Source organism: Perca fluviatilis, chromosome 21, assembly GCF_010015445.1.
Source record: "Perca fluviatilis chromosome 21, GENO_Pfluv_1.0, whole genome shotgun sequence".
Lineage (NCBI taxonomy): Eukaryota > Metazoa > Chordata > Actinopteri > Perciformes > Percidae > Perca > Perca fluviatilis.
The window spans coordinates 28301695-28423590 of NC_053132.1; the positions used below are offsets into that span (position 1 = coordinate 28301695).

At 41.0% G+C, this 121896-nt stretch overlaps 8 protein-coding genes, 1 long non-coding RNA gene and 1 other non-coding gene across 13 annotated transcripts; 3 read left to right on the forward strand and 7 right to left on the reverse strand.

Moving 5' to 3' along the window:
- Positions 1 to 4659: 4659 nt before the first annotated feature.
- foxk2a (forkhead box K2a) lies at positions 4660 to 13740 on the forward strand. Its single transcript, XM_039788653.1, has 9 exons — positions 4660 to 5169; positions 6886 to 7080; positions 7248 to 7389; positions 7644 to 7790; positions 8908 to 9101; positions 9197 to 9399; positions 9646 to 9903; positions 10002 to 10184; positions 13451 to 13740. The coding sequence occupies exons 1-9, from the start codon at positions 4874 to 4876 to the stop codon at positions 13669 to 13671; spliced, it is 1839 nt and encodes a 612-aa protein (XP_039644587.1). The 5' UTR covers positions 4660 to 4873; the 3' UTR covers positions 13672 to 13740.
- Positions 13741 to 17082: 3342 nt separating this feature from the next.
- On the reverse strand, positions 17083 to 37402 carry wdr45b (WD repeat domain 45B). The gene is made up of 11 exons (XM_039788636.1): positions 37008 to 37402; positions 36834 to 36916; positions 35453 to 35527; positions 32729 to 32830; positions 32003 to 32090; positions 28097 to 28191; positions 27152 to 27342; positions 26102 to 26187; positions 24393 to 24494; positions 24148 to 24269; positions 17083 to 19590 (listed from the first exon to the last, which is right to left on the reverse strand). Exons 2-11 carry the CDS (start codon positions 36898 to 36900, stop codon positions 19484 to 19486), a joined length of 1035 nt encoding a protein of 344 aa, XP_039644570.1. The 5' UTR covers positions 36901 to 36916; positions 37008 to 37402; the 3' UTR covers positions 17083 to 19483.
- Positions 37004 to 40907, reverse strand: LOC120550782 (gastrula zinc finger protein XlCGF52.1-like). Its single transcript, XM_039787622.1, has 2 exons — positions 39657 to 40907; positions 37004 to 37027 (listed from the first exon to the last, which is right to left on the reverse strand). Exons 1-2 carry the CDS (start codon positions 40905 to 40907, stop codon positions 37004 to 37006), a joined length of 1275 nt encoding a protein of 424 aa, XP_039643556.1.
- trnar-ccu lies at positions 37500 to 37572 on the forward strand. Its single transcript has one exon. It is a non-coding gene; the product is annotated as a tRNA-Arg (tRNA).
- Positions 38991 to 49333, reverse strand: LOC120551326. Of its 2 annotated transcripts, none has more exons than XM_039788650.1 (7): positions 49137 to 49333; positions 47765 to 47967; positions 42610 to 42711; positions 42347 to 42457; positions 42085 to 42195; positions 41673 to 41796; positions 38991 to 41414 (listed from the first exon to the last, which is right to left on the reverse strand). In XM_039788650.1, exons 1-7 carry the CDS (start codon positions 49162 to 49164, stop codon positions 41011 to 41013), a joined length of 1083 nt encoding a protein of 360 aa, XP_039644584.1. In that variant the 5' UTR covers positions 49165 to 49333; the 3' UTR covers positions 38991 to 41010. The 2 variants fall into 2 exon arrangements, with proteins under 2 accessions (XP_039644584.1, XP_039644585.1); XM_039788651.1 differs by having other exon boundaries at positions 42347 to 42442; positions 49137 to 49332.
- Positions 49334 to 55623: 6290 nt separating this feature from the next.
- LOC120550783 lies at positions 55624 to 71462 on the forward strand. The gene is made up of 5 exons (XM_039787624.1): positions 55624 to 55655; positions 60353 to 60607; positions 61707 to 62173; positions 63448 to 63506; positions 70901 to 71462. The coding sequence occupies exons 1-5, from the start codon at positions 55624 to 55626 to the stop codon at positions 70916 to 70918; spliced, it is 831 nt and encodes a 276-aa protein (XP_039643558.1). The 3' UTR covers positions 70919 to 71462.
- Positions 71463 to 80089: 8627 nt separating this feature from the next.
- LOC120551327 lies at positions 80090 to 81835 on the reverse strand. Its single transcript, XR_005637864.1, has 4 exons — positions 81699 to 81835; positions 80742 to 80867; positions 80501 to 80648; positions 80090 to 80202 (listed from the first exon to the last, which is right to left on the reverse strand). It is a non-coding gene; the product is annotated as an uncharacterized LOC120551327 (long non-coding RNA).
- Positions 81836 to 85136: 3301 nt separating this feature from the next.
- Positions 85137 to 94422, reverse strand: LOC120550971 (zinc finger protein 2 homolog). 2 transcript variants are annotated; one of them, XM_039788016.1, is made up of 7 exons: positions 94236 to 94420; positions 92587 to 92789; positions 91826 to 91927; positions 90615 to 90710; positions 90169 to 90279; positions 88430 to 88553; positions 85137 to 87294 (listed from the first exon to the last, which is right to left on the reverse strand). In XM_039788016.1, the coding sequence occupies exons 1-7, from the start codon at positions 94255 to 94257 to the stop codon at positions 85325 to 85327; spliced, it is 2628 nt and encodes an 875-aa protein (XP_039643950.1). In that variant the 5' UTR covers positions 94258 to 94420; the 3' UTR covers positions 85137 to 85324. The 2 variants fall into 2 exon arrangements, with proteins under 2 accessions (XP_039643950.1, XP_039643951.1); XM_039788017.1 differs by lacking the exon at positions 90615 to 90710 and having other exon boundaries at positions 94236 to 94422.
- Positions 94423 to 95753: 1331 nt separating this feature from the next.
- On the reverse strand, positions 95754 to 103239 carry LOC120550973 (ER lumen protein-retaining receptor 2). The gene is made up of 5 exons (XM_039788020.1): positions 102999 to 103239; positions 101262 to 101362; positions 100914 to 101072; positions 99718 to 99970; positions 95754 to 97005 (listed from the first exon to the last, which is right to left on the reverse strand). The coding sequence occupies exons 1-5, from the start codon at positions 103087 to 103089 to the stop codon at positions 96971 to 96973; spliced, it is 639 nt and encodes a 212-aa protein (XP_039643954.1). The 5' UTR covers positions 103090 to 103239; the 3' UTR covers positions 95754 to 96970.
- A 567-nt stretch (positions 103240 to 103806) lies between these two features.
- mettl9 (methyltransferase like 9) lies at positions 103807 to 115672 on the reverse strand. Of its 2 annotated transcripts, XM_039788019.1 has the most exons (6): positions 115490 to 115672; positions 115160 to 115315; positions 112814 to 113004; positions 111023 to 111232; positions 105130 to 105314; positions 103807 to 105029 (listed from the first exon to the last, which is right to left on the reverse strand). In XM_039788019.1, exons 2-6 carry the CDS (start codon positions 115247 to 115249, stop codon positions 104809 to 104811), a joined length of 897 nt encoding a protein of 298 aa, XP_039643953.1. In that variant the 5' UTR covers positions 115250 to 115315; positions 115490 to 115672; the 3' UTR covers positions 103807 to 104808. The 2 variants fall into 2 exon arrangements, with proteins under 2 accessions (XP_039643953.1, XP_039643952.1); XM_039788018.1 differs by lacking the exon at positions 115490 to 115672 and having other exon boundaries at positions 115160 to 115483.
- Positions 115673 to 121896: the final 6224 nt, after the last annotated feature.

Genomic DNA, 121896 nt, shown 5'->3' on the forward strand with positions numbered 1-121896 from the left:
ATATATATATCTCATTATGCATATATATGCATTACTAACTACAGTTTGGGGCTGGATTATTAACAATATAATCCTAAATACCTCTACACATTAGACTACTGGTAACAGTACACCAGTAGCGATCCTAGCTGAATAAAAGCAGAGAGATGTCTCTGCATGAGAATAAAACAGCAGCAGGTGGCAGCACTGGACTGATGTTTCACTGCAGCTCAGCTCAACTCATCTAGTCCTACTACTGCTGTTATTACTACTGCTGTTACTACTACTACTACTACTACTACCACTACTAAAAATAATAATAATAATAATAATAATAATAATAATAATAATAGTTCAGAGAGAACTAGTGTCCCAGTATGGAGACATTATAACATGTGTAAAAGCTCACAGCATCACACAGGTGAGATGAACGACAGCTGCAGACACACTTACAGTCACATTTTGTTAAAGTTGGATATCATTGAGGCAAAGGTAATATATGAAGATCAAACTGAAGGTCCATATGATTAAATGATATGTGCTTTAATGTTCACAATGAACAATGTTTACCCTTATAATTTACCATACCTTGGTATGAAGAAATTGTAAAATAAATTATGATTCTGCAAATGCCTACATACATATGGTAAGGCAAAATATTACATTTCTCAGCATTACAGCACTTACAAATTATAAATTAAAAGTAACAATTTAATAGGTGAAGTAAAATATTTGAAAAATGTTTATTGATGTGACATTTATAACTTGTAAATTTTTTGTAATGTGATTTATCCTGTTTTGTTTTAGACTGAAAGTAATGAGAATAACATTTTTGTGAGAATATTTTTGTTTTCTATACTAAGACCTTTCTTGAACAGTAGCATGGCATGGCCTTAGAGAATTTATTCAATAATGTATTATGTTAGATAAATTATTATAGATAATACAATATTATATATGGACTGTATAATTACATGTTGCATGTTATTATCTTAGAATATATATTTTATCTATAAACTGGAAAAACAAAAAATAGGGTTGAAAAGTCTGAAAAAAGCTAATAAGGACCCTAAAGTTGAGATTACTTTAAACATAGCTGAGTTCTAACTGAGCTACGTTCAGGACCAATACAGTGTGCATAAATGACATAATCATATCTATATGATTACGTCATTGTCAGAGAACACGTGCGAAATGGCGCGTGGGGTTTCTCAGTGCAGCTGCAGCACATCCACCCACTGGCATCAGAACGAACACCAACCGAACCACAGTCTGCTCTGTGGCCATGTCAACACACACACACACACACACACACACACACACACACACACACACACACACACACACACTGCTGGCAGCATGGCTGCTGCTGTACTACAGCTAGTACACTAACTGCTGCAGGAAAGCCCTGGCTGCATGGAGCTCTGCATGGAACCGGATTCATGCAGTGGTAAATATTACAACAGGGTCATGACTGGTGCATTTAAAGAATGTTTATATGAATTCATAAAGTAAGCTACATGTCAAACTATTTATTATGAGATGACATATTTTGATCAAAGTAAATCCTGTAGGTGTAGTATGTGTGTATACAGTTTCTGGATGCCATCTAGAGGACAGGATTAACTACTCAGAAATAATATGACATAATGTCTTTAACCAAGGTTCACTTACTAGCTTTCTTCAACCACATGTCGTAGGCTGAATCTCACTTCCCTTATTTGATGTCTCCTCACTCCTCGGTTGAACTGGAAGTTGTTCAGTCCATCCTTCGTGAAGGCCGTCTCAAAGCCCATATTCCTGCCCCGAGGAGCAAGGAGCGAGATGGGGATCTCCGAGGAGCTATAAGCGAGTAGTCTATATCAGTGATGTTTCACTTCCGGGATTATTCAGGTGATTCCACCGGATGTCCCTCATTTCGGCCAGATGTCCATCCCCTTCCTCTTTCTTTGTGTTGGCGTTCTAAACTCCGGTGGATTTATGAGGACTATGGTTAACTAGGCCTGGCAAACTCGATTCCTTTTAAGGATTCGGGTTATTCTGAGTCACTCACTAAACTGATCCGGGTTGTGCGAGTCACTTGAGTCAGTATTGATCTATAGGCGACCTAATTGCATTTTAACATACTACATTTATACACCAAAACCTACAGTAGGTCTAGCTAGGCTACGTGCAGAACATGTATGTTATTTCAGAAGTGAAAGAATGGCTTTTGTTGTTGATTTGCTTTACCCTGAGCTCGATGAGAGGCTTCACTTGCTGGTTTGCTACAGATCCACTCATAGCCGGCTGTTTCGCGCAATTCACTGACTCGCGCGAGTCATTGAGGACTCGTGAGTTGTCTGCGAGGCGAGCCGAGGCGAGCTTGCAATGTTTTGGACTGTCTGCTCGACCTAATTGCATTTTAACATACTACATTTTACACCAAAACCTACAGTAAGCCTAGCTAGGCCACATGCAGAACATTGTATGTTATTTCAGAAGTGAAAGAATGGCTTTTGTTGTTGATTTGACAACGTAGCTGGCTGATTCGCGCGACTGACTGACTCGTGCAGGAGCTCGCAGGTCGTCGTCATCTTCTACACTGCTGCCATTGAATCCATCCTCTGCACATCCATCACCGTTTGGTTTGGGGCAGCCACAAAACACAGATTACAACACTGAATTTGGACAGCTGAAAGAATCATTGGTGCCCCCCTGCCCTCCCTCCAGGACTTGTACACTGGTAGGACCAGGAAGTGGGCAGAGAACATCACCAAAGACCCCACACATCCTGGACACACTCTCTTTAACCTCCTCCCCTCTGGCAGGCACTACAGATCCCTGTGCACAAAAACAACCAGACACAAGAACAGCTTCTTTGCCACTGCCATCACTCTACTGAACTGTGGATAGGTGGGGTCATCCCCACTTTGGCCACTCACCCACTTCTCTACACATTACATACTTATCATTCCAATATGCATCTTGCACAATACTTTGCACTATTACTTTTTTGAAACTTACATCCCACTCCATGTGTACTTGTCTTGATATTATGTTTTATTTGTATATTTGTATTTTTACTACTGTTTACTACTACATGTCTATTTGTTGAATGTATAGAGGGTTAACACCTACCAAAGTCAAATTCCTTGTGTATGTAAGTATACTTGGCTAATAAAACTAATTCTGAATTCATGTGACATCTCATCCCTCTAAAACAAATTTTCTCCCTCCTTCTCTCCTCGCATGATTTCCTTCATCTCCCGCATGCTTCCTCGGTGGGAGGGACTAAGATGCGAGGAAGAAAAGCAAGTGGAGGAAACGTGGATGCAATTTAAGGAAAGTTAGATTCAGCCATGGTCTTCATCACGTCACCCATGGAACTTTTGTCAGGGGACTCCATGATAACTTAAACGTATAATATGTAATTTTCTGCCGCTAGGTGTCTCTTAATCGAAACAATAAATGTAAACACGGATTTTTGATTACATTGTGAAGTTGCGCGGGATCATGGGAGTTGTTGTCTTCATTGTTAACCACCATTGCCGATTAAAATGTATGTGTTCACGGACGAGTTCATACATTAAAGTTTTTTCACGTTAGGTTTATTAACGTTTAGTAATAGTAAGTTCATTCATGTCATGTCATTCTAATGAAAAACTTGCAGTTTTCCCTATGTATGGGAACTGCAAAAACTCAGACCGCAAGTCCCTGTAGTGGATAGTCAAGTCAGCAAAGTCAATCAACATGGTCATTGTGTACGGTTCAATGTGTATAATCAATAAATATAATCTGACAGTATGTTTAACAACAAGAAAATCTAGCTATCAGCCATGTCATTGTCCACAAATTAATATCAAGACTTTCAGGAACAAATGATCCGCCATGTACTGTTGGCCACAGTCTGGAGCAGCGAGCTGAACAGCTGACGGGATGAGAGATGATCGCTGTGAAACAAAGTCAGTCCAGATAGTGTAAGTTACTTCCTGCAGCTTGTGTGTTAGCGCCACCCTGTGGTGTTCAGAGGACAAGGCACTGTAGCACGACACACTGTTGGAAATAACAGATTCACATTTTATTTTAATTTAATGTAGCTCATTCACAGTCAGTTCCAGTCAGTTTTTAATGGACACCCTGCAGCCAATCAGAATTGAGTATTCACCCAGACCATGGTATACCTTTTTTTAATTGCACTATATGTTTGTACCTTGTCTTGTATCTTGTTCTGTACCTGTTATTGTATTTTGTTGTTTGCACCTATGTTCATTCGTTTATTCTTTATTTTCACACCAGGACCAGGAACTCTATAGACAATAGGCTCTCATATCTCTTCTCTTATTATATCAGTTTTGTGTTTAGAGATGGTTTCTGTTGCCCCCAAGTGGCCAGAAAAATCTGTGATTGTGGGTTTAAGGATTGCAAAACACAACATTCTGGGCACTGTAGAAAGACATTGTCTATGGGCCCCTCCCCACATCCACAACTATTCCAGCCTCCTTGAAATCACTGCGCCGGTTTTTCCATCTCTCCATCCATCTGCGTGTCAGCCTGCAGTGCAACCGAGCTCGTTTCTACGAATATTTTTATTATTGTTGTCATTGGTAAACACCACACATCTGCATACCCAGATCGGCTTCCCATTGGTTCAACGGATTGTCTGTCACAGTACTTCCGTCCGTTTGGCCGGTTTTGATTGGCCGACGCTCCTCTCTTTTTCCTCTTCTTCGCGGCGGTGGGTCGGAGCCGCTGTGTACCCGGTCTGGCACGTTCCTAGCCAAATTCTCCACGGTGTAAAATTGGATCCCCCCTTTTTCACGAAACCAAAAATATCCCCCCTTCAATTCCCTGCAACCGCTTATACGTTTCCGCGCAAAACACACCTCCAAATCTCCAGCAGATACTTCTGAAGATGGCGGTGGTAAGCGGGATGTCGGGGTCGGCTGTAGCCCGGCTGGAGGGCCGAGAATTCGAGTATCTGATGAAGAAAAGGTCGGTGACCATCGGCCGGAACTCCTCGCAGGGTTCAGTGGACGTCAGCATGGGCCACTCCAGCTTCATCTCCCGGCGGCACCTCGAGATATTCACTGCGGGGGAAGATGGCCCCGGCACGGGGGAATTCTATCTCCGATGCCTCGGCAAAAACGGGGTGTTTGTCGATGGGGTGTTCCAGAGAAGAGGGGCGCCCCCCCTCCAGCTTCCACGAATGTAAGATTGATGTGGCCAGTTTGTTTGCTCTGGTGGAATGTGCTGATTTGTGGGTTCATGTGTTGTTGTTGTGTTGTCCCGCAGTGATGTTGCACGTGTTGTGTCAAGTAACACCGGTCAGATGCGTGCTGCGCGTTTGGATGGCGATAACGTCACGAAATGTCCATGCCAAATGTGTCGGTTTACCGTTGACCATTGCCAAACACAACACACCCTTTTTTTTTTTTACTTGATCCACGACCTTGTGCCAATCGTTTGGGGATCTGGTTAATTCGGCATACATATAGTCCACTAATTCTATTTAATTCAAGTTTTATTTATAGTGTCAAATCCTAACAGGAATTATCTCAGTGTACTTTAGAGATAGAGTAGGTGTAGAACACACTATGATTTACAGACACACAATTCCTCCAAGAGCAAGCATCAGTACACAGTTGTCTAGAAGTCGTATTTGTTTTTTATCTCCCTGGTGTTCCATGCATGCCGAATTGCAGAGTGGCCCCTAACTATTCAAAACTGTCTGTAATACATGTTCCCCCAATGTCTGTGTTTACTCCTAGCAAAATAAGAAACATTAAAATGGCCGAATGTAACCGAGTTTGGTTTGAGTTGCTCTCAAACCCAGAGAGCTACTGCTGCTGTCCCACATAGCATGCTAGCAACACATGCTAATTTGTAAAACTTGTACAGGTAATGTTTCTGACCTGCTGCAGCACATGTTACTTACCATAAGAGAGAGGTTATGAATAAATGTTACGTACACAATGTTTACGTGTGATGCTGAGGTTAGTGCTGTAGTTATTTGGATCAGGCTCAATGTCAACTTGGCCTCGTACCCTGTCGGTGTGTTTACACTGCTCAGCTTGTTCTCTTCTTCCAGTTGTAAAACCCCCAAACTCATGTCAAATAGTTGTTGTTGTGGTAACTCACATTTGGCATTTAATCGTCATAAATATTTAGGTAGGATATGCTGAATGTTGTCACCACGCCAAAGTAGTAATTCATTGGAAGGTGTCAGCAACTGGTCCAAATATACCCTATTAAAAATAAATGAGACATGTTAGACATGATCTGTTACATAATGGTCCATATGGACGTCCATATTTAAACTGTGGGGCTGAATCTCAGTGCTCCTGTCTCGGCCTCAGTTAGACCTCCTTGTTGCCAGGCAGGAGGCTTGTTTGTCCATCTGTACAATGGCATTGTAATAAGCATTATGTTTCCCACTTATTTAATCGGTATTAAAATGTTGACAAATATAATCATAGCAGTGTTTCCCCCAGTGTTTAGCAAGCCTGGTGGGAGTTGTCCCCCATCTGGCCTAAGCCACTGGGAATTATTTTTTAATATATTTTAACAATTTTTTTAAACTACAGTTACAGTGGGGCAGCTTGGTTGGAAAGTTGGACGTAGTTATACTGTATTTTCAAATCTCCAGTTAGCTTTTAATTAATGTGTAGGGTCCTGTGAAATCTGTGTTATAGCTTTTTTTTTTTTATTCTCAATTTCGTGATTCTGTTATCACAGAAACTATTGGGCTCTACATTAATGCTGCCATCAGTCTGTGTCTGGCCCCAGCCGGGCCCTCATAAAAAACAAAAAAAGACGCTTGCCACCTGGCTAAACAACTTTTCTGGGGGAGGAACCCTGCATAGTCATTTAAATGCAAATTTGTTGACATTAAACGCACACTTTTTGTTTGTCTTTGGTTCTCAGGTGTTGTTTGCGGTTCCCCAGCACAAGTATAAAGATCACGTTCACAGCCCTGTCCAGTGACAAGAAGGAGCCAAGGAACGTGCCGGAATCACCGGTTAAGCCCGTCCAACCCCAAATTTCCCCACTGACCATAAACATTCCTGACAACATTGCCCACCTCATGAGCCCACTGCCTTCACCTACCGGCACCATAAGGTGAGAGTGGCTTCATTTGAGCTGTGTGCAATGTTCAAAACACTTTATTTAAGGGTACTATAATAACACTGTCCAAAGTTTGTCATTTAAGTGGTTGTCTGGTCATTGTTCCAGACATGTATGCAGAATTACAGATGTGTTTTTTTTTTTTTAAATCAATTTCTCAGTGCGGCAAACTCCTGTCCGTCAAGTCCGCGGGGGGCGGGGCTCTCCAGCTATAGGACAGGCCGTGTTCTGGCCTCTGACCTCATAGGAGACAACTCCCAATCAGAAAACGACAAAGAGGCCTCAGGTGAAGACAGCCCAAAGGTGAGCGTGGGGCAGTCTAAAGCATAGAACTGGGCAATGAAAAGGTGACATCCCTGCTTACTCATTGAAGTCTAAAAAATTGCCCAATGCTCACAACAACATAGACTTTGGAGTACAGAACCTGGTTGAACTTTGCCAAGTCTGAGTTTGTGTGAGAAAACATGACCTGGGCTTACCTTGTATTTCATTAACGAAACACATTTTAATCCCAATAGCTCATCCATTAAACCTTTTTCTCTTCTTCTTTTCCACAGGATGACTCCAAACCTCCATATTCATATGCACAATTAATAGTCCAAGCTATCACCATGGCCCTGGATAAACAGCTAACGCTGAATGGAATATACACCCACATCACCAAGAACTACCCCTACTACAGAACAGCCGACAAAGGCTGGCAGGTCAGAGTCTTCGCTACGTGCTACCATTGCTTACACTTGCAGTAGTTGTATAGTAATGCATGAATCAGGGCTGCATGATCAGTTGTCATGTGTCATTGTAAATTAAAAAAAGCTGAGGCACTTTTCAAACATGGGGATTTGCTGCTTTGCTCAGTTTTTTTTATATAGAACTGTAAATTGAATACCTGGTGGGTGAATCTGAAGATGTCCCCCCCCCGCTTCAGGAAATGAGACCATCATTTTCTTCATTTATCTTTTGATAATCAATAAGGTTCAGGAGTGAAATGCATTGAACTGCAATGCAGACTAGAGTCTCTGCCTACAGGGACACCAGTGGGACAGCTGTCTCCTGAATGGGTCCAACATAACCTGCGTCACGAAACTTACCGTCTTATGTCCAGTCCAGAGTTCAACAAACAAACATTGTGGGGATTCATCAGTGAACAACAAAATATAGAAATTCAGTTCAGTTTTTTTCCCCCACAAGTAAACCCTCTTCCCAAACAAATCAATAAAGGGTCCAAAATTCTCTGTTTTCTACAGAAAGCATTAATGCCTGTCCCCCCGATAGAAACTTTTTACTGAATATCGCACAATAACAATCAGCGGCCGACCAGTCGGGGCATCCCAATTGAATGTTTTAAAATTAAAGCACTCAGTTACTTGGCTACTTCACATTTCCAACAATGTCAACAAAAAGGGACCATTACAAAGCTGGTAAAGGTACCGTTGAATTTTTCTTCTCTCACGGGTGGAGCACACGAAGCACTGAACACATTGTGCTAGCGTCTCTGCAAAACCTGTTTATCTAACCATACTTTCTTTAAATAATGAGACCATAAGACCTGCGCAGTCCTGCTGCTCCTTCCACCAAACCACAAAGCCATGGGAATATTCGAAGACTGTATGAGACAATTGTATGTTTATTTAGCGTTTCTATGCAACGTGGCGCTATTTTTGTTCTCTTGACTGCCCAAGACAAATTTCTCCTGAAGGAGACAATAAAGGTTATCTTATCACTATATAACACAAATGATGTAACACTCCCATCATTTCAAAGAATTGTACAGCTTTAGTAACGCTCTGTGTGTGTCTTGTGTATGTATTGGCGTTTTAGAACTCGATCCGCCACAACCTGTCCCTGAACCGCTACTTTATCAAAGTGGCCCGCTCTCAGGAGGAGCCGGGCAAAGGATCCTTCTGGAGGATCGACCCCGCCTCGGAGGGGAAGTTGGTAGAACAAGCGTTCAGGAAGCGGCGGCCGCGGGGAGTGCCCTGCTTCAGGACCCCTGTGGGGCCGCTCTCCTCCAGGTAGAGAACACTGTCATCCAGACACGAGGTGTGTTACTTCAGTTTGTGGGGGAACAACGTGTCAATAATCAACCTTCTTTCTTCTCCTGTCCCAGGAGCGCTCCGGCGTCTCCCAGCCACACAGGGGCGCTGTCTGCCCACTCCAGTGGGGTCCAGACCCCAGACAGCCTGTCCAGAGAGGGCTCCCCGGTCCCCATAGAGCCAGAGCCAACCCCACCGCCAGCCCCCGCCCAAACCACTACAGCCCAGCCCAAACTCGCTGTCATCCAAGAGGCCCGCTTTGCACAGAACTCCCCTGGTAAAGCACACCCTTCCCCAAGATTCTTTCCTCAGGACAAAAAGGACATTTTTGTAGTTTCTTTGTGTTTAACTCTGAGGTAAAAATGGAGAAAAAAAATTGCCAACGCTGCTCACTTTGTCCCCTCGTGTTTTGTGATGGCGTGCAGTATTTGTGTGCCTCTGTCTATTGTGACGATGGTGAATGGCAGTAGAGTAAGGAGTTTGTCAGTAACCTGTACCCCCCCCCCAACTCCCCTTCTGATAGGCTCCCCTCTCAACAACCAGCCGGTATTGATCGCCGTGCAGCGCCAGATGCCTCAAACGACCATGAAGCCTGTGACTTACGCCATGGCGTCACCCGCCATTGTAACAACCTCCGTTAGCTCCGCCCCCGTCATGCAGACGGTGCACGTCGTCCACCAGATCCCAACTGTCACCATGGCAACTGTTGGCGGCCAGCCCGCTGTGACAGTGGGCCCGGAACCTCAGGAGAATGGAAGTGGCGAGCACCAAGAGATCAAGCGTGAGACGTGTTGTTATTTCTAGCAGTCGTGCCCCCCCCCCCTGTAGTCAGGAAGCATTGTGTTGAGACTGTCTGTGTGTGTTTCTCCCCGTGTGCAGTCCCATCCATCACGGCCTCGTCGCTAGGCGGAGTCAGCCGCATCATCCAGAGCTCTGCGGCCACCCCACTGACCACGGTAACCATCGTACAACAAGCCCCGCTCGGCCAGCACCAGCTCCCCATAAAGGCCATCACACAGAACGGGACCCACCTCGTTCCCATCAGTACTGCTGCTAGCACAGGTGACACGCACGCACGCACACACACACACACACACACACACACTCTGACACACTAGACACTAGGGGTGCACGATATATCGACTCAGTATCATTTTTGCAATATCAAAAATGTCCCAAAAAATTTGCAATATTCCGTTTATTCTGTGGCGAGATGTGCCGGTGGCTGTGTGTTGTGATCAATTTAGAGCCAGCATATTTCATTGCCCTGTCACATGGCACACTTCGACAGCGTGAGTGAAGAGGGAGATGGAGACAGCGACAGAAGCGAGAACCGAGAAGCTAAAGGACAGAAAGATAGTGTGAACTGCAAAAGCGAGTGTGTGGAGCGAAAGGAAAGAAGAGCCAGACTAGAACATGAGTGTGGCTCAGGGAGACTACATAACTTTGGTGTTTTTATATATGTTTAAGACTATCGAAATGAATATCGATATCGCAATATTCATGCTCAATATCGCAATATCACATTTTGTCAATGTCATGCAACCCTAACCGTATTTTCTTCTTTACTGTTCCTCACAGACAATATGAAACACCATGTTTTCATAGCGTAGCTCCTCCGTCACTGGACTGCAGCTCACGGCCATGCACGTACACCTCCAGCCTGTTGGTCGCTATCCTGCACTCGCACTGAATGTACATGTAGCAGCAACTGGCCCTTGCACTGCTTTAGGGTCCTTTTTGTAATGTGTGTATTTGCTGAAGGATGTTTTGGCATTGACCCATGTGAGGGGTTAAGTCTTTGAAGGATCGTGTTCTTACAGTACATACTGTAGCACACAGCACAGAAAAGGCAAAGTGGGAAAACAAGCACGGTCAGTAAAGTGAGAGCAATATAATGTCCTAAAAGCACAAGACAGAGGTCCAAGATCATTCCATAATCCTAGATATAAGCTGTAAGAAGGGACTTACTACTTGTCTCTGCCACTGTTGTTGTCACTCATTGTATTTTTTTGTGATTAACAATTTTTTTTATCTGCTTTTGTGTTATTGGCGCGAGTCTCTTTCCGATTGTACCACAAGACATAAAACTGATTTTATTTTAGTTTAGCGATATCGGCTTGAAAGTTTTCTATGTTTTAGTTGATGTTGTGATAAAGGTCTTAAACTACTTTCACAATGGTCTTATAAAAGGTCTTAAAAGTCTTAAATTTGACTTAGTGAAACCTGCAGAATCTCTGTCACCACCCACCCAGACAAAAACCAAGAAAAGATGACCGTAACTACAATATTCCAGACCATTCAACAGAATAGTAACCAAACAGACAATAAACTATAAACCTACACTCACCTAAAGGATTATTAGTAACACCCTAGTAATACCGTATTTGACCCTTTCGCCTTCAGAACTACCTTAATTCTTCGTGGCATTGATTCAACAAGGTGCTGGAAGCATTCTTTAGAAATGTTGGCCCATATTGATAGGATAGCATCTTGCAGTTGATGGAGATTTGTGGGATGCACATCCAGGGCACAAAGCTCCCGTTCCACCACATCCCAAAGATGTTCTATTGGGTTGAGATCTGGTGACTGTGGGGGCCATTTTAGTACAGTGAACTCATTGTCCTGTTCAAGAAACCAATTTGAAATGATTCAAGCTTTGTGACATGGTGCATTATCCTGCTGGAAGTAGCCATCAGAGGATGGGTCCATGGTGGTCATAAAAGGATGGACATGGTCAGAAACAATGCTCAAGTAGGCTGTGGCATTTAAAAGATGCCCAATTGGTGCTAAGGGGCCTAAAGTGTGCCAAGAAAACATCCCCCACACCATTACACCACCACCACCAGCCTGCCCAGTGGTAACAAGGCATCCATGTTCCCATTCTGTTTACGCCAAATTCTGACTCTACCATCTGAATGTCTCAACAGAAATTGAGACTCATCAGACCAGGCAACATTTTTACAGTCTTCAACTGTCCAAATTTGGTGAGCTTGTGCAAATTTTCCTATTTTTAGTGGAGATGAGTGGTACCCGGTGGGATCTTCTGCTGGTGTAGCCCATCCGCCTCAAGGTTGTGCGTGTTGTGGCTTCACAAAAGCTTAGCTGCATACCTCGGTTGTAACGAGTGGTTATTTGAGTCAAAGTTGATCTTCTATCAGCTTGAATCACTCGGCCCATTCTCCTCTGACCTCTATCATCATCAAGGCATTTTCGCCCCCAGGACTGCAGCATACTCAATGTTTTTCCTTTTTCAGACTATTCTTTGTAATCCCTAGAAATGGTTGCGGGTGAAAATCCCAGTAACTGAGCAGATTGTGAAATACTCAGACCAGCCCGTCTGGCACCAACAACCATGCCACGCTCAAAGTTGCTTAGATCACCTTTCTTTCCCATTCTGACATTCAGTTTGGAGTTCAGGAGATTGTCTAGACCTGGATCGCACCCTCAAAATGCATTGAAGCAGCTGCCATGTGATTGCTTGATTAGATAATTGCATTAACGAGAAATCTTATAGGTGTTCCTAATTTCCACCTTTAGGTGAGTGTATGTATAAATGACAACACCATAAGCCTATCATACAGTCTCTCCCCAGCACAAAGCTTCTTAGGAGCCCTCCAGCCAAGCCATCTCACAAGACCACTCCTGGATTGATGGCACCCCTTCATTCTTCCATCCTCTTAAAATAATCTGTCTGTCTATCATTAAACTAGTCTGGACCCAGCTGTTTATGTGCTGATCCATCCTGCTTAAAATGTACCCATCTCCCAGAACAAATCATCTAGGGCTGAATGGAACTTGGGTCCCTGCAATCCAACATAGGTTATCATGTAACCTGGACCTTATCACAGGACCATATGACATGAAGTCATTGGCTGTCCTCTGTCTTACATTTCCAACAATTTGGTGTGTCTTTCAGACCAATTCTAAACAATCTGGAGGGAGTCCGATGCATCATCCTGAACTGGATGAGGCGCACCCTCACAGTGCGTGACCGTTTTAATAATCCTACAGATTCGGTCCCACTTCTCATCCATTGTAATGCTCAGATCCATAGGTGTAATTTACAGGGGGGATGTGGGGGTTATAACCCCCAATAAGCAAAACTGGCCAAGGCAACCCACCCCATGAATCTATTATAATTTCCTTTTCATAAATAAAGACATTTGCACCATAAATGGATGCAGAAAAGGGACAAATTGTTGCAGAAAAATTCACCAGAATGCAGAAAATGAAGTGTATGATGAACCCAAAGTTCCGCCCTAGCTCAGATCCCTTTCCCTTGTGTCGCTCCACATTGTTAACAACTCCTGTCTTCTTTCTACCAGCTGTTGCGAACCCTCTGCACCTCCTGGCGGCCCACGCCTCCGCCTCAGCCTCGCTCCCCACCAAGAGGCAGAACGGAGCGCTGCAGGAGCAACCCCAGTCAAAGAGGGTGAAGACGGAGGGGGGGGAGGGGAAAGCTGCTGCAGCCACCACCAACAATAACAACGGCACCACGGACAGAGCCGGAGAAGCAGGGGTCAGTGAACACATCGGTGACAAGTAGGTCTGCCTCCGGACCCCTGCTCTCCTGTACGCATTGAGCCTCACACGTCCCACACTGCCCCCCCCCCCCCCTCCCATCATCTACTCCAAGGTGCCAAAAACAGAAGAGCGACTGGGAAACACCTGCAGGGCTTACAGAATGTTCAAAAAAAAAACTCGTCCTCACCCCCCCCCCCCCCATCTTCTATATATTTAAGACCACCAAACGCGATGCAAAAACTAAAGACCAAATAAAAAAAAATGGAATCAAGAGTTGATGATGACTGTGAATCCCCGAAGCTTGAGACCCAGACGCCACAGAAGGAGAAGCACAGGAAGAAAGACAAAAAAAAAATCCCGATTGCAAGAAAATCCAAAATGACTTTTTGGATTGGTCCTGAAACTCCCCTAAAGATGGAACGGAGCCTCATCCTGGTAGCATTACAGACGAGCGCTTTTACTGTGTGTCGATAGACAAAGCAACCAAGTGAAATCACCAGTAGTGTATTCCGCTAAAGGGAAATGTGTGTACGTACGTGTGGACATTCCCATCTTCGGCAGCTAGCCTCCATGTCGACCTACCTAACCCAGTCGTGAGTAGATATGCAGTATTCCGTTGTACAAGTGTATCTTTGGATCTCTTTTTGAGTGTTTCTCCGTTTCCCAAGGCACAGATACTATCTAGTAATAATTAAGATAACTAAAAGCTATAAGTGGGGTCCTTAAGAACATTGAAACATCCCGACATGATATTTTGGGAGCCCTCTTTCTGTTGTTTTTGTATGTGGACTCTTTGTTCAGTGAAATGAATGTAGTCTCCTTTTTCCTTTTTAAAGAAAACACTATCTATGGAGTGGATGCTCTTTTTCTGCTCATTCATGCAAATGGAATTTCGTTATCACTGTTCATCTACAGATTAGTTTTTTTCATATTTTACAAATATCCTATGAGATAAAATATATTCCCATGCGTATTTGACCATATACTTCATCGAGCTTGCATGTTACGGATCTAGAGACAATGTACTTGAGCAGATTATCTGAATATGGAACTGAAGAAAATTTCGACTGAATCTACGCTGTATGATTCTGACCAGTGCTGCACTTAACCCTCTTAGTTGTTTTATTTTTTTCTTCCCTTTTTTATGTAATTTTATTTGCTGTTTTTTTCCCGTCACCATGGGCTGTGTTTGTTACCTTTTTTGTGTTGAAGTTGGCAACTCTTGGCTTAATTATTTGATTCTGTTGAGGCTACTAACCAGTCTATTCAGATTGTATTCTATGTTACATGAGGAAAAACAAGTGATCGTTCTGCTTCAGTGGGTAAATGCTTATTTTTTTTTTTTTTTTTTTTATTTTATAAATTTATTTAAAACACATAACCTCTTAGTTTGTATTTCTTTGAGTAAAAGCCTTCTCTGCAGGGCAAATGCAAACTCACAATCTGTCTTTGTGAACGATTATTTTGTTCTTTTTGTTTGAATGAGGAAAGAAGACAAAGACGACATATCTAGGGCTGGCTACTGAATTCAACACGTTTTAGGCACCGACCATAGACAGTATATAAGAATGGACCAGCAGACCCCGTGTCTCTGGACGGAGACCAGTGAAGGCTATTAGAAGCACTTTTCCGGTGATGGCCAGCTTTATTGTGCAGCCTCCAACTGAGAGAGACAACGTAAATGTGACGTGAGCAACGTGTCTGAAAGTTGTAAGTCTTGTGGTAGCTGTGCCAAGAGAAATCTCAATCATTCCCAAGGAGATAACATGGGCACAGGTTAATTATTGCTAACTAAAATGCTAGTTAACATTAGTAATTAAACATAAACAGCTAATGTAAGTCGAAACTGCCTGCAAGCTTATTCTGTACTATACGGTAATTCCTCTACTATGTAACACAAGTGTTAGCCTATTTTTACAAAAGCGTCTGCTACAGAGCCATAACGTGAGATACAAGGTAATGGAGCCTTTTATACGTTGTCGTGTTTCTAATAAGTGACAATAATGACAACATTTTCCTATTTACATGTTGTGATTTGTATAGTCAGTGTGTACGACTAATATTCCATGTTAACACAGCATTACTTCTATATTCTAAAAACGGACATACATTCTGCAACAAATATTTTTTAAGCGGAGGATTAGCGCAACACCTGAAAAGCACCGTTGTTACACTCTGCTCCTCACCACGGGGCTTCTCAGGTGCTGCGAGCAAATCACTCCGCAGAAGTAGCAGTGCTTCGCCTTCTGAGAATATAGTTCCCAGTTTGTATACAGTTAGAAGTTGCTATGTCTCATGTGACCTTGTTTATACACACTGTGACAATACAAATCACAACAAGTAAATGGGAACATGTTGGCATTATTTTGTCACTTATTGGGAGCAGTAGGCTAGATGGAGCCGGTTAACTCCAGGATCTGGGCTAAACTAGGCTAGCAGTGGGGGAAAAACCCTCTAAAATATTTATGAGGCACTAAAAGGGTAACTTAGTTTTGTTTTTCTCAACCCCAGACCCTATTTTCCTATGTTTTTGTGTAAGTGACGGAATGGAACAACAATCTTTGACACTGGTCCGCCATTAAGAAAGACCGCTGCTGTCAGAGAAACGAGCAACAATAGATAATTAATAGGGCAATTGTGCAGCTTGTATTTGTTAAAGTGCTTGTTTTGCCACTGACAGGCTCAGATAATATTAAGTGTCTGACAACATTATGGAAAGGATTTCTAAGGGAGGTCAACCTCTGTTAAACAGTAAGATTTTTTTACAAATTACATCAGTTTCATTGCGTTTGCTAAAGCCATCATGCTCTATGTAAATACACTTTAAACTAATTTTAGCATCGTAAAATACACTTCATTCAAAGTAAACTGAAACAAAAATCTATGAAAAGCTGTTTTGGGTCATCTTTCCACTTCCAACCATCACAACTCTCGTTTTGGTTGAAATAAACAGTTTACCGATTTACATGTGAAAATATGTTTGCTCTATACACAAAGTATAGTTTTTTTTTTTTTTTTTAAATGGAGTCTGGTGGGTTTAACGCTAGTGACCAAACCGCTGTTTCTGGTTAAACAAAGGTCTCAAAGAGGTTTTAAAAAGGTCCATCCCTGTAGGGATCCTTTCCATAATATTGTTAGAATAATAATCTGAGCCTGTCAGCGGCAAAAACATAACTTTTAGTGTACCAAGGTGACAATGCGCATTTTTCCCATAGGGTTACATTACAGCCCGGTCTGTGGCTGCCAGTTACAGCGTTCACGCATAATACTGGACCAATTTCAAAGATTGTTCACAGATCAGTCACTTACACACAAAAACATGAAAATAGGGTCCAGGTTGAAAAAAAAAATTAAATTACTCTTTAAAAACATGGAATAACCAATCCACTTATTCATTTTTGGTACAAAGGAGAGGCACTTGTTTTCCACAATATAATAGGCATGTTAACAGCCCATACAGTTTAACTGTAAAAGCAGATGTTACATTTTATTCACAAATTTAAATGCAGGTTTTACAATCATTCCAAGTGCGTCAAACACAAGTTGGCGTTTCAGTTTGTGCAGCGTCCCCACGGGTCAGTGACCGCCAAGTGCTGTGCATGTTCAACAGAGTGACACCTGCCGTTGTACAATCTGATGCAGAAAGCCACACAGATTAAAATGTGTTTTTGAAATGAAAGACAAATGCTGTCAATCAACAGGACAAATTAAAAGAGAAATATTCCATTAAACATTAACACAGTTCCACTTTATCATTTTCCGCTGTGGTGGATCCACACTGAACACATCTCCTGGTTATGGCCACGGGGTTTGACAAAGCACTTCAGAGTCCCTGATTAGCATTAGCAGAATCCAGGGTTTCCCCCAGTGTATTGCAAGCCTGGTGGCCCACCGGGCCTAAGTTGCCCCAACTGGGAATTTTTTTAATGTATTCTAAGATGTTTATTAAACTACAGTTACAGTGGGGCGGCTCGTTTGGAAACTTAACACAGTCATATTTTTTAAATCTCCAGTCAGCTTTTAGAACTGACTTAATGCGTAGGGCCCTGTGGAATCGTGTCTTATAGCTTTTTTTTTAATTCTCAATTTTGCAATTATTTGTTATCACTGAAACTAATGGGCTCTACATTAATGCTTAAATCAGTCTGGGACTGGCCCCAGCCGGGCCCTCGTCGAAAATAAAGACACTTGGCACCGGACTCAACAACTTTTCTGGAGGAAACCCTGGAATGGATGGATGCCCCGAGGGGCATGGTGAAGCAGTTCACGGAGATACACTGACAAGGCAGACACGTGTTGTCAGGATAAGAAGGGGAGCATACAGCTGGGACAGGAGAGCCACACTGGCCAACCAAAACCAATCATCCTTCAGGAGACTTTGGATTTAATAATGGGTTAACATTAAAAACATGAAGTGCAGTTTGGAACCAGGTTCTAAATATTCACATTTTTACAGTTGATCTAGGCTGCTGAATCTCATCCAATCCATTAGCTTTTTGTGATTTAAGGTGGAAACCGTGCGTGTGTTTAGCTCTCAAGCAGAAACAAACTCTCAAAGACATAGTTCAACATTGCGGAAAATACAGAAGTTAGATGAGAAGATCGATACCACTTTATTTTAAATATGAAGCTAAAGCCAGCAGCAGCTTAGCTTAGCATGAAGATTGGAAACCTGGGGAAAGAGTTGGCCTGGCTCTGTCCAATTAACACGGATCTCTTTCGTTTAATCTGAACAAAAAAAAAAGTGTAAAAACGACAACTTTGAGAAGTCACTGCTCCCTACTAAAAAACATATAGTCGGGCACATAACCCCTGTAGAAGCACAGCTTTACGTTTCAGTTTTTGTAAGGATTAAAGAAGATAGGTTTTAATTAGTAATCTTTAGAGGAGTTACCTTCGGGCAGAGCCAGACTAGCTGCTTCCAGGCTTTATGCTAAGCTAAGATAACCGGCTTTATATCTTCTCGCAACTCTCGGCAAGAAAGCTAATGCGTAACTATTTCCCAATACATGTTAAGTATTTTTTTAAGCTTTCGTGGTCAGGTAGAGACAAACACTCAACTTCGCAAGCTCTTAACAAAAAACATATTGCACAATGTATGGAAAAAAAAGTAACGAGGGAAACAAAAATAAATGTGACATTTTTTCTGCTACTATTCTGTACAGCTGTACGTAGTTAGAAGTTAGGTCTGGCGTGGTGCGTTTATACAGTGAATATAAGAAAGTTTCCTGTCACCTCGTTCGGATTCTGCTCTGCGGACGCCTAATATGGTACATTGGTATATACACAACACACATGTATATATGACAACAATATGTGCACACATACAGATTCTCTCCAGTCTCGAGGCACTCCCTATAGTTAGGTAAGGTGGTGTTAGTTGACAAAAATCTCAATAGTTTTCAATCCGTCTAACTATCACAATCATCTGTGATTAAAAATAACCGTCCTTTTGTAAATTCCTCAGAAGACGTCTTAAAAAGCGGCATGTTGTCCATTCAGAAAAATAACTTCCTCTCTTTTCGCTAGTGTTTGGTTTGGGAGTCCCTCTGTCCAGAGACAGTCCTAAGGAGTCTGTGACACACAAACGTCTGCGTCCCTGTTGGTGCTTCCATCCGTTCCTCTTGGCTGTAAGGGGTTCCCCCCCCCGCCCAGTCTGTGCTTCTTTCTTTGTCCTCCCTTCTTCTGATGCTCTCTTACAAGAGTCTGTCAAGATAAGGAGAAGTGCAGCCTGGGAGATCTCCTCCAAAAGAAAAAAAGTAAAGAAACAACAAACCAGGCTGTGTCATAGCAAGTTTCCAGAGAGGAGGGGGAGGGGGGTGTGTGGTCAAAGGTCATATTTTCTCGTCGGTCATCTCCAGGAACTGGGCGTACACATCTCTGGCACACTCCCCTTTCTGGTTGAACAGGAACTTGTAGTAGCTGCCGTCAGCACAAATGGCTGCAAAGAAACCAGAGTGGGAACTCAGAAAACCCTGACAGTTTAGTTTAGTGGTATTAGAATGCAGTCGAGCGTGCTGCAGAGATCAGGAACAGTCAAATAAGTTAAAGGGTAACTACCATTATTTTCAACTTTGACCCTATTTTCATAGGTTTTTGTGTGTAAGTGACTGATCTGAACAATCTTTGAAATTGGTCCAGGATTAAGCGTGGACGCTGTAATCGGCTTCCACAGACCGGGCTGCAATGTAACCCTATAAAGCCAAATGTGCATTGTCAATTTGATTTTTTTTTTTTTTTTTTTAACGCTGACAGACTCAGATTATTATTCCAAGTGTCTGACAACATTATGGAAAGGATCCCTACAGAGATCGACCTTTTTTTAAACCTCTTTAAGACCTTTCTGTTTAACCAGAAACAGCTCTAAGGTTGCTAGCGCTAAACCCACCAGACTTTTAAAAAAGCACTTTTAGCGTGTGTAGAGCCAACATATTTTCACATGTAAAAATCGGTAAACTATGTGTTTATTTCAACCAAAACTAGAGTTGTGATGGTTGGAAAAGTGGATGGCTTTATTTTGTTTGTCGACTTTGAATGAAGTGTATTTTACGATGCTAAAATCACTGGTTATTTACATGGAGTCTGGTGGGTTTAGCGAATGCAATTTTGCGGATGTTTTTATGTTTAAAAAAAAAAAGGATCTTACTCTTTAACAGAAAGGTCGACCTCCTTAAAAAATCCTTTCCATAATGTTGTCAGACACTTAATATATTAATCTGAGCCTGTCAGTGGCAAAACAAGCACTTTTGTGAAGGTAAATACAAGCTGGACGATTGTCCTATTAACTTACATTGTAGCTTGTTTCACTGCTGCTGACTGCAACGTTCTTGCTTAATACTGGACCAATGTCAAAGATTGTTGTTCCCATCAGTCACTTGGACACAAAAACATAGGAAAATAGGGTCCAGGTTGAAAAAACGGTAGTTACCCTTTAAGACATGACATTGAGTGTAACTATCACTGTCAGAATCCACATCTCTTCTCTTTGCCCCCACCGTATCAAAAACACCGTTAGACCATCAGCAGTCAGACTACAGGTTTGGATGGGATCGAGTACATACATACAGCTTCACTTTGCCAAAAACAAAACAAAATCTCTTCAGTTTTCCCTCACCAAAATTCAGTTCAGTCAGGTACCTCGCGTGAAATGGGTTATAGAAAATGAACAGTATGGATGGCTCTGTCTGCAGGGTTAAGAATGGGGTTGTCATCTTCCTACACAGCTAGGAAGCTACCGGTCTTGATTTTGATGCATAATGGCACGAAGCATGAATGAGATCGACACAGCTGTACAGGTTTGTTTAAAGTCGACTTACAGAACATATTTCGACATATTTCTTTATCAGTGCCATACACTGACACAAACAAAAAAGGGAAAACAATTACAAAATCCATATATCAATTTGACCTTTTCTTAGTTTTCTAATCTGATAAATTTAACTCACTAGAGCACGGATCTTCAACAGGGGGTCCGGGAACCCTAGAGGGTCCTCAGAGTCAATGCATGGAGGCCTCCAAATTATTGTTAACTTTTGAAAGTTATTTCAAAAGTCTTAACATGAATCCAACATAGTATTAGCAAATATAAATCCCCACTGCTAACTGGGCCTATAGGTAAGGTAGTCACTAAGGCCGTCCACAGATACAGTTCATCCTGAGGATTCACTGTGCTACATGTATGTTCACTATTAAAACAGGATTTATAAAATCATGCCAACAATTATTAAGCTATTTTTATAGCTTAGTATTCAGTGCAAAAAAATAAATAAAAAAAAGGTATGCATAAAGGCTTTAGGCTGCCCTACACCTTACTGTAGGCCCAGTTTAATATGCAACCTAGTTTTATACAATATATGTAGTAGGGGGTCCCTTCTCTTTCAGTTCTGGGGTCCTTGGCTTAAAAAACGTTGAAGACCCCTGCACTAGAGGGTTTGTTTACCAGTATGATTGTATTTCTTTCCCCATCTTCTCTTTCACCATGATCTCACTTATCAGCATTTAAACTGATGAGTACAATATTATTATTACTGATAAAACTGATGGCCCAAACTTACAAAAGAAGATTCAGGATGACCAAATATTTCAGAGCCTAACACCCAAAATATTCTCCTCCTCATCCGCTCTTCTTTTCCTAATAGTTCCTGTTTGGAGCAACGATTGCAGTGTTTTTGAACCATTCATTTTACCTCTGCTTACTATCTTGCCACCACATCTAATTATGGATGTATGTGAACTCCGTTCATGAACGTAACTATATAGCGGATATCGAAAGAAAAATACACAAACACTTATTTTAAATTGCTTTTAACTGACCATATTTGAAGTATTATTATTGGAAATGTTGTAGTGTTTCTATAGTACGGTGGCCAAGATGGTTCAACACAAAACACAAAAGCTACAATACAAAACACAAAAGGTACAACACTAATGCAAAAGCCTGGTTCCTGGCCAATTCTGATTACTTTTTTTTATTTTCATATGTATGTACTCTGCCATTTAGGCTACGAAGCTACAGCTATAACGTTAACCTTAAATGGTGCCCAGCGTCTTTTAACGCGCGAGTGCTACATTTAAAGTCTATAGTTTGTCACGTTTAGCGAAGCTGTTTAAAATCACACAAATATAATAGCCCACTGTTACGTGCTTCTAACTTGTTAACCGTATATATCTGGTTATAGATCAGCTCCTGGCTGCAAATTCCCCCCGTACGATTGGTTTGGAAAGTGTGTGTGTGTGTGTGTGTGTGTGTGTGTGTGTGTGTGTGTGTGTGTGTGTGTGTGTGTGTGTGTGTGTGTGTGTGTGTGTGTGTGTGTGTGTGTGTGTGTGAGAGTTGTGTGTGTGTGTGTGTCAAAAACCGGGAGTCCAGTATCCTTGTGGGGTCCCAACAGCTTTGTGGGGCCAAAATGCTGGACCCCACAACTTTAAAGGGCTGTTTGAGGGTTAAGACTTGGTTTTAGGATTAGGGATAGAATTAGGTTAGGGTTAGGGTTAAGGTTAGGCATTTAGTTGTGATGGTTAAGGTTAGGGTAAGGGGCTAGGGAATGCATTATGTCAATGATGGGTCCCCACAAAGATAGTGCCACAAACCTGTGTGTGTGTGTGTGTGTGTGTGTGTGTGTGTGTGTGTGTGTGTGTGTGTGTGTGTGTGTGTTTATGGTTACGGTATACGGATGTTTAAAGTGAATGCTAATTGCGTAACCTTCAATATGCTGCCTATTACAGCGTAATATGTCATACATACACAGATACACGGTCTATGTTCACAGTCATACACGGTTGGTCTGAATGAAATAAACCCAGAATTTGAACCATGACCTTGCTTCGTGCTACTACTGGAAAATAAAATAAGTCAATAAATAGAATTCAGACTGTGGACTCTTGTGTTTACACTGTATTTAAAGCCATGTAAAAGGATTTGTTCATAGACTGTATATTACCATTTGTACAGTCATATGGTATTGTTGCAAGTCCTCAGGCTTACCCTAAAACAACATTGCTTATTTGTGACAATCATGTAGCGACAGTAATCAGAATTAGGAAGGAACCAGGTTTCACTTACTTCTCAAACACACAAGAACTTTCCTCCTGCTCATCCGCCGGCTCTGTTTGTCAACAACACGCTCACTTTTGTTGTCACTCACTTCCGTTGTCACTTATGCATTTGTGTTGTAACTTTTGTATTTGTGTTGTAGCTTTTGTATTTGTGTTGTAGCTTTTGCGTTTGTGTTGACCCGTCTCGGCCACCGTACTATATTATTGTTTTAAAATTAATTACTTTCATTTTTTTTTTTTATATATCAGAGATTCCATCTCCGTACCACTAGAGGCAGCTCGCGTACCACCAGTGGTACTCAACCAGTACTCTACTGCTACCAAGAGTCATTGTTTGAATTATTTAGACAAAGAAAAGTGTAAAAATATTGACATTGTTGTAGATGTACCCTGATGACAGAGAAGAGTGCAGGCCTACGGCCCATTTTAAGCCCTGAGGTTTCCTGCCACACAGAGTGGCTGTGGTCAGTAAAGCGTGATTTATGCTCCTGCGTTAAATCTACGCCGTAGGTACGTGGAGATACCGACCCTACGCCGTAGCCTGACTTCACCTCTCAAAAATGTAACTACACGTTGCTGCAACGCACTTCGCTCAGCTGTGGCTTGGTAGCGACTCATTTCCTGGTTCTCCTTCTCCATAAACAACATGAAATCGAGGAGAGGGTTAACTTCTCCTGCTCCAGATTTCCCACCATGGTCAGAAAGAACAGGGGAGACACTTTGTTTCTCTCACTATAACTCTAGAGTCGCTACTCGCTCTGAAGATAATCACGTCACACGCGAACACACACGCGCACACACACACACACACAAACTTCAGTCCACTTACGTAGGCTATGGCGAAAGATCTGCGTGGAGCCTCCGCAGAAGCATAAATCACGCTTTAGAGTGATGAGATGAGACGGTTTTGTATCCTGAAAAGCTACACAGTCCAAAGTGAACTCACCTATGACAGCGTTAGGCTCTGTTCCAAAGGCACACACACAGGGAGAGCCTGAGGGGACCTGGAACTTGGAGAAGCTCCACTTGGAGCTGAAGTATTTGGGAAGAAAGCTGGCTGATGCCAAGCTGCAGAGAGAAGGACACAATCAATCAGAACATGGTTGGAAGGCAAAGTCAGTTTCACTTTTTAACATCAACATTTAGTTTTTGGTATTTATCCTAATCCAGCTAACGCGCCAGTAGACTAACCTTGACTGTTTGTTCCTTTTGGGGTCCTCTGCAGCAAAGATGTGCACTGTGCCATGGTCGCTGGACACGCAGATGAGGGACGCATCCTGGTTGAAATTAATGCTGAAAAAGACAGAGCAGATGGAAATGATGACAATTGGGATCCATTCAGATCAACACAGAGACACAAGATAGAACAGCGGTGACACTGCTCACCGCTATTATAAAGGCCTGAACACACTTCCTATACAAACTACAGGGTTACTATTATTACAGGATTATCATTAATGTCCATTCTCAGAGTGGGTCCAATTGGTAAAAAACAAAAAAAACCAAGACCTAAGTGTAGCAAAAACCTGGCTGCAGAGGGAGTAGCAGTACTACAGTGTGCAACTTTGCAATAAAAGCAGTGTGTGACCTTGCCGCCAACAGCCAATCACAAATATTACTTATTGCTACATTGAGTAGAAAATCTTTATCATCAGCAAAGCAGCTTTTGTATTGTCCTCTTCAGTTTAGTTTTTTAAAATCAGGACCATTTACATGTTATGCTGTAAAACCTGAAGAAGTTGTAACTGCTGTGGTCGTGGTTTCAATGTAGGGGGTGGGGGGGATGTTTTTTGATCATGCAACAACAAAACATGCAAGAATTAAATCCCCCTTCCAATACCACCATGGATATACTCGGCCAGCCATGCCAAAACACTTATTTATGAACTTCAGTATTCAATGGAAAATAATCTCAAAATGACATAGCACAACGTGGTGTCAACATAAAACACAGCGCTTTCAAGCCGGAGAGCGGAGTTCACTTTGCGGCGAAAACAAAATACTTTCACCCAGGAAACGTTCATTCGTTCCTCGGGAGTGTTTTAATCCAAACCACCATCTTTTTCCTAAACTTAATGCGTCGTTTTTGTGCCTAAACTTAACCGTCAGCGCGGCATGACGCTCACTGTTTCTGGTTAAACTCCACTACCACGGCCCCTGAAAGGACCGTCATCTGACGGTGCCTGTAGCCGGCTCACAGTCACCTATTGGCGGCTAAACAACTGCTGCTGGTAGCCGGCGTCCCGGAGCTCTGGACGCTAAATACAACCAGCAACTGCTGCTCTGATTTTCTCTTCTATCGCACTATAGACTGTTCACGTTACAGTCAACTTTACTTAGTTTAAAATACTGTTATTTTAGGTATATAATATATAGTCTACTGGTAAAGTAGCATTGATCACTTGAGGAGGGGATACATTTTGTCCCCACTGGGGATAAAAATAATTCAGCAGAGGCAGGGCTATGTAGACCAGAAAGGGGGAAATCCCACGCATCCCCCCCAGCAAGTCGCACCCCGCAAATAATGTTCACCAACACTCTTATAGTAACTGAATGAAAGCGGTGTAACATACACCTTCCACAGTACTGGAGTGGAGCCTGTGGTGATGGTCCATGTCTGACGTAGCAACTCGCACTGCAGCTACAACTTGTCAACATACAGTATGTGCTTGTGGGAAGAGCAGTACTCTGTCAAATACTGCAGAGAGGCTTTATAGAGCATGTTAACCAGTACTGTCTGGAAGAACTGTCAGCACCCAGCCTGCTTTGGGATTTTGTTGTCAAGTAGAAGAGGCAGATTGTTTTTTTGTTTTGTCATCAGCAGCTTTTAAATCAGGTGTTTTCATCTGATGACATGGACAAAAGGACAGAAGTGAACAGTGTTATTGCTCAATGCTCACCAATAAATGTTGGCAGTCTGAGAGCCTCGTCTCAGCTCCTGTATGAGCTGACCCGCAGATGTGTCGAAAATTCTAATTAGAGTCCCCTGTGGAAACACAGCATGGGATTAGTATTAAGTCAGCATCAATAGAAACTCAAAAAAAATATTCAATTCACTTCAGCATAGGGCTGGGCAATATGGAGAAAATCAAATATGATATTTTTGACCAAATATCTCGATAACGATATTGCGGCGATATTGTAGGGTTGATATTGTAATTGTTGCTTTCACAAAATAGTTACACAATGAGATTTGTGATAAATAATCATCAGAAATGTGGATACAATTGGCAAGTTGGCTATAGCCAGAACAGTCTAGAAAGTTCAGAAAATGACATCACTTTAATGTAATTGTAAGCGACTTTGAGTTCATGAAAAGCGCTATATAAAATGTATTATTATTATTATTATTAATGTAGCCTTTAAAGGGGTGATAGAATGCAAAACCGATTTACCTTGTCATAGTTGAATAATGACAGTTTAGTGGGTAACTAGGACATACATAGAACCTCAAAATCTCATTGACACCTCTTTCCTCTGCAAATCTCACAATTTTGAAACTGCCTCTGAAAACGGGCAAATCTCAACGAGCCACCTAGTTGACGTCAACTCGGCGGCTCCTCCTCATTTGGCTCTCGTCTCTCTCTTTGTCATGCCCCCAACATTTACATAGGCTACACAACTGACCTGAGATCAGGTAGTCTTGGTGTGTATGGGGATTCACTAAACCAATCAGCGCGGAGCTCATCTAAATATTCATGAGCATACCATATTTGGAAAAAAAGCTCTTGTTACAAATAGGGCCAAAACACAGGGATGCATAAGGGCCAATAAAATATCAACCAGGCCATTTATAGGCCATCCAATGTTACATACCCCATGAAATGCCCTATATAATCATTATATCACCCCTTTAAACCAGGAAAAGACAACACAAGACCGTTTCATATCACCATATCGATTTATATTGATATATTGCCAAGCCCCTACTTCAGCATGGCTTAGCCTACCTTCTCTGACGCAGTAGCTATTCTGGTGCCCTGCAGATTCAGAGCGATGCAGCACAGCGCCCCCTCGTGGGCGGGGATATCCACTGGGGGCTTCTCCGTGTTGGCCAGGTCCACTATCTGCACGTGGCCTGAATGAGTGCCAGGGAACGCCAAGAGGGAGTTGTTGCTGTTGGGACACAGCACACACAGACCTGAGGAAAACAAGGGGAGACAGGGAAAAGGTTGGTTATAATGTGCACATGAACAATTTGTATTTCATCGTGCATCGTGTGTTTCAGTGCTTTGCTAAAAGATGCGGCACATTTATACCGACTCATTAAATGGAAAGCTTTGGGACTAGACTTGACTACAACTTAAAATAATGTTCCGTGGGTTTAAAAGATGCTACACCACGAGGTACACGTTTGCTAAAGAGTCTGTGTGTTTCCAGAGGTGAAGTATGTGCACAGAGCAGAACAAGCTCATTAAAAGTAGAGATGTTCTGATACCAATACCAGTATCCGAAAAGCCTCCGATACTGCCTAAAATGCTGGTATATGTATCAGCAGGTACTGGCGTTTATGCACCGATCTGATGCCACCTAATGTAGCAGAAGAAAATCTACTTTAAAAAGTAGTTTATTTACTGTATGTCCTTCATCCGTTATGACTGACTGTCAAACTGGATAATAAAAGAAAGTTCTATGGCGTTCATTGTTTGTGTTTCTTCATGTTTCACAAAAAGTTTAACCTGAGTCAGGCTGAACAGCAATCCTATCACATCCATACAGGGAGAGTAGTACACAGCTGTTAAAATATAATAAAATATACATAACACACTGGTATCAGATCAGTATTCAGTATCGGCCGATACGCAAGTTCAGGTATTGGAATCGGTATCGGGAAGGAAGAAATGGTATCAGAACATCTGTAATTAAAAGTCTTGGAGTTTAAACGGTGGACTGACCTTTGGGGTTATAGCAGGTCTCAAACACATGCAGCTGATGGGGATTGTGGGTAAAGGTGAAGACTTTGATCATTGAGTCCAGGACCACCACAATCCTGAGAACAAAGGAGAACCAACACACAGGCTAACATTTTAACTACACGTCAGAGACTCCGCTCACACAAGCCGATACTAATCGGACACTTCCATTGATAAAACCAGAGACCGCTCCACTGACGATCAATGGGAGAATCAACTCAAGAGATCTTAGATACCAAGCAAAATGCTAGAACGGTTGCGTTGTCACTAGGGCTGCACAATATATTGTTTTTTTTAATCATCGCGATATCAACTCGAGCTATTTACGCCAAAGGCTGCGACACATCGAGAAAGACAATAAAGAGATTCTTTGTGTTGGTTGAAAGAAAATATCAGTAGAAAACTGCACTTAAAAATTTAACTATCGTTCTTTTTTTAGTGCTGCCTTTTATATTCAATTCAATGTTTAATTTGTTAAATAAAAGAATGCTGGAAATGATTTCCTTTCATTTTTTTAATTCAACAAGCAATCTGTTGTATTTTAGCAGAATACTGAAAGCAGAAGAAAGGCAGAACTAGGTACACTATTATCTGTTAAAGGGTAACTGCCGTAGTTTTCAACCTGGACCCTATTTCCCTACGTTTTTGTGTCTAAGTGACTGATGGGAACAACAATCTTTGACAGTGGTCCAGTATAAAGCAATATCGCTGCAGTCAGCAGCTACAATGTTAAGTTAATAGGGCAATTGTAAAGCTTGTATTTACCTTCACAAATGTGCTTGTTTTGCCACTGACAGACTCTGGTTATTATTCTAAATGACAACAATATGGAAAGGATTTCTAAGGAGGTCGACCTTTCTGTTAAAGAGTAAGCTCCTTTCTTTAAACATAACATCTGCGAAATTGCATTCGCTAAACCCACCAGACTCCATGTAAAAAAAAGAATTCAAAAATAGTAATTTTAGCGTCGTAAAATACACTTCATTCAAAGTCGACAGAAACAAAAAAACTATGAAAAGCCGTTTTAGGTTGTCTATACACTTTTCCAACCATCACAACTCTAGTTTTGGTTGAAATAAACACATAGTTTACTGATTTACATGTGAAAATATGTTGGCTCTATACACGCTAAAAGTGCTTTTTTAAATGGAGTCTGGTGGGTTTGGCGCTAGCGACTTCAGAGCTGTTTCTGGTTAAACAGAAAGGTCTCAAATAGGTTTTAAATGTCTATCTCTGTAGGCATCCTTTTCCATAATGTTGTCAGAATAATAATCTGATCCTATCAGTGGCAAAACGAGCACAATTGCCCTATTAACTTACATTGTAGCTTGTTTCACTGCTGCCGACTGCAGCGATCTCGCTTAATACTGGACCAATGTCAAAGATTGTTGTTCCCATCAGTCACTTATCATCAGCTCTATCATTCTCTGACTGTAATGTTGTGCGAAATCTGGGTGTCATTTTTGATAAATCTATGTGTTTTAACCATCATGTGAAATCTGTGGTTCATTCCTGTTTTTTCCATCTCAGGAACATTGCTAAGATTAGATCTGTGGTCTCAAAAAAAAAAAAAAAGAGATGGAGATGCTTGTTCATGCTTTTATTTCTTTACGTTTGGATTATTGCAATGTACTGTACTCTTGTTTAAACAAATCATCCATGGACAAATTGCAAGTTGTACAGCATGCAGCAGCGAGACTTTTGTCTAAGACCAGCAGGAGATTGCACATTACTCCTGTGCTTAAGGCTCTTCATTGGCTACCGATTGGTTTTAGAGTGCGTTTTAAAATTTTAATCATTACTTATAGAGCCTTGCATGGCCAAGCTCCCTCTTACATCCAGGATCTATTTCACGCACACACTTCTGGTCGCTCTCTGAGGTCTTCAAGCCAAGACCTTTTAACTGTTCCCAGAAAACGTTTTAAAACAAGAGATGATCGTGCCTTTTCTGTAGTGTCTCCATGCTCTAAAACTCTCTCTAGCCTTGAGAGCCTTGGATTCTGTGGAAACACCTTTTTAGACAAGCATTTAATTAGCCATATGGTTTTGTATTTTATGTGTTATTTGTTTTACTGTAAAGCACTTTGTGACCCCTCGTCTGTGAAAGGTTTTATATAAATAAAGTTTACTTACTTAGAGATTGAAAAAAAAACGGTAGTTATCTCATCACACTTAATATTGTTATAGCGATATTCAGCGTTATTGCATATTTTCCTGATATCGTACAGCCCTAATTGTCCCTGCATCATAGCGTGCCCCTGTCTCTTTACCACAGTACTGCTGTGTGATTAAGCTTGAGAAACATGTTAGAAAGAGTGATGTATGCCCAACACAAAAAGATATCTAAACAGTATTTTGAAACTGTCACGACAAAATACATTTCACCAACTCAATGCCAGAAGACAGTCCCTGAACCAGGGTTTCTGCAGGTTTCACCAAGTCAAATTTAAGACTTTTTAAGACCCTTATGAATGAAATTTAAGACCTAATATATATCACGACATAAAGGTACAACGAAATGCAGAGTCACAAAAGCGCTTGCAAAGTTAATAAACATTAAAATTGAATAAAAGCGACAGAGAAATAACCTGTAAATATACAGGAAATTATATCTGGACAAGCGACAGAAGAACTACAAAATTACACAAGAAATTTTGACAGTGTACCTACTACTTGGTGCACATCCACATAACACTGGCTATCATTAAATCTGCTGTTTGACATGTCCTGAAAAGAGAGGACAACACGGCCTACAGTAAAGAGTCTCTATGATAGGAGGTGTGTGTGTCAGAACTTGTTGCTATGGTGATTTCCGCAGTGAGGGAGTAGAGGAGGGAGGGGGAGACAGTATCTTTAATGGGTCAAACATGTCCATTTTATGATAATTATACCTCTCAAGTTTGTTCTGTAATTCAAAAACCGTGGGTCCAAACGGCAAAAATATTATCATCACAAGAGAGATAAAAGTCTGGCTAACGCATTATGTGGTTTTTCTGTTTGTGGTGTCAAATATATGCGACACAGAGCAGGTAACAAACTGGGAACCGTCTGCGTACTTCCAGATATTTTCTAGATCTAGATCTAGATTTTTTCTATCGGCAGTTGGTATGAACAGAGCCAAAAGTTTAAGTCCAGTGGATTCCATAGTTACATGTCTGCGACCGGCACAAAATTTCCTACATTTTGACCAACCATGATGTATGAAGAGTGAAAACTGTAGGGGAGAGAGCAATTAGTTAGGAAATATTTTAGAGAATCATACTGCAGCTCCCCCCTTCTGCCCTCCCCTCTTGCTATATTGGAAAATCCGAAACTGTCTGAAAACTGGACGATACATAAACTGCGATTTGGTAGAAACCGTGCTTGATATCAGAATGCCCATTCAGCCCAATAAAGGCCAAAGTCTTGTCTTTGGTTTAAACTTTAATTATTTTTTTAATTTATTTTTACAGTATGGCCCCAAAGAGGGGTTGTTTTGAGCTATGTTAAGCAATTTCCCGAAGATTTCCCATTAAAGTCTATGGGAAATTTCGCAGTGTTTTTTGGCCGATTATGTGAAAACCACGCGGCAAATCTCTTATTCACCTGATAGCACACCATTCCCGGCCATTACACACGTTTTGATGCATTTTATGTGTTGGCAACGCCCTAATTCAGGCACACTGAACTATAACACCCTGGAATTAAGAAAAAAAAATTCAGTGAGCATTAGATGTAGCGTTACATGGAGGTATGGAAATTAAGACCCGTTTAAAATGATTTAATACCTAGAACACAACACTTTTTATTTAAGACTTTTTAAAGGCTTAACATTTTGATTTAGAAATTTTAGACTTTTTAAGACCCCTTGGAAAACACTGCCCTGGACACATAAACCAGCCGTTTTACCTGTCACGTCGAAGTTTCACTGCTTTGACTTCTGTTGAGAACTCAATCTCAATAACAGTCTTCTTCTTCAGGTCATCCCATATCATCACTAGAGTACCAACAAAACAAAAACAAGGGAATACTCAACACAGCTGCATGAACAAAATATGCCAAGTGTCATACTCATATCAGTATCACGCAGTATGATGGAAAACCAGTTGGGATGATATGACCTTCATTCATTATATCACATTTTTTTCAGTACTTGCTGGCAGTGTATAAAAGACATGGGCCGGTTCCCGGTTTCAAGGTATACCGCGGTTTGAAAAAGTCACGGTTTCAAAACCACTAAAATGTTCCATCATACCGTTCCATACCGGTATGAGCTGTTTTTTTATGAGCCATCAAGGACAGGAAGTGCAGTTTAGACATCCCTCTCCCTGCCAGTGTGCAGTATGTTTAAAAATAAAATACAATGTGTTCAATGGGAAAAAAAAGTTTTTTTTCCCCCCAGACATATCAAAATAATACATTTTAAAGCTGTAATTGCAATACTGCAATACCGTGATATTTTTCGTAATGATATAATTCATGAAATAAAACGACCTGGATAAGCAGCAGAAATTAGAACTGCAAGCCATCATTTATCAGAACCAAAGCTTGGCATAAGTCCAGTATAAAGAAATACTGCGGATGTTGGGAAGAGAACAGCAATCCGCATTGCTAACTTCAGTGGAGAAAACATACCTTTGTTGGTCGGGTACTTTGGCTTCTTTCCTCCTCCCACTAGCGCTAAATAGTTGCACCTGAACAGCATCTCCACATGGCCGACCCCGCCCTCCAGGAACTCTGAAAGTCAACGTCATTGGTAGTGAACAGCGATAATAACAAGTATAGGGGTTACATTGAGATAAGAAATGCAGCCCTTTTCATCACCACTAAGTGTAAACCGTGCTTCAAGTAACATTATGTACACTGCTTCTAACCACTGCTACATGGAGAAGCAGCGTTCACTTTCACAGCGTTAACTCCCAGATAACTGCAGTTCTGCTGCAGCTCTCACTTTGTTTAAATCAAGGCTGAAGACTGTTCTTTTTTATGCTGCCGTTCTTTAAATAATTATTAATTTCTTACACTGCAACTTTTATTCTTATATGTCATACCGGTCTTATTCTGTTTTAGCTGTTTTTCCATTTTAACTGTACCTTAAAGTTTTATGTCTTTATGTTTCATGTAAAGCACTGAGTTGCCTTGCTGCTCAAATGTGCTGTACAAATAACACTGCCTTGCTAATTCATCCCTAACGGCTCAGGCCTCTACAACAAAACAACAATGACAAGAAATTCTCTGCCACCCTCCCTCCATGTACAGGAAAGAGAACTGCTACGGGGCTTTAAAGACTGCTGTCAAAGAACTGCACATGGATTAGCACAGGAGAAAAAAAAAGACAAAAGACCACACTTGGTCCTGCGAACGATTCCTTGATCAACTCAATCCGAGGAGTTAGAAAAGTCACTCCGGTCATGTGCTGAGTCACATTTCCAGCGCTTTTTGGGGAAGACTTCCTCTTATATCGCTCAGAAGTTTCAATTCTGTCGCAATACTTTGTTCCTGTGTGCAGCAGAGTTGCTTGGTTTGAATTATATTTCTGCAGTCACAAGCCAAAAAGCATGTTTTTTTTTTCCTACAGGATATTTATTATTACAGGGTATTCAAACAACAAACTGCATTTTTTGCACTACCACCGTAAATGTAGTATGGAAATTATGTGAATCATCAAAACAAATGTATGCCAACATTTAAAATTCCAGCTCCTGTCCTCTTGTCATTATTCATCAATTGGCCAAATCAAATTCAAAAGATGAAACAATAATGCTGCATAATAAAGGCTTATAGAGGAAATAAATGAGATCAGAGTAAATATCCAGGAGACCAAAGAACAGCCCAAACCATTCTTGATGACATCAGATAGAAAAATGAAGTTGACCGCCCTGATCTCTGAACAACAAGACCTTACTCATACTGTAACTGTAACTACTTCATGAAAATGTGGCAGATTGTTTTTTGCAAGCAAAAGTGCTGCAAAATGAAGGGTTGGAAAAAGGAGCAGAATCCACAGTGAACTGGCATGCTTTACTACATTACGACATTTCATAGAGCAAACTCAGTCAATTAATTGAGAAAATAATGGGCAGAATCTTTGATAAAAAAAAAAAAAAAGTAATCGTTGGATGCAGGTTGTCCATATCATGTGCTCTGAACACTCAAGTTCAATAAATTACACCAGTTCATACAGGAATGAGGTGTATCAATGACACGTTATTATGGAACCCACGCAACCTTGAGGCAAGACCCGCCCTTCAATAGCATTCACACGCTACGATTGGGCAGGTGTCCATGCTTACACTAGGTAACGTAACCCCATTTATTCAGGTCCTATCCCCTGACCAATCGGCTATCCTAACCTTAACCACTTGAGGTCAATGCCTAACCCCAACCAATTGGGCTGCTACGTAGGGCGGGACTTGCCTAGAAGTTACGTGGGATCCATAATAACGCATCAATGACACCATAATAATGAATCCTGTGATTAGTTTGAAAATTGTTGTTCTATTTTTGACCAACAGCCAAGCCTGATAGAGGGCTTACAGAAACCAGGTAACAGCCAGGTAACATGGATTTCTATTCTGAGTGTGCTCTGCCTTCTAACAGGCTTGGCTATTGGTAAAAACTGGTCGTTAGAGGGCCAGCTATGGAAGTGGAGTTATATCCAGGTTACTTCTATTGATTTACCTAATTCATTGTCGGTTAACGATTAAGTGATGCAACATCTTAAATGACTTACATGTGCAATGTAATTACAAAAACGTGTTCACAGTTCAATACTGTTGCTTGCCCCTGGTAGGGAAATCATCTCTTAATTGTTTTCCTACTGTATAGATGCCAGGGTTTCCCACAGAAAAGTTGTTTAGCCCGGTGGCAAGTGTCTTTTTTCAATGAGGGCCCGGCTGGGGCCCGTCACAGACTGATAACAGCTTAATGTAGAGCCTAAGAGTGATACCCAAATAATGGATGGAATCCCGAAATTAATAACTTAAAAAGCTATAAGACAGACACCATGGGGCTCTACATTAAGTCAGTGATAAAAGCTAACTGGAGATTTGAAAATATGACTGCGCCTACGTTTCCAACCGAGCCACCCCACTGTAACTGTAGTTTAAAAAATTTCTTAAAAAGTACATTAAATCCCCCCCCCCCCAGTGGCTTAGGCCTAGTGGAGGGCAACTTAGGCCCGGTGGGCCACCAGGCTTGCATTATACTGGGGGAAAATGCCTTAAGTATCAAACTGTTGAGACTTGGCAGACTGCTCAGTGAACTTGCATGTAGGTATACACCCTAATAAAACATGTGATCAATGTGAAAAAGTATTTTCTAGCAACTATAAACGTTGATATCTACGGAGCATGTTACCTTGTTTCTCCTTCTCCTTAAGAGGATCGGTGTTGTACACACGGAATCCGTTCTCCATTCCACAGGCAAAGCATCCTGGAGAGACACACAGCGAGGAAACATCAATATCCATCCCCAATTAAAGAGAACTTTAACAGTTGTTGTCATAGGAGGCGCTTTTCACAAATATCTTTCAAATGAAAGAGTATGGGACAAATGATTAACCTCCGCTGGAACTCATGTGTTGCACTGACCGCTACAAGATATCATTCCTACCACAGGCTATACAACTTTTTTAACAGGTCATCACTGAGTGTTAGATAAGACTCATATACATCACAATACTGCACTAAGTGCAAATTGCACAAACATAGATTTTATTTACATCTTTATAAATACTATTTAGGTAGTTGTACATTTTTATTTGCCACTTGTATATACAAGTGCACACTCTCATTTGTATCTTCTTTTTTTTTTAAATAGTTGTTCTTGTATTCTATCCTATTTATTATGTCTTTCTGTATGTGTGCTGTGTGTCTTATATTTTGCTGAAATATCCCAATTTGGGATCAATAAAGTCTATCAAATCAAATGTAAAACTTACACACAACGTATGTAAACATGATGACGATGATGAGATAGATAGATAGATCGATAGATAGATAGATAGATAGATAGATAGATAGATAGATAGATAGATAGAGTAGTTCAAGTGCTCATGAGGCCTTTGGTCAGTTTACCTTAATAACGTCACACCGCCCTCAGTTCTGGCATAGCTAGCTAGTTGGCACCAGTCGTTTCATGTTTAGTTAACTAGACCGACCAATTAAGAAGATACTTTAACTTTCCTGCATGTGTAAATGTGTGTAAACATTTTAACAGTGCTGAGTTTTATTATGCAACGTTACAGATTAACAGAAACAGATCAGCCTAATAAAAGCCTGGGCAGCAGCAGCAAAACATAAGCCCAATAACGCGATAATAACGGTAGCTGTTACCTAGCCAGCTAGCGGTAGCGGTCACCAATGGTCGGCTAATATCGTTAGCTTGGAAATTAAGATGACCTACACGAATAATTGCATACACACTGTTCTTATCTCAGTATTTGACCACATTTGTATGTCCCCTAAGATTATCTAGTCAGGTTAGCTGACATAACAGTATTGGCTGAAAACAAGGAGCTAACGTTACGTTAGCTGGCTAACTGAGCGAACGAAGCTATTTGGCCAGCTAAAGCTAACATTAAGTTACCGTTTCTGGTGTGACTACTACCACACAGCATCAGCAGTATCGACATAGACTATTACAAGCATAAACAATGAAAAGCTGTTGTAAAATAACGCTACGCTTAATGTATGATCTGGTTTAGCAACGTTAGCTTAGCGTCCGCGACGCTTCTTACCATGATCCTGGTTAAATCCAGCATAAATCAGCCCGTTCCCGTGAGGATTGGACGGTAGTAGATTCATTCTTTTAACAGGACAACTGTAAAACAAATAATCACGTTAACAAGTGAATAATCCTTCAGCTGGTGCCTGAAGAGCTACTGAAGAGCTAGCTAACTGTTAACTGCTACCATTCCTCCGGACTCAGCTTCTGGCAGAGAGAAAACAACAGAAGAGGAGGAGGCTGGTTCCTGTCTGGAGAGAGAGCGCGCGGTCAGCTGGATACATTTGTATAATGTATTATATATATGGTATCAAACGTATCGCAATGCATTTGAGATTGAGGAAGGTTTCAGGAAGGAGCTACGACTTCACCGTTTTCGATGAGTAGCTAAGCTAAATCACCTGTGAACCATAGTTTGTCATCAGCAGGTTAATATACTGTAGATATGATCTTGTAACGTAGCTAAGTGTAACGTTAACGTTAGCGCCAGTGTTGACAGAGAAAGTAGAATTGCCAGCGATTTAAAAAGATTCAAGTGAAAAATACTGATAGTTTAGAGCCTTTGTTGTTAGTGACGTGGCATATCACCATGTAGCTATTTTAGTAGCCTACCTGTAATATGCGTATCCGTTGAAAAGCAATCTTTTTAACGAGACAACCCACAACACCTTGATATGTAGCCCCAGTGGCCTAATGGATAAGGCACTGGCCTCCTAAGCCAGGGATTGTGGGTTCGAGTCCCATCTGGGGTGATCATCTTTTTCGGTTTCAGTTATTCTGATATATTTATGAGTATATTCAAAGCTGCTGAATGTTTACATAATCGTTATAACGGCAGAAAGAAAGTAATTACTGCTTACTAGTAATAAAACTTACTAGTACTAGTATCATTCATACAAGGAATTGGAAAACGGTCAACTAGGCTATTGATTTAATACTTATTTAGTCATTTATGCATTCATTTAGTTCTGCAATATCACTTTACAGAACCATTAATGTGCCTTGATTATAAAGGTATTGGCATTACATAAATTGAATACAAATCAATTGGATGTTTGAACTGATATAGTTTAAGGTGCTACACTGCGGTTTGTTTTTTTAATATACCGTTTATTAACAAATCTGCAAAACTGTTGGATGAAATTAATTCGAAAATTATGCCGTTACATGTTTTTTTTTGGGGCGGTGTACAATTGTACTTAAGTTTGCTCCATTATATTTAAGTGTCCTACAAAGCAACGCCTGTGAGGCAGCATACAGAACACTGAAATGGCAATAACGCAGGGGATTAATTACACCTGTGCTTTTCCTATGTCTGACATTATACGGGGGATCTCTTCCTCCTGAGTAAATCTTTGCACCTGAAAATGTTCTGGTTTTAATATTTATAGGTTCTTTTAATTATAAATATTTATTTATAATTCCAGTTATTTTTATGTACCATAAGCACTGTTTATGCCATCTAGCTGGCTATTGCAAGAGGATAGTGATGGCCACAGCAGTGGTTTTTCCGTGTTGTATAAGATTTGGTTCAGCTGATCCTCTAATCGGTAGAATGAGGTGAGGTGTGCATGTGTTGAAATTGCAGCCAAACATGTAAAGATGCTGATTTAAGAATAATTTGGAGTGGTCTCTTAATCATTTTCAGAGCTGTATGGTTTTATACGGAGCATTTTGACTTACGGTATACTAGGAAAAGCAAAGATGTTACTAATAACAAACTAATAACATAAACAACAGACCCATTCTATTCAAGTGTTAGTACCCTGGAACTGGAGGAGCTAATTGGAATTTAGCAATCATTAATTTAGTTATTTACACCTGCGCTTTCACTACTGTGACATGTCAAAATGTCTGTAGGCTGTAAAAACAGACATTAACCAGGCAGGTACTTTTTCCCCTGTTCCAGATAATAGCCCAAACCAATTAAGAGCTTTCCTTTCACATGGTTGAGCATTGCAGAAATGTAATTTAATAACCAGAATTTTAAGCAACATTCATATACACTGGTTCAATACTAAATGGCATAATGTACAATAGTACCTATTTAGTAGTTACCATATTTGTTTCCTTCCTGCAGCCCAAATTTCTGTTGACAAGAAACAATGAGCAAGCAACTGAAATGCTCAAAATCATATGAATGAGTGGACTCCTGAGTAAGACACTTGGATTTGAATGTTCAATTTATTCAAGAAAATTAAATCAATTCCCAAAGGAATCAAGGATTATATCATTTATACATACAAATCTTATGTAACTACAGCAAACATTTCTGTAAAAAATACAAAGTTACATTTTTTATAAACACACTATACATATACACAGCTCCCAACCATCCAAGCTGTGACAGCCACAGATACAGCAATGTGGCTAACGTTTTAGGGAAAATGTCCTTCAACTGGAAAACCTGGTTTTAACGCCCCATCTCTGTCAACATCCACACTGCTGAAGTGAAATCCCCAAGGTCTGGTGTGCATCTAACGCTGACCTCTGACCTCCTTCAGTAAAGGAACGTTTGCCAGAAAATCCCTATGTGAATTAGTAGGTTAACTAACTATGCATGAACAAGTCTCCTGTGTCGTTTTAAGCCATGCAAGCTTGAAAAGCCCTTGCTACACACCGTACAAACATATGGTCTCTCCCCTGTATGGGTCCGCATGTGTAAGGTAAGGAAGCACGACTGGACAAACCCCTTTTCACAGATGTTGCACTTAAATGGCCGTTCACCAGTATGGTATCTCCGGTGTATCTTCAGTTCTGCAGCGGATCGGAAAGACTTATCGCAGTCGTCACACTTGAAAGGCCTTTCGCCCGTGTGAATCAAAGTATGTCTCACCAAAGCATCCTTGCCAAAGAAGCCCTTCCCACAGTGCTCGCATGGGAAACGCAGCCCTTTGTGGTGGAAATTATCATGTTTCAGAAGGCATCGTCTGGAAGTGAAGGTCTTGCCGCACTGAGCGCAGGTGAAAGTCGGCGTGGGCTTCTCGATTACAGGTTCGCCAGAGTGGTGCACCCGCTCCACGTGCCTCGTCAACGTGACGCCGTGCCGGAACTTCTTGCCACATTCCCAGCAGAGGAAGGGATACGCTTTGGTGTGTTTCTTCTGGTGCTCCACGAGGTCAGAGTACGATCGAAATCTTTTGCTGCAATGAGCGCACTGGAACGGCTGGTAACCGGTGTGTTTCCACTCGTGTCGGATGAATCGCTTCAAACTGCCAAAGGTCGTCTCGCAGTGGGTGCAGGTAAAGGGCTCCGTTGGATTGTGGACGTCAATGTAGTGCTTATGAAGGGACTTGAACACCGGGAAATTCTCCTCGCACTGGTTACACTGAAACGGAGTGTGGGATTCTTTGTGCATTGCCAAAGCCTCCGAGTCACGTACCAGTTTCATGCACACCTCGCAGTAGAGTGGGTTGTGGGTTTGTTTGTGGGAATCCAATGTTGATTTGTACTTGAATGCTTTGTCACATTCATTACACCTGAAACAATGCTTAACATCCTCAGGCTTCTCGGGATCCACCTGTTGCTCATTATAGCAAATGTTTCTTAAATGGAACCTAAAAGTTTGTTTGCACTTAAACTCGACGCTGCAGTGAGGACAGTAGAACGGACCTTCGAGCATACCTTTGTTGCCTTCCGGGCTTTTCTGTCCCGATTCTTTGGAAGGTCTCCCTTCTGCAGGGGGTGAGTAATCGGGGTCCTGGGCTGTGTTGTCGGACGGCTGCTCTTCATTGGTCGCCTGACACGGAACCCCACTGGACGATTGTTCACCCTCATCGGCTGCAGTCTCTTGTACCTTTGCTTTCCTGCCCGGCTTTGCCTTTGTCTGATTTGGACATCTGTGTTGCTGCAAGTAACGCAAGCTCTTATAAAACCTTTTACACGCAGGACAAGAAAAGGGCAGCTCCTCTGAGTGTCGGTTCATGTGACGCTCTAAGAACTTGGCACGAGTCACCACCTTGCCGCACACTTTGCACGTTCTATCGTCCAAGTCGTTGCTCTTGGTTGCACCTTGGGATGTACTGTTGGCAGTCTCGCTGCCCTGTGTCTTTCCCGATTTCCTCCACTGCGACAGGTACCGTTTCATCTTGAGGCCGCGGTTCTTTCGCACGGGTCTATCCCACAAGACGTCATAGTCTGGATCTTCTTCTTTGCGTCTCGTTTTGCTTTGCACTTCATAGTCCTCGTCTTCAGGACGTTTCTTTTTCCTCCCGCGTCTGTTTGGCTTTTTCCACGCCTTCAAGCACCGACACCTGACCGTCCTCCCCGATGATCAGGGTTCCCGATTGGTCGTCTGCCATTTCAGTCTCACTGGCCACGGTGCCTTCGACAGGATCTGTTACCACCACGGTGTCCATTTCGGCTTTCACCTCGCTGCCGACACTAAACCACTCGGTCTGCACACACTCTTCAGAGTTCCCAGTTCCCTCCACGTACACCTCTTTGTTCTCAGACTCCACCTCCATCTCCGTGCAGACTGTATACATGAGTCCGTTATCTGCATCCGTTTCTGTTTGTTCATTGACGATCACAACTCTTTCCACAGGAGGGAGACACAGGGCTGACAGGATGCCACTGTCAACAATGTAAGATTCTGTGAAGAGGAGATTACAGTAAGTGTTAAAATGACAAAATAAAAGACTCCGATTAAAAAGGCACTATGACATCTTCAGACCTATTCCAGTCGATAATGTTGTATGCAAATTTTGCTATTGAAACACCTTCGCCTGATGAAAAAGAGTTGGTTCAAAGAATTTTACTGTGCAATAGTGTTTTGTTTCTGGACCAAACATAAAGCACTGAGTATCTACAATATTCTGTGAATAGTTTAGCTAAATCCTGATAAGCTCACCAATGTCCTGTAATTGGCCAAGGTCTTTCTGAGTGTCCAGCAACGTTTTGAGCTCTTCAGTTTGAGCAAAAGTCTCCATGCACTCGTTCAGGACTGAGGAGGCATCGCCGAGCAGAGATGCAATCTGACAAAAACAAAACGAAAACTAATGTGAGGCAACAGCACTGCACTTTCCAAATGTTAGGTCAAAATACATTCAAACATCTGACATTTTCAAGAGCTTTACCACACTGCAATGAAAGCCTGTGTTTTAAGTTAAATAAAAGCAGAATTTCCCCTTCAGTGCTTGTGACAATCTGATGCACAAAAAAAAAGCACCAAACCTAATTGTCAGTCTTTAGTGTAGAAATATAAAGCACAGAAGTAGAAATATGCTGTGATAACCTATTTTTGAATTGACATTGGGGTCTACCTGTTGGAGAGTTTGGGTGGGAAGAAGCTTTTCAAGTCTGGACAGAAACAGCCACATCAGTGTCTGGATTGCTTTGTCATATGTGGGGCCAAAGTCTCCAGGGAAAACATCCTGGGGCACAAAGAAATTCATACATGTCAAATATCTAGCGGTCCATACAAACTATGACTTTGGGGTAAACAAAGCAAAATAAGACAAAGAGTTCCCTGTAAAATATAAACTCCATCAATCACCTTAACAAAAGTATACAACCAAAACTTACCTGGAAGAAGTTTCTTCTCTCTTCAGGATCTCTCAGTAGATTTTGGACAAGGCCCATGAAATGCGAGTCAGATGCTTCTTGCTCTGGATGATTAGTCTGCAATAAAAGATTCTTTAAAGTGGCAGAACACCACACTAAAATCAAAACACTTCAGTACTACAGATCACTACTGCCATAACAACAGTGATGTGAATAAATGCAAAACCCCAACCACCAAAAAAAGCGACTCAGATAGTTCATGTTGACTACAGGTTTAGACTCACCTCCACATTCCACAGAGATCTGAGGTTCTGCATTCGGTCCAGATGTGGCTGAATAATATGGAGGTCAGCGGTCTCCTCAGAGCGACACAGCTCCAGGATCAGCTGCAAACAGAGGAGAATAGCAACAATTAACAAGTGATTCTGAAGGAAAAAAACAGTCCAGAGCTGCACATCTGCCTGGTGTTCCGTTTCCATTCACATTAGGGCTGCAGTCGAATATTATTACGCCCTATGTCTTTTCCTAAACCGCGATGGAATATGTCATTAGGTCAAGGAAAGATGTGAAGGAGAATTCACAATTTACAATAACTGAAAGCTGCTCTACACAATATTCATATTTTCATATCAATAATCATATGTAGTAACATAAAAAACAACAACCAATATATCTAAATAAGCAACTGAGGGGTGAATGGGTGAACTTCTGTAAAAGGAGTGGCGCTAGATACCTTAGTCCCAACAGGGTAATTGCAAAACAAGGACAACAAAAAAGCACCTACTGAGAATTTTGGAGCACCACTTAAATCTACATGCAACACTACACATTTATTTTTTACCATCTTAACTTATTACTGATAAATGCTTTGGTAACAAATAGACAACACACAGTGACACCCTCCTGGTGTTTTCACATGATGTATGAGGATTCGAAAAATAAACAAAAACGAGGACCATATTTGCAAGTCGCATTGGTGCTCCTAGTCATAAAATGTAGTAGCACCGTTTCCATAAATGGTCACAAAATGCAACTAGATTGTTGCAGTGTGGAGCCCTGGGAGCTAATAAAATCTTGGTCACAATCAGTGTCAAACTGTAGGATGTATGAGGCCAATTTCTGCATCGTTGAGATAATGTGTGGTGAATGACAGCACTACGATGTAAACAAAGAAAGCATTTCACTCAGGAGTCGCAGCACCATTTTACAAAAAATGCCTTATCACGCTGATGTGACCGAGCCCGACCCCGACCATAATTTCTAAATATCTGTCCGAACCCATCGGGACCCGTCGGCCTCGGGTCGGGTATCCATGCCTTAGTACCACTAATACCGAAACAATAAACAAGTTTTGGCCATAGTTCCAACACTTGTGCCCCCCCCCCAAACTTGATACAAAAATGCAGACTGGTGTATTGGGTGTCATTTAATGGTGTATTCTGATCGTTTGGTTTGTGAATAAGACGTAGCTGATTTTCTTGCATATTAAAAATGCTCACTAGTCTAAAATTGTGTATAAATATAAGTATGTCTATACTAGGGGTGCACCGATCCGACTTTTTCAGTCCCGATACCTAGTGGTGCACGATATATCGGCCACTGATATAATATCGGCCGATATGGTCATTTTTTTACACATCGGTATCGTTCCGATGTCAAAATAGGGCCGATGAATAGGGCCGATGTGAATCATGCCTGTGTATTTGACGTGTGTGTGAGAATTTAGATCTAAATCTGACCTGTGGACGAACATGCTACGCTACTACGCGTCTATACTGCGAAATCAGAAAAAGAAAAAACAGCAGCGAAGTCTGGGGAGGGGATGTTTGTTTTGCCGGGACGGAATCTGCCGCGGAAGTAGCACAGGAAATTTAGTAAGACCACCGCCCCTCGGTGGGCGGGGAGAGATGAATGTTCCGGAAATAAGAGGTTGTTGCGGCCTGCCGTACAGGTTAGTTTGACCAGCCGGGCAGCAACGGCGCGGAGTGGGCGAGTGGCCGGGCGGGCCGCCCGCGGCGGGCGAGCAGCGCCGGATCGGAAGCGATCATGGGGGACATTCTTCTCGGTGAAACGCAACGCAAACGGGGCTGGAGTTTAGCTAACCTAGCTAGGTGGAAAGCTAACGCTAGCCAGCCACCTGTTCCATCAGTGCTGCTTGCAAGTGTCTGCTCATTAGACAACAAACTGGACTACATCCAACTTCAGCGAAACTCCCGTCGCGAGCTCTGAGACTTCTGTTTTTCTTGTTGTGGAAACATGTGCCCGGGTAAGAGTGGAGATGGGTTGTGTCAACCGCGGGCTTTAATTAGCTGCTCGTATCCAACGAAATGCTAACTGCTGGGGAGTTTGTGACTAGTAAATGCCGACCATTATACATTTCACGCAAATTTACAACTGTGTTTATAATCGGCTACATTTAGCTATTGCACACACGTAAAGTTCAGAACGCATCCTAGCATTGGCGCTTGGTGGACTGTAAACACCTGTTTTAGGTATGTCGTTTTTATATATTTTAAATGTGTAACCATTAGAGCCACGTTGAAATGTTGTTTCCGTGTATATGGTTGAAATGAGAATAAAACACATTTGGGTTGAGTTGAATGCTGCCTCACTGTCGGTCTGTAAACGGTAGGCATGGCTTGGGAATGGAGTCTAAGCAGCGAAGCAAGTGCATTCTGGGATTTGGTGTTTTTCATCCATATGAGCCAAAAACACATTTTCTGGCTTATCTCGGCCTAGAAGGCACCAATTTCTATAATTTTGAGGGTTAGGCCTAACCCTAAAGTACTTGGCAGTTGCTGTACTTACAGTTCAGAAGACTAAAAGCCAGTGTCTGTTCAGTCCAGTTTGTTCTGGCTCCATTTTCACATTTTACCTCTTTCAATACTTTTGGCTTTGGCCATTTAAGGCCTACTACTGTACTTTAAAGTTGTACAATGTTCACAGAATACAGTGACTCAAGTGAGTTAGATGTTTATTGTGAATACTCTTGGCTGGTTGGCTTATTCATAGTGTGATTTCAGGACACACTTGTATCCTCTTAAAAAAATATTTTTATATAAATATTTATTTTTTCTTCTGAAAATCTGATGACAGTCATATTTTGCACACAGGTAAAGGTGCCCAATATCAGTGATTTCTTAAAATAAATCACAAAAGTAAAAACAATGCGTTTTGGTAAATAGTTCCTTATTTGATTATCATAAAAATTTGTTTTCTGTACAGAGATATCGACATCGGTAAATATCGGTATCGGCCATAACAGCAATATTAATATCGGTTATCGGTATTGGCCACAATTTTCACATCGGTGCATCACTACCGATACCGATGCCAGGGCTTTGTGTATCTGTCGATACCCGATACCGATTCCGTTAATGAATTAATAATAAACTGTATACCTTCCACATCATACCTTCCTTCCACCATGTGGAAGAGACTAAAGGCACCAGACCTTCCTAACTAAACATTACTTTCCTAACTAAGACAAAATAACATAGATGTAATGTATTGAATTCTTATTTATTTGTTATTTAAAAAGCAATTGTGCATTCAAATCGAAAATATAATGTAATCAAGCTTCTTAAAATAAATTTAAATACATAATAATGGGCCACCTTTATATAGGTTTATAATGGCTTATTCTACTGTCAGGAGTACATAGAATATCACAAAAACATGTTAATGTCATGTTTACTAAAAGCTTTGATTAAGGGTTTGCTTGGCTCCACAGTTACAGAAGCTAAACTATTTGTATTGTGCAAACTGCAAAGTAGTAAAATAAACTCAAATCGAATGAATAGCCTACACATACAAACAACTTTAACACCGTTTCCCTTTCAAAACTAAATAGTTGTAAGCTAGTACTGTATAACCACTACCTTGGCCACAGGTAAGTTAGGTTGTAGTGTGGTTGTAGTCGGGGACTGAACGGATCTCCGCTGTCAGCCTCCTTCGCTGTTTGAATAACGTTAGTAGTTTGGCGGACGTATTTCAGCGAGGCAAGACATCTTAAATCCAGAGTTTTAATCATTGCTCCGAACCCGTCTTTCTCAACGATCTGTAGCGGGACCGGAGGTGGATTGCGGTCATAACGTTGCACCGCTTCATGCTTGAAGTGACAGGTCTTTAACATTAGCGCACTAACGTTAGCACGGCCGAGTAACGTTAGAGAGACGGGCAACAACCGTGGCTAAATTATGTCCGATTTGTTAGAAAGAAAACAAACTTGGGAACAACAGACGGCTCCTCTCTTGAGCACATGTTGTTCTGGTGTATCTCCGGTCTTTCTTCATCCTCTAGCTAACTTTCTTCTAGGTTCTTGTGCAGTACCGACCGTAGCCTCTCCCAGCTTAACAGACTGTTATGCTACCTGGCTAGCTAGGCTAGCAGATGTAATATTACCCAGCATGCCATTCGGTGGTGTAGCTACATTTGTAAATGTAAAATTATTAGTGTTAGAAACTGTTTAAGTCTCAAATTGTTATATGCTTTGGTGTTTTATCCTTTTAAAGTGCCCATATTATGAAAAAATCACTTTTTCTGGGATTTGGGGTGTTCTTTTGTGTCTCTGGTGCTTCCACACACATACAAACTTTGAAAAAAAATCCATCCATGCTGTTTTGAGTGAGATGCGGTTTCTGAATGTGTCCTGCCTTCAGTCTCCTGGTGAGCTGTTCAAAAATCGGCCCGGACTGTGACGTCACAGTCCGAAATGAGCTGGCTAACCACAACCGTTAGCTCGTTAGCATGCTAACGCTAATGCTAACGCTAGCATGCTACGTCGTTCTCAATAGCAAAGCACTGCTACAACACACACAAGTTCACCATAATCTACAAAAGAACTACTTACATGTGCGCCCTCATTTAGAAGTCTCCCAGCTAATCCTGCCTTGTAACTGACCAAAGTTGGAGAAACAGGCTTTCTTTTACTGTCTCTAGAGTTAGCTAGCTGACATGCTCTACATCTGAACTACTGAGCATGTGCGAGTGCAATCAAAGATAGTACAGAAGAAGAAGAAGAAAAGAGGTCTCACTCTGTAGCTAAAACAGAAACCAGGTGAAAAGAGGATCTGCAGCAGTGAGAGAGAGCTGTGCAGTACAACAAAAATATGGTGTTTTTTGAAAACCTATTTAGGTACAACCTTAAAATACAGTTATGAACCTGAAAATGAGCATAATATGGGCGCTTTAAGATAGTTGTGGATTATTAATTGTTGTGTTTTTAGGCTTTGGTATGTTTTGTCATTTTTAAAATTGTATTTAACTTTATAGTTTCAATAGAGCTGAATAGATTCCAGTCTGTTTCTGTTGATTTCATCATGTTATCATACTGCCTTACCTGCCAATTGCTGCAGCCATGCCCTATCATCCCCAGAAAAATTCTAATTAATCTTATTTGGTTCATTTTTCAAAACAATAACTTCAATTCTTCCTCACCCGTGCTCTGAGGCCCAAAATGAGTTCGGCCCGCTGCCTCGTGGACAGAAGTTGAGGAACCATCTCCGTCACCATGAATACAAACTCCTCAAGCAGCCCATAATCCGTCACAAATTTCTGCTCCACCGTCTGCCAGATGGCTGCAGAGACCAGCCGAATGGGGGGGATTAGGAGGCGTAGGGTGGAGAGGGGAATAGAGGGACCTGCACACAGGGAAATACAGTTTAAAAAAAGGTGACATAGCACCACTTTCACATTAGATCAAAGACTCATTTCGCAGAGTGACACCCTTTTTTATACAAGATACCATGGGTTCTCCAACAGAAATGTTGCCAGAGATTACATTTTCAAATTTCAATGCTGAGAGCACTGTAAACACAATTCTTCATTTTTATTGGGGTAACAAAACCAGTTTGAGGGAATATCACAAATCCTATGTAAATAAACCACAACTATCTGCATGGAAAAAAAACATTTTTAGATATTTAGGTGAAGCGGCCCATTAAACGGCTTTCTGGGTTTTCTAAAAATGGCCAGGGCTTTACCTTTTCAAAGAACCTGATGGTTAATGTTAGTTCAGTGACAGAATAACACCAGAAGTACAAACAAATCCACAGCTCACATCGTAACTGTATTTGCAAAAGGGTTATTATTTTTATGTTCAAAAGTAACGTTACAGCAATCAGTTTACCCAGACTGTATACCAGTAAGAGACAATGCAACAAATAAACCCATTAGCGCACACATCTGTGAAGCAAGCGTCTAACGTTAGCACCTTGATCATCATCCCTTTGCACCAATCACAAATCAATAAACTGATTCCAAAACTGTGGTCTAAGGTGACGGTAACTTAAAACACTGATGCCAAGCTCTTGAAGCGGATGTGTCTCCTTTTATTTCCGTGATCTAACGTAAGACTGACCTCATGTTAACGTAAACGACGATAACCAGTGGCACACATATACGTTGTAAATATAGTTACAAACACCATTCAAACGTATAGGGGTTGTCGCAGTTCACTGGAAGTCAGTAGATACACATATAACACTCAGCTAGCGTTCGTTTAGCTAGCTAGCGTTAGCTGACATGGCTAGCATTAGCATGTATCCCAAACTGCCTCTTCATGTAGCTAGTGACGCCAGCGTTAACCTAGCTACCGGTTTCCACGGTAGAGTTAACAAATGTATACCCGTGGCTTCCTACATTCCAATTTAATGCGTTATGTAGTGAGCTACCTCAACTATACTTAACGTTATTTCCTGACTAACTTATCAGTGCTATTCCCGCGCGCGGGCTGCGTTGCGGCCTAGCCATATAGCTACATCTGCCTGTGACCGTTTATATACATATTATATTTAAGTAATATACTCACCAGGTACATCGGGAATACCTCCGTCCATCCTATGTACTCACTGCAGTGACATTACAGTAAGAGAAATACTATCGGTAGATTGACCGGAGCCAAATTGAATATTTTCTAGGTGGTTGTGTTCAAGAGACCGAAGATCTTTGTGCGTCAACGGTTGTCTTGCGTTCCGTCCGTAAAAACAATCCGACGAGAGACAGCAGCGGGGTTTGATGAGTTCCGCATCTTCCTTTTTAGTGTGTGTCTCTCTCTTTCTCTTTCTCTCTCTCTCTTTCTTTAATGTATATCTGCTATTTTTAAATAAAAAGCTTTGTTTGGTTTTACTCCCACACTTGCTATGATTTAATTAACGTACATAATTATTTATTTACAATAAAAACATATTATCATATTCTTTTTCATATCCTTTGTGTATTTGTTTTTAAATCAAGAGACATACAAGTGTAGCTTTAGTCTGGTGGCAGAGTTTCCCCTGATGTAAGCATTAATGTAGAGCCGAATATTTTCTGTGATAACAGAATCATGGACAGAATTGCGAAATTGAGAATTTAAAAAAGCTAAAAGACAGATTCCATAGGGCCCTACATTGTTTGTTTTTGGAGGGGGGGGGGGCATTTTTAGGTCAGTGCTAAAAACTGACTGGAGAGATTTGAAAATAAGTTTCCAACCGAGCCGTCCCACTGTAACTGTAGTTTGAAAAGTCTTAAAAACACATTACAAAATAATCCCCAGAAACTTCGGCCTGGTGGGGGGCAATTTAGGCCCAGTGGTATAATTTTCCAAAACTTGATTACCCAACGCTCTGCTCAACTTTATAAAAAAAAAACATGCACGGTGTTATGGTGTTTTTTTTACAAAGAGCATAACAAACATCAAATGAAAACATTATACATACATGTTTGATGTAGCCTACAGGCTCAATTACACATACATAAATGGACTGCGCTTTTCTAGTCTTAAATAATGACAACTCAAATTGCTTTACACACACACACACACACACGGTCGAGGCTGCCGTACAAGGACACACCGACCTTCCGATGGGTAGGTGATGCTCTACCATCTGAGCCACAGCCGCGCGCCCTATACACTGCGATATATATATATAATTTATATTAAGGCCTTTATAACTTCATGAGACTTATGAAATTTGGCAATATTTTTGAGCAGAGAAAATCAACGCATACAGTGTAATTTTTCATATTTTATTTACTTTTACAACATTGGATTAATTTATGATGGTCTTTAACACAGTTTCACCAGATAAAAATGATTGTATGACTAGTGAAAGCAAATCAATCTGTTAGAAATTAACTACAATTACAAAGTACAAACACTTTTGAAGACAGCTTGCTGTAGGCAGATTTGGAGGCAAGCCATTATCTTAAAAATAAAATTGTCATTTTGATATTGAAGTATATTTCTCTGTCAAATATAGTAATCCCAATCCTCAGGGGGTTGGGATGGCTGACCATCTGGTAATAGGTCTGCAGGGTGTAGGTAGGGAACCCACACCAGATCACCAAACGGCAACATGAAGCCAAAGCTATGGTGCATGAGGTCATGGTGGTCAGGATCATAGACTGTTAATATACAGTCTATGGTCAGGATGGCCTCCTGAGGACACAGAGATACTCAGAACAATGCATTCCTTTAATCAAAGTAAGGTGGCTTCACCTGATTATAGCCTATCTCTAACTATTTATGGACCAATGCAGGGATGTGCACACCTATGGGCTATTGTTCCCTGACTGGCTCAGCTGCCCTCTGGAGGAAGAGCTAAAATAAACTTTTCTTTCTTTCTTTTAGTTTTTTCCTGTTGTAGCTGAATCAATATAAGGCCATCATAAGTAAAGTTAAATCAAATTAAATCGCCATATCATTCAATCTTATGTTGATTTATGTCGCCCTCAGCGATGCCCTCTGCCCCCAGTCACGTGACTTTGTTTCTATTCTCACACATGGAGGAATGCATGTGAAAGAGAGGGACAGGCCTTCTGCCTTCACTCGAGTTATGATGACAGATGCCCTGTGGATAGTTACAATAATAATGTGCAGCTTCAGCTTGTAACATGTGCATCATGTAGCGCAGCATTGCCTTATATTAACGTATAATGCTATGTTAAGAGCCAAAGCTAACAGCAGCCCATGTAGCCATGTAGCAGCAGCAGGCTAACCATAGACTGTTGCTAACGCAGCTACGTCACGTCCGGTCCCAATAAATAAACGATTCCGATGGAATCGTAATTTTTGAAACGATTCCAAGTAGGAATCGGTTCTCGATGCCCAACCCTACACAGCACGGCACCTCAGACCCATAAAAATGTGCAAAGTAGCACTACTTTGGACTGTCTTTGACTTTGAATAAACAAACAACAATTCCTGAATTTAAGGACGTTTCAGAATCCCACACATGAAAAGCACAATCAGCTAGACAGAGCGTGATGCCACTTATAGGCAGGCTACTAGACACTGTTTTTGAGTCACATTGTTGTCTGTGTTTGGGGCCGTTTGATGGGAAGGTAACCTGCACGCCACAGTTTTTCTGACATTCATCTTTGCTGCAGCCGGGGATCAAACCGTGGACCTTCTGCTGCTGTAACTAAGCTAACTCCAGCTCCGTATATTAGAGAGAGTTTGGCCAACTAGGGAATCGAATGTTCTGAGCTATCCCGTTATGCGATTGGTTCCGAGGTGATCACGTGTTTCGTGGACTCCATGTTGGATACCAACATTCATCTGATTCCCATAGTGCAGGGAATAGTGGAAAAATGTAATAAGCTATTTAAAAAATGACATAAATCACTGAAAAAATGCCCAACTGTTGCACGTTTGGCTGCAATGAAAGACAGGGAAGTGGCAGAAGATTTCACAAGTCCCCCCATGAACCAAAAAGGAAAAAAGTATGGGAGCTGAAGGTGAAAAGAGCAAACTGGAGGCTAAGTGACTACTCATTATTGTGTGAGGTAAATGTCTAATTTTCTCTTCGACTTATAACAAATTACATAGGACAAATATAGTAATACCATCGTTAATGTGTACCATGCTGTCAAAAAAGTTTGAACACTGCTTTAGAAATGAAAGAAGTTTGAAGTTAGCCTTATGCTAGCGTTAGCTTTTTCACTAGCACTCCATGTACCTAAATGCTTGTGATCTTGCCATAGTCATATGGCTTTTGGTCTCGACCGAGTCCAGGTGTCTTTATTATGTTTATAATAATATTGGAGGGAAAGTGAAACACTGCTTGGACGGGGATATTGTTCAGCTTTTCACAAGTTTAGACAGCTAACTAACACTACGCCGACGTTTGCGCAACATTAGCCTAGCCTGCTAGGTAAATATTATGACTGCCTTTGGAGTTTCCTATATCTGCGTCCACGTTGTCAACATAAGACCTGTGGAGTTAGTGCTCCTTTTGTACCATAATTTTATTGAATGAAATATTAAGCTTCGCTCCTGCGAGATGGGTGGGTTTTTGTTACGTTACACACAAAGCTAACTGGCTATATTTAGCCTGTACGTATGCTAGCGGACATTAGAAAGGTAAACACTTCTCAGTGACTTATTAGGCGACGTCGTCACTCACTACAATGGGCTTTTTTTTTTTTTTATAGGCCCATTTACGATATAGAAGATAACTATACACTGGAATATTTCCGTAAGGGCCTTTTACATATTGACAAAACATTGATAACATGTATATGCCTGTTTATGGTGAAAATAAGCGATTTATTTCAAGATAACATATTCGTCCCATAGGGTTACACTGTAGTCATCTGACAATGGTATCCAATATGGCGCCCATGATTTGAGTGGGCCAAACTCTCTCTAATATACAGCGCTGGCTAACTCTGGACAACAGCGTCCTCATGTGGCCAAATGACGCAGCTGTATTATTAACCAGAGCACATGGAGAAGTGCACCAGTTCAGTGACAACATCAGGGGTTTCTACTTCAGAAAGAAAGCTGCAAACATTCAACTCTTAGATTCATCTCAACTGTTTGAAAATCCATTAATCCGTTTGAATCAAAAACAGTGAAACTTGTATGATGTCAGCTTGTTAAATGTGAATATTTTCTAGTTTCATGGGACAGTAAACTGAATATCTTTGAGTTAGGGACAAAACAAGACATCTGAGGAGTCATCTTGGGCTTTGGGAAACTCTGATCCATTTTAAAATAATGGTTAGTTGCAGCCCGAGTGACTTTCAGGAGTAAATGACAACAGTTTAAAGTAGCCAACAGATGAAGAGCTCTGTCCCAAATAATAGCCACACAAGCTGCCAGAAGTTCTTGATGTTATTGGATCAGTAAAACTCAAGGACTCGCTCGTAAAAAAGAAAAGGAAAAACCAGTGCAGGGTTTCCTCCACCTCCAGCTCTTTTCACTCCCCTTCAGTTAACTACAAACAACACAAGTCCAGAAATATGTTGGCATTAAGTAATTACATATTTACTTTAGGTATTCATTCATATTACAGTGTCAACCTCCAATACTGTTTGGAGCAGACAAACTGCAGTATATACATTTGATCTGTATGTTTAGGAGGAAGAGGAAGATACAGCTCAACAGTTTCAAGCTAAACCAAATTTATTTATTTTACAAAAAACTAAAATCCTCCGCCGCCGCCCAGCACCAGGATATTCTGATACACAGAGAGAGAAAAGATGGGTTAAACATGTGGTTCATATAAATATACTCAAAGACAGTTTAGAAGTGTGTCCCGTGGGTTTAACCCTAACTAGCTGCAGGTCCTGAGTGTATTAATTCCAACGGTGAAACAGCTTATAGCCATTATGTTGCCCAGTGCTGGAATCAGCTTCTAAGACATGCGCCAACTGTAACTATTTTAAAACTAACATAAGGCTGTTCTCTTTTCCAGAGTTTTTAATTAGTCTTTTTTACAGTCATTTTAATTATTTTAGGTTTCACACTTTGTTATAAGTAACTTTTATGAAATGTGTCTGTCCTTGCATTGTATTTTTTTGCCTGTAAAGCACATTGAATAACCCCTGTGTATGAGAAGGTGCTCTATAAATAAACTTATCAACAGGAGAAGTGAATGAGAACACAGCTTATGAGAGATTCTTTCACTCCATATTCACCAAAATAAATATTGGAGCCATTCTTTACAAGCCACATATCTCCAGAACATTTTGACACTAAAATGGCATTTTCAGACGGACACATCAGGAGAAAATATACTTTTTTCCAGACCTGTTTCTGTCTCAGGAACAAACTCTCTCCAGATCTGGCAACACAGTGAAGCTAACGTTCACAACGCCCTGACAAAATTAATGTTCCTGATAAATATGACTTTTAGCTGAGTAAGTATATAATATTAGACATTACATTAAATTACATGTCATTTAGCGGACGCTTTTTTTATCCAAGGAGACTTACAGTTGCTACATTGGTCAGACGCCACACAGGCAGTGAGGAGTGTTTCATACTGTTGGTGCAGCATGTGATGTGCTAACTCTAGCTCACAGAAAATCATTGATAGAGCTACAGTTGTTGTACGAACGTGTGAACATGATCACTGACCAGCTGAGTTGTCCTCCAGCATCTCCTTCATCCTGAAATAGAAAATTCAAACATTTACAGCCCAAACTGTTTGGAGCTCCAGCTGTGGAGCCTGTCTGGGTCTGACCCAGGATCAGGTCAGATAAAGTGGTATCAGTGGTATCTATCCATGGATAGTGCTGTTGGAGTCACAAATCCTGCTAAACGAGCAAATCATATTTAATTTCAACATTTTACTGCATTATTAACACCGTTTTGAGATCAGAAATAGACGTCTGTATCTACTGATATTCTTTTTAATATTTTAACGTGGCATTACCTGTGCAGGTGATCTAGTAGTCTGGCAGCTGGAGGGGTTCTGGGTCATGACGCAGATGCCGTCCGGTTGCTGGGTGGCCCTGATGTCACGGGTGGTGACGCGGTTTGTGCCAAATCCACCGCTGTCGTAGGAGCTGCATAAACAAAATATAGACTTGGAAGAAAAGGTTACAGAGGAGTGGTCAGAGGCTTGCTCACTGGTTAAAATCCAATCTATTAACACACATTCCAAACTCTTACAATATAAATGGCTGACTAGACAGTACATCACTCCAGCCAAGCTGCACCACTTTAACCCCAATATTCTTGATACATGCATCAAATGTAACCACCAGAAGGGGTCACTGCTTCATTGCATGTGGGGCTGTCTACAGGTTGCCCACTTCTGGAGAGAGGTACTAAACCTTGTTGGTCGTATCATTGGCAAAGTAGTGCCTCTTGATCCTAAGTTATGTATTTATGTGCTGTGCTGCGTTTGCACTTTGTAGTAGGGCTGAAACGATTACTCAAATAATTTGATTACAAAAAAGCTTTGAGGCAAATTCTAGGCCTCGAAGCTTCATTTAATTCCAATCAGTCACGGCCTGCTCAGCTCAGGGTCATTGTTTCACACGGACTATTAACGACGCACGTAACATTCATTGCCGCGATGGCGGAGAGCCAAGATACCGCCAGGAAAAAGCAAAAAAAAGTCAAAAGTTACTGCAAAGCAGAACTTGCATACCACAACAGAACATCAACGATGATCTAACCCCTGAGCCGAAAACATCCTGTTGTTAATGTCAGCTCACCAAGCCCATCCGACACAAGGTAACGTATTGATGTTAGCTTAACATACTAGCGCTAGTTAGAACGTGCAGTATTTTTAGTGGTTGTAGCCTAATGTCGTGAGTTGATATGACTAGATATGATGTTAAGTTGTGGAAACGTTAAAGTGATGGTTCAGAGTAATTTCACCCTAGGGTCCTTTGCACCATGACCTCGAGCCAAACAACCCCCCAGAAGCTTTTTTCACCTGGGTCGAACATTGGGAGAGTTAGCGTTATCAGCTGAATAGCTTAGCGCAGGGGCTAACGGATCCAGGTTTGTATCTCGTAAGTTACCCCACTAATAATGCCCAAAATGATACCAAACTTCTACACTAGTACAAATAGGTTATGCACTCATAAAACGATGGATTGGAAAGTTTGTAAGTACACCAGAAGTTTATGTAAATAACACTTGGCTGTTGGCTTTTGCTCTCTGCTGTTGCTACCGCAAGACAAGTGCTTAGGGACGTCTACAAATAACAAGTGCTGTAGTATAACTAGCAGGAGACAAGTTATAATTTAGGTAAGTTTGGAAACATTACCTTATTTAATCATTAAATTAATAAATATTTTTGTTGTATCTCTTTTTGTAGACGTCCCTGAGCACTTGTCTTACTGCGGTAGCAGTAGCAGCAGCAACAGAGAGCAGAAGCCCACAGGCAAGTGTTATTTACATAAACTTCTAGTGTACTAACTTTCCAATCCATCGTTTTATGAGTGCATAATAATAATTTGCATTAGTGTAGAAGTTTGGTATCATTTCGGGCATTATAAGTGGGGTAACTAAACCTGGATAACCATGATCCATTGCCCCGCGCTAAGCTATTCAGCTGATATAACGCTTAACTCCCAATGTTCGACAGGAAAACTTCTGGGGGTTGTTTGATTTCGGAGGCTGAAGCCCGGTGAAATTACTCAGAACCATCACTTTAAGTAGTAAACTAATTTATGTTAAATTGGAAGTTCATTCATCCATCCATCTTGTCCCCTTTCCCGAGCCACATTAACCAACTCTGACTGGGGGATCTCGAGGCGTTCCCAGGCCAGGATGGAGATATAATCCCTCCACCTAGTCCTGGGTCTTCCCCGAGGCCTCCTCGCAGCTGGTAAGGATGCCCCCTGGGCGCCTCCCTAGGGAGGTGTTCCAGGCAAGTCCTTACCAGATGCCCAAACCACCTCAACTGGCTCCTTTCGACGCAAAGGAGCAGCGGCTCTACTCCGAGCTCCTCACGGATGACTGAGGTTCTCACCCTATCTCTAAGGGAGACGCCAGCCACCCTCCTGAGGAAACCCATTTTGGCCGCTTGTACCCTGGATCTCGTTCTTTCGGTCATGACCCCGCCTTCATGACCATAGGTGAGGGTAGGAACGAAAATTGACCGGTAGATCGAGATCTCTGCCTTCTGGCTCAGCTCTCTTTTTGTCACAACAGTGCGATAAATTGAATGTAATACCGCACCTGCTGCGCCGATTCTCCGACCAATCTCCTGCTCCATTGTCCCCTCACTCACGAACAAGACCCCAAGGTACTTGAACTCCTTCACTTGGTGTAAGGACTCATTCCCTAGCTGGAGTAGGCACTCCATCGGTTTCCTGCTGAGAACCACGGCCTCAGATTTAGACGTGCTGATCCTCATCCCAGCCGCTTCACACTCGGCTGCGAACCGATTGCTGAAGGTTGCTAGCCGATGATGCCATCAGGACCACATCATCTGCAAAAAGCAGCAATGAGATCCCCAGCCCACCGAACTGCAACCCCTCCCCACATGACTACGCCTCGATATCCTGTCCATAAATATTAAAAACAGGATTGGTGACAAAGCGCAGCCCTGGCGGAGGCCAACCCTCACCTGAAACGAGTCCGACTTACTGCTGAGAACCCGGACACAGTTTTTGCTTTGGTCATACAGAGATTGGATGGCCCTGAGAAGGGACCCCCTCACCCCATACTCCCGCAGCACCTCCCACAGTATCTCCCGGGGGACCCGGTCATACGCCTTTTCCACATGTAGACCGGTTGGGCATACTCCCAGGCTCCCTCCAGGATCCTTGCAAGAGTCTCATTTAAAAACGTGGCTGAAAATGTGCGTACGCCACTTCCCACGCAAAGGTTGTGATTTATAAAAAACAAACTTGATGGGAGAATGTGCGGTCCTCCACGCAAAAGCATTAATACCTTACCATTAGATAACTGCAGAGCACAGTGTAAATAACTAAATATCTGTCTTTAAAACTGTGCATATATCATCAAATGTCAAAGTCTGGAAATACAGCCGTTAAGCTCTTGCGCAATTGTTACTCTTAATGTCCTCGTTATCGGTCCAAACTTTAATACTGTTTATAACAAAACCTGCATGAAGAAAAGTGTGTTTGCCTATTAGATTTCGTCTTCAAATTGTATCTTGGGGTGGGGGATACCACTAGTTGATGCTGTGATTTTAGCAAGCTGTTAACAATCACAAATTGTTGTAAACATATAAATACCGCGGTGAACCCTTGCATAATGCTGCATGATGGCACTGCTTGCCCTGCAGGAGGACTAACCCCCAATGGAAGAATCAGGAGAGAGAGAGACTTCAGGGACCATGACAATGACTTGCTAATATGCCAATTTAAATTCCCTAATATAGCTGTAATAGTAATAGTAATATAGCTGCGCTCTTGGATCTATGTACTGAATTGGAAAGGAACCGTGCCATATCCCGGTCCAAATACAGGTCCTAGCCACTCTGGGTGAAACCGGCTATTTCCAGAGGGAAATGTTTTTTAAAAATAAATATTATATATAATCTTCAACTTCATCACTAAAGGGATGTGTTTAATAGACCCCATAAAATTATCCAACAACTGATTTTAATACTGTACTGTATGGTAGCTACAGGACATGCTTTGAACTCATAAGATTTAACAATACAGTGTTAGGTACAGATCAGATGGCAAGAGACTTGAGACTTGACTTGGACTTGTGGCAAAAGACTTGAGACTTGACTTGAACTTGCCCCTCAAAGACTTGACTTGAACTTGCCCCTCAAAGACTTGAGACTTGACTTGGACTTGAGCTCAAAGACTTGAGACTCAACTTGGACTTCCAAAAAATGACTTGTGAACATCTCTGCCGTAAACGGAGACGGCGGCTGAACGAGCAGGAGAAACTATGATGATTCACAGAAACTTGATCTGACTAAGGGTGTTGTGCCGTAAATCCCCCTTCTTGTTTAGCGGTCTTTACAGTTAAAGTTTAAAGTAGAAATATTCAAAAAGCTAGTGTACTTTTTCTACTCAAATAAATAAAATCACGTCATGCTTTTTTACCTTCTCTGAGAGACATCTGTAGTTGTCCATGCGGACTCTGTGCTGCTATCAGATGGAACACACAATATATATTATTTTCCTTTCTTTTAGGAGACAAGCAGCAAAGTTGAGCAATATTTTCAATTGATAACCAAAATGAACGAAAGGCACAGGAGGGAGAGGCTAGAGCTCCTGAAGCGTCACAAGGAGGAGAAGGAGATGCTTCTCCAACAAGGAAGAGTTTATTTACTTTTTGATTTTAGTTTGAGTTGTTGTTTTTACCAGGCTGGAGGTTGGAAGGTAACTTTATTTCTATAGCACATTTATTTTGGTCTTGCCAATATACCAAGAAACTTTGGAGCAGATTGTCACATTTTATTGCTGTTCATATTTACCCTCAATTCACTTTACTTTGGGAAAATGTATTGTTTGGATTCACTCAATATGATAAAAAGTTTTATTCAGAGTATTATGTGATACATTTAATAATTATTTTAACCAAATTTATTTACATAAGTCAACGTTTTTGAAAAAGAAGCCAAGCTTTTTGGCACTGGCTGCCAATATTAAACAATAAATGTTTTCCATATCTAACTGTAAACAAAAAAGCTGTTATATCATCTGACCTATTTATATGAAGGTTTTTGCTTGTTTTGATTTTTTTCCTTTAGTAACCTTCTGGCTCATTTATGAACGTAGACTCTTAAGATGTACAGAAGATGTTGTTTATTGCTGTTGTTATGGAAGTTTCCTTTGCAGCAGGAGGGGGGATTTCAGAGTTTAGTAAATTGAAACAAATAAGAAAGACTGAGACTAAACACCAAGTTGGGTTTTTGTATTTTATTATGTAATAACCTGATTCACATCAGTTATTTTGTATTTTTCTCTGTTCTTAAATATGTGGGTTATTGATATGCATAACCTTTCTTTGGTTTATGTTAATGTGCATTAGGCTACATTTATTGAAATCAATAAGTTTTATTCTGTTCATAAAGTTATTTGCAGGTAATATTTTACTTGATGTGTTAATGCTTGTTTAGTAAAAGAAAAAATAACTTAATTATTTACTTTAGAGATGACCTGAGTTTGATTTCCTGTTGACCTCTGGGGATCACGCGAAGAAGAAAAAAAGGAAGGAAGAGAGGAAAAGGAGAAACACGAGGGTGTAGAGTAGAGCAGAGTTGAGTACATAGTGAGAGACAAAACGTATAGCCTAGCGTTTTAATGTGCATTTTAAATACATAAGACTGCGAACTGTTTCCTTTATCGCTCTACGAGTGTGAGTCGGCACTGTTTACTGCTGGCCAAGTGTGGTTTCATCGGACTGAAGCAGCTAGCCAGCTTAGCTAACACGCCACCATCGCCGGAGAGACCGCGGCCGCCTTCTGCGCGGGACGGACGCGGAGACTGTGGTCGGGAAAGGTTTCGAGTTCGGCGCGGAGGTGTTACTACGGAGGTTCTGCTGCTCACCGCTTTGTGCGGACTGAAACGGTCTGGAGAGGAGGCCGTAGGAACTGTTCTCGCTCTACAGAGGTAGGCCTACGGGTGGCCTCACTCTTCTTTTCATCCTGAGCTCCAACTTTAACAGCAACGAAATTTAATGCAAGCTTGCTAAAAGAACGAACTAAAACAAAAAGTGCACTCAGGTACAAAAATACTAAAAACTAAACGGCCCGGGTCTATCTGTTTCTATTTTATTTTCATATTGTGATTTCCCTGTATTAACGTGAATTGAATCCTGCATTCCGTGAATACAAAGTTGAACCGAGATATGGTATCTGTGTTGTTTCTCATTATACTGTAAAACTAGATGGGTTAATTAATATATATTGAGCCTTAAGTTAGTATTGTTTTGTTATTAAATTAGGATTGTTCCCCTAGCCTCTCATTAGTTACCAAAGTCATAACGAGAGTCCTATCTACCCTAGACAGATTTATTATACACCGAGATGTCTCTTTCACCATGTTATCAAGTAATCCAAGGGTGTAACACTGTGATTGCTGCATAAAGTGTTTTTTCATATTACGAGCCTATGGTGAAAGGGTTACAATTAAAAAAGATATATTTGCAAATATAGGAGCAACATGATTTCACAAAAGGCTGCAGCCCAGTGTGGAGTCAGTTTCTCAAATGAGTGAACAAGAACACCAGGTTATTATATGCATCTTCAGAGTGACAGCACATACGCACTTGGATTATTATGACGCTACAATTTTGACAGGCAATCTGATACACGTGAAGACAATCAGAGGAATACAAGAGACATCTTGGAGCCATCTCACCTCCTCCTCCCTGTACGACTGTCATCCCCCCAGTTACAGCTAAACTGGCATGAGAAAACTAGAGATAGTTTTAGGGCGACCTTGTACCTTTATCGGTTCAGGCTAACAGTGCTCACATAATGTTCCAGACTGGATGTCTCACAAAGTTAGAATATAAATCTGCATGTGGGAATGAGATAAACTCTTTCAGCATTTGTGAGAGCAGTAAAGTACGAATTAAACATAAAAATATAAGGAATTGTGCTTAAATGTAATTTTCCCATTACACTGTATATCCACATCTTTCAATAAACCTTGAATAAAAAACAAATAAAAAATAAAAAGCAGCCGAAGGAACAGCTTCCTCCAGCAGCGCTGTAAGCAGCTATTCCTCCAGCTCTCCAAGCAGTCCGTCTCCCTGTAGGGCAGGGGAGGACTGTCCCTCCCGTAAAGGGAGACGGCGGCTGAAAAAGCAGGACCAATTAAAGGAGGAGAGAAAGTGGCAGCTGTGGCTGCTAAAAGAACAGCGGGTGCAGCTAAGGAAGAGCCCAAAATTGTGTCGCCAGGAGCTGAGGGACGAGCAGTGGCAGAAAATTAAAGAGTTAAAGACCCAGCGACGTCACAAGAAACAGGAGCGACGATTGAAGAGGCATAAGCAAAGGCTAGAATTTCCTCCTCCTGACGAAATAAATAAAGAGGAAATAAAAAAAAAAACAAGATATCAAGAAATCAAGAAATACTTTAGATTGGTAAAAACAACAAAGGACGGGCACAGGAGGGAGAGGCTGGAAGTCCTGAAGGGTCACAAGGAGGAGAAGGAGATGCTTCTCCAACAAGGTAGATTTTATTTACTTTTTGATTTTAGTTTAGTTTGAGTTGTTGTTACCGAGTAAAAGTTAAGAGTGCAGTTAATTAGTAATTATTTGATATAATAGGTTGTATGGACTGGTTTGGGAGGGGTTAAATGTTAATGTCTAAATAATCTATTCATCTCCATGAATCTGAATCAGTAAAATGTGAACGGTACCCAACCCTAGCTGGTTTAAAAATCAGCCGGTACAAAGTTATCTTGTTTTCTGTTTTTACATAAAGAGCGGTTAGAAAAAGAGCCCAACTCCTCATCCCTGCTAGCCTTCAGACGACAAAGCAGAACAGGATCAAACAATAAATGAAGCAGTTTATCTGTGCCTGCGGTTTTTTCTTCCCTTCTCCATCAGATTTGACCATTTTGAAACAACTTTTTAGCTTTCCTTTTGAACAGGAAACTACCGTTGCATGTACAGTTCAACAAGATTGTCATGTTTGAGTGTTTTTTTGATATGTTCTGTTTCCTGCCTTATTTTGAAGTCTGTCTTTTCTCCCTAGTCTTGTCTGGTTTTACTTCCTGTCTTGTGTTTTCCCGCTCTTGTGATTGCCTGATGTTGTTCACCTGTTTCCCAGCCCTTGTGTCACCTGCCTCTCGTTACCCCTCTGTATTTAGTCTTTGTGTTTCCCTTGTCGGATTCTTACGTTCTGTTGCTCGTGGTGTTGCATGCGTTTTGTGTGTATTTGAGTTCCCTGGCATTATACCTGTTAGAAAAAATTGTTATTGTTATTATTAAACTGTTTGCATAGAATAATATTATACGGAGTACTCTAAACAAGATAACATGGAGCCATTGCGTGTCCTTGTCTGAGCATGATGTGATGCTTAGGAAAGAACAGGCACTCCTCTACTAGATGAGGGAGACATCATCGACTCCGACAAGATAACAGCTGACCTCAAACTCTGTATTATGATTGTATTTCACACATAAATAAGTTACTTTTTGAGTCTGACGTTAGTCATTGTCTGTACTATTCTGTAGTGCTGAGACTGGCTCCTTTTTGAGTTCACAAGTAAAAATGAACTTGATAGAACTTCAGTGGTTTCTGTCTATTCTTGATAATGTAAATATTCTAACGGATGTGAAGTGACAAAGCTGTCAACGATACTGTAACAAAAGCATTGGTATCTGATGTTTTTGGCCAACATTGTACTTACTCTATTCATCTCCATGAATTGAAGTGAAATTTGTATGCAGTGCAAAGGTTTGAAACCTGCAGATAATTTGAGCTGTTTTCTCTTAAAGATACAGAAGGCCATGGCTTGAGTGGACCTAAAGATCCAGGGGAAGGCTGTTCCTCACAGGTAACACCATGTTTCTACTGCTGCTGTTGATCGACGAAAAATTTAATTTACAAAATTATTTAAAAAAAATATCAGCTGATACATCAGTCTCCCTATAAACTGTGGTAACGATGCAGTACAAATGTTCAAATGAAAAGAACATTGCTGTCTCACTTAGCATTATTTCTGACTTCCTGTCAGTTGTGACTCCATGGATAGATACCACTGAAGGAAATAAGTCATAATATACTGTATGTTGAAAACTTGACTTCCCTCTGAGCTTAATTGAAAGTCAGATCAGTGGACGCAGGCGGCTTTGCTATCAACCTGTTGTTTAAAAGCTCTGAGCAATAAGATACAACACTTCTTCTTTGTAGCGTCAAGTTCTACATTACGACTTCGAAGTTAATCAACACAAAGTCCCAAGAAAATGGAAAGAGTTTTTCTCCATAAATGGCAAAACGGCAGCAGATAAGATTTTTAACGGTTTTGCCCTGAAATATGGTTTCCCTGCTAAAATACACCATGATCAAGGCAGAGAGTTTGACATCCGTTTATTCGGACAACTACACGGGCATCGCAAACTCTAAAACAACTCCCTACCACCCACAAGGTGGAAAGCTGAAAGATTTAATCGTACATTGTTATCTAGGCTGCAGACCTTGGATGAGGAGAAACAGGGAAATTGGAGGGACTATGTGAACAAAGTTGTACACGCCTACAATTGTATACGACTAGTGAAGCAACGGGTTACTCTCCTTTCTATTTGCTTTTTGGTAGGATAGGCACGTTTTTTTTTTTTTTATCTTTTATTTTGAACATGTAAATACAATACAACATCCAAAGAAAATAGTAATGTAAAAAAAGAAACGGTTAAAAAAAATAAAACTCCATAATTTCCAGTACTTAAAGACCTCTATTTACACATTCAAAAAGGAGTAGGAAGAAGTAAAACTTATGTACTTATTAAATGTGTTAGCTACAAAACAATAAGTCAACAGAGATAAAAACATTTGTAATCAATGAAAATTCATATATTTACCTTGTAGTCTTGCTGTGAAGGAATTAAACTGAACTTTTATACACTACTAGCACCATCATGGTCTGAGTGGTGTAACACAAACATTCAAATGAAAAATAACATTCTCAGTAACCTAACCCCTTTTTACACACAGACAGACACAAGCAGGTAGACTTGCACACAGACAGACACACAAACAGACACACCCACACAGGGCCGGTTCTAGCCCTTTGGTTGCCCTAGGCGAGATTGAATTTTGCGCCCCCCTCCCCCCCAGTCTTGCATTACCAGATCTCCACAGTGCTGTGTCAGCGATAGAGTAGCAATGTATGTTCATTTTAGTTTCTAGCTTCCATGTTAGATGGCACCAACATTTGGTCTAATCATAACTGGTCTGGCAACCCAAAGGCCAGTTTTTTGTTTCCAGATTTGTGTGCATGGTGACTTATGATGGGGGGGTCTGGGGGTCCACCCCCTGAAAATTTTGAGCATTAAATACTTCATTTCCTGCATTCTGGTGAATATTTATGCACTTTATTTATTTATTTATTTTTTAGTTATTTTTTTACCTTTTTTCTGAATCAATTTATGCTGGACATATCTTTATCTAAAGGGAAACATAGATTACAATCCAAATATAAAAACATAATGGAATATTTTGCATCAAGGCTCTCAGGCATTCTGTATTGCTTTCATCTATTTATTCTCCTTTGGATCGATGTTTCTAATTATATCTGAGTCAGCACACATGTAGCCTAGGCATCATTTACTATTCCCACTTTTGCTTCTTTTGTTGAGGAAGTAACCACCTTAAACATGCATATTAAAATGATTCACCTGAATGATCTATTTTAATGAATTAATAAACCCCTGGACTGTAATATTTCAGATGTGTTTGAGCAAGATTTCTGCTCATGTTCAAAACTTTGTGCACATTCAAAATACAGTATATCTCATCTGTGTTCTCTGAGGTTTGGAGGTGTTGTGATATTGTGAGAAAAATAAAGTGATAATGCAATAGGCTACTACAAGAATAAAGTCACTATATTTCAGAAAATAATTCACCTGCACCATAGTCTGCTGTGCATTACGTGATTGCTCTGTTGATATGGTAGATCTCAGCAGACCCGTCGCCAGACCTCAGTCTTAAGGGGGGCATATGAAATACATGGGAGGGCACAATTATTATTAGCGTACAGTACGTATATTTATAATAATCATATACTCTTGTTATACTATTCACACGTAATCATCACGTTAAACATAACCAACAGCAATATGACCAGGTAGCCTATATAGCCTACAACACATTACATAGAAGCAATGTTATGAATATCCATAAAACACTTGACTATACAACATATTAGATGTAACACCAGAAGCATCTCTCAAACATTGCATTTTAAAGCAGTCAACAGAAGAATATGCATTGCTATGAGACAGACAGACAGACAGACAGACAGACAGACACACAGACACACACACACACACACACACACACACACACAGACAGAGAGAGACTTTGAACCTACCGGTACTTTGAGTGGAGGCAGCCTGTCCTCTCTCCAGTCCCTCCTGTCATTTGAAGCTGCATGCTTATTTAAGCCCTTGTCTGTAAATCTTAAACCCTTTAATGAAGAAGGTCGCGTCCGATGATACAGATGTGAATTTCCTGCAGGCATAACAAAATGCGGAGTCCTTTTCCACCGAGTAGCCTACGCAAGCCAGTCCCTGTTCAAATACCAGCTAGAGGAAAATTATCGTTTTTTTTTTAAACCAAACATTTTGACTGGATATTTCCTCAACACAACCTGTTTGGGTTTGTCCGTCACACCCCCTGATTCAACAGTTAGTTGTGGCCCAAATGCTGCCCCAGTCACAGTTGCACTTGACCTGCAGGTCCTGCCAGGCCCAGGGTCGGGCTCCACGGAGCTACTAGCATCAGGCTCAGACTGTCGTCCAGGGGCTCCTTCTCCAACGACAACATCAGGAGGCGTCGGTGTCGTATCCAATTTGGCAGAGGAGAATGTTGGTGGGCTTTTCAACCACTTACGCATATCCATGACGAACTGAAGCGAGTAAGCCGGCTAAAACTCATCCAGCTTTCAGAAATGTGCGGTAACTGTTGAGCGGCTACACTGACGTAGGCTACGTCACGTCGTAGCCTACCTTTCTTTTTAGTAAGGCCGTGATAGGCTGTTGCAGTGTAGATTCCCATCAATCAAACAAAAATCACACCATTGTTTATTTATATTTTTTATGTTTTAATGATAAAGAATGCAACATTAATGCAACACAAAATTAGCAACTATGATAATATAAAATTAAAGTTTTTAAGAGGTCTGTGCCTCAAGTGGGGGGGCACAAGCATTTTTGGGGGCGGGCCCAGCCCCCTATGGCCCGCCTATAGCGACGGGTGTGGATCTCAGACCTCCTGACAGACACAGAGCCCCGTTTGGGACGCTGGTCTCTGAATGAGACAGTTTAGGGAAGTGGCTGTAGGCTACGCTGCTCTACATCGGAGGTGGAAACGCAAAACAACGCAGAAATAGGGACACATCTGCCGCAGTATGCCCACAGCAGAGCGCGTCTATTATAAACCTGAAGTTGCACAGACCAGGGAAGGCGCGCTGCAGCAGCTCCGTGTCTGTGCCGCTGCTCGTCTGTATTTTTACAGCGAGAGTGGACACTAAGCGACGCACAGGTCTGCTTCAGAGCTCCGTGTGTTTGAGTCTGACCCATAGACTGGAAACGTCGCGTAATGAAAGGTTGACAAGTAAACATGTGACTGAGGGGGCGCCCTAGGATGATCATGTTTAATAAACACGTTTTATTTCGCTTGTCATTCATAATTATATTATTAATGGGAAGTAGACCTAAGGGCGACACGGCGCCCCCAACACTTTTGACACCCTAGGCAATCGCCGGCCCTGCACCCACGTGTGTGCAAAACGGCTGAGCAGAGATACGGAGGAGTGGAGAGAATCGCAAATTGAGAAGAGGAAATAAAACTCTGAGAAACATCGAGAGACACTAGAATAGTTAGCTTGGAGAAGATCTAAGTGGAGTAACGAAGCTGAAGAGGTGTCACTACAACACTTTTCTTGTCTAACAGCAGTGGTTTAGAACAAACGTGCTGGTGTGCCTGGCTAAAGTTGGAGCTAACGGCAGAGAGTTGCTAATTCGGAGGACGCCGATTGTGTGTGTGTGTGTGTGTGTGTGTGTGTGTGTGTGTGTGTGTGTGTGTGTGTGTGTGTGTGTGTGTGTGTGTGTGTGTGTGTGTCTATAAATGCAGCGCGTGTGAGAGCAAACCGTCATAGCTGTGTGTTGCCGCTTATTAGACCGATCACCCCCAGGGGCGACACCAAGTGTAACAGGAATTCCCCACCCCCACATCAATGCCTTTTAATGACAACAAAGATCATACATTGAAAACAAAGCACCAGAGATGGGAAGTAACGAAGTACAAATACTTCGGTACTTAAGTAGTCGGATATTTCTACTTTACTATTTTTTTTGTGGGGACTTTTTACTTTTACTCCTTACATTTTAACACGAATATCGGTACTTTCTACTCCTTACATTTTAAAAATTGGCTCGTTACTTTAGTTTTGTACAAGAGGTCGTAATGTCGGAGAATAGCGCGGACACGCGCCTCACACCGCGAGCGGGCGCGTGCGCCACACAGAAAAAAGTGAGAAAAAAGAAAGAGAGACTGCTGTCCGGAGGATAATCAGTTGAGATGGTGTGTAAAGTGTTCCTTGAGAAGTAACTGTATAAAATAACTTTATGTTGTCAGTTCATTTAAGCCTGTTGTTGTATTGGTCTATAGTTCCTGCACAGTTAAAGTAGGTTAGCTAGTGATTTAGTTGTTTGTGTTCTTCACCTGTTAGCTAGGTTTCACGTTGCTTGTAAAGCATCAAAAGAAAGAAGTTGTCTCTGTCCGTGTTTTACAGACACACCTGGGGGGGGGGGGGGCGAAGTTTGAAACTTAAATACGGTCCTAATCTAGTCCTCACTAACAAGTTTCAAATAATTTCGCTGGAGTTACAGTTATTATTTTTCACGTGATCAATACCGAATTCAATCTAATTGGATGGGAATATACTGTAGGCTACGTTGCATGTAACGCACCACTACAAGACGACTCGACAGATTCGGCCGCATTCATTTGCGGTAAATAATTGCAGCTTGATGGCGGTAACGTTAGCACTAGTAGTATGGACGGCGACATTATTGAAAATGAAGAAAACAGAGATCCCAGAGATTAGGCAGACAAGCAGCAAGACATTCCCAATCATCCCTGGCCTTATCTGAGAGAGATGTTTGAGATAGGCTAGGAGGCATCAAGTATGACTCCTGGCCAATGTGCTGTGTAACTCTAAAAGTATGGGGAACTTCTTAATTAATCTATGTTTAGTAATTCATATTGTATCCTTTATTTTCTTTCTATATTTGAGCACACACACATACATGTAGATTCCTTTAAATGTTAAGGGGACGATTAAAAAAAGAGAAACTGGATCTGTGAATTCTCACAGAATCACAATTGAATTCATATCTTGCTACTCAGTCAGAATCTTATTAAGCTGGAGTCCCAGTCTCTGGCACAATAATCATATATGTGATGTTTGGCAGACATCCATTTAAAATGTAGACAATGGCATATAAAGAGCCTGGTTTTTATGTCCACTGAAGTTTCTCATCTTGCACTCTAGTAACGTGTGTGGTCCAGGTAGCTTTGCATAAAAAGTGGTTGTCATTCGCAAGGCTACTTTTACTTTTATACTTTAAGTACATTTCAAAGCCTGTACTTTGTTACTTTTACTTAAGTAAAGAAGTTAAATCAGTACTTCTACTTTTACCAGAGTATTTTTTAACACAAGTATCTGTACTTCTACTTAAGTACGGGAAGTGAGTACTTTTGCCATCTCTGCAAAGCACCCACAAACAAAGTTATCATTACTAGACTACATGCAGTCTAAATTAAAAGAACATTAGATAGGAGACCCCGAGAAAAATTTAACCTGGAACCGATCGTGTCAAAATAATGATTGACGTGACGTCGGAATATTAATTGTAGCGGAACAAACTTTCGCGCCCATAGATCTGTTTCGCGCCGATGGGTAGCAGGCTAGTGTGGGCAATAACACAACATGGATACATTTGTGACACGGACCTCAAAAGTTGTCGAGCCAGCGCCAGCAGAGAGACACAAACCAGACGGGCCTAATCAACCAAAAAGCCAACCGAAAAGAAAATATGATGAAGGGTATCTTGCTCTTGGATTCACGGCAGCGGTGGTGGGGGCAGAGGAGAGACCGATGTGTGTCCTGTGTCTTAAACCGCTAGCAGCAGACAGTATGAGACCCAACAAATTAAGAAGACACCTAGAGACCACACACCCAGTCACATCAATAAGCCACTTGATTTCTTTCAAAGAAAACTGGCAGAATACCGTCATGACTTGAGAGTGGCAGTATCAAGCCTGCACCCCCGCTTTGAGAAATTGTGCATTGCAGCCACTAATGCAGGGATAAATAGACCTGTCTTGCCAAATTGATTTCTCTTCTTTTCTTTTTTTAACAGATTGCAAAGTGGCACTTTTATTTCTTTCCTATTTTTGAACTTGATACAAATTTTGACACAGCTGCACTTTTATTTTCTTTATTTTTGAATTTCATACAAGTTATGACACAGCTGCACTTTTATTTTCTTTATTTTTGAACTTGGTGTTATTGGATGTAGATCGCTAGTTTGTATTTATTTACTTTGTATTTACTATTTATTACTATTTACTATACTGATACTACTAGTTACTATACTGATACTACTTGTTATTTCAATAAATTGGAACATTTTAAGCTTGTTGCGCATTTCATTAGCATTGTGGTGGGGCTTGAAAATTCCCCCTTGTCCAAAGTGGGGAATGACCGAAAAAGTTTGAGAACCACTGCTATAAGGGCAGAGGGAGAGGACAAGTGGCAGCAGATCACACATCAATCATTCATCATACATTAAACAAATTCATCCATGTTATACAAAAAAAATATATAAATAAAAATAGGTAATGACTATGATTGGCACCTAAGCCATACTTTCACCTGGTTTAAAACAGCCTATGCTTCTGATTGTCTTGAGTGTACCAGGTAACCGGTTCCAAAGGGTAGTTCCAGCATAAAGAAAAGACTGTTTGCCCAGATTAGTCTTAGCTCTGGGGGGTACAAAATCTGTTGAGCTACCCCTAGTGGAGTACCTGTGAGCTTCATTTACTCTATTAAAATAATTCCTAAAATATTTGGGAACAAAACAAAAACATTTTTTTTATGTACCATACCCAGCTGCAACTGAAATACTCAATCCTCAACTTTCAACCATCCCACCCCTTTCAAAGTGGGAAGATTCCAGATGAGTTCTTATGGGGAGGCCTCCAAAGGGGCTGCGCCTTGGCCGACCTGCTCGGCCTCCGGAGGGGCGCTGCCCTCGCCATCCTGTTTGGCCAACAGAAGGTTTCGCCTTCACTGACGGCCGCCCAAGAGTCCTCGACGTCCTGCCTGGCTGTCTGAGGGGCTCTAAACTCGGCGTCCTGTTTGGCTGCCAGAAGGGTTTTGCCTTCGCCGCCGGCTGCCAGGATTCTGCCTTTGCCATCGGCCGCCGAAGGGGTTCCCCTTTGTGTGCCCTCTGTTCCCTGTCTCCCCATCGACTCTCTGCGCCCTCCTTGTGCCGTTTTGTTTTTCTTGAACATTTTTTGTTCCTCCTCCGGTCTTCCCTCTCCGCCCTCCCAGGGTTGTTTTTTGTTTTGTTTGGGACGTCTGAGATCAGTCCCTTGAGGAGGGGGTACTGTTGTGGTTTTGGACTTTTCTGTTGGGGTTGTTTATATTTCTGTTGCCTGTTATTATATTCTGTATGTTTTTGTATATCGTTTCTGAGGATCGTGTATATTTCTGTTCCCTGTTGTGTATATTTCTGTTTCCTGTTTTATTGTGTGTCTGTTTTTCTGTCCTGTCTAGTTTTACTTCCTGTGTTTTCCTGCCTTTTTTGATTGTCCTGCCCTAATGTGTTTCACCTGTTCCTTGTTTGCTCATTTCCTCTTGTATTTAGCCTCTGTGTTCCCTTTGTCTTGTGTCAGATTGTTGTGTCCGTTGGTGTGTTTCAGTCTGTGTGTAGCATTTTCCCTGCGGTCTCTGTGCTCCTGCTTTTTTGATATCCTGTTCTTTTGTTTGATATTCATTCTGGACTTTGTTTTTGCCTGCCTCAGTTTGTACTCCTTGGGTTTGTTTTTGCATTTTTGGCATTTTTGGATCCCTTTTTGTATATGCTTGGGTTTTTCTGTTATTAATGTTATGATTAGGACAAAACGGACCCAAATGCAGAGACCAGTGCTGAGAGATCCGCCGGTGAAGCACTGAAGCATGGGGAAGCGTGGGCTGAGGCAGGCTGGCGCAATGAACAGCGAGGGAGGGACTGGATGGAGAAGCCAGCTGACCGGAGGCAGAGTGACGGAGAAGGTGGCGACTAGAATCAGAAAACGGATTACAAAGGGTGCAGACAGGAAAACATACAGGATAATTTGCAGGAGCTTGTGTCATGTGTCACCAAGGAGACAGGAGCAACGATCAAGCGAAGATGGTGAGTCAATCCGGGGTTGAAATACTGAGCTTGATTGTAGTTGATGATCGGCAGGTGTATAATGCGGGAGGCGTGGTAGTGAGGAGGCGAGCAGGTGTGCGCAATCAGCTGGCTGGCACAGGCAGGAGGGGAGGGGGGGAACACAGAGAGACAGAGCCAAAACAAACTGACAGCAAAATATAAGCGGGAAAAAGAAAAACAGAAACTCACAGCCAGCCGGACTCCAACCATCACAATTAAATCGTCAAGCAACTAAACTTCTGCCTGATCTCTGCTTTTGGGTCCTCAAATTCCCCGGCTCTTGACACTTTCAATCATTTTATCCTTGTGAGAAACAACCAGCGCAGAATCATCTGCATATTAAAAAAAAGACTGCATGAACAAGCAGGCTTTAGGTCATTTATATATAGCAGAAAGAAAAGTGGACCCAAAACATTCCCTTGAGGTACCCCACAGTCTATGCCTTTTGGTTGAGACATTTCCCCCCCCCCCAATGTCCACTACTCTCATTCTATTCTCCAGATAGGAGTACACCCATTTCAGTGCTAGTTCACTAAAACCCATGGCTTTCAATTTTTATTTTGTTTTATATATTTTTTTTATTTCAAGGTTTGTACAGGGATTGCATTTTTTACATTTTGAATCCCTCCCCGACCAACCCAGAACAGTCTGCCTTACATAATATTCATTAATAGTAATAGTACAAAATATGATGAAAATAATAAGTAATAAGTAATAATAATGATACAATATTAAAATAAGAAAAAAAAATTAAAAAGAGAGAAAAACAGTTGGACACCACAATCAAAAGTGTAACCATGATACAACAAACACAAGCCCTACATATGTAAAAATGTAAATACCTGGAGAAACACCTGGGGTCCGTTCCAGGTAGGAGGTTTAACAAACTCTGAGTCTAACCTTGATCTCTGAGTTGATTTACCCTGAGATGGGAAACTCAGAGTTTTCGGTTCCAGAACAGCTGATTTGAGTTGGTTCAATCAACTCGGAGTAGGTTAACTCAGGGTTACGCGCGTGCACATAAGGCAGTATGAATGGAGCCATGATTCTACGATTCACCATGGTAACAACCACAAACAAACGGGTCGGCGGAAATACTCATGCGCACAAACAGCGAGTTTGAACATGTATTTCGTTAAAAAAAAAAGCAAGACAGCGGCTGCTGCTGCAAAAGAGAGAATTGGTGTGGGAGAAAATTGCTGCTCGAGTCAATGCGTACGCATTAACAGTGTATTCATTTCATATTTAATCACAGTTAACTTATAATATTAGGCTACTGGTGAAAACTGGAATTGTAGGCTACACCTACAATTGTATTCAGGTGCAATCCTGCGGGCGAAAAAGTAAACTATACTATTCCCATTCTGAGGCTGCAGCACCATGATTATTAACAGAACTATAAGTATAATCATTTATTTCTTTTTAATGGCTTTCACTGGTTTGTGTCCAGGGAACACGTTTAAAAAAACTTTTCAGAGCGATCACACTTTTCTGACGGCTCTACTATTACAGTATGATCCGCTGCTGTTATAAAGAAAACTGCCGTTTGCAAAAAAACGTAATGCGACAAAGAATCTGCTGGGATGTTAAAGCCTGTCCACGATGTTGAACTAGTGGAAGGATAAGGTATCTACATATCTAATAGACTGATAACAAATACCACTCAAATCGGTTATGTGGAAATGAAAAAACATCTAGTCGTGAATATCATCTCCCGACGTAAACTCTCTGAATTAAAACAGCTTTTTCATCAACGGGATCGTCAACAAAAGGACATGACATGTTTGAGAAAAAAAAACATTTTATAGTCTGCCTAACATAAACTAATACGTTTTTTTATTCATGCAGATAAACTGCATTAAAATGCGCCTGATACAGACTGAATGAGGAAATGAGTTTCCCCTCCCTCTGAGAGGGAGGAGACAGAGAAACTCGATGTTTCTTGAAGAAAACCTGCTCCCGACCAGGTTAGGTTCACAGACTCAGTTACCATAGTAACTGACTCTGAGGTTAAGTTACCTCTCTTTCTGGAACGGAAAACCCAGAGTTTCCCTCATCTCAGGGTTAACCAACTCAGAGTTTTCACTAAACCTGCTTTCTGGAACGGGCCTCTGGAGCACTTGTGCCGAAGCATCAAAGACCACGAGTTTGTCATATAGAGAGGTGTGTGTAAAAGGTACCAATGTAAATCCCACTACTCCGCAGGAAGTACATTTATGGCAGAGAAATTGATAATAAGGGTTGCCAGACATATGAAAATGTATGGGAGCGTCTAATTGAATATTTTATCGTTTCCATATGTAGGTATAACATCAGATCCTGAATCCAATGCGATACTTTTGGTGGGTTTGCAGATTTCCATTGTAATAACACCCATCTGCAAGCCAATAAGGATGCAAAAGCACTAATGTTTAGTTGACTTAGAGTCAGATTCGATTCATTAGCTGGAGCACCAAATATAGCAAATTCAGCACTTGGCTTCAGTTGTACGTTACATACTTGAATGTATCAAATATAGTTGACCAGTAAACAGTAAGTGTAGGGCACGTCCAAAACGTGAGTCAGATCAGCTTCTCCAGTTTGACATCTTATACAGGTCTTATCAAAAGTAGGATTAAAAGAAGCAATCCTTGTTGGCGCTCTACTCATGTAAAATTAACCGCTCTGGCCCAGCCCACAAATACAATCCTTCCAAAACAGTCTTAAGAATGCAAAGTCTGCAACAAATTTGTACAATAACTCACTAAAGAAAAGTTATGTGAAATTAAAAGAAAAGCAATATGAAATGAAAATAATGTGTGGAATGAAAATAAAATGTAAATGTAAAGACAAGCAATGTTATAAATTGTAAATGTTTTCAGCATTCTGAATCAAGTGGGGATTTTAGCTTTCTTGTACACCTGTCTTAAAATATAAGGGATACTGGAGCTTGGTTGGGGTGGTGGGACTGCTCGAGGTGGGCACCGGAAAATGTCCCTTATTTTCAAATCCAAAACTTGACAGGTATGGTTCCTACACTTTTTAAAGACATGAAAATTGTATATATTCTTGAGATCAAACCTTGTAGATGGAGGGGAGCTTTAAACAGAGTCTGCAGGAGACTTAGATGGAATATTTGGAAATGATGGGCTTTGGGCATTCACAAAATGTCGTATCTGAAAATAACAAAAAAGGTCAGCTTGATTAAGATTGAATTTGGAACACAAATCATTAAAACTAGCAAAAAGACTATCAATATAAAGATCACCAAATTGAGCGATGCCCTTATCTTGCCATTGTTTAAATGCAGAGTCTAGTTGGGCAGGGAGGAATGCATGATTGGTGCATATTGGGCTCTGAAGCAAAAGTGCTTGTCTTAACTGCAAATGTTGGCGTAGCTGAGTCAAAATTTTAAGAGTAGAATGAACAACCGGATATAATGTGTATTGTAGAGAGGTTGCTGTGCAGGATTTAGATTCTGTTTCACACCAATCAGTGGTACCTGATGAGTGCATCCAGTATCTTTTGAACTTGAGCTGCCCAATAATAATAATAATAATAATAATAATAAAATAATAATAATAATAATAATAATAATATAAGAAATTAGGGAGAGCTAAACCCCCATGCTTCTGGAGAAACTCTTTCCGAATCCTAGGGTTTTTTCCATCCCATATAAAACTGGAAATAAGTTTGTCTAATCTGTTGGAAAAAAGCTTTGGTTAGGAAGATGGGTAGGCATTGAAATAAATATAGGAATCTCAGGAGAACTGTCATTTTAACACAGTTCACCCTACCAGCCAGGGTTAGATGAAGAATCCTCCATTTTTGGGGATCGGATTTAAGTTTAATCAAAAGAGGAGCAAAATTATTTTCAAATAGTCCTAAAGTTAAGTGCAATATTGATGCCCAGATATTTAAACCCAAATCTTGCAAAGCAAAAGGGGAACGTAGAGTCAGGCATATGCCTGGCAAGTGTGTTATCAGGCATGCATTCACTTTTAGAGATAATCAATTTATAGCCTGAGAAAGCCCCAAAATTGTGCAAGATTTTGACAATATCATTGATGCATGATAAAGGATCTGAGATGTAAAGAAGCAAGTCATCAGCATATAATGAGAGCTTATGTTCAACACCCCACTTATTTATACCATGAAAAGAAGGTGTAGATTTTAATACCAGAGAGTGGTTCAATTGCAATTGTAAACTAAAGGGGGCTTAATGGGCACCCCTGCCGAGTGCCCCTTGATAGAGAAAAATTTTTTGGATCACCATTTATTAGTAACTACTGATACAACTGTGGAAGTGTACAAAATACAGGTCCACTCTATAAATCTGGGGCCAAATCCAAACTTATTCATGGCAAAAAAAAATAAATAAAAGTCCCATTCCACCCGATCAAATGCCTTTTCGGCATCTAGTGAAACTACAATTTCAGGGGTGTCCTGGGATTGGGGGTTGTAAAGAACATTCAAAAGACGACGAATGTTAGAGAAGATGTGCCGACCTTTTATAAAACCAGTCTGATTAGCTGAAATGATACAGACCAAGGGAGACTCCAATCCGATTTTGACATCTGCATTTAGCAAAGAAATTTGTCGATATGAGCTACATTGTGTTGGGTCTTTCTCAGGCTTCAGTAGAAGTGTAATCAGTGCTTCGGTAAGGGACTTTGGTAAAGATCCTTGAGACAAAGAATATTCAAAAATATTGAGCAGGAGTGGAGATAATTTGGTAGAAAACGTCTTTTAGAATTCGATCGGAAAGCCATCGGGCCCCGGGGCCTTGTCGCTTTGCAACGCTGATATGGCCACAGATATTTCTTGGAGCTGAAGGGGATGATCTAAGTTTTTTTTATGTTCCGGTAAAATAGTGGGGACATTTATGATGTCAAAAAACTATCAATTTAGACTGATCCTTAAGGGTTTCTGATTTATAAAGGCTAGAATAAAAGTTGATAAACGTGTTATTAATTGTAAGGGTATCAATAGTTGAATCCCCAGCATCATTTGTAATTTGAGAAATATGTTGAGCTGATGATCTGGATTTAAGTTGATGGGCTAAAAGTCGACCAGCCTTATCACCGTGTTCATAGAAAAAACAAAAAGGCTGAGATTTCATTTGCCATTTTAAAAGGGGCCTGCGGTTTTGGGTTGGAGCGGTCCAAATTTGGGTCCATTACACAGTTTAGATCACCACCTAAAATCAGATAATGTTAATTAAAGCTAGGTAAAGCAGCAATCCGCTTATTTACAAAATTCTTATCATCCCAATTAGGGCCGTAAACATTCACCAGCAAGACCTGGGTATGAAATAGTTCTCCAGACACCATGATAAAATGACCCTGAGGGTCAGCAATAACTTTAGAGGCAGAGAATTGATTTTTTTTGTGTATTATTATTATTATTATTATTATTATTATTATTACTGTTCCTCTTGCCTTAGAATTCAATTTAGAATGGAAAATGTGTCCCACCCATGGTTTCTGCAACCTAAGATTATCTGAATTGAGTAAGTGTCTCTTGAAGGAAGATGATATCTGATTTAAGACGCTTAAGATGGGAAAAGATTTTTGACCTCTTTAAAAAAGGACCATTAAGACCTTTAACAATCCATGATGTGAACCTAATACACGACTTTGCTGTCATTCCTGTTTAAACATTGGATATAGTTCACTATAAAAATAAACACTGCACCTGTGGCATAGACAAAGCTGGTACCCAGCTAAATTTCTCACCCCAGAACAAAACAAGTGGAGTATCCATTGAAAAAAACAAAAAAGGGAAAATAAAAGAAAAACACAATCAATAAGGCAGTAAACCAACCCATGAACATTGGAACACTCTTTCCTATATTTACCTCCCCAACTGAGGTAAGCTGCAGGACTCTTATAACCTCGTTGTACTCCCAGTAACTCTTCATTATGTACTCAACTGTTGAGCCCCCCGGCAACCTAATCCTTACACATCACAGCAATTTTTAAATAATGTATACACTGTATTTAGACAGGCAGACACGAAGAAAAAATAAAAAAATAAATCGTATAATCCGTCTTCCGGGTATAGATGTCATCCGTCATGAACCGTTCATTCACCGGTGTTTTTTAGCGGTGCCCCTCAAAGTACGACAGCAACCGTCATAGTGAAGAAACATTTTTTTTATAAATAAAACTGCAACAAAAATGGCCGTGTGCAAACCTTTAAAGTAGTCAGTTAGAATTATGTAGTTAGCAAATTACTATTCTGCAGCAACGGTCGCATTGATCCGTTGTTCGTAAAAGGCTTCGGCTTCAGGTGCTGATTCAAAAGTGAAGGTTTCCCCGTCGTGTGTGAATCGCAAGCGGCAGGGTAGAGGAGTCTGAAACGGATCCCTTTTTGGTAGAGCATTGTTTTAATGTTCTTGAATGCAGCGTGCTTCTTGGAGAGTGCCGTGCTTAGGTCAGGGTAGAATCTGAGAGTCTTCCCTCAGTACTGCAGCTCGTGTTGCCTAGCCCAGCGCAAAGCTCGTTCCTTCTCCTGGAATCGATGAAAACATATGATAATAGGTTTTGGAGGTAGGCCATCTCTGGGTTTGGGTGCCAATCCACAATGTGCTCTTTCCAGTTCTGGTGGCTTCTCGAACACCTGATCCGCCATGACGTCTTTCAGTAGATCAGAAGTGAACTTAATCACGTCCGTTCCGATTTCACTGTCCTCAGGCACATTTATGATCCGAAGATTTGCCCTGTGTGAACGATTTTCCAGATCGTCCAAACGGTTTAACAGCGCCTCGTTGGTTGTTTTTAAAACGCAGTGATGTCTAATTATCAATCTGTTCAAAAATTGTCTTTCCAATTATCTTTGACAGACAACCAAGAATTGAGACAGGTTTATAATTACCAGGGTCTAGTTTACTCCCTTTCTTATATAGTGGAATCACTCTGGCAATCCTGAGATCATTGGGAACGTATCCTTGTTCTGTCGACCTGTTTACAATATGAGTAATGCTCGGAGTAACGATCTCAGTGGCATCCCATCTAGATTCGTGAAATCTAATGGAATGGAATCTAATCCTGTGGCTTTAGAGCCATCAAGCCTTTTCAGCTTCTCAAGAACAAGTGCCTCTGACACCTTTTCAAAAAAGAAGCTCCCCACCTGGACACCTAACAGAGTAGAAGTCATGCACATGACTCACCATATTGACCAGTCTGGCCAGGTAACTTTTCCACAAGATTCCTGGCAACAGATGATAAATACTTATTAAAGCTATCTGCCACTATCTCCTTCTCTGATGTAATGTTGTTGCCAATATCTAGACTGATGTTAGTGTTTTTTGTTTTCAGCCTTTTACTGTAGCCAAGTTGCTTAAGGGATTTCCATAACTTTCCTGAGTCATTTCTGTATTCAGCAATTCTTTTCATTGAAATATGCATTTTTAGTATTGACCACTAATCTATTAACTTAATTTATTGCCTTTTATGATCAGCCCAACTCTGCTCATCCTTGTTTTCTCTGAATTTACCATACTTCCCATTTCTTATCCTAATTGCTTCAAGGAGGTCATCATTTACCCAGGGTTCTGTTCTCTGCTTTATTCTAATTTCTTTACATGGGGCTACTTTATCTACAGCTTCTAAAAACATACTTTTAAATGAGCACCATACTCTGTCCACATCAGTACATTGCAAAACTGTAGACCAGTTCATTTTATTTAAACAGCCATTCAGTGCTTCTTTGCTATACTTTTTCAGTGACCGGATTTTTATAGAAGTATGACAGTTGAGCACTGCTTGCTTGATCTTTCTAGTTACAGTACCAGTGTCTTCGCTGTCTTCATGCATGTCTGTCTGTCTCTCTGTCCGGCCGGCCGTCCGTCTCTCTGTCCGGCCGGCCGGCCGCCTTCTCTCCGGCCGGCCGGCCGTCTCTCCGTCCGTCTCTCCGTCCGTCCGTCTCTCCGTCCGTCCGTCTCTCCGTCCGTCCGTCTCTCTGTCCGTCCGTCTCTCTGTCCGTCCGTCTCTCTGTCCGTCCGTCTGTTTGTCTGTCTGTCTATCGATCTCCTCTGCTAAGTCTGCTCCATTGATCAGTTGACTAAAGGCAAACATATTTAAAATATAGCAACATATTTCTCAAACATCTTCTAAACAAGTTGATTTAAATTAAAAACTTTTTTAGGACATAGAAGTCGGTTTCTGCAGAGCAAATTGCTCAACACTTTATAAAGTACTGTGCTCCACCTCAGCCAACTACAGCAGCTCACATATAAAAGCATTAGTGATTAAACAGCATTTAATGTCACCAGGAAAGGAGCCATGCAGCACAATGAGCACTTTTAGTTGTTTTACTACTTTTACTGAAGCAGAACAGGGTTTCCTGCCCCGCTGCTTACCGGAGAGCAGGGACACCACTCCAGTCTGCAGTGCAGGTAGACGTCACTGACTATCCCAGAGAACTGGAACAGGTTGAAGGAGAAGGAGTTTGATGTTTCCAGTCCGTTTCCCTCCACCCTCACCGTCCGGTCAGCAGAGTCGGGGCATCTGCTCAGAAACAGAAAGTCAGACACCATGACATCAGTTTCATCAGCAGTTGATCCTTACATCCGCTGACAAAGCCTCTGAGTCTTTGCTCACCTGTTACTGATGAGGTCGTATAGTACACTACTATCAGCTGACTGCCGGAGTCGGTCACTATGGCATATAAATCTGTTTCCCTGCCCCCACTTGGATCTGCCGATCACCACACCATACTGCCTGCTCCTGCATACTCACCAGTTGTAAAGAGGGCAGAGACGGTGATTAAAAACATCAAACAATGGACATGTGACAGCGGTGACAGGCTGCAAGGTTGCTTTGAAACCACAGAGTGTAACACTCTCACAGACTCGTTCAGCAACATCAGTGATCAGGTGGACACTGTTACATCAAACATCTCCTGTGTGGACAAAATCATTCACACTAAAAAGATAATCTTCCCCAACAACAAGCCCTGGGTGACTAAATAACTGAAAAACATCCTCAACAAATAAGTCTTCTCTGGCTCTGAGACTGAAAAAAAGGTTAAACATGCCGTGAAAACTGCCAAGCTTAACCCTTGTGTTGTCCTTCGGGTCCCAGTGACCCGAAGGACAACACAAGGATTATGTACTTCTGTTTACTTTGTTGAGAATTGCTCTCTAAACCCGGTTTCTTGTAAAGTAAGTAAGTAAAGTTTATTTAGACCACATTTAAACACAGTTTAAGCTGACCAAAATGCTGTACAAACAAGAACTAAGGTGCTGTATTAACCCTTGTTTAGAGAGCAATTCTCAACAAAGTAAACGGAAGTACATAATCCTCGTGTGGTCCTTTGGGTCACTGGGACCCGAAGGACCACACAAGGGTTAAATATAAAAGAAAGTTGAGCAGTCATTAAGAATGGGAAGATTCGTTCAGCTTGGCAAGGTCTGAAAGACCGGTCATTCATACATTCTGTGACGTGTGTAGGGCGAAAGAAAGAGGACCCAAATGCAGAGGGAGGCAGGCAGGAGATGGTTGAACTCAGGGATTTAAAATAACAAAAAACGGCAGTACAAAGACTGGAAAACTCACGAAATAACAAACTGACGGGCAAAACCGGCAGGAGCAAACTGATACACGCAGGAACAGACACAAGGCACAGGGAAGCAACACAAGACGATCTAACAAGAGACAAAGGGAACACAGAGGCTAAATACATGAGGTGATGAGTAAATCAGGAACAGGTGAGACAACAGGTGAAACACATCAGGGCGGGGCAGGACAATCAACAAAGGAGGAAGTAAAGTGGACAAGACAAAAGAACAAAAAACAACAAAAAAAAAACACAAAAAAAAAAAAAAAAAAAAAAAAAAACCAAAAAACAAACCAAAAAAAAAAACAACCAAAAAAAAAAACACACCACAAAAAAAAAAAAAAAAAACAAAAAAAAAAAAAAAAAAAAAAAAAAAAAAAAAAAAAAAAAAAAAAAAAAAAAAAAAAAAAAAAAAAAAAAAAAAAAAAAAAAAAAAAAAAAAAAAAAAAAAAAAAAATGTACAAAATAGCCAATCACACATTCATTTGGTTGAATGTTATGTGGAGCTATTGGAGATGCTCTTCTCACTGGATGAGTGGCTGCAGCTGCCCCCTGCGTGCCCCAAAATGGCAACCAATTGCCGGGATCAGTGGATGGTGGAATGTAGCGCCACGTCCAGCATCCCATGGACAGAAACACTCTCCTGACAGCGAGCTCAGCTGGAGATGCCCCAACTAAATTAACCTTGCCTCTTCTCACCCTTTGATGAGCTTGAGACGCTGCTGCCACCATCCCGCTCTGCCGCCATCTGCAGGAAGATGTTGGAGATAAGCGTCAGGCAATTTCCTGTTCATTTTCTAATCATTTCTCTCTGTCTCTCATATGGGGCTGGGTGTGGTGTGGTAGACTTAGACTTACTGTAGAATATTTAGTCTTGCTTTACCAGGACATTAATTGCCCTGTGTTAAAAGAGATGTTTTGTTTTGTGTTTTATTTTCAAGCCTTTGTGCCTCACGGTGGTTAAAGTCCTACAGTAGCACCAGCTGAGAAATCAAAGGCACCGGAGAAGGTTCCAACATGCTTTGAAAATCGCAGCCTTTAATTCTACAAACTGGATTTAAATGCACGGCCAAAAACAGTTCAGAGTTGCTTCTGCATCAGAGGTGAGTGACAACTTTACAGTGATGGAAGAAGCCCTGCATCATTGCAACGTGCACACACCAGACTTTCAGTTGTCGTCAGTTGATTTTTGTTGTCTGACTGCTGTCAAATGACTCAATGAGGTGGAAAAATCATGACATGGCTCCCTTTTCAGCACCATACAGCCCCCGCCATGTCCTCGCCTCTTTAGGAGACTAGCAGTAGGTCTGTGTGTATTGATTCCAACAGGAGAAATGAACGTGAACACAGATTGAGTGATTCTTTTGCCCCATAGTCAAAGTAAATATTGGAGCCATTCTTCCTTATTCTGACACTAAAATGGCATTTTTCTTTGTTTGAGACCTGTTTCAGTCTCAGGACCAAACTCTCGCAAGATCTGACAACACAGAGAAGCTAACGTCAGCTAATTTGTGAACGCCCTAACAACACTAATCTCTAGCTGTGTAAATATCTAACATTAGCAAAAAACAATACAAATATAACTTTTCATCCATCCACACAACATTCACTACACGTTCAAATGAGGCCACGCCCCTTTAGGAGACAGGAAGTGTGTTCCGTTTCGTTCCATTGGTGCTGCTTGAAATGCGCTATATACTAAATCTTTAGTATAGAGGATCTTTGGTAACGCTCCGTTTCAGCACAATTGACAGTGCTCTTCTGTTTTAGTAACAACGCTGTTTCCACACTATGGACAGTCCACTCTGTTTTAGTAACAAGGCTCTGTTTCAGCACCATGGACAGCCCCCCCCCCCTTTTAGTAACAAGGCTCTGTTTCAGCACCATGGACAGCACCATCTATACACTCCTACGTATGTGTTCTAATGTCAATCACTGGTCTTAAATCCCGCAAGGTGAAATTGTCTCATATAAGCCGCCTTTTTTATCCTGAGGACGTCCAGGGATTTTAACAATCACTCGTTCCAAAAATACCTTTCTTAAGCAAAGCAGAACATTCATTACCTTACAAATGTAAAAGCTGTATACACACACACACACACACACACACACACACACACACACACGGCCGAGTCTGCCGTACAAGGAGCCACCTGCTCAAAACAGTATTACATTCACACTGACTAGAGAATGGATACCCGACCTGAGCCCGATGGGACCTGCCGGGCCGGGTTCGGACAGATATGTAGAAATGATGTTCGGGTTCGGGTCAGGCTCGGTCACATCAGCGCGATAAGGCATTGAACATTTTAAATTTAAAACCGCTTATTCCTTGTCCGCCAGCAGCAGTAGCAGTGAGGCTAAGCGCAACTTCAGCGCTGCTGGCAGGACCATCGAGCAGAGGACAGCCTTGAAGCCATCCGTTGATGCAATCCTTTTTCTGCAGAAGAACGTGGATTAGCCTAAACTTTGATGGATAGATTATGTAAATAGATCCCATGTTGCAGTTTAGTAGCCTATACAGTTTTCGAGGAAAATGGTAAGAGTGATTTTCATTTCAATAAGCTGCATTAGTGTTACGTTAATGTTACTTTGCTGGGGACACTCACAATTAAGAGACCTAGGTCCACAGAACCTCTTGTGTGAATTTTTGGGATTTTGTTCTGTTAGCTTGGGCCATTTTTGGTAGGCCTATGTTAATTTAATTTCAATTGGCTATATGATTGGACCTCTTGTGTGCGCCTGTGTTAACGTGCGCTTGTTGCCTCGTGTGCGCTGATGCGCTCATCTTTTGACATTTCCGAATGCCTTCCTACAGTTGCTTAATAAAAGCGGGCTTTCCACACAAACAAACTTACACGTGTGATTAGAATGAGAAAAAAATGAGATTTGACCTGTGTCGATCTCGGACATAAATATGCCTGTTGGGCTCGGGTCAGGTTCGGTTACTGCTCTGTCGGACGCGGCCCGATCCACGCTCTAATTTACACGCTGCTATTCACAATTCGCCCAGGGACACTTCGACATGGGACTGAATGGGGACAGAACCACCGACCTTCTGATTGGTAGGTGACGCTCTACCACCTGAGCCACAGCTACCCCACACACACACACATGGATTTAATGTATGTGTTTATATATACATTTACAATCATAATACTATATATATATATATATATATATTTATTATTTACCTTTACAACATTGTGGATTCATTAAGGATGTTCTTATCACCAGATAAAAATGATTTTATGGCTACTGAAAGCAAATCAAACTGTTAGAAATTAACTACAAATGCAAAGCACAAACACTGAAGACAGCTTGTTGTAGGCAGATTTGGAAGCAAGCCATTATCTTAAATTTGTTTTTGACATTTTGATATTGAATTATATTTTCTGGCTGTCTATGTCAAAGAATACATATTAAAGTCAACATGATTGAATTTTGTGCAGAATCTTTTTAATTTCAGTTTCAAATATCTCATATTCTCAATATGTCAGGAAAAACAGAAAACAAACATTAAGCAAGATCAGATTTGACTGATCCAAGACGTATTCTTGGAATGACCTTCAAAAGGTAGTAACACACCGTTGTTGAACTTGATCCGTGTTCATATCATGCAGGGTTAAGGCGTTACTAACGTATGTACAAGTTTTTTGTGTCTTTGCATGCTGTAAAGCTTGGGGAAAGCTTTACCGCAGATATGGCAAACAAATGGTCTCTCTCCTGAGTGTATTTTAGCATGTGCGTTGAGATAACACATTCTTACAAAGCCCTTACCACAGACATCACATTTATATGGTCTCTCTGTACTGTGGTGCATAAGGACATGCTTCTTCACTTCACAATTCGACCTGAAGTACTTGTCACAGTCAGGCACGGTGCATTTGAAAGGTTTCTCTCCCGTATGGATTAATTTATGTCGAGCGATTGTTGACGCTGAGAGCATCTTCCCACAGTACGGGCACGGATGACGGAACAATTCATTCAAGTGTTTGGTCCTCTGGTGTTTTTTCAGGGCTCCTTTTTCTTTAAAGGATTTCTCACACTCCGTGCAAGAATATTTCTTCTCATTTCGAGACTCGCCGTGGATCAACTTCAAGTGCCGCAACAGGTTGGACTTTTGGGAGAAAGTCTTGCCGCACTCTGCACACAGGTAGGGTTTCTCTCTCGTGTGGACTCTTTCGTGGGAAACGAGATCTCCGTCGTTTTTGAATCTCAAGCCACACTGAGCGCACTGGAACGGAAGATGACCCGTATGTTTCCACTCGTGTGCAATTAAGATGCGCAGCTTGGATACAATTTTTGGACAATGGTTGCATTTAAACGGCCTGCTTATTTTATGGATGTTTTCGCAATGCCTGAGCAAGGGCTTAAAAACAGTGAAGGCCTCCTCACAGCGGCTACACTGAAACAGGGTGTGGGAAGCCTTGTGCCTTGCCAACGTCGCTGCGTCTCGCAACACCTTCCTACACACACTGCAGTAGAGCTCGTTGTGGGTCAGTTTGTGCCGTTCCAGTGAAAGTTTGTACCTGAACGCCTCATGGCATTTGTCGCATTTGTTGAGATTGTTGGCTTCGTTCGGCTTCTGCGGGTCGACGTGTTGCTGACTGTACTCGAAGCAGGTTCTGTTCAAGTGCAGCTTAAAAGATGAGAAGAGTTTGAACCTGCCGTCGCATCGAGGGCAGGCGTAATCCCCGGTGGGGAAGTGGGTTTTCATGTGAGCCCTCAGGCTTGTATTCACCTGCTTCTTGCAGATAAAACACTGGACTTCCCGATGCTTTTTTGGAGTGCTGGCTTTGATGTTGGAGATGCCCGGCTTCCTGCTGGTAGCTGACACATCTTTAGGATTGACGAAGGAAGGGCCCTCATTTGACAACAAATCACCTTCAGTAGAACTACTGGCAGGAGTCACAAAGGAAGACTCATCAGAATAGTTGGACCATGAATCAGCCGTACTAAGACTACTACTAGTAGTCTTATGGCAAGAGTCGTCATCGGAGTAGTAAGACCACGAGTCGTCTTCACTGCAAATATTGATTGGAGCCATATACGAGTCTTCGTCTTTGCTCAAGCTGTTTGGCTCCTCACGGTGCGAGACTTGTAAAGGAGCCCTGTTGGAGGGTTTGGTTTTCCTAGAAGCTGATTTGTAGGCGTCTTCGCAAAGACTTCTTTTCTCTTCCAACAGAATGCTTTTCATCCTCAGGCCTCGGTTTCGTCTCACAGGTCGCGACTGCAAAGACAGCGGCGTGTCCAGTCTTTTTAGCTGAACACGGCATTGTTTGAGAAGGCGAGGAGCATCCTCCACTTGACTTTGAAGAAGGCCTACATTTTCTTCATGTCTTGTTATATCTCCCAAAAGCACCTCTGTTCCTTTCCCCCCAGGAGTCCAGTTAGTTCCATCAACCGTTATCTCACTGGTCTGATCTTCTGTGGTTGTTTCCGTGTTCATCTGTGTTGTATGAGACAGTGTTAAAGATTCCTTCTCCAGCAGCACAGTATCCGAGATGTTGGTTTGTGGTTTCTCGGTCTCTGTTCTTTCTACCGAGGGAAGTTTGAGAGCTGAAAAAATGAAGGCGCCATCCACGGACCCATCTGAAAAGAGAGAAAAAACATTGCAATAAAATGGAGAAATAGACTAAAAATCAACACCCACTGTGTGTCACTGATTATTCAAATTGCATGCTATATGAAATCTTTACAAGCCAGTGGAGACAGTAAGTAGACATCAGAAGTGCATCATTCAGAGAAAGCTCACACTTAATTATTAACTAAAAATATTCAAAGCTGCTTTCATTTATTTTGTTTGTTGTATAGTTTTGGCCACTTCAGGGCAGCATAACAAGCTAAATGCACAGTACTAACATTATCACCCTACAAAGTAAACTTCTGAGTCAGGTGATAATAGTCTGTGTACATCACTACGAGCCACAGCTTTGGCATTACACAGTCCTGTGATCCACTGCTAATATAAAACACACTGATTAGTGCAGGTTTAATTAGTCACTGTTTAGAGCAGAGTCCTCGGAGGTCTGAGGTCATTTTTACATATTTCTTGAATTCTACTTTTAAGGGTTTTGGCATTTAACCTGATCCCCATGTGTTTCATATCAAAATGCTCAGAACAAACTCAGCTTTCTGTATAGTGACGCCCAAAATTGTTCCAAAAGATCATTTGGCCATAAAGCAAAATTATTTGTCAAATCTCTTGTGAAAACATACCTACACTCAACTGTTTTGGTGCTTGAAATGAGTTTACAAAAATCTTGGGTTCACAAAAGTAGCGTAATATATGAATAAAATAGTAAATAAATGTCTAAAATCAAATTTTGTTATATCACTTTTTAAGTAGGAGTGTTGTCAAATATTGCTTGGACTTGCCGGTGTGTTGTTTGTCCTCAGAGGGTTAAAGACGTTTCATTCTTTAAGAGGGATTTATTTAAGAGTGGTAAATAAATACCGTTTTTATTTATTTGAACACTGAAAGTGCCCATTTAGAGTCTGCATTGAAGCGATGTCAGTGGAAGAGTTCCACACAGATCCACAGGCGGTACAGTTTAAACTTATTCGACACCCATTAGACTTCCCAGCACCAGAGCAAAGATCTAAGACGGGTCGAGGGGAGATGCACCTTCAAAAAAGTATAATGGTGAGGAAAAGACTGCATAGGAATGACAGACCAAATAAAGCCATGGGTCATTTAAATGAATGAGTAACTAGAAAGGCTTGCCATTGTGATCCAGCTGGCTGAGGCCTGTTTGATACTGCAGCAGGGTTCGGAGCTCCTCACATCGAGACACAGAGTCCATACATTCCTCCAGAACTGAGGACACCTCGCCAAACGTGGACACAACCTGAAGAAAAGGAAAAAGAAAGAAAAATGGTCAAAGAAATGTACTTCTATAACAGGGGTGGGCAACCTTTTTAAAATGGAGTGCCATTTTAAAATGTATATCAGTGTGCCGTATCAGCATTAAGCCTGCTCAGGCAGTGTTATTTTTATTATATTCTGTGAAGAACTAGCCAATCGGAGGCAGAGTAGGGCGGGTCTTTGCAGAATGCGGATGGGGAAAAAACTCAAAGTACCGGAAATAACAGACGTTGCTCCTGCCAATGGCTGTAAAAGAGGTCATTTGAAATGCGGATTGGAGTGCTCCATAAACGCACGTCATTGTCTAATACATTTTAAAATCCAACATCGGCTACATTGTTCCAAAGAAAGAATACATTAAATCTTTCCTAATCTCTCCTCTGTGTGAAAAATGTGACACACATGTTGGTAATTTACTTCATAGTTATGTTCTTTGTTGCAAGAAGGTTACTTGAGTGATATCTTTAGTTTCATGTCTAAGGTGATAAATATTCAAATTGTCCCAGATCCAGTAATTTTAGAGATATCCAATGAAGCAAAGAAAGTGACAGTGGCTCAACGGCGCTTCTTGGTAAATGGAATTCTCACTGCAAAAAAAGTGTATCCTCTTATTCTGGAAAAAAAGAAAGAAGTCCCAACACTGAAGTTAAGGCTCACGGAGATGATTGGACACACTCCACCTTTAGAGGATCCGGTTCATCCTTAAGGACAAACTAAAAGACTTTTGGACACCTTTTGGGGTCTGATCTTACAGGACAAGCCGAATCCTGATCGCAGTCCGGGGTGGGGTGGTGTGGGTAGGGATTAGGGCCTCCTGTTTTTTTTGTTTTGTTTTTTTGTGTTTATGTAAAAAAAGAAAAGCACTGTAATAACATTTTTGTAACTTAGATTTTTGAAATTAAGCTTCATAATAAAAACAACAACATGCGGATTGGAACATTACCAAAAAACTCTCTTGCACATTTATTGCTAGTGTGCCATTGGTTGAGCCAGTGCGTGCCAATGCCTAAGGTTGTGACCCCCGCTCTATGGCAACACCAATACCCAGTGTTGTAATGTAACAAAGTACAAATACTTCGTTACTGTATTCAAGTAGAACTTTCACGTATCTTTCGTACTTTTCTTCGTCATATAATTCACTTTTACTCCACTACTTTTCCCCTCAGCGTTTTTGTTACTCTTTACTGGCAAAAAAAAAGGTTTTCATACGTTGGAGTGAACAAAAAAATGAAAATTCTGTTTCTGTTTTTCTTTTCGTTGATGTCAGACTTGATATGTAAGAAGGTGTGGAAACCCTGAATATTATGCTTCACTATAATGAAGCCACAATAAAGTTCATAAAGTTTTTCCTTACTTTTACTTAAGTACATTTAATATCATAAAATTACTTTTGATACTTAAGTACAGTAAATATCAGATACTTTAAGACTTCTACTCCAAGTAATATTCTAAAAGGTGACTTTAACTTCTACCAAAGTCATTTTCTGGTAAGATACTTGTAATTTTACTCAAGTATTGCTTTCAAGTACTTTATCCAAGACTGGTGATTACCGACATGACCCTAGATTGTAAACACTTTAGGTCTCTTTTTTAAGAACCTGTTGGAAAGTTTGAAGAGGAAGAAACTGTTCGAGTCTGGACAGAAACATCCACATCAAGGTGTGAAGTGCGTCATCATAAGTGGGACCAAACTCTTCAGGGAAAACTTTCTGAAAGACATGACAAGACAATACAGGGTATAATATTTAATGTGACTTAAGTCATTAAAGAATCAGAAATACAAGATTTTAGACAAAGACACAAGATTCAAGGGCAATAGTTTGACTTCAATATACAGAGAGACACAGAGTTGACATTCATTCAATACACATTACAGTTACATTGGAATATATTGTTGTCATGGACAGGAATACACACTCAAAGCAAGTCTCACTTCTACAATGCTGTGGGTGTCAATGAAACAGTGAATCTGGATGACCTGTCAGCTATTCATCTTGATTTTTTAGAAATAGAACAAATATAAAGGTGCGACAGTAACACTGACCTGAAAGAAGTGGCCCCTTTCGTCAGGATTTTTCAGCAAGTTATACACTAAATCCACAAATTTGGAGTGTGGCCCTTCCATATTTGCAGCACCAGCCTGCATAACATGACATGAGCATTATAAGGAAATTAGCAGATTACATTGTCAGCTGCAGGGTTCAAAATTTACTTTTTCATCCACCAGCCTAATGGCTAGTAAACAGGGTTCAAAATTAGCAACATTACCAGCTAAGGACTGGTAAAAGTACTATGTCAAACCGTTCCCAACTAAGTATTATACAACTCCTATCCTACAGGCTAAAGAAAACATCTTGGTACGGATCCTGACAAAAATCATACTTTAAATCATTTTAATTTTAATATTTTTCAATGAAAATAATGATAAAAAAAGATCATTCCCTCCAATAGCGTGAATCATATCGCAATCGCAACATCTGTCAAAATAATCGCAATGAGGGGCCGGGTTAGCTCAGTTGGTAGAGCAGGCGCACATATATATAGAGGTTTACTCCTCGACGCAGCAGCCGCGGGTTCAACTCCGACCTGCGGCCCTTTGCTGCATGTCATTCCCCTTCTCTCTCCCCTTTCATGTCTTCATCTGTCCTGTGGAATTAAAGGCCTAAAATGCCCCAAATAATAATTGCAATGAGATATTTTCCTCATGTTGTGCAGCCCTACTGGTGAGTGAAGAAAATCTAGCAGCCACTTGCATAGTTTAGTGCATAACTTTTTGATATTAATGATGATTCGTTACATTCAAGCCATTGCCAAATGAGTTGTTACAAAGCTAATTAAGACCATTAGCTCCACACAACTCTCTCTGGATTTCTCAGTAGGACTATGTTCAGAAGATTGTAGCGTCTGGTGACTTTCCCGGGCAGAAACCTGAGTTAGATAATGACCTCTTCTGAAGAGTCCATCAGGTTTATTAATCCTCCGTGTCCTCCTTGGCTACTAGTAACTGCGTTGAGGGGGAGGGGTGCGGGGTGTGCGCGATCACAGAAGGCTTGTATCATGTGGACGCGCTGATAGTGTTGCTGTCATTACTTATAATTCCTCATGGGGGAGACAGAAACTACGCACAATATATTTAACCATCATTTGGCTGGTAGATGGTGCTCATTTTGAACTCTGGGTGCATGGTTATTTTTTAAAGACAACTTTATCTGATTTCTTACAAAGGAATACAAAATGACAACACATCAGACTCACCTCCATTGCCCATGCCTGGCTAAGCGTTTGCACTCTGTCCAGGTGTGGCTGAAGCAGCTCCCAGCCAGCTGTAGCTTCACACTGACACAGCTCCAGAATCAGCTACAACCACAGAGCAACAGGGTTTCAGAACCACGGTGGCAGAAAACACTTCCTTCAGAAAGATCTCATTTGGCAGTTCCAGCCACAGTTCACCTTTTTTGTAAATTTGGCCAAGTCTCTAAGCTTTATACGCATTACTACATTTACTTCTATTTTTATTAAACCAGTCATTTTCCTAGTGACGAAAAACTAACCAAATAGAATTATCTTGAATGTATTTCAATCTCTGAGAATTCAGACACCAAAGCAGCGTCACAGGTATGAAAAAATTAGGGCTGCACAATATATAATTTTTTTTATCATCATCGCTATCAACTGGCACAACAAACACATCGCGAAAGACACTCAGAGATTTTAGTTGAAAGAAAATATCAGTAGAAGTCATTCTGTTTTAGTGCTGCCTTTTATATTCAATTTAATGATCAATTTGTTCAATAAAAGAAAGTTGGAAATGATTTCCTTTCATTAGTTTTAAATCCAACAAGCAGTTTGTTGTATTTTAGCAGAATGCTGAAAGTACACTGTTTGTTTATGGCAAGTTATATTGTTATCAAGATATTCAACAATGTTATCGCATATTTTCCTGATATCGTGTAACCTTAGTTAAGATTTAAACCCAAATCCCCAGCAGTTCCTATATTATGGCTGTGCCTCCTCACCCGTGCTCTGAGGCCCAGGAGAAGTTGGGCCTTCTGGCGAGTGGTGAGTAGCTCTGGAACTATGTCTGTAACCATGGAAACAAACTCCTCAAGCATCCCATAATCAGCCACAACTTTCTGCTGGACGGTCTGCCAGATGGCTGCTGAGACCAGTCGTATCGGGGGGACCAGGAGTCTCAGAGCGGCGATGGGGAGAGGGGCACCTGCATGGAAACAGCAGTGGGTTATCTTAACACTTTTTTATCTTAGGGCTTTTATTTTAGACCAGGGGCGTCAAACTAATTTCAGTTCATGGGCCACATCCCCCTAATCTGATCTCAAGTGGGCCAGACTAGTAAACCTCTCCAGAAAGATCAGAAACTTTATCTGCCACAGAGTTTCTTGTCAGCTTGATGTTAGCAAACACAAGTTGCGTCTGCTACGACAGCGTTCTAAGTGTCACTGTAGGAAAAAAAATGATGTTACGGACCCGGGAGAAAGGGGTAATATTCTGAGAAAATACTCTCTCTGAGATCAAAGTGGTAAATTTGGATTTGAAATTAATTACTTCTCTGCAGTTTCCAAACTTTGCAAAGTCATCCAGTGGACCCTTTGGCGGGCCGTTTCTGGCCCACGGGCCGTATGTTTGACACCCCTGTTTTACACCCTGGACCAGCTGCAGCTTTAATAAACACATTATCAGCCTAATGCCAGATGCCAGATGCCCAAAGTGTGTACATTTCAACTTCTGGGTATAACTTCCTTCAAGACTGCTAGAATTAGGCTGAGTATTACTGTATATTTACTTGTACACACAGGGTTGAATGCACTTATTGAATCAAAATCAGAAAAGATGTGTTGCCAGGTAAGTAGCACTTGCTAGGAATTTGCATTGGTATAAATTACACATAACTAAATAACATTAAGAAAGAAAAAAAGAGGCTGCATGGATTAGTGCGGGATATGCACTAATATATGAGGGATGTGCAAAGTTTAGGATAGTTTGTACAGAGGACAGGATGTAGGATTAGATCCAATGTCAGTGGGGGTCCAGGCCTTGTTGATATATATATATACATACACACATATATATATATATATATATATACTGTATATATATAATTATATATGTATTATTTGTAAGTCACTTTTAATTAGAGTCAGCTAAATAAATGTAATACAGATTTTCTGGGTTCGCGATTTACTTTTTAGCACTTCAACTAATACTTTAACCCCATCCACCACTTCTTATTTAACTACCAGTAAGATGTCTGTCAGTAACATGTTCAAACCAGAAATATTACCTTTATTATCTGTTTCTATGGTTCAAACTCAAACGGTCATTTCAAGGGCTCAACATAGACAAGTTTCCTTCACTGTTATCATTTTAGAGTATATGGTATGAGGCTTTTTTCATAACCCTAGCCGAACGTTATGTTTAACAACCATAAGAGCTGGTTATGTTTTGTAGCAACACAGAATATTGTTACCTTCAAAAGAAACAAAATATGAGCAATATTAGCTAACGTTATATGTAAACTAGACGGTAGGCTATATGTTTTCCTCAACAATAAAACAAGGTGAGGTGTTTTAACGTTAGCTATTAAGTCAAAGTCAGTGTTTCCGAGAGTAACGTTAACGTACTATAGTGAATAGTTACTCCCAATTACCCTTTGAAATATTATCTTCCATCCCGTTCCTCTTCTGCACTCAGATACCATACGTTCTGGCAGAAAATGACAGATTTGCGTGTGAAGTTTTCCCATGGATGTAGCAGGGACGTAGAGGCTAAGTGGTACGACTGTGTTTTTCTTCCGGGTTACCCGCACGGGAACGTATGCCTCGATGGTTCCCACAAAGAATTTTTGGTTCCCAGTTCAAGTCCCGACCCGACCAACCCACTTCCGCGTCAAATGACAAACAAACGTGTTTTAATATCACTGGTTACCGTGTATATATCTATGACTGGTTAATAACAGTCGCTTAATCTGTGTTTCAAGGAAGGAGAACATGATCGTACGGAGCCTTTACTGGTGTGACCATGTTCGATCTTAAATAAAACGTGCACTTACATAAACTTGTTTGTACCCGTTCAGAACCCGAACACACACAAAATATTGTAAAGGTGGACTTTGACGTCTAGGCCTACTCTAAATGCACTCGTATTTATTCAGAATAAAAGATAAACAAGGCATTTTACAAATCCACTTCAAAAATAGAGTTTTTGCCTCGGGTCGAGCATAAAAACAAAACCTAGGAGCTTCTACATAATAAATCAACATAAAGAAGACAATAAAATAAGAGAAAAGAAGTAAAAAGGGCTATTTCAAATTAGCTTTTGAGTTTCAAATAAAGATATTAATTTAAGTTTTTTTTTCCTTTACCCGTTTCAATGACTTACACAAAATATTTAACTCATTCTTCCAATGGATCAGGGAGGGTTTGGTCTTAAAATATCTGCATGTATGTATAAAATGTTTTCCTAATAGCATCAAATTGTTGGGAACAAAATCTACCTTCTTATCTTCAACAAAAACACCAAACTGAAATGAGATATAACTTTTCCTTATTTTCTGAACCCCTAAGTCTCCAAATTCTTTCAACACATATTTTCTTCTTATTGGGTTAAGGTAATATTCCTTTAATAGAATATTTCTGATAACTTTGTTGGTACATTTATAGTCACGGAAATCAATTCCTTGGATGCAGAGCTGCTTCAGACCAGGAGAAACTTTGGAATACCTAATGTCTTCTCTCACCATTGATTTTAGAGACATTTGTATAGCTTTCGACCATTTATCATAACGCTTGACATTACATTGTAGTTGATATTTCTCACAAAACTCCTGTAACAAGATTCCATTACCGTCCATAAAATGAGAAATTGCCCGGATTCCCTTGGATTTCCATTCCTCCAACTGGAGTATTGTAGGAGTGTGGATTGATAGCTGGAGAGATGCCAGTTCACCTCCTGGGCAAACATTTTTTAAACCCCTGCACTAACTCTGAGGACCCCCTAGGGGTCACTGACCCCCTGCTGAAGATCTCTGCATTAAAAGAAAGTGCACAAAATCTGATGAATGTCCTTGAGTTTGTTTCTGAAATCTCCAGCAATGTTGTAGGTCTGCACTGCTAAATCAGTGGAGTACTTTTTTAACATCATTGTAACCACAGCATTGAGACAAATGTTTCCCAGAAAGTCTTTATTTGTGGTGGCAACATCATGCAAAAGCTCTGGTAAGAAATTAAAAGAAAGCTTGGAATGATGCGTGGAAACTAAAATAGAAGCCGATATGTCTATTTAAGATTGAGTGTAACAGCTACCATAGGATTGTGCTCAGATGTAATTCTGCTGTTAAAATGATGCACAACTACGGACTCTGTCTATTAGATAGCAGGAGGACGATAAGACATAAATACATCTGCACCTAAAAGAAAAATGAAAGACTTCCATTTCTGTGGTGACAACTCACATACAGCACATTACCAGTGAATTCACACGTCTCAAACATTTAAAAAAGGAGCCATCTGAAATGAATGGGCTGGACAGTGATGTATACTTACAGGCGATATACTGTCCTTACTGGCTAATGAAGAAAGCCATTTACACTGATGGGAGTTCATTGGTGTTCCGTTTCAACCCTTTACTTTCATTTACACAAAAGCAAGTCATTAACTGTCAATTTTGAAGTCATTTGAACAAAACTTCCTTTTTCTGAAAAGAAAATGTTAAATTATGGCATCTATATTCAATTTATGTTCTACCAAGGGCACGGGAAATTAAAATAGATAGTCTTTGTACATGGGAATGCATAGTGGTCAAAAATAGAAGAGCAAAAAACATGAATAATTTGACCACCAAAATTATGAGGATTCAACAAATTCCTCTCCAAATTGATTCAGGAAAAACAACGCACATTTATTTAAATTGCAAATACTATTACAAACGCTTGAGTCAATAATATCCCACCACAAGAAGTCCGCTTCAATATCATACAATGCCAAATCAAAGGCAATTTTACATCTTCAGCTCTTATTCACCAATGTGTCAAATCTTCAGAGTACACATTTTTCTGTAGAAAACTCGCTGGTTTTTTTCCCCTTCCTTTATACAGAGTAATAAAAAAAAGTTAAGGCAAGATGCATCAAACAGAAATCCGAAGGCCATGGACCAGCCTCTGCAGGTGTTCTGATTCCACTGATTCTGGATCAGAAGAAGGTGCAGCCAGCAGCTCCCATTCGCTCTCTGTCTCAGGCATCTTACACTGGCAGGAGGGGGAGGGGGAGGGGAAGAGGAGAAGCGGTGGTGGAGGGTGGGGTTGGGGGCTGTCGGAGGTGTCCACTGCCACTCCTCCTCCCCTCCGATCACCCTCCATGAGTCTGCCAGAACCCTCTTCTTTGGCACTTAAGCTGGCAGACTCAGCTTCTTTCCTTTCAGTACTGAAACGAGACAGGACAGCTTCAAGTTTAACCCATCAGACCGATGGACCTGCATATGCTGCATTAATATTTGCATATTTTCTCACTGCATGCAGATAGTTATGGTTTTATGTGCTGAGACAATGGTTTCCAACCTTTTAAACTAGCGACCCTTTATAGCAAGTAGCGCTGGGTACCGAATACAACACCTTTTAGGCACCGACCGAATTGCCTCTAAAGTATCGAGTATCAATCCATAACGGTTACACACTGGATGCATCGCGCAAGCGTGTCAGCTGTGTGGCGTGTCCGTTTATATTTCGGCTCCCATGTTAACAGGTTAGAGCTTACACACTGCCTGCGTGACACATGGTATTTCATTTAATCAATGGAGCAGAGCCGCGTCAGACACGTTTCTGGTGTGTAAGAAATCCACGCAGCCTCCACACAACAGAAACGCCACGCTCATGCCACGCAGCCAGTGTGTAACCGGCCTAAGGAGTAAATCTCATCAGCGTCAGTGAGCCAATCAGCCTGCAGCATGCTTCTACCAAGATCTAATAATGTCTGTGATTGGCTGTCTAACGTTACACGTCGTAGAGACACGCAGGAAAAACTCTACGTTACACAGAGACGGCTCACGTAGTCGGAGCTGGAACATAAATAAAAAGATTTGTGCCATAATGTGTAATGTTGTAATTTTTTTGTTTTATAAAATTGGGATAAAAAAAGTATTGTTTAGGAACCAGTATTGAGGTCACGGTATTGGAAAATGTTTGAACGATTCCCAGCTTGATATAGCAAGACAATGCTCTGTCTATGAGCAATGTTTCTTTCTCAAATTGTAATGGAATGGAATGGAATGTGTTTGTAGTGCTCCCAACACAGGGACTATTTCTTTGGTAAAATGTAGTTCCAATGAAAACTGCTCAGTGAGGTCTGTGGATTATCCATCCTAAAAAGGGGCCTGTATCCTGGAATAGCTTCAGAAACTACCTCCCCTGTCCCACGTCAGGTTAGGGGGGTCTGTGCCCAACTATTTCTCCAACTTTATGCAACTAAGGATCCAACATTCACGCTGTGATTGGCCAGCTGCACAGAGGTGAGCCCAGGTTTGAACTTGGTTCTCTAGTTCTCTTTGCTCAAACAACCGGTATCTACCAGAGGGAATGACAACTCAGATATCAGTGCCTCATTTCGCTGACACCAATGTCTGCGCTGCCCTCTGGTGCTCCGAAACGGATGTTACAGGCAACAGAACACATTACACTTGGCAGCAGGTGACGTTAGCCTACCGTTAGCTAGTAGCTGGCTTAAACAGGGTTTAAATGCTGACAGCTAACTGCTCTAACGTGTGTCTGTATTTCACTGGAAAGAATTCCAACAGCGGGACGTCCAAAAGTCTGCAGCTAAAGACACAGAGGAGACTAGCTGACCTTTGAGGCCACTGCCTGAGTTGTGGGAGAAAACACGACAGAACTTAATGGCGCGTTCAATTGCACCTCGGAAGCTCATGGTGCATTCAATGTTGTTGTAAAGTAGCCTTCTGCCATCTAGTGGTTCCTTTTGTTGTTGCACAGCAGACTGCTGAAATAAGTTAATTACATTTTAAATACATTATTTAACTTTGACCATATGGCCTTAGTAATAAACAAGCTGTTCTTTAATGTCACCGACTGTCGTTTAATGCGCTTCTTTTTTTAGTATTTAGTAAGTATCGGTTCAGGCACCGACACCGTTTTGAAAGTATCGTTTTAGCACCGGTATCAGAAAAAACCCAAACCCATACCAACCCTAATCGTCACACAACTTTTACGGAGTCTTTTAATGTGAACAACTGAGTTCATAATAGGGATGGGCGATATGGAGAAAATCAAATATCACAATATTTTTAACAAAATACCTCGATATCGATACCGCAACGATATTGTAGTGTTGACTACTATAAAATATTTACACAATGAGATTTTTGATAAATAATCATCAGTAATGTGGATATAATGACTAAGTGGGTAAAGGCAAATAACAGAACAGTTACAACAGTCTGGTAAGTTCAGAAAATGACATCACTTTACTGTAATGCTGTTAAAACCAGGAAAAGACTAAACTTACCATATCACGATATTACAATATCCAAAATCTAAGACGATTTCTAGTCTCATATCACAATATCGATATAATATCGATATATTGCCCAGCTCTAGTTCATAGTGGTGAATGCCTTCCAGGAGATGTCCCACCTCTATATGATGGCAGGTTTCTCACTCCAGTGAGGCCTTTCGGATCAGGTATTAACACTTTTGATTTCTGACGCAGTCGGACAACACATGGTTCAAACCACATCTTTCCTAGTATAACCCTCTCTCAACTGGGACACTGGTCCGGGAAAGAGCTGCATTTTTCAATGCATTCCATTCAGTATTTATTATTATGATTACATTAATTAAAATGTTACCGTGCATACTGGGCTGTCTGGGTCTATATTAAAATATTTTAAAATATTAAGATGATGTTCGACATTTGACTGTCAGCGTTTCCGGTCTCCAATTTGTCCTCCACAGTTAATACAGCTTTCAGCTGATTTACGGTTAAGTAGCCATTCTATTGAATGCGTAAAGCAGAATTGATTATAAAGCAGCATTGCTCGATACCAAACCAACTACCAGAGCAAAAGAAAGCACTTTCACAGATTTACGGTTACCTAAAATTGAACAAACATGCAGCAGCACTCACCTTTTGTTACATACAAATAGAAGAAGTCACAGTAGAGGATGGTCTGTACCACCCCAGCAACGATGGCGATCATGTCAAAGAATCCCTCAAAGTAGAACCTCCATATCCAGTTGATGAGGTAGAGGGCTCTGTAGAGTCCCAGGAAGAACAGGTAGTGGGTGGTGATGGTCTCCGCCTCACCAGTCTTGCTGATCATAAAAAGCTGTGGCAGGATGGCCACCGACTCCAAGTAGATTGAGAACGTCCACAGAATCTGGGCCAAACAAAGGGGAAGAGCGAGTGTAAATAATGGAGCGCTGATATGTTTTGACTGAATTCAAATGCATTTGCATACTTTTTTATCATCTCCAACGGAACAACATGGCCGTGGGCAAGAATCCTGCTGGGGCACTAAGCAAGAGTAGTTTTACTGGATAAAGTTTCAGGCCAAGGTGTACCAATGGTCTCTTCTTTTGTGTGTGTGTGTGTGTGTGTGTGTGTGTGTGTGTGTGTGTGTGTGTGTGTGTGTGTGTGTGTGTGTGTGTGTGTGTGTGTGTGTGTGTGTGTGTGTGTGTGTGTGTGTGTGTGTGTGTGTGATGTATTTCAAACGCCAAGGCAAGTGTTGCTTATGCATTTCATTAGCCTGGCATGTATTATCACTTAGGGCATTTTCACACCTGTAGTGCATTTGCTCCGGTCCAATTCAGTTGATGAGTTTGTAGACTTGGTTTGGTCTCGTTTCACATTAGAGGAAAACCCAAGCGTATCGAAATGTGTAATTAAAAACCACATGAGAATGTTGTTTTCTTCATACATGCCCAAACAAACCGCGCCGAGCTGGTAAGCACTCCAGGGTTAGATTCGACTGAACTAAACAGTGCAGGTGTGAAAACCCCCTTAAACCAAACAGAAAATGGGTTATTGGCTATTAGAAGCTACTTGGGCATGAGTGCAACCAAATCCTGTGTAGACCCACTATATATTCTGGTGATTACCAGATTAGTTGTTCTTTATGTGTAGACAAAAGGAGAGAAAAAGGTGAACCTTAACTTTATTGTGTAATGACGTCATGTAAATCTGTGTATGACTTGACTTTGCCTACAGCTGACAACCAGAGATTAACCTGTGACATCCGTCTGGTATGAATGGAGGTTAACGGCACATTCAGAAACAACAGCATGTCTGCTGTATGAAAGGGGTGTCACAGTGTGTCTGACCTCCAGGGGAGAGAAGTCATGGTTGACCAGGAAAGCCAAGCCACCGACAGGGACAACCAGGAACTCCACTCGGAACGTGTCATGGTTGCCATCATAAGTTGCCTTGAACTTCGCACAGATCAGGTACACGGTGGCGTACGCGCACCCAATGTAGATGATCTGAAAGGGACAGACAAACATGAATGAATACAATCAAGGAGCAACGTCACACAAGTCCATTACATCTCGCTGGAAACCCTCATCCTTTAGCAAACACAGGTGTGTCAGCTTGATGTACTAGTTAAGCCTTAACACTTGTGTTAATTGCGACAGGATTGAAGAATGAGAAGCCACGTGCAAGTGTTTCACCTTCATGGTGGTGTTGTAGAGAGAGATGAAGGAGGTGAGCAGGTCCAGGTAGCGAGTGGTGAACACCAAGGCAAACAGAACCTGACTCTTTCCAGAAATACCTGTGAGGAGACAGCAGAGGCCATGAAAACATGTTTACATCCCAAAAACAGGTTTATCTAACTTCTTGACACTTAAAAAACGGATAACTCACGGAATATAGGCTTCTCTCATCTAGAGGGCAATCTATCCCGCTCAGACAGTTTTGATGTGACTGGCTTATGTTTTTAGGATATCTGCTATAGCTCGCTAGTACAATACACAACATAACATTTGCTTTGTTGTGCTTAAACTTAAAAGGAATTACATTTTGAAGCAACCAGCAACATCGGTATCCAAACACATTACTCAAAGTAGGCTAAACCATACACTGCCCCAGAGCTCTCTGGTTCTTTTATAAACAACGTATGCCAGGTCACTTTATTTCCGTTGCATATTTTGCCAGCATTTGGCTGGTACTAAATTCATTCATAATCCAATGGTCACTTTCTGCAGCCAGCCTGTGTACAGACAATACGAAATATCAGAGCCAAGACCAAGAATACAGAAAATGAAAACTTTAAATTGCAAGCTAAAAGTTTTTCACATAATCGTAGTTATTTTAGTTAAGGAGCATGTGGTATTACAAAGTTACACTTTAGTCTAACAAGGAGTCGGTAGTGCGACTACACAGTCTTCTCCCTCACCTACACCTGTAGCAAGCCTCTCCGTGTTTCTGGTGTGTTGGCAAGTGACAACACATTCACCTCAGTCACACCCACTGTCAGACTAGGAGGGAGGGGGGGGGTATGATCAATGACCACTACATCATTAGTAGCAAAAGAAGTAGTCTAGTGCCATCAGTTATAATGCATCATATACACCCGTAGCTGGTTGAAATGTAGTACTTACATTGAAGTCCAATATGCAACGGTTTAGAACAGCAGAGCTTGAACAAGATAGACCTGCATGTAGAGCTATCTGCTTTGATCTCAAGTAATACAGCAGTAATGACATAACTCAGGTGACTGCCTGCCTTGCAGTGATACAGCCCTAACCTTTGACCGTTGGAAGCACAGCAAGGTTTCAGCATGATAACACTAGCAGTGCTTGCAACAATCAACTATTCCCCTGCAGCCCTGCTGGGCAAATGTCAAAGCATGTATTCAGTGATTTTGAATCTCCAACTGTCAACTACTCAGTGCTGCCACGTCAGAGAGGTCACTGGGCTAACGTAACGTATGGGAATAACTGGGGCCGACGTGAAACGTGAAGCTAGCAATTTCCCCAACATTGAAAATGACGAGGCCCAACCAACACATGCTGTGGCCCTCAGTCTGGTTCCCTTGTGGCCCTCTGGTCCCCTTATTGCCCCTACCTGACGTTGTTGCAGGGCCCGCTACACAGCACAGGCTACCTAACAAGACAGCCGCTACTGCTACCTGGACTTTACAAGTACTTCTTCCCGACGTGAGCATTTATCAAGTTTCACGTCGCAGTTAGCAATGTTACAGTGACAGAAATGACCAGCTAATGTCAGCGTCACTAGCCAGTCGGCTAAGGTTAGCCGAGAAGTGGCTAACTAGCTCCGACTAACCTTACAGAAGAAGTTTCACAATATAATTTTTTTTCGTCTAGCTAGTTAAACTGTACATTTACACGACAGGACACACTATGTGCAAAGAGGGGCAGTGGAAGTAAAGCTGTGCGACTACTTACCGGCACAAGACCTGGTTTTCCATATTTTTAGCAGCAGGATGATGATGGCTGCTAAATGGGAGAGATCGCCGGTTAGCCGGAAAATGTTCATGTTTATGAGAGCTCCGGCAGAGGTATAAAGAGCTCCGTTCGTCTCTGGTAACGATGAGTGTATGAGCTGACACCGTAACACTAGAATAGACTGATTCTGGCTTCAGAAAATGGGAAAATGGCGAGCAAAGCGCGACGTGGCTTGGGGACGTGGCCAAGACAATAGTACCCAATGCAAGACGGGAAACGTTCGTGCGCCCAGCCAATCAGAAGACAATGATGCATCATTTGCATAAATTATGCTATATGAATGCCGCCTCCAAGCTCTATGGAAAAAAAATAGTAAATGCGTGTTTCCTCTTGCCATGTACAAGGAAATGCACCAGGAAACTCATCCCAGCTATGTGAAGAAAATACAGGACGTCACATGAACAGAGTAATATTTTAATTTAAACAAAAACAGAACTAATGTTGCATCACAGAAGTGTCAATATGTTATATCATGAAACAACTTCCAACATTTTGGTGTGTTGCTGATTTTGCCTGTTCAAATGCATTGTGTTTAGCTCTTCACCACTTCATTTCCATCCCTGGGCAAAAGTTAAGTGAATAAAAGTCAAGATAAACTAAACACCATTTGCGTGGAGTCCCTGGAACTCTGTTTGGATCCACTGCTACAAACTGACTAATTCACACTGACAAGTCTACAGTATCTAAGATCATCTCAACTAATTACACATCACATTCATTCAGACACATGGAAAAATGAGCTGAGAAATGCAGAAAATTATGTAATTCTTTTTTTATTCTGGAACCCATATAATACACTTTCAATGCAAATATTGCAATAATTGTGGCACCTTTTTAATAGTCCGTTGTGCAGCACTGATGTAAAGCGAGACCATGTAACTTTTAAAAGACTAAATAATTACGTCTCCCCCTAAAAAGTTGAATTTCAAAGTAATAAAACACAAATTTGCTTAATTCAATACACTCAGGGGTTTTGCTGCTACAGTGCTAGCAGTAGCTTGTGGTGGCTAACATTGGTTAGCTGTGTAACTGACAGTCAGTTTGGCAGCTTTACGGCTTTTTTCTCCTTGTTCTACGGTTACACTTTTTCAGCATTGTTACCACTGAGGTTCCAAGCGAGTTGAGCCAATACTAAAAGGTGAAGTTAAAACACTGCAGAGCAGCTTTAAACATTATTCGGTAATACACACATAGGCTCGCTTTAAGAAGGCCTCATTTTATTTTGGTTATAACTAATGGAAAGTAAAAAAAAAAGAAAAATTGTCATTAAAATACAAAAGGCCAAATTCAGAATGGTTGAATCAAGTATGTGCATACACTGATACTTTGCATTAGAAACTGAAATAATTAAAGTGCTAACTCAACCATGATTATTCCAGTTGATATTACAGAATGATGAAACAGTAAACACTTCCCACAGATAACAGACTTTAAAGAACAAACACCTAAAGGATGGCGATATGACCTAGATGATTTGATTTTTAGTGGCATTTCAACATAGGCAAACATGCCATTCAGTTATTTTTTGCTTAAAAAGTAGAGGTATCACCGTCACACAAGATGGCTGGAAAATGGAGGAAATACAGTACCTGAGCTTCACAGCTGACACAATTTCTAAAGAAATACAGTCAGAAATACTGTGTTTTATGAATGGTGATTATGAAAATTGGGTTTAAAATCCACCCAGGAACAACCTACCAAGATAAAGAAAAAAAAAAAGCCTCTGACGTTCCCACAGTGCATTTGGAACTCAGGCAGAGTTATCCTCTGAGGCCTTGAGGACAAAAACAGCATCGTCTAGGACGTAGTAATCGTTATACATGTCCCCTTCACAGAGGTATGGCAACCGGGTCACAGCCTGCACCTCAAACCCCGCCCTTTGGAAAACCTCATTGGACAGGTTGGTCACTTGCTCCTCCCACGTTTTTCCTTTTACTTTTATATGTTCTTTGGGACGCTGCCATCTTCCTCCTAAGAACAAATTGAGACCGAATGGTTTGATTTGGAATCAAAAGAGGATGTATATGAAATCGTATACGTATGAGGCAACTTGTACTGATTCCCAACTTACCGACTTCCACATACGGCTGGAAGGGAAGTACTGCAGCCAGGATGAGTCTCCCTGTGTTGGGAACGAGCGATTGTCTGATGTCCCGCAGGAGATGCAGAGGATCGTCACAGCGGTCCAGCAGGTTCAGACAGCTGACCACATCGTACTGGAAACCAGCCTGCTGCCACTCATCTATACCCAGCAGCCTAGACATAGCAGAAAAAACAGCATTTTCAGAAGGTAATAAGTTACTTTTAAGGGTACAATAAATCATAGTTTTACCAGTTTTTATTTATGAATTTTAAGTCTTTTTTTTATTTTTTACTTTAAAATCAGATTTATTACAGATTACACATTTTGTCACTTTCACAACCTGCATCATCACCATACAGTATATTGTGGAACCATTTACATTGAAAGACACAGAACAGAAGACTTATCTGCCTTTACAATCTTTTTTACCTTGAACACTGTACTCATATTTATTATAAAATAATATTGTATATTCTTAGTGTATTTTAAAGGAATTGTTCAACACTTCCTAGACTGGAAAAAGCCGACCTGCCCTATCCAAAAGGCAAGAAAGTCAGCCAACGAGCACCGTTAAAACTCACAAATTAACACATTTTATTATGTTCGTTTAATCTGTACAAATGCACCAAACGATGTCTTGATCTTTTCCAAGATGCAGGGATACTACCCACGACTGTATGTTTGCACGTCGTATGTTAAGCCACTGCACATGTATATGTATTTCCAAGTGTGCAGGGATTTGTCAGGGCTTTTCCAAATTGATTTTTACACGTGTCCAATTAGGTAATTATTGCCTCGTAGTTTACGATGGTGTCTTTTTGATCACTGTTAAGATATTGTAAATTAAACTAAACTCTTCTAGCCCAGACAGGTGATCTGCAGGAACTGTTGAGTTTAATCAACTGTAGCTTAACAGCAATAAAAATAAAAACTAGTACTGCAAGCAGTCCAAGCCTCCCCGGCGCGAGTCGCCCTGAGACGAGTAGCCACGGAAATTTGTTTGTTCATAATTTGGGCATTTTTGAACCGAGGAAAATTCTTTTGATACATTTTTGTCAGGGCCATGTGGAGATGCTGTATGCAGAGTTTCAGGCAGATCGGGCAAAAACCCCAGAAGGAGTTGCAAAAAATAAGTTTTGCACATTCCACGATTTTGCGAGAATAAATTCTGCGTGGAAATGGTCGTGGCCTAACATCATGTGATTTGGCTTCATTCATGGAATGCGTGGCTGTAAAGTTTTTAAATGTGAGAGTTATAGGCCAAAACTCATCTGCCTTGATTATAGCGGCACCTAGTGGTCCACATGTGTAATATTCAGTATGTGAGCAAACGTCATTGTATGTCTACGCTGTAACTTTTAAGTTGCTCACATTAGTGTAAGGGGTTGAATCCAAAAGCGGGTCAAATAGACCACGCCAAATTTGACGAATCAGTACACCACTGTAGCCGTGGCCTCAGGAGTGGCCCTAGATGGTACCCTCCGCATTTCGTAAAAATCTGACTAGCCCTCAGTGAGATACAAACTATTCGTATCTGTGCCCCCTTATTGGCCGCTCTTCGTCAAATTTGGTCCAGAGCCACCGAATGGCATGGCAAACAAGAAATCTAAGTCTCGCGTTCTTAGCATTTCATTTGGCCGAGATATGTAAAAGTTTGTGTATTAATTCCGCTCCCGACAAAGCCACGAAAATGTGTTCGTTCGTAATTTGCGCATTTTTGAAACAATAATATTTCTTTAGATTACTTTTTGTTAGGTCCATCTGGAGATAGTAGAGCAAAGTGGAAGCGACAGAATTGATTAGTGAATGCAACAGTATTTCTGTTAGAGAAGAGACACCCTGAGCAACAGAATGATGAGTATGACATTAATCTGTTGTACTGATGGAATTAGTGCACTGGATTGAGATCGTTTGAGAGTTTAAATCTAAATCTAAGCTGTCCTGGTATTAGGCCTGCACGATAAATCATTATAAAAATCGCGATTTTCGATTCACCCTGTTCACGATTTAACTTTTAAATGACTTTGATTTAAAAAAAATTGGTAGGAATTTGGTAGGACATCTCTGACACAGTTCAGGTCTTCACCCTCAGCCAATGACAAAGCACCTTTTAGTCACACGTTTCACTCGTCAGTTCAGGGCTTCACCCTCAGCCAATGACAAAGTGCCTTTTAGTCACGTGTTTCACTCGTCGAGCGAGCACGGAAGTTCGGAAATAAACCAAATGGATACTGATGAAAACCCAAGGGGGTAAGCTTAGCTTCAGAACTCGAACCTCCTATGGCACCATTTTGTTGCTACAAAGCCATCACCTCCCGTCAGCATTCCACTGACGCATTCATTTTGACGTCACTTGACAGCGAATAACTTGACATCTGAAGCGTTTAAAGACTATTTGTCCGTTGTTTATTTCTAAAGAAACACGACAATGTATAAAAGGATCCATTCCCTTGTACCTCACGTTATGGCTCCATAGCAGACGTTTTTGTAAAAATAGGCTAACGATTGTGTCACATAGTAGAGAAATTACCGTATAGTACAGGATAAGCTTGCAGGCAGTTTCGACTTACATTAGCTGTTTAGGTTTAATTACTAATGTTAACTAGCATTTTAGCTGGCAATAATTAGCCTGTGCCTATGTTATCTCCTTACATATACCTACACTCTCCGTCTCTGTAAGATTGGGAATGATTGAGATTTCTCTTGGCACAGCTACCAGAAGACTTACAACTTTCAGACACGTTGCTCTCTCTCAGTTGGAGGCTGCGCAGTAAAGCTGGCCATCACCGGAAAAGTGCTTCTAATAGCCTTCACTGGTCTCCGTCCAGAGCAACGGGGTCTGTTGGTCAATTATATACTGTCTATGTGAAAAAAGGTACTAGTGACGAGAATCAGCCAACCACTCAGTCTCAAACCAAACTCGTTCCGAAAAAAGGCTCACATTTGGTGGTGTGGAAGTATTTTGGATAGAAGCAAGACGACGAGGGTCAGTCCGATGTGATTTGCAAGGCATGCTTTGCCCTCGTCGCGGCACCGCAAAGTAACGCCGCAAGACTTTACCAGCACCTCAACGTCACCACAAACTGCAATATGATGAAGCCGTACAAGGCAAGAGGTCCAAAAGACGTTTCAATTAGCCTATTTACAGCTATGTTCAGGGCCATTCAGCGCAGTACGTTAAACTTCTATTTTTGGTAACCTACTTGAATGGCCAGTTAATTCTATTAAAGGCAAGCAGTTAAAGAGTGTGCTAAGAAATCATTCTGTTTTTGATGGTGTACTTAATTGGCAATTTACAAACTCCATTTCTCTAGAAACTGAAGCTGTAGCATGTTGATTGACATGTTATGTATGTTAATTATGTAAAGACATGTTTAAGGAGTTCAGATAGAGCCGGTATCAGGGCCATATTTAGTTCAATAGGTCACTATTTTTGGTAGCCTACTGTACTTAAATGGCCAGTATTTACTTTATTTTCTTAATTCATTGAAGCCTCTATGTTTACAGGCTTGTGGTGATGCGCAATGTGCTACAGGTGCTAAAAATCTATGTTTGGTACTGCCAATTTGTTTTGTTTTGTCATGGTTCATGTGTGCAATAAACATTACACATTGTGAGAAAAAAATCATGGCAATACGACAGGATGTCCAGATTGAGGGTGTGGAGGATGGTGGGGGGAGAGTTCATAAAATTTCCCTTTTCGCTGATGATATCTTGCTCTTTATAAAACATCCCCTTACTTCAATACCTCGACTAATGCAACGCCTAAATGATTATGGAGACATTTCCGGTTACAAAATTAATCAAAATAAATCCGAGGCAATGATGACATCAGGAACATGGCCTATACAACTAAACGAGATGGTGTCATTTCACTGGTCTAAACAAGGATTTAGATACTTGGGGATTATTATCACACCTGAAACTACAAGACTTTTTGAGGCAAACTATAATAAGCTAATCAACCAAATAAGGAGCGATCTAGTTCGTTGGGAGGTTCTTCCTTTGTCTCTGTTTGGTAGGGTTGAGACCGTAAGGATTAACCTGCTCCCACGTTTCCTATTTCTATTCCAGTCGTTGCCCATAAGAGTTCCAATTTCCACTTTTAATATGTTAAACAAATTGATTTCTCAATTTATATGGCAACACAAACGACCCAGAATTAAACTTAAAACACTCCATCTGGCTAAAAATAAAGGAGGGTTGGCTTTGCCAAATATAAAATTGTATTATTGGGCAGCTCAACTAGCAGCAATCGTGACTTGGATCAGTGGAGATGAGGAAGCAAAGTGGACCCAGATAGAGCAGGGGGAAATTAAGGGTGCACAACTGTCTGCCTTACCCTTTATGGATCTAAAACATGTCAATAAAATGAAGCTTGAAAATGAATGGATAAAACACACAATAAAGGTATGGGTGGAAGTAAAGAGAATGCTTAAGGATGTAGGAACACTTTCTCGAGCTATGCCCATAGTGGGTAATGTAGACTTTCCACCTTCAATGTGTGACCATGGTTTTAGGAGATGGGCAGTTAAAGGCCTTTTTATTTTGAATCAGCTCTTTGAAGAAACACACTTAAAGTCTTTCACACAACTTCAGGAACAATTCGATCTTCCTTCAAGTGATTTTTATAGATATTTGCAAATCAGGCATTACATTACAAATCATAAGGAAAAAGAAAGAATTGGCAAAATCCCAAATAGCATAGAACAATATTTTATTACAATTTCAGAAAAACGCCTTCCTGTCGGTAAACATGTTTCTCATCTTTATAAAATATTGTTAACAGCCGTGTTTGGAAACACTTACAATATTAAGGAAAAGTGGGAAATGGAAGCTAATATAGTAATAGAGGATGTGTTATGGGATAAACTCTGTTATAGGTCGCCATAAGGGAATTATAGTCAATCAGTCGGAAGGAATTTGACTGGAAAAATAAAATACGCTATTTTCATACTCCTCTGCTTATTTCAAATTTTGTAAAAGATCCCTCTGCGGCTTTATGCTGGAGGCAATGTGGTATAATAGGTGACCATACGCATATATTTTGGGACTGTCCAGTAATCCTTGCATATTGGAAAAGTATTAAAGAAGAGATGGAGATAATTGTAAAAAGAGAAGTTCCCTCAAATGCTTGTTTTTTCTTGCTGGGTGTTATATCAGGTGATGTTTTCAGTGATGACCAAAGATACATTTTACGTGTATTACTACTAATTGCCAAAAAAAACATTACTGCTAATTGGAAGTCTGTGAAACCGCCAACTGTAACTGAATGGAAACAGAGACTAAAACAGATTTATATGATGGAAAAAATTACTGCATCATTACAATTGAAATCTGACCTTTTTAATCAGAGATGGCACATGGTTAAGGAATATTTAAATCCATAAATGAAGGTATGTAAATGTATATGTGTATGTGGGTGTATAAGTATGTGTGTGTGTATATATATATATATATATATGTGTATGGGTGTATGAGTGTGTATGTGTTTATATATGTATTTTTTTTTATTTTTATTTATTTATTTATTTATTTTATTTTTTTGCATTATATATTTCATATCAATATATGGTTGCATATTATTGTATCATGTTTGTTGAGATGGGAGCACTCTTATTGGGTGTAGCAATATATGTATGTACAGAACATTTCTATTTATTATTATTTTTCTCTGTAATACTCCAGTTACTTTATCCCTTGCCTCGGATAATGTTTCTTTTGTTTTGTTTGCTGAAATATGTAAATAAAAAGTTCTAAAAAAAAAAAAAAAAAAAAAAAAAAATCATGGCAGAGAATCGTGATATCAATTCTAAGCTAAAAAATCGTGATTCATATTTTTCCCTTCCCTTTTCGGGCCTACCTGGTATTTACTACTTACTTGTAATTCCTCCTCTGAAGATGCCATCTCATGGGTAATGAGACCTCAGTTGCATACACATCTCTGAAATGGGCTCCCATCACCTCTGTGACCCCTCCATCCCCAGCGCCGAGGTCCAGGAGTCTGTCAGCCCTCCAATCCGGGCTGATGCCGAGTAGCCTCTGGAACTGCTCCTCAGAAAACACAAACATAGAACCGCGACCTAGAAACCTGGAGACAGAGAACACGTCAGAGGAAGATACACTATTGGGGAATCAGAGACAAAAGGCAGATTTATGCTTCTGCAGGGGCTTTAAAGGGGTGATAGAATGCAAAACCGATTTTACCCTGTCATAGTTGAATAACGACAGTTCAGTGGGTAAATAGGACATACATAGAAGCTCAAAATCCCATTGACACCCCTTTACTATGAAAATCTCATATTTTGAAACTGCCGCTGAAAACAACAAAGCTGGAAGTTGACGTCAACCTCCCAAGACCTGTAACTTTGTCACACCCATGGGTGTATTAAGAGAACAGTCACGCCCCAACATTTACATAGGTTACACAACTGACCTGAGATGAGGTAGTCTTCTGAATCTAGGTCACGCAGATCTCTGCTATTCCATTACAAAATTCATTCTGAAACTTTTTTATGCAAGAAATCAACTATGTAAAGCTCAAATATGGGCTGTTTTACGAAAATGGATGGGTAATTGCAAATTTTGTCCAGAGTTCAGCGGCCGGTGCTGCCTGGGTTGCTACATCGCCGCCCTGCCTGTCCTCCGTAACAGACCCCGGCCTGCTGTGAGCTCGACTGAGCTCGGCCGGCGGCCCGGTGCTCAATACCCGCGCAAACTTGCCCTTTTCTGGGTGACTGGACTAAAAAATGCCTTAAAATCAAATTGGACACAACGGTTAGCTTTATAAGACATTGGGGTAGATGTTATATAAGTGGCGTGACGAAATTCAAACCGTAAATATTTTATAGTTATGCCGGCAGCCGGCCGCGGAGCCCCGGTAGTGCAGTATCCACAAAGGGTGACTTTGCCCTGGGTATGGAGCCCAGCAGGCTGCCGCTTTCTCGTCAGACTGTGTGGAGCTCCTAAAGTCTGACACATCTTACCAAATTTCAAAAAAAATCTGCGCGCAGCTCATCTAAATATTCATGAGCATACCATGTTTGGAAGAAAAGCTCTTGTTACAAATAGGGCCAAAACACAGGGATGCATAAGGGCCAATAAAATATCAACCAGGCCATTTTCAGCCCAACCAATGTTACATACCCCATTAGGAGACCATAAGGAACAGTGTGAAATACCCTATATAATCATTCTATCACCCCTTTAAGCCTGATTTATGGTTCTGTGGAGGCTCCACGCAGAGCTTTCGCCGTAGCCTACGTGAGTGGCTAGTGGAGCGAATAACAGGGCCAGCATGTGTGTGTACATAGGGATTGTGTGTGAGCATTATAACGCGTGTTACAAAGGGACGCATGTTCGTCACAGAATTAAAGGCTGGACTACAATAGAGCTGTTTGGAGTAGGTTGTGAACAGTGTTTTCTCTGGAAGATGGTAAGTTCCTTTGGGCTGGACTTTGGGCTTTTTCACAAAAAAGATACACAACACAATAAAGGAAATGGAAAAAGCCAAAAAGCATAATATGAGCACTTTAAAGAGACTGACACACACCAACGCACAAGTGTAAACTTCAGGCCACTTACGTAGGCTACGGCGAAAGATCTGCGTGGAGCCTCCACAAAACCATAAATCAGGCTTTAATTGGCCTAAAGATGTGCCTGTACTACTCACCCATTAATGGAGGTGCGTGAGACCAGTGGGCTTAGGACTGTTGATGCAAAAGAGTGGTAGAGCTGGGTGAACAGCCAACCAGACTTCTCCACGCTCCGCTTGAGAAAAGCCTTGGTGCCTGAGTCCAGGTGGCTCTGGACAAACACGGGTCGCACTGATTCTCCCAGCAGCTCAGGACCGCACTGGTACCACTAGGGCCACGGGGGAAAAGATCCATTCAAATTTTAGACAGAGAATTGAAGAAGCATTTACAGAGGGAAACTAGGACACTTTCCATAACACTTTGTACCTTCGTAGCTTAAATGTGGATCAAACCTTGCCTGCACGCTTATCTTGTAACTGTATATATGTGTTCCTTTAACTGGATTCCTTTTGGGTTTTGTGCTATTGAATGATTTTAGAAGTGCATGTTCGTATCAATGTTTATTAATGTCACAATAAAAAAACTTAAGGGAGTGCAACTTCCAGTGTGCAGATACTTTCCTACAGTATTCTCGTGGATTTTTGGTACTCTGCACTTAGATTCTGTGGATGTGCACAGCACAGTGCACACAACTATTCTAGCCTTTATAGCTGATTGCCAAGCCAGAGGTATGTGATTAAATGTCAGCTCATTATCAATAACAGTGCCCAGGTATCTGTAGGTCTGAATCTCTTCTGAGTTGTTGGTTTCAATGGGAGAGCAGTAGGACTGGAAAACGACATATTAGACACATTAGACAATAACTTCTTCACTAAAATGTGAGACTGGGATGTGCAAAGATAAGAGAAGAAATTTAACAACCAATATTATTTTGTATAACAAATACGTATGTGAAGGTGTTTAAAATAAACCCCTTTTTGGACAATACTCAGCCCTATAGCTGTGTAACATGGACAGCCTCATGCCAAAATCCATTTACAAATGTGTAGCTTGCTAATTGCAAAAGGTGTGAGTCTAGTCTTCACAAGTGAACTGGCTGTGGTTAGTCTCTAAGAACGGACAACAGTTTTGACCATGCAATTCAAAAATATGCCAAAAAATGCATTCAGTCAGGCAGACTGATCATGAGAACACTTTTTTTTTTTAAATGTCTTTATTTAGACAGCATTCAAAGACATGCAGTCAGAACATAAAAAACAAAACACAAACAACAATACATTATGCCAGGGGGATAATAATAATTGATTGATGGTTTTAATAGCTTTTTTGTTTTTCGAAAATTGAGTAGATCAAATGTAATGTTTGAGTTCATTTTCAAATATTAAAAAAGATGGTTTGTAGTTGGCAAATTAAGAGCTAATATGAAATTTAGCAAGTAGAAACGGTATCAAATTAATGTGGTATTTATTGTAATGTGTATGTAATTTCTTTGTGTTTTATAAAATTTGCATCATAAAAAGTATCGTTCAGGAACCATTATCAAAGTCACGGTATTGGTATCGAAACTAGAGGTGTTGAAATTAATTAAATAATCAATGCATCGAATTGTGGACATGGGACGATGCTGCATCGATAATCGGCAGGCTCATAATCGATTATTTCTGTTTACAATTTAATGTAGGCCTAACAACATTTCTGTTTACATATTCTGTTATGTTTTGCACATTCAGGAAGTGCCATGTGCTCAGTGCTGTAGGTTTATGTATCCAATTTATTTAGTATTAGAGCACGGCAGAATGTTTTGTTTTTTAAGCTTGAAAAGCTATGAATTAAATATCCTACATGGCTTTAATAGAAAAATGTATTTGACGCATCGCGATGCATCAAATCGAAGACATGATAATCGTAATCGAATCGGGTAGGGCTGTGCTCGATTGAAGAAATTCTTAGTCGACTAACACTCATTCAATTGTATCGACTAATCGATTAGTTGATTTAATCGTCAGATCTGTAAATCTGAGTTTCTCCACAAAGAGTCATGCAAAAGCACCACTTTAATTCTTGTGTTTACCAGAGATGTGCTCGTACGTTTCTTGGAAAATAAGTCATTTAGCACGAAAAAAGCATAGAACATGACTTATCAACTAAAGAAATCTAAGTTGACTAAGACCAAAACGACCGATTAGTTGACTAATCGACTAAGAGGGAGCAGCCCTAGAATCGGGAGATCAGTGAAGATTCACACCTCTAAATCGAAACCGAACATTTTTTAACGATACCTTATACTTATCTGTGCAACATGGACAGCCTCATGCCAAAATCCATTTACAAATGTGACACGTGTGGCTTGTTCATTACAAAAGGTGCACACAGGAGTCTAGTCTTCACAAGTGAACTGGCTGTGGTTAGTCTCAAAGAACGGGCACCAGTTGTGACCATGCAGGTCCACCTGACCGACTGATCGTGTAGAAGGCATAGCCTACCTCTTGGGTCTCCGCAGCGTCGTTCTCGCTCACCATGTTCATAAACAGGGAGCGCACGAGGGGACTGCGGACGTACTTCCCCGTCCACATCCTCCTGATGGCGAGCAGAAAGGCGACGTAACCCAGCAGCCACGCTCCGAACACCAATGTCCTCAGCTGTAGGGGACACATAACGTTAATGGACAGCGGACGGACAGCGGCTGCCGTCCTGGCCAGGTGACAGCACTGAGACGTAACGTTAGGAATGATGATAGAGAAGAAGGGAATGGCAGCCAATTGTAAAGCAACACGCCGGCAACAGGGCATGTCTCCGGTTCCAAGACAACAAACCTGAGGGTGCGGTGGGTTTAAGAGAGCCAGCTGCTATGTTTACTCGCCCTCTTAGTCCTTTGAATCCATTGTCTTATCATTTATTGACCTGTGTGGTCTCTGCCATAGACAGTATGTAAACGGTCTCTGCCCATTGTGACAACAAAAATCACTTCCGCATAGTCTGCATTTCCTGAGTTACCGCTAAAATTGTCCACTCCGGAACTATCTGAATGCTTTTTTTTATTGACAAAAAAGCACCAACATACAAAACTCTCGTTGGGGGAAAGATATACATGCTTATATACAATACAAATGTTGTAAATGTACAAGAAAGGATTACCTGAGAAAAAGAAACAATAAAGAATAAAACAAAAAGGGGGAGCTGCTTAAAATACACAAGTCAAAAGCAAAAAGGCTAGAGAAAGTAAAATTAACATTTTAGAGCGGAAGGAGAGACTAATCAAAACAGTAGTTTCCTAGATATGTCACTACACATTTTCCTTGCAATCTTATTAGATTTGATCTTTTTCAGTGAGGAAAAAAACAATTTAAAGTAATTTATAAACCAAACAAAGGAAGGCTTAGATGATCTCCACTTACTGCAATGAATATGATATTTATCCATTAGAATAATCATATTGACTAAGTCTGATACTGATTAATCTATATTATCCATATAAAAGAGGATGTGTGGCAAGGTCAGAGTAGGGATGTTATCCATCTTAAGTGACAGCCAATTATGTATCTCAGACCATAAGCTGTTGGACACGGGGCAAAAAAAGAACATGTGATCCAGACACAAGGGTCTACATGAAATTTGAATCTTCTTCTAAGAAAGTCAGCGACCGGATATATCTTGTAGATTATTTTAAAGTGAGTCTCTTTGACTTTTGGGGAAATGGGCCATTTAATGAATTTAAAATGTGATTTTTCTATGGACAATGCGTCCATGTTCGGAACCTGTACACACAATCCTCTGTTAAAACCAAAACATAATTTTGATTTCAAAGCATCACTAATATATGTATTATTACATTTATTGTCAAATAAAGTACAATCAATGACTAAATTTGGTAAAGTTGGTAAGGGTCTTGTTCTTGCATATAACAATGTGTTTTGAATTAACTGTAACAATGGTACAGGTATCGCTTTACAGATCTTATTGTATTCTCTATATGTACAGTTTAAATTATATTTGTCTAAAAAAGCTTTATATTCCAAAAAGTTACCATTATCATCTATAATATCATTCACAAATACAATGCCCTTTTCATACCAATCATACCTGAACAATGATTTCCTATTGATTATATTGATCCTATTGTTCCATAAGGTGGATCCATGAGGAGAAAAGTTATGGGTAAATATAATTTTCCAATATTGGAGAAGTTTTTTGTGGAAGTTTGACAACTTAACAGGAATTTTGGTCACCTCAAAATCACATTGCAGAAGAAAACCAAGCCCTCCTACTTTCTTAAATAGATGTCTAGGTATGTGAAACCACATAGAATCTGGTTGTGATAGATATGTTTTCAACCAGTTAATCTTAAAGGTACCAAACATTGATTCAAAGTCCAATGCTTTAATACCACCCATATCATACTCTTTAACCAGCTGTGATTTCTTATATATTTCTTATATATAATGGGTTCTGTTTTTCCACAGGAATTGGAAAACAATTGAATTGGCTTTCTTCACATTACCGGAAGAAACATACAGGGAGTGACATGGATAAATTACTTTGGAAATACCTTCTGATTTAGACAGAGTGACTCTACCAAAGATAGTGAGGTCTCTGGTAAGCCAGCAACTCAAAGATTTCTTCATATCTATTAAACGGTTAGAAAAATTAACATCTTCCCTTCTAATAGCATTTTTAGATAAAACTATTCCTAGATATTTCACTTCAGCTTTAACCTCAATTGATGAGATGATGGAATCCGTTGATGAGCGAATGGGAAGGAGCTCACATTTTTTAATATTGAGGGTTAATCCTGAAGCTTTAGAGAAAATCGATACTGAATCAAGGGCAACATCAACCATGAATTTATTCCTTAAAAGGATTGCTGTGTCGTCTGCAAATTGACTAATTTTAAATTCCTTGTCAAATATTGAGATCACTATCTGAATGCTTCTCCGCTGTAACTGCAACTTCATCATTTGTTGCCATTCATTTTGCTGAGAAGAGCCGAAATATGCATCACATAACAGAGAAGACGGGTAGCAGTCATGTTTTACAGTTTCATTTGATTATTATTTTTTTTACCGTGTTACATCATGGCCGCTGAGTTACACAGGGTTTGAAATGTTTTTTTCTTTTGTGTCTGTCATGTAAAGCGTTTTAGACAGAGGGTGAATACAGATATTCAGACAGACAGTATGAGAAAATAATGTGTTTAAGCATGTTAACATGTTCTAGTAAAAACCCCAAATACAAGTATGGACCTGTAAATGAGCATTATATAATTGGACCTTAAATATCAGTCTATTCTCCTGTTTGCCCAATCACAGCACATTTATTTTACCTGCAGGAACGTAGAACAAAATTCTGGGCCCCAAAGAAAGGCATTCTCTATGGGCCCCTCCCTGCATCCACAGCTATTTGTTCTAGCATCTTTTTCTTGGTACGCCACCCCCGGTCTGACACCGTGGTGAAGTTAGTTTGATGTTGGATATTCAACAGATATTTGGATATTCATTTTGGGTTCATCAGCAGTTCCTGCTGTGCTTTCACTCAGTCTTGCCAGAAAAATATAGGACACCCATTTGCATCTAACTCTTTGCTCCTAACTGCTTGGTTTTTACTTAGGGACCGTCAATAAATTACGTTCTGAACTTCATTTATTTCCGATAGCTTGTATATCAGATGTTCTAAACACCCCAGACAAATGCATAACTGTTCTTCTTTTTTTTGTGATTTTTTTTTTTTAAGAACCCCATTCATTTCCTATGGAAAATGGATTTTTGCTCAATAGCTTCCATATTATTGGACCCAAACACCCCAGACAAATGCAGAACTGTTCTTCAATGTGGTACAAATGAGAGACACTACACTATAAATTAATATTTTGCATCTCCTTTTTTAATGAATTTTTTTAAGAACCCCATTCATTTCCTATGGAAAACGGCTTTTTGCTCAATAGCTTCCATGTTCATCCATCCATCCATCCATCTTCTTCCGCTTATCCGGTGTCGGGTCGCGGGGGGAGCAGCTCCAGCAGGGGACCCCAAACTTCCCTTTCCCGAGCCACATTAACCAGCTCTGACTGGGGGATCCCGAGGCATTCCCAGGCCAGGTTGGAGATATAATCCCTCCACCTAGTCCTGGGTCTTCCCCGAGGCCTCCTCGCAGCTGGACATGCCTGGAACACCTCCCTAGGGAGGCGCCCAGGGGGCATCCTTACCAGATGCCCGAACCACCTCAACTGGCTCCTTTCGACGTGAAGGAGCAGCAGCTCTACTCCGAGCTCCTCACGGATGACTGAGGTTCTCCCTATCTCTAAGGGAGACGCCAGCCACCCTCCTGAGGAAACCCATTTCGGCCGCTTGTACCCTGGATCTCGTTCTTTCGGTCATGACCCAGCCTTCATGACCATAGGTGAGGGTAGGAACGAAAACTGACCGGTAGATCGAGAGCTTTGCCTTCTGGCTCAGCTCTCTTTTCGTCACAACAGCTTATTGGACCCAAACACCCCAGACCAATGCAGAGCTATTCTGCTATGTGCTACAAATGAGACACACTTCTCTATGAATTAATATTTTGCACCTACTATTTTATTTACCCTTTTTTTTTTTTACATTGTCGCCTTTTTTGATATTTTTGTCGTATTTTCCGATATATATATATTTTTTTACAACAATGTTTCTGCCTAAATATGAAGGGATTTCTGAGTCTGAAAGTCGGCAAATCTGCCAAATTCTGCTTGGAGTGTCATGTAACTGCAGTTAAAAAAAGAACACATTCCCGTGTTTTTGGTTTTGGCGCACAACTAGGTGGGCCAAAATCTATTGTGAACCTAAATTAATATGCGGGCCGGATCATAATCTGCAAGGGGCCGGATTTGGCCCGCGGGCCTTGCCACTGTACCCTCCTGAGTTAACCCACGTGGCTGTGGGGTTGCCTTTTTCCGCCCTTCATAGCTGTTGTGGTGGTTCTCACACCACCATATTCCACCTGAGCTGCCGTCGGGGTCTTAACTATTTACACATAACTGGGGCTTTTTACCCATAACTGGGGCTATTTACCCATAGCTGGGCCTATTTACCCATAACTGAGGCTATTTACCCATAGCTGGGGCTATTTACCCATAGCTGGGGCTATTTACCCATAACTAGGACAGTGGTTGACGGGCATCAGGGTGTTTCCACTCACCGATGGGCCTGAATGCCACGTCTCTGGGGCCCACTGCTGCTCCGAGATCCCGTACAACTTAGCCTGGAGCCCCGAGGGCCCAGTTACCATGTGTGCCACGGGGAGGTGTGTACGAGATCTTGGCAGTGGAGAGGCTATGTACCGGCTGAGGAGGCTTACACACTCGGCTCCTCTTTTCACCCCTGAAAACAGAGGGCTATCCGGTGGCAGTAGCTGAAAGCAGAGAGTGGCCAGCAGAAGCAGCATGCAACTACAAGCACTACTACTCCAACACTACTGCACTGACGCATCACATGCCCTGCGTGCAAACGCGCGCACACACACACACACACACAGACTCCCCCCCGCACACACACACACACACACACACACACACACACACACACACACACACACACACACACACACACACACACACACACACAAACACACCCACGCTCACACACACACACACACACACACACAAACAGACCCACGCCCACACACACACACACACACACACAGACCCACGCACACACACACAGACCGCACTTGTTCTTCAAGTGAACTGAGATAGAAATGAATTTGCGGTTCAATCTCTCTGGAGTTGAATTCCATGTTTTCCAACTTTGTATTCTGTTGGACCAGTGTCTTTTTCTCCTGTTGCAATGTGCACCTTTGGATTGTCACAGTCAAATGCCTCTCTGATACAAACTGCAGCTGTCTGGGTGAATTTGTGTCAGAACTGGGTCCCAGTATCCATAGATTCGAAAACAACATTAAAAGTGTCGTTATGACTACAACAACAACATGTATTCTTATGTTTTCAATTCAAATTCTTATCGATTCTAATCCATTCTATCTTTGATTCTATTGTTGCTATGGGATACCAGTTTGTTTATGTTTGAACATACACTATGAATGTAATGATTTCTGATGATTCCTTAAATATGGCAAAACTCATTTTCACTAAGGGCCACACTGGAAAAAGAGAATCAAATCAAGGGCCAGACATGTAAAGGTTATTGACTTGCTTTTGTTTCATTGAAAAAGTAAAATATCTTTGACTGTATTACTGCATGTCGCTTTTTGACATCGCTGTAACTCTGTAGTCATTTTTGTATGTATTTTTTCCCTGACTTCTTTATGGCTTTCTCAGATTTAAATTGTCGCCTTTTTTGACATTTTTGTTGCATTTTCTGACATTCTTTATGCTTTTTGTTGCATTTCTGTCGACATAAAGCCCTACAAAAGTGACCAAAAATGTTCCTTAGCTCTCATAGAATTTAGCAAATCAAGCAAAAACAATTATCTTTTTTTTTTTTTTTTTTTACAACAATGTTTCTGCCTAAATATGAAGGGATTTCTGAGTCTCAAAGTCGGCAAATCTGCCAAATTCAGCTTGGAGTGTCGCGTAACTACAGGTAAAAAAAACACATTCCCGTGTTTTTGGTTTTGGCACACAACTAGGTGGGCCAAAATATATTGTGAACCTAAATTGATATGCGGGCCGGATCATAATCTGCAAGGGGCCGGATTTGGCCCGCGGGCCTCGAGTTTGACACGTGTGATCTACATGGAAACGGTATAAACGATTTCTGTGGCTTGCACAGTAATAACGTTACTGAAGGCTAGCTTTAGCTTGCACTTGGAGCAGCAAGTTCATCTGCCTGTTGCCTCTCTGTCTGTCTCGTTCTTTCCAACTCTTGTGAGGCTAGTTCTTCGTCTGTATACTCAGGTTCGAATAAATAAGGACGACCATCAAACTCAAAAGGCTCTTCAGTGTGTTGTAGATCTGCCGTATTCTCCATAGTTACGTTACTCCAAGCTTCTTCCCTTGTGAACAACTCCGCTCTTCACTCTTCACACACTATGCTCCGATCTGCACACTACTGTTTACCTTTTCCTGCTACAACTGAATTCCCAGGAGACAGCGCGAGGCTACAGCTAGGCTTCAGTAACGCTATTACTGTGCAAGCCACATACATCATTTATCCCGTTTCCATGTAGATACATAGTCACTGATATGGTCATAACCACTATAGTGCTCAATTACCTATTTTTGAGGGGTAAA

Excerpts from the sequence above, each read along its gene's own strand:
- foxk2a (XM_039788653.1), top strand. The coding sequence starts at position 4,874 with ATGGCGGTGGTAAGCGGGATGTCGGGGTCGGCTGTAGCCCGGCTGGAG. Across the intron at positions 9,904-10,001 it reads CGAGCACCAAGAGATCAAGC|TCCCATCCATCACGGCCTCG; the intron begins GTGAGACGTGTT and ends CCCCGTGTGCAG. Across the intron at positions 10,185-13,450 it reads CAGTACTGCTGCTAGCACAG|CTGTTGCGAACCCTCTGCAC; the intron begins GTGACACGCACG and ends TCTTTCTACCAG.
- wdr45b (XM_039788636.1), bottom strand. The coding sequence starts at position 36,900 with ATGAATCTACTACCGTCCAATCCTCACGGGAACGGGCTGATTTATGCT. Across the intron at positions 26,188-27,151 it reads TAGCTACTGCGTCAGAGAAG|GGGACTCTAATTAGAATTTT; the intron begins GTAGGCTAAGCC and ends GTGTTTCCACAG. Across the intron at positions 24,270-24,392 it reads AAAAGGAACAAACAGTCAAG|CTTGGCATCAGCCAGCTTTC; the intron begins GTTAGTCTACTG and ends TTCTCTCTGCAG.
- LOC120550782 (XM_039787622.1), bottom strand. The coding sequence starts at position 40,907 with ATGAAACGGTACCTGTCGCAGTGGAGGAAATCGGGAAAGACACAGGGC. Across the intron at positions 37,028-39,656 it reads TCTTTGGCAAGGATGCTTTG|AAGCTGAGTCCGGAGGAATG; the intron begins GTGAGACATACT and ends TCTCTCTGCCAG.
- LOC120551326 (XM_039788650.1), bottom strand. The coding sequence starts at position 49,164 with ATGGACGGAGGTATTCCCGATGTACCTG. Across the intron at positions 42,712-47,764 it reads TTTTGGGCCTCAGAGCACGG|CTGATCCTGGAGCTGTGTCG; the intron begins GTGAGGAAGAAT and ends CTCTGTTTGCAG. Across the intron at positions 42,196-42,346 it reads AGAGAAGAAACTTCTTCCAG|GATGTTTTCCCTGGAGACTT; the intron begins GTAAGTTTTGGT and ends TTTGTGCCCCAG.
- LOC120550783 (XM_039787624.1), top strand. The coding sequence starts at position 55,624 with ATGGCGGAGAGCCAAGATACCGCCAGGAAAAA. Across the intron at positions 55,656-60,352 it reads CAAGATACCGCCAGGAAAAA|TGTGAGTCGGCACTGTTTAC; the intron begins GCAAAAAAAAGT and ends TCGCTCTACGAG. Across the intron at positions 62,174-63,447 it reads GGAGATGCTTCTCCAACAAG|ATACAGAAGGCCATGGCTTG; the intron begins GTAGATTTTATT and ends TTTCTCTTAAAG.
- LOC120550971 (XM_039788016.1), bottom strand. The coding sequence starts at position 94,257 with ATGGAAGATAATATTTCAAAGG. Across the intron at positions 91,928-92,586 it reads TCCTGGGCCTCAGAGCACGG|CTGATTCTGGAGCTGTGTCA; the intron begins GTGAGGAGGCAC and ends CTGTGGTTGTAG. Across the intron at positions 88,554-90,168 it reads CTCTTCAAACTTTCCAACAG|GTTGTGTCCACGTTTGGCGA; the intron begins GTTCTTAAAAAA and ends CCTTTTCTTCAG.
- LOC120550973 (XM_039788020.1), bottom strand. The coding sequence starts at position 103,089 with ATGAACATTTTCCGGCTAACCGGCGATCTCTCCCATTTAGCAGCCATC. Across the intron at positions 101,363-102,998 it reads GAAAACCAGGTCTTGTGCCG|GTATTTCTGGAAAGAGTCAG; the intron begins GTAAGTAGTCGC and ends GTCTCCTCACAG. Across the intron at positions 99,971-100,913 it reads ATGACTTCTCTCCCCTGGAG|ATTCTGTGGACGTTCTCAAT; the intron begins GTCAGACACACT and ends TGTTTGGCCCAG.
- mettl9 (XM_039788018.1), bottom strand. The coding sequence starts at position 115,465 with ATGCCCTGTTGCCGGCGTGTTGCTTTACAATTGGCTGCCATTCCCTTC. Across the intron at positions 113,005-115,159 it reads ACGCTGCGGAGACCCAAGAG|TGGTACCAGTGCGGTCCTGA; the intron begins GTAGGCTATGCC and ends CCGTGGCCCTAG. Across the intron at positions 105,315-111,022 it reads CTTCAGAGGAGGAATTACAA|GCTGCTGGGTATAGATGAGT; the intron begins GTAAGTAGTAAA and ends TGCTATGTCTAG.